This window comes from Neomonachus schauinslandi, chromosome 3 (assembly GCF_002201575.2).
Source record: "Neomonachus schauinslandi chromosome 3, ASM220157v2, whole genome shotgun sequence".
In the NCBI taxonomy this organism is placed as follows: Eukaryota; Metazoa; Chordata; class Mammalia; order Carnivora; family Phocidae; genus Neomonachus; species Neomonachus schauinslandi.
This window is the reverse complement of record NC_058405.1, coordinates 53,242,702-53,386,880: the sequence shown is the minus strand read 5'-3', so window position 1 is coordinate 53,386,880 and position 144,179 is coordinate 53,242,702. Positions and strand designations below refer to the sequence as shown.

Below are 144,179 nucleotides of genomic sequence, written 5' to 3'. Positions count from 1 at the left end.
TTTCAGCTAGAAATACTTCTTGGAATAATAAAAGTATGCTAATACTATTTGTCAATGATTCTCAAAAGTTGACACATAGGACATTTCCATTCTTAGGCTTCAGATTTTAAACCAGATAAAACATACTCTAGGTTATTTGCAAAGGCACATAGTTGTAAATGCCATCCTTTTCTCATCTTGCTATATTAATGTGCAGGAACATTGAAGTTAAGATCCACTGCTTTATACAATTATACTGAGATAACAGTGTGCAGAGAATAACCTAGTGCACAGACTTTGCTAGTGTTAACATGGTTCATCAGTCAATTCTGGAACAAGGATACACTAACTAAAAACTCTAAGTATATAAAATTATAATAACATAGTAATTGGAATTATTTAAAAATTTGTAAAAACTTTCACTTTCGCTTGAGAGGGGAAGACTTCATTTTTATATCTTTATTACAATTTAGTCAATGTAGTAGGGAGCAGTGGAATTGAGAGGCTGAAAGATGACTTCAGCAGATATTTGACCAGGGGCCGTCAATGAGACACCTGTACCTACTCTTACACATTTTCCCGGGGAGCTGGTCCCAACCCTATATCTGGACCACGGCATTTTCTCTCAAAATAAACTCTCCCTCCTCTGAAGCTTCTGGCTGTGAGGAAGGGAGCGGAGGTACCTGAGTCATATCCCCACAACCCTCACTGACTCTATTAGTCCCTGCCCTTCTGTTTCCACCACCCTTCATGAAAAGACATGATCAATCCCTATCCCCAACACAGAAGGGTGTTTGATACATGGCTTTTCAGCTACTAAACAGCAAAGAAGAAAAATGGAACTACTCTAGACAGGCAGCAAGATCAAGTAAACTCCCAAATATGAAAGAAATCAACGCCATTGGAATCTCTCCTATTCCAGTATCACCACCTCTCCACCTCCCAGTTTATTTCACTGCTGTGATCCCAGACTACAGCTTCAAAATTTGTCTCCCCTACTCAACTGTGAGCCTCTAGAGAGCAAGAAGTAGGCTTTATTCATCTTTGTAGTCCCAAAATATAGTATGGGCTAAATAAAAGTTAGTGGTTAATTGACAGGATAGATGCATATGGGGATAGATGGTTAGACAGACAGATGGCCAGCTGGCTAAGTACTCTGCTTCTGGGCAATAGATGCCTTCTGAGAAAAGTCCAGATAAAGCTGAAGGACAGAGTCAAGGTTAGGTCAAGGAGGAAAATGGGACGGTACTGGGACAAAATAAAGGTTAGAAGATGGGAAACCTGAATTCTGATTAAGGTTTTGCCCTTAATTCACTGTGACCTTAGGTCACCACAAGTGAATAGGAGGACAGGGATCATCTATAGCCTATGTTAAATATTTATAAAATGTTAAATATAGATTAGACTAGTTACCTGTGGAATATTTTAAACAGATTCAACCAGACAACTTATATAAAGTCAACTTCCATCTATTTAACAATATGGAATCATCTCAAGATCAAGCGACCAGACCAGAAACAGGCAAGACCTTCAAAGCAAATTTCTAATCAGAAAATTAACTCAGAATGATACTGAAAAACAACTATCGCATTTGGAAAATATTTGTTAGGAAGTAAGAACTAGTGGGGGCTCTGCATCTTTGCTTTGTGTTTTCCAATGCTAAACATGTCAAATCTATAAATGTAACTTCTGAGACTTGTTCTTTGGTCTGAAGCTTCAGATACACCTGCTCTCAAAAGCTGGCTCTTTTAGGGAAATCCCTTTTACGAAGATGGCGCTGAAGGCTAAGAAGGAAGCCCCTGCCCCTCCCAAAGCCGAAGCCAAAGCAAAGGCTTTGAAGGCCAAGAAAGCGGTGCTGAAAGGCGTCCACAGTCACAAAAAAAAAGAAGATCCGCACATCACCTACATTCCCACAACCCAAGACACTGCGTCTGCAGAGGCAGCCCAAATATCCTCTAAAGAGCGGCCCCAGGAGAAACAAGCTTGATCACTAGGCCATCATCAAGTTCCCCCTGACTACTGAGTCAGCCACGAAGAAAACAGAAGACAACAACACACTTGTGTTCATTGTGGATGTCAAGGCCAATAAGCACCAGATCAAACAGGCTGTGAAGAAGCTCTACGACACTGACGTGGCCAAGGTCAACACCTTGATCAGGCCTGATGGAGAGAAGAAGGCATATGTTTGACTGGCTCCTGACTATGACGCTTTGGATGTTGCCAATAAAATTGGAATCATCTAAACTGAGTCCAGCTGGCTAAATCTAAATATAAATTTTTTCACCAAAAAAAAAAAAAAAAAAAGCTGGCTCTTTTAGGCACTTCAAGGTTCATTTAGGTCTAAGAGTTAGTTTCTTTAACTTTCATCACTGCCCTAAATTTCTCTCTTTCAAGTTTAAGGAGTATCCTTAGTTCTGTTTCTAAAATTTGGAAGAAAGGGACTTTTTTACCCAATGGATATCCTTTACCATTTTATTATTATACTTTTATTAAATTATTTCTTTGTCCAGTGACTTCCTGAATTAAGAATTCTAAATTATCCCTGAATTAAGTTCTAAACTTTTAGCCTTTCTTCAAATGAGCTTTCCCCTCCCTGCACCTCCACACTTCATACCTACTTCTCCCTTCAATATATTTATTTGTTGTCTCTTTCTGGAAAATTTCTATTGACTGTTTTAAAAGATGCAAGCAGAAATACACACATTATTCTAGATACAGAGACACTATACTTTTACACAAAAAGATATATTTCTGTTTTATTTTCAACAGCTTCCTTAGGGTGTCCAATGTTTTGTTGGCATTTCTGACTGCAATACAGTAAGTCAAAGTCACAATCATAGAGGTGAAAGAAATGACAGAAAACAACTAGCATAGAAAAACCCACATTTTAAAGAGGAAGGCATTGAAGTCCTGAAAAGTGACATTCCTTGTCCAAGTTATAGCAGTGGTTATCAGTGTCTGCACTTGAACTAAAATACAGGTATTTTAATTCCAGACTGGACGCTATGTCTTCAAGCAACAATTTAAAATTATTCCCACTCTTCAAATTATAAAAAGCTGTCAATCTTTCCAGTGTGAGCTCATATTCAATGAAACATCCCTATCTGACTTTAATGCCCATTCACAAAAGCCTTATCATGTCTTACCCTATTTATTAGTTTTTTAATTACCTAGAAAACATAATATCATTTTATTATCTAATGCCAAACTAGATCCTAGCACCAGCCCTTGATGCCTTTGCTCCTTATAATTCCCTTTTTCACAAAATTTTATCTTCCCCCACCCATCCCCAAGAAGTTGTATTTTCAATATTCCTACATTTAATATAAAATCATTCAGTTTGTTAAGTATAGAAGTAGATTAAATTGACCATTTTAGTAAGTATGTAAGTGGAATTACTCATATTTCCTTCAACTTTTATTCTGGATAGGGACATGTGGCAATCTTGTCAGTCTTCAGGTATGAAGGCCATTACTAATGAGAGCATACATTTTAGCCAGCAACTCCAAGTCTTACAAGTTGTTGAGGGAGTGATTCAGTGAACAATCTCATGAACTGATGCTCAGAATTCAAACTGGGACAATCTGTCTTGAGGGTAATTTCATCATTGGAATCAGCAGCCTTAAATATATTCAAGTCATTAGGCTCAGTAAGTATAATTTAAAAAAATTATCCTAATAATCAGAGAGGTGCATAAAAACTTACATATGAGAATATTCATCACTGCACTATTCATAATATAAAAAACTGGAAACAATTTGAATACCCAGCAATAGGGGGATAATTAAATAAATTAGGGCATATCTGAAATATGCACTGACAAATAATATACTGAGGAATGGTTATAGATGATATAATAAATGATTATAAACCAGAATGTACAGCATATACACAGAAGAAAAAGGGAACAGAATGAGATAAACCAAAATTTAACTGTAGTTATATATTCTTAGTACCTAAATTTTATCATTTAAACAAAGTCCTAGAATCATAGATTTTAAAATCAAAGAAATATGGTTTGACTTTTGGATCTCTACTTGTCAGCTCTATGACCTCTGACAAACTACTTAACCTCCTCATCTGTAAAATAAGGATAATACTTATAGGTCGGTATGAATTTTTATAAATTAGAAAATTCACATACATCACTTAGTATTTTAGATGTGATAAACATTCAATAAATGGTAGCTATTACAATTACTATATCACATTATTACACAGTTGTTTCTTTCAAAGTCAGAGGAAAAAATAAAGGTTACTAAGAAAGAAAAATCTTGCAAAAATCCTACTTGGTCAGAGGGGCTTAAAAACTTAATTTCTTAAGCCAGAAACCCTCTGACCTATCACAAATTCCTCCTGGCACTCTTCAATAAAAACAAATGCACTGATCTCTGGCATCTCCCTTTTTATCGCTACACTTAATTTTGCACCCTGATCATAAAAATGATCTTGCTGCATCTCTAGCTAGCCTCTTCTCTATCATCTACTCCTACAAGCTTTTATTACACTGACTTTAGAGTCCCTGGCAAGTACTCCCTAAACTCTTTTGGCTTACATCTGATGTATACCTTACCTGCAACAACACTGTAGCTTTGCTTATTCTTCTTGCTTGGGAAATCATGCCATTTTCTGAAAACTACTTTTACTCCCTTACAATAACCTATTTCACTTTAGGCAACAATTCCTTAGAGTGGTAATGCTTACAGCTCAAATTTCATTACACAGTATTCTTTTCTTCCTTTCTGAGTTAAGGTGAAATAAAATTAACTCTGCTTCAAGGTTTAAGAATTTTTAAACATATCTTGAAGTATCTAAAGACTCTGAAAATTAGCACAAATACCAGGACTATAAATCATTTCTCGGAGTTGGATTTCATCAATTTCCGATATCTAAATGATGGAGCAGCAATATCATTCAGTAAAAAGTCAAGGACTTTTCAAGTCAAAATTAGTTTCATATCTTAGACCTGCCACTTACTAGCTATATGACCTTGACCACTTTGGTCCTCAGTTTTCTTTTTTTTTTAAGATTTATTTATTTTCGAGAGAGACAATGAGAGACAGAGAGCATGAGAGGGAGGAGGGTCAGAGGGAGAAGCAGACTCCCTGCTGAGCAGGGAGCCCGATGCGGGACTCGATCCCGGGACTCCAGGATCATGACCTGAGCCGAAGGTAGTCGCTTAACCAACTGAGCCACCCAGGTGCCCCAAGTCCTCAGTTTTCTTATATGTGAAATGGTGAAAAGTAATATCTAACTTTTCAGAGTTATTATGAGAAATGGGAAAATGTAATCACAGCATCTGGTAATTAGCAGACATTGACTAAGTGCTAGTTTACTTCCTCAATTATCTGCATGCACATCATGAACTCAGTACATTCATGCCTATCATTCTGTTTTATTTTTATATATTCAACAAATAAAAATAGAAAATATTACTAATATTATGGAAGCAGTAGACAGGTATGAAATTTTTCACTTTATAAAATAACATTTGAAAAGATTAAGAAGCAGTGTTTTGGGGCAAACAAACTTGGAAAAAACTTGTACTGGCCAAAGGTGAATTTATAGTACAAGGACCTAAAGCGATACTCTACAAAATCTCAGAGTCAAAAAGCCCTAGGATACCAACGCAGACAATAACATTAGTGTCAGAAACAGATCTGTTGATACTTAGAAATGAGAATGAATGAATCATGATAGTCCTACATGATATTCTAACTGTTCTAAACTACATGATATTCTGCTTTTAAATAATAGAATAGCACAAGTTTTCTAGAATGGAAGGAAAGGCTGAAATGGGTTACCCCAAATCACTTAAAGGAAATATACAAATTAGGTATCACTTCATGGCACTTTTTAAAACTTCTATTTAAAACTCTTCACAAAAGCCATATAATATACTTAGAAATGCTATTAAGTATTATATAGTTATGAAGTTCTTGGTGAGTAAAACTTTAACATCACTGCAGAAAGAAAATAAGGGAAAAAGTGCTGTTTATAGCACCATCTGTAACTGATCTCAAGGCTGTTTTAGTTCTTAACCCTTCAGTTCTACATATCTGCTATACAAAATTATTTTTTCAGTTGTGGTGGTAGTGATGGTTGTTGTTAAATTCCAGGTATGCCAAGTGGAAATTATTCCTTGGAAGATCATAATAAATCATTTAGAGGAATATGCAGTATTTTACGTTATACCTGGAGATAGGCACTCTGTGCACTGACTTAGTAAGATTCTGTAACAAACCTGAAATATAATGATAAATACAGAAAGACTGATGAATCTCTCTCTCCGTCTCTCTCTTTGATTTCACAGTCCCCTGGCATCCTCTATTAGCAGTCCCTAATGGCAGATATTGAAAAATAAAAATAAAGCCAAACCAACAAAACAAAAAAGAGCATGGCTGAAGCTGTAGGAGAAATGCTACATTTTCTGGTGGACTAAAAGCGCAGCCACTCACCCCAAGACAAGAAAATCTTTTACTACCATACTTCATCAGCTATACAAGGGGAAGATAAGGAAAATGGGGACAAGTTGGGTAAGAGGATAAAAATGAAACTATTAGGATCCAGAGTTGTGACCCAGAATGAAGTTTCCCCTAAGATAAAATGTTATACACACAAGGCTTCTTAGAGAAATGGTTGATTCTAGGACAGGGACAAAAAACATACAAAATGAGCCTAGAGCACCTTATAGTGCCAAAAGTAAGGAAATGTTCAAAAAAACCCTACAGCAATGGGGTACGTCAAAGGTGTATAGGAGCCAACTGAAAGAGATACCAAAGCCAAAGGTGGAACAATTTGAGCAACAAGATGAACAATACTGGGTTATAACCCAAAGTGTAAATATCCACAAATCCTGACTGATATAAATAAATGATTGAGAAAATAAATAAATGGGGGAGAAGAGACAGATCTCCTGTGCAGAAAAATTCCAAATAATTTCATAAAGAACTCCACCCTCAAGGAGGGGAAGCGTAACTCCCCACTCCTTAAATGTGGGCCACATAGTGACTTCCTTTCAAAAAGTACAGTATAGAAAGGGGAAAAATTAACTTTACAGTGGAGAAACCAGACAAATACTACTTCATCAGATTAGATCAAGGTCAACCTATATAGTGAGAGATCATGTTTATAGCATGTGCCTTTTATACGGACAAATTCCAGGGGAGGCGCACTCTGCAAAATATCTGACCAGCATTCCTCAAATCTGTCAGGGTCATCAAAAACAAGGTGAGTCTGAGAAACTGTCACAGCCAACAGGAGACAAAAGAGACACGAAAACTCAATGTAATGTGGTATCCTGGATGGGATCCTGGAACATTAAAAGGACAGTACGTAAAAACTGAACAATCTGAAGAATCTGAAAGAAGTACGGACTTTGGTTAATAATGTATCAAGCAGGGGCGCCTGGGTGGCTCAGACGGTTAAGCGTCTGCCTTCGGCTCAAGTCATGATCTCCAGGTCCTGGGATCGAGCCCCACATCAGGCTCCCTGCTCGGCAAGAAGTCTGCTTCTCCCTCTTCCTCTGCCTCTCCCCACTGTTCCTGCTCTCTCTCTCTCTGTATCTGTCTCAAATGAATAAATAAATAAATAAATAATTCCTTTAAAAAAAATAAATAAAATAATGTATCAAGCAATACTGGTTTGTTAATGATAACAAACATACCAAACTAACACAAGATGTTAGCCGGGCAAATTGAGTGAGGTGCATGGGGATTCTGTGTGCTATCTTTTCGCTTTTCTATAAATCTAAATCTATAGTTGAAAAATAGTCTATTTAATTATAAAACGAAAAAAATGTTACACGTGGTGATTAGATTTTCATGAGAGCTAATAATGCTTATTTAATCCCTAATAGTATTTAAGTAATATTCAGAGAGCATAAGACGGTGAAAATGGAGTTCCTGAAAGAATACTCTGCCTTACACTGTGAGTGAAACAGATTTCTGTAGGTAAAGGAATACACATCATTTATAAAATAGTGTTTTGTAACAGTGTTTTTAGGAGACTATGCTTTCAAATTTCTCAACATCTGTGGAATTCAAATCGCCTCACAGCTGAAAACAGCCAAAGTCAGTGTGTTGGTCCCAGACCTGTTCGTATTCACTGATCCATTCCCCAGCTTTTCCCTACTCCGCTCTGTTGGGAGGACGGCTAAGTCCTGCAGCCTCCTGTGTCACGTGGCTCCAGCTGAGTCCGACCAATGGGATGCAATAGTGGGAGACAGGAGGGTGGTAAAAGGGGAAAGGCCAGGGTACTTCTCCCCTTTCCACTCTGTGTCTCTGTGGCTGCAGCTCCCCACTGGACACACCCCCATGGTCCAGTTACCAAGCAGTGGTTATGAAAACACCACCTCTTCCATTTGACCCCACGGCCGTGAAGCGGGCAGTGGCTTTTTACTCTTCTCAACGTCTTCACTGCCTCACAATCCGGCCTGGCTTCACAACAACTCCTTCACCTATAAAACCAACTCTCTGTGCTACAATTCCTTTGTTTTACATAATTTAGATGTATCTGCTTTCCTGGTTAGACCTTCACTGACACAGTTAGGAAGGCTGAAGGGGAAAGAAGATAGAATATATTTTGAGTAAAAGCAGAGGCAAGAAAGCAGAATACCTTTGGGGTTCATCCACACATCAACTGTGTGACCTAGGGCAAATTATTTCATTGCTTTAAGCCTCAATTTAGTCATCTGTAAGTGGGGGATTATAATATGTATCTACACCTCCCAGGGTTATTACGTGGACTAAATTGAGTTCACGCATTTGAAGAATTAGCCTAATGCCTGGTATAAAACATTTGGCTATCACTGCTTTCACTGCTGCCATTATGGCCTCTAGACTCCAGAGGACTGCCCACTCTAATACAATCTTAACCGGTCCTGCCCTCTTCTGCTTCTCTATCCTCTACCCTTCTTAAACACTTCCCTAGGCTTAATATTCATGAAGCCCGCCATCGATCACATAGCTCCTACAAAACTTCAACTGCCTATAGACATGGTCCTCACTCCTTAACTTGCCATTCAGGTATATCCACAACCTTATCCCAACATATTTTTCCCCTTGATAATAAGTTACATTTGTTTTTCTCTCTTTCTAAGCTTCTCTTGAAAAATCAAATATTTTTCAAGCCCCTTGAGGACAAAACCCATGTTTGATTCATCTTTTAACTACAGCACTTGGCCTCAGTACCTTACCTAATAAAGTGGGACTCCAGATCTCACATTTAGGAAGTACTGTTTTTGTTTCCGTTGCCTGAGGAGACATATCTAAAAAATGTGGCTAAGGTCAGTATCAAAGAAATTAGTGCCCTTGTTTTTTTCTAGGAGTTTTAAAGTGAGACTCATTAAATAAGTGTTGAATGAATGAATGAACAAATAAATGACAGTGCTTAACAGAGCCGGTCTTGAATTAGGTATTTAAATTTGATCCAATTTACCTTCTAGAAAAGTGGCTGGCAAATGTACAGCCCCACACACCAAATTTGGCCCTCCAACTACTTTTGTAAATAAAGTTTTACTGGAACACAGCCACATTTACGCATTATCTATGGCTGCTTCTGCTTTACAGTGGCAGAGTGCAGTAGTGTAGCAGAGACCATATGGCCTGCAAAGCCTAAAATACTATTTAGCCCTCTACAAAATAAATCTGTTGACCTCTGTCCTTGAGGGTGGCAATCCTGGTTTATCTATATCTGACCCACAGACATCTAGTACATAGCCTCCATGTATTTGGTATTCAAAAAAATTTTCTTTTATTAAACTGAATGCATTGACAAACTTTAGAAAGAGATTTGGAGACCGTGTTATTGGATGTAATAAGCAATAAAATGACCAAAACCTGGAAAAGCACATCAAAAGTCAGATGTGTACTGTGACAGCATATAAAATTTATTAGATGCTTATATTTTACCCTTTACCATTAAAAAAGTCAAAAAAGAGAGACAGTCTCATTTGTCTTACTCTTTTTATTCCTCAGGGCTATCAGTTCATAATTCTATAAAACATTTCTCGAATCCTCTATTTTTTTCCTATCCAGTTGTTTCATTCAACTGCTAATTTAACCATTTAACAAAAATTTATGGGGCAGTAATCATGTGACTGGTACTATGTTGAGAGCTGAGAGAATGAGGATCCTTAAAACATGGTCCCTGCCTATAAAGAATATCTAATTTTAGTTTAAAAGACATATTTTAGGGGTGCCTGGGTGGCGGAAGGTTTAAGCATCCACCTCAGGTTGTGATCTCAGGGTTGTGAGACTGAGCCCCACATTGGGCACTGTGTTCAGCACAGAGTCTGCTTTGGATTCTCTCTCCCTCTCCCTTTGCCCCTCCTGCTCGTGCTCTCTCTTTCTCTCTACAATAAATAAATCTTTAAAGTTAAATAAAAGACGTATTTCAAAAAGGAGAAGCACTATTTATATAATACCAGCAAATCAACAAATGGACCAAGTCTGGTATCTGTTACTGCCACCTAGTTTCAAACATCCACCAGAAAAAAACAGGGCCCCTGGTGGCTCCGTCGGTTAAGCAGCTGCCTTTGGCTCAGGTCATGATCCCAGGGTCTTGGGATCGAGCCCTGCATCAGGCTCCCTGCTCAGTGGGGAGTCTGCTTCTCCCTCTCCCTCTGCTCCTCCCCACCCCTTGTACACTCTCTTATCTCTCTCCCTCTCTACAAATTAGAAAATAAAATCTTTTAAAAAAAAAAATATCCACCAGAAACAAACAAACCAGAAAAATTAAATGTTCCACTACTACAAATCAAGGAATTTCTGAAAACTGGGAAAACAGCCCACTCCATCACAGCTGCTACTGCTTGGTGGAGCGGGGGATCAAAGTTGTTTACAAATACCCTAAGGCATTTTATTCTTCCAAAACAGTAAATAAGTAGTAAATAACCTTCTCGATAAATATAAATTGGCTGAAAGCATTATAAAAATGCCAAAACTTCTATCTCAAGACTGTAATATTTAAGTTCAAGATAGACAATAGTTGTGCCAGTTGGAAATTAAGAAGGAAAAAAATTATTCTGCCTCAAAAAGATAGTTGTGATGTAGGAAAGATGAAGACTATTCACTCACACCACAAATAATTTATTTAGCATTTACCATATACATATACAAATATTTATTCAGCATGCACCAGGCCTTGTGCTAAGTTCTGGGGAAATAATAATGAGTAAGAAAGACACAGACTCTCGTTCTCCTTTAGAGGCTAACCTAAAGGAGAAATCCTATAGAAAAAAATACCTCATCAATATGTTAGAATCAAACAGTCATGTTTAAGTCACTCAATAGTAACAGAAGTTAATAGCTGTTCATTTAATGAACAATTAAGTGACTCCCATGTGTCAAATATAGTGCCAATCACAGAAGCATATAAAAGTTCTTGCCCAGGGGCACCTGGGTGGCTCAGTCAGTTGAGCATCCAACTCTATTCTGGCTGGTCATGATTCCAGGTCCATGAGATGGCCCCACCTTGGCTGTGAGGCCTGCTTAAGATTCTCTCCCCTGCCCCTCTTCCCCCTAGCTAGTGTCTGGTGGCTCTCAAAAAAAAAAAAAAAAAAAAAAAGGATATACAATCTGTAATCCATGTGATTTCTTCAAAGGAAGCTTCAAGGTAAACATTTTAAATGAAAAATAGTAGAAGTGCTTTCTTTTGTTTTGGTAATAAATAAGTACTTAATAATTTACATGTTTGATAGGTTTTAGTTTTCATGTTATCAAGTTGGCCTATAACTGAAATGTATATGTAACTAATTTTCTTATATGTCACACTATCCTACTAACACTAGGAGTTACACTTTTTGGGCAAGTACTGAAAACTAAAGGCTATCATTTCATACAAACTGGGTTTTTTTCAAAATGTTTTAAAATTTGATAATATTCTCTTCCTAACATTAAAGTTTCTTCTCTACTTTTCCATGAGAATCAGATTTGCTAAAGCAAAATATGACCATGACCTCTGACTATTACACAACTAATTGTAAGATACTATTTTATTCAAGGTACTATCCAAGCATTTTGACCTACATTTTTATCTTTTTAATCTCCTAAACTGGTTAATGCACATGAATTCTTAGTCCCTAAGGGGAAGTTTACCTGAGAAAGAGTTATTTAACATCTACAACTGCAGATGCTATATTTCAAAAACTTCAAAATAAACTGCATCTTTCAAAAAAATGAGAAAAATCTTTTCTTCAAGTCCTTGACATTTTATTTTCTACTATTTTCAGTAAGATTGCCAATATGTCCCACTCCTGGGTCATTTATTTTTTCCTAACACTTACCTTTGTCAGCTTTCCATCATTTTCAGTACTTCCAAGCTCCCCCAAAATTATTATTATCAGTTCTCTTATCTTCTAACTCAGCACTACCTGGGCCAATGATTCCAACAGAAGCAGAATAGGCCCTTAGGGACATTTTGAAAATTTGTGAGGACCTTTTGGTTGCAGTAATAATTTGGATAGGAGGGAAAGTATTTGGTGGATGGGGGACTATACATCCTAAAAGGTATGAAACAACCTTGTACAACAAAGTACTACCTGCATCCCCCAGAGTTTTAAAAGATTTCTACTGGACATTAAAGTACGTAAAAAGCCTATCTGTGATCATCTTAGTCTAGAACTTTATATAATACAGTATATATAAAATGTATCATTTTCACACTGTTTTAAAGACCGAATTTTTCGGGGCGCCTGGGTGGCTCAGTTGGTTAAGCGAATGCCTTCGGCTCAGGTCATGATCCTGGAGTCCTGGGATCGAGTCCCGCATCGGGCTCCCTGCTCGGCAGGGAGTCTGCTTTTCCCTCTGACCCTCCTCCCTCTCATGCTCTCTGTCTCTCATTCTCTCTGTCTCAAATAAATAAATAAAATCTTTAAAAAAAAATAATAAATACTGAATTTTTCAGAAGCGCAAATCTTATATAAATTGAGGGAAGATTCCATTTTGTTTTATTCAAAATTTTACCAAAAATTGTTAGCAATTTGGGAAAAATCAGTTTGTCAATGACAATGGCCCTTACAGTATCTGAAATGCCAGTACAATACATTTGAAATAGGTCTGCATTTATAGCTGTTACACTCATAGGGATTCTTTGCACTGGTGCAATATGCCAGCAACTGATTACTTCATTATGTCTTCCAATGTAATCATGTCCGAACATTTACATACTTAAATAGTAAACATGTTATTTTCTAGTAAAATACTTCACCTTTATGTTTCAATTAGACCATTACATTGATTTTTAAGTTATTTTTATGAATAGATTTCATTGCCTATGACTACGACTTTAGGATATTACAGGAGACTTTACAGAATATTTGTTATAAAAAGGAGGTACTAGGCTGGGCAGGAATCACTTTAGAATCACTGGCCTACACCTTAGCCTTCATGTGCCTGGACTACTAAAGATGTCTCCTAACTGATATCTTAAATTCTACACATATCTTCTTCCAAATGAAGTACCTACAGATGTAAAAGATTACCAATATTACTTCTATCTTCAAAATACCACAGAGCTCCCAACTGCCTTGCAAATCAGTCCAGTATGGAGATTTTTACAACTCTCCATAAAGAGATTCCTTCTACCTAACCTAATAATTTATCGAGTCTACATCACAGACTGAACACTCCACTCAGAAAGCCATTTTTCTAAGAAGTGAGCGAGTCACAGTGGAAAGGGTATATAGGATTTGGAATCCTAGGTCTGTCACTTTATTAGGAGAGTGATCCTGAGTAAGTTACTTACCACTTTGAGTCTCATTTCTTTTTTTAAGATTTTATTTATTTATTTGAGACAGAGATAGCAACAGAGAGCCCAAGTGGGGAGGAGAGGGAGAAGTAGGCCCTGGAATCATGACCTGAGCAGGACCCTGGGATCATGACCTGAGCCAAAGGCAGATGCTTAACCAACTGAGCCACCCAGGCATCCCTGAGTCTCCTCATTTCTTAAGTGAGAATTAAAAAGGACTTGCCTCACAGGGTTGTGGTAAGGAATGAATCAGACAAGCAGGGGCTCAGAGCTTGCTACTTCCGACTTTTATCTGTTTTGTTTACTTATCTATTCCAAGGTCTTAGGATAATAGCTGGCACCTAGCAGTATTCAAGAAATGTCTGTTGAATGAAAGCATACTGCTTTCTGAAACCTTCCCAGGCAAGCCCATCTGACTGTTGCAGAAATTTACCCGTTAATCAAGTAATGGTAATTGAGTGCTCATAAACTGGGTGCTTACTAGAAGTAAATCCTCAGTCCCCGCTCTTAGGAAACTTAGAAAAATGCTGGAAAATGACAGGTCAACATAACGGATGTCACAATACAGTGTATGAGTAGTCAACAATTGGTATGGACAATAAGTGCTATGCATCTAAAGACAAAGTATGTATCACTGTGGGCTGGCAAAGCATGGAATGCCGCGTGAAAAAGAATTAAAACAGGGTGCCTGGGTGGCTCAGTTGGTTAAGCGACTGCCTTCGGCTCAGGTCATGATCCTGGAGTCCCTGGATCGAGTCCCGCATCGGGCTCCCTGCCCGGCGGGGGGGGTCTGCTTCTCCCCCTGACCCTGCCCCCCTCATGCTCTCTCTCTCTCAAATAAATAAATAAAATCTTAAAAAAAAAAAAAAAGAAAGAAAAAGAATTAAAACAGCCACATTTCTAGACTTTCTCCAACTAATTCATTCCTCTTACACAAAGCCTGAGAGAGCTTGGTAACAGCCCAATCTGTCACTTCTCAGCTTAAAACTCATCAAAATGGTACCACTGCCCTCAGGATATCCCAACTCCTTCAGGTGCTTTACCAGATGCTTCATATGTTCTAGTCCCCATTAATCTTTGGGAACTGCAATGATTACTAATGTAGCCACTAGCTACATGTGGCTGAGCACCTGAAATGTGGCTAGTCCCAAGTGAGCTGAGCTGTTAGTGTAAAACACGCACTGGATTTCAAAGATTTGGTATAAAAAAGGGGGGAAAAAGGATGTAAAATATCTCAGTAATTTTATACTAATTACATGCCAAAATATTATTGTGGATGCATTGGGTTAAATAAAAATACACTTAAAATTAAATTCACCTGTTTTTCACATTTTAACTATCGCTACAGAAAACTTAAAGACATATGTGAGGTTGAGGTTCGCATTATGTTTCTATTGAACACTTAACTTCTCCCAACGCTGCATTTCAGCCCGAATAAACCACCTGCGATTTCCAACCGGGCCCTGTTCCTCCGGCCTACGACTTTGTAACTACTAGTACTGGTGCCTGAAACACTTTTTCCTCTTCCTTTCGCTGAGTTCACTGCCACTCATTCTCCAGAGTTCCGTTTCTAATCATCCCTTTCTCCAAGAAGCCTCCCCTGACCTCACTCCCTACCCTGCAAGAGTGGACCGGGGTCTCCTCCTCTGAGAATCCCCCCTGTAGTACTTATCACACAGTAGCTGCAACTGCCGGTCTCCCGGTCCGTCTCCCCGACAAGACTTTAGCTCCTGGAGGGAACAGAGACTCTGCACACGCCCACTCGTCAACGCCTGGCGCGGAGCACGACTCCGCGGGACGCCGGAGGAGATGGGACAAACATGTGACTACCAGGACTACCACGGTTCGAGGGGTGAGAGCGTCCGGCCTACGGGAATGCTGGGGTGCTAGCAGGCCGGCCCGCAGAGGGGCGGGTGCAGCCGGCGGGACTCACCAGTCCCTGGTCCAAGTCCGCGTCCGGCCGTTTGGTCGTCGGCGGCGAGTACTCGGCGTAGCGCAGACCCTCGCCGGCAGCGGCGACGCCACCACGGGCAGCCATGGCAATGCGACGCGGGAGACCGGTGCGCCGCGGCGTCGCCTACGAGACGGCCGCAGGGACAAACTAGTTAGGGCGGTTCACTCGCGGGTTTAGCTGGCGCCGCTCCTGCCTCGCGGGGGGAGGGCAGGTCTCCAGGAGATCTCGTTCTCGCCCAGGCTCGGGCCACTTTGTCCCCGAGAAGCCAGGGTCAGACTCAGACCTGAGGCCCCTGGCATGTGTAGGGTTTTTTGTTTGTTTGTTTTAGGTTCGCAGGCCCAAAGCCAACATTGGGTCTCCTGGGCATCGTGCGGTGGAGCCTGGCTTCTCCCCAGCCCTCTTCCGAACCAAGGGCCGGGATTTGAGCCCTATGGGCGGATTTTGGTCTCATCAAATGGCTATCAAGGGGAGACCCAGAGACTCCAACTGCAGTTCCTGAAGGTCCCTGACCCACACCAGACCATTCTTCCCACCCCAACTACTGATCATACATCTCTTTAATGCCGCAATCTCCCACCCATGAAAGCAACAGAAGTGGCAATTTGCTTATTCTACCCCTTCTCTCCACATGAATGGCTATACTTAAGATGAAATTACAAAGAAGAAACTTACAAGGAAGTAAATAAACCTCTTCCCACAAATGGTTTTCTGCTGACTTGGATGTAGAGGGACCCATTTTATTTTATTTTATTTTTTTAAAGATTTTATTTACTTATTTGACAGAGACACAGCAAGAGACAGAACACAAGAAGGGGGAATGAGAGAGGGAGAAGCGGGCTTCCCACCAAGCAGGGAGCCAATGCAGGGCTTGATCCCAGGACCCCCAGGATCATGACCTGAGCTGAAGGCACGCTTAAGGACTGAGCCTACCAGGCAACCTAAGACCCATTTTATTATTATTTTTTTTAATAAAGCCTTTTGGAGCAAAAATTAACCAACAAATGAAGCCAGTGAAGTGTTTTCCAACTGCTGAGCCAACTTGGCAGCTCTTTTGCCCTTTATATCTATTGTAAGAGACCTGAGTTATACTGTGTGTTCTATCATTTTCTAGGCTTGTGTCCCTGAAAAGTCCATTTACCTCTCCAAATCTCCTTATCTGTGGAAGGGGAAGACCATTTGTCTAACATTCTGACTCAGGCAAGTTGCAAGGATAAAATGAACAAAAGAGGAAGGGGGAGAAGGATATGGAAGCAGTTTGTACAATGCACTTACTATACACTGTACACAGTTACCACCACAGTGCTGTTGGCATTTATGGGAGAGACGGATCACTTTTAACCAGAGTCTTCAGAGAAGGGTGGTGGAGGCTTAGCCACTGAGATGGTCAGTAAAGGATGGGTAAGACATTTTTAGATGGAAGAGGAGGAGGGCTGAACATTTCAGCTGGAAACAAATGCAAAGAAATGATGAAGGTGGCATGTAAAACTGGGTTAAAAAACAAACAAAAACCCAACAAGCATGCCAAGACTCTTTAGAGACATGAACTTGAGTAAGGGACAGGCGGGGCTAGGTAAGGAGAGATAGATAAGGGGCTCTGGGATCAGACTCACGGAAATCCCAAAAATGTAGAGGTGTAAGGAAACCAGAGATAGGGGAACACCCCAGACCACCCTGCCCTAGGAAGTCTTATTTATGACAGTCTCCTGTGGTCAACAGAAAATAACCAGACCCTTGAAAGAAGTAAGCCATTAAAGATGTTATCACTAGTCCTTAATCCATGGTGCTGCCAATAGAGAAGTCAAAAAGATTTAAGTTCCTATGGTAAGCTTTTTATAAAAGACCAACCCTAAAAGCCCTCAGTGGCAACCCTGTCAGGACCCCTCTCACTCCTGAAAGCTTTTTTTCCTGTATCCTTGCTTAAAAAAAATCTATCACTTTATTCACTCTCCTTTGTCCCTGAAATTCATTCTTCAACTCCGTGAGATAAGAACCTAGCTCTCCCACTTCAATCTTATTACAAAAATTAATTTCATTACACTGATCCACAACTATCAAGGACACTGGTGAACTAAGCAAATGAATTAGATTGGGGTCCACAGGTTATTCATTCATTCATCCATTTATTTGTTCAGTAGGTATTTCTAAGCATCTCTTAGGTCTTACACACTAAACTAGGCATTGGGCCTACAGTGTCAAGTAAGCAAATAAGATTACTGATTCCTTGCATTCCACACTATAGGAGGGTTCTGGTGTCCCCTAGCAGCTGGGTCCTCACAGTCACAGGCTACTAGCCTAGAGCAAGACCCAAGTCAGCCCCAGCTCCCTTCAGGGAAGCTGCTGCCTCTGCCCCAGAGCTAGAGGGAAGTTTTTAGAGCAGAAGTCGAGAAAGGAGAGAAAGGAGAATGGGGTAAGGGAGAGAATGGTAGCTTATGGGGAGGTGAGCTCAGCAGGATTGTGCCTCAGCTCAAACCCCAACCTAGTGAAAGCAGATTGCTAACTGCTTGCAGACTTGTCCCAGTCCCACTGCTGACTGGAGCATCTGCTCCTACAGCAGTAGCCAGTTTTAAAGAAAAACCTTCAATAAAGACTATCAGTTCTCAGCTTTTGGTTCTTTGCTAAGGTCACCCTCCCCTCCTAAGAAAGGATGGAAACAAGAGCAATTAAGTCTTCTCTCTCCTCACACAGATCTCATCCTGATTTAGCTAAACTCACTTCTCTGGTCTCCCTGAGAGTGAAGAGGAATGCTTTTGTGAAACCAAAAGGGAAGCCACATTAAATTTTCATTAGCCTATTTTTATTAGTTATACCATTTTAGGGACAGGTTACATTAGGCTCAATAGACTTTATGAAAGAAAGGCAGATGTTGGTAATATCTTAGAAACATCTCAGTAAAAGATGTTTTAAACATTTGTTGTTTAAAAAGACTTTTGGTAAAAAAAAAAAAAAAAATTTGACCTTTGTGTACCTCAGTCTCCTAATCAGGAAAATGGGGGATAATAATGGAAGCTTAGTTGTGAGGATTAAATGAGATGATTTTTGTAAAGCTCTTAAAACAGTGCTGGATACCTTGTAAGTTCTCTGAAAGCATTTGTTATTATTTTCTATATATTACTTCTTTCACCTATTTGTTTCCTATATATTTTCTTATTGCTGCCCCCTGCCAACAGTTGTGTTGGATCCCCAAGTGGTTGTCTTGTTTTTGAAATAATAAAATGTGATTAGACATTATATAGTGATAAAGTGTAATTGTGGGGAGAGAACAAGTTATTTTTATGAAAACTAAATTAAGTGCTTTGGAAAGACTTGATAAAAGCAAGTTTTATACACACATACACATATAGTTTAAGAAGTTGTCAAATGGTAGGCATGGGAATAAAATAACAATTGAGTGTGATTCTACATTCAGTTTGTTTTTAAAATGTTTTGTTCCCCTTCATTTTAAACAAACCCAAATTAGGAATCATATAGGATAGATTATCAATGTGGAAGAAATCTGAGGCAGAGGACCCACATCCAAATACAAGGCCTTGACCCTATAGACATACATAGAGTACATGAATAGATATAGTGTGTGTCTGTTGTGGTATTAAAACTTCATAGGGAATGGGAGGAAGGGTGTTACTAGAAAATGTCTAAAAGAGCTCCATAGTAATGGGTGCTTGGCTGGCTCAATTGGTAGAGTATGTGACTCTTGATCTCAGGCTTGTGAGTTCAAGCCTTGCATTGGGTATACAGCTTGCTTTAAAAAAATAATAATAATAAATAAATAACAAAACAAAACAACACTCCTTACTAAGAAACAGTGATTTGTAAGTGATGCTTAAAAAAATAATGTTTAGGGGCACCTGGGTGGCTTAGTGGGTTAAGCGTCTGACTCGGTTTCAGCTCAGGTCATGATCTCAGTCATAGGATGAAGCCCTGCATTGGGCTCACATTCAGTGCAGAGTCTGCTTCAGATTCTTTCTCCCTTCCCCTTTGCCCATCCCCACTCTTTCTCTCTCTCAAATAAATAAATAAAATCTTAAAAATATAATGTTTAAAGTATATATCATTATTGTTATAATCCCCGATTTAAATAGTTTTTTCAGTTAACCCATCAACCACTATCCCGGTCTGATCAGAAAATAGGACTCTCCTGTGTGGCAAGTGCAGAGGGCATAAAGAAGGATGGGTCTGAAAAGAAAGGAAAGGAGTTAGAGAAGATAGCATTCAAGCTAACTGTGGAAGGATGAATACAGATTGGCTGGGTTGATAAGATTGAGGCAGGCTTGGGGGAACAAGGTATGAGAAAGCATTGCATATGAACAGTACTTCAAGTAATTCAGCTTTGCTAAAGCTTAAAGTATAGAGAAGAGAACATAGATAGATGAGAGTGGACAGATAACCAGAAAAGGGCTGGATATTAAACAGCTTTACTTAATAAGAAAAGGCATTTGGAATTGATCTTATAGGTAAAGCCAAGACATCAAAAAAATGTTGAATGTGGTAGTGACATGATCAGATCTACATGCTAAGAAGATCATTCTGCTAGTAATGTGGGACTGTTGGGCCAAAACTAAAGGAGGGAATCAGCAAGAAAGTTATTTCAATAGTCTAAGTAAGAAATGTTGGGTGCTAAACCAGGACAGTGACAGGGACATGGCAAGGAGGGGTGTAGTGACATTTATTGATTTCCTCCCCACATTCAATCCCTCTTGGCCCCACCCAACAAGGACCCAAAGATTGACTCTGCCCCTGCTCTCAGGATGGGCTCTGTTAAACTAAGCCAACCAAGGTATCCCATCATTCTAACCATGGTGATTCGTTTCATGGATGGGCACATAGCCCTTCTTGGACATTGGGTTACAGAAAATGCTTGCTGGGTGCTTCTGTGGAAGGAGTTTTTCTCTAGGCAGCTGGACAACAGAGAAACTTGAAGCCCTCATTGCGGTTGGCAATCATTTGACAATCATGGGCTTGGGTGACCATTTAACTTATCTCAAACTAGGTCACAGTTAAATGAACATCAGTGCTATATTGGGTGCCTGGGTGGCTCAGTTGGTTAAGCAACTGCTTTCAGCTCAGGTCATGGTCCCGGAATCCTGGGATCGAGTCCCACATCTGGCTCCTGGCTCAGCGGGGAGCCTGCTTCTCCCTCTGACCCTCTCCCCTCTCATGCTGTTTCTCTCTCTCTCTCAAATAAATAAATAAATAAAATCTTAAAAAAAAAAAGAAAGTCGGTACTATAAATAATTGTTAACTTTAGGATGAAGCAAATACCATTGAAAGCCACAAAGAGATTAAAAAGAAACTGAATCCTTAATAATATTAACTAGTATATCAAGCTTCACTTAAAGTCTACCTTATCTCTGAACTTCTTCATTATGAATTAAAAATTCCCTTTGTTTTAATTTCTCTTTAAGTATTTAAAAAGTATAAAGATGGTATAATGAACCCTCACATTCCAAAATCCAGATTTAACCATTGTCAAGATTCTGCCACAATTCTTCATCTATTTTCCTTTTTTGATGAAGTATTTTCAAGCAAATCAAGATATCATATCATTTCACTCTGATTATTTCAGCATGTGTTTCAGTATGGGGATTTTCTATCACACCATTGTGAACCTAACAAAAATTATTGATAAGCTTTTGTGTTGTCAGGGAGGAAGGCCATCCTCTGCCTTTCAAGGTCCTTCTAGCTGGACTTAGAATCAAATTGACATGAGACAGATTTTTTTTTTTTTTTTTTTTTTAAAGATTTTATTTATTTATTTGAGACAGAGAGAATGAGAGACAGAGAGCATGAGAGGGAGGAGGGTCAGAGGGAGAAGCAGACTCCCTGCTGAGCAGGGAGCCCGATGTGGGACTCGATCCCGGGACTCCAGGATCATGACCTGAGCCGAAGGCAGTCGCTTAACCAACTGAGCCACCCAGGCGCCCCGACATGAGACAGATTAACAGGAGAAAATCAAATTTAATAGACCTAGATATGGGAAGTCCACACAGACATAAAATTCCAAAGACAATGAGGCAACAGAAAGCTTATATGAGCTAATAAGAGGGATGGAGTCTGAGGATACAAAGCGGAAGAAGGCCATTAGCAGGAAGATGAAAGGAGATGTTTTGAAGCACAAAGTTTGCCCTATCATGCAGGTAAGTATCTTAGGCAAAGGGAAGTCTCTGTTAATAGCTCTCTTCCTGGTATAGGCTCTCCTTTCCAATATAAATTTAGGCAATTGAGGACCAGGAAGAGAGCTTTTCCTGCATTTGCTGGGTTTTGATTACTTTTAACTCAAAATAATGTTCATGCCAACGTGGTCCATCTTGGGGCACTCTGCCCTTGTCCCCTACAGTGTCATCTAATATCCAGTTCTTACCCAAATTTCTGTTACAAAAAAACCTTTTTTCTCTTTTTTTTAATTTAAATTGAGTTAATTAACATATAATGTATTATTAGTTTCAGAGGAAGAGTCCAGTGACTCGTCAGTCTCATATAATACCCAGTGCTCATTACATAGATGTGGTTTTGGAATATTGGTGAGGTTTGGTGGGGTGAGGTCCAGACCAAGAAAGAATTCTTGAGACATCTTTGGTGCAAAATGGTGGTTTATTAAAGTACGGGGACAGGACCCCGGGGCAGAAAGAGCTGCTGCCCCAGGGTCTTGAGGAGTGGCTGATTATATACTCCAGAGTTGGAGAAGTAAGGGAAAGGGAGGTTTCAAAAGAACTTTCATATGATAAAGAGGACCAACCTACAAGATACCTACAAGATAACCTACAAGATACCAGAGGCCTTGCCATTGTCAAGTTAAGGCTGTTTTCCCCTCTAGCAAGGTATTAACATTAAGACAGTTGGGAGATTCCTGGAAGAATGTCACACATGTCCCACCCAGGAGTGGGGGGTAAAGGGAGGTTACAGGGTGTCAGCTTATGCTTTGTCTTCTGCTCACTCATCAACATCATGAGCCCTCCTTAATGTCCATCACCCAGTGACTTGTTGGAGAGACTGTCACCCTATTTTTAAACCAGGTTTAGTGGGATTTTCTGTATTTGCAACCAAAGTAGTCTTACTAATCCAAGAGGAGAAATCTAAGGGGTGAAGAGATAGTGTCAAGAAGACATGGGGTTGAGCAGATAGAAGGGATAAGGAAAAGGGAAGAATCCAAGAAATCTTAGATTTCTGCCATTGGCAACTACAGAACTAGGAAAAAACATATAGAACAAACAAACAAAAAGATTAGACTCTGTGCACACTGAGACTCAAGAAGTGGATGGAAGAAAGCGGGAAGAAAAGGGAACTACAAATAAGAAGCCAGAGAAGTAAAAGAGGTAGAAGTCAGGAGAGAGTGGGGTCATGGAGAACAATGAAATTTCAAAAAGGATGAAATAGTGAAAAATGCCAGATACCTGCAGGTAAACCAAGTAAGATGAGGATAAAATGTGCCTACTGAATTTGACAAGTATGTATGACATATGCAGGCCAGATTTGAGGACCCAGAAGCAGTCCCACAGGGCCAGCCAAGAGGGTTCTTGGCTTCACACAGGATAGAAACAAACATGAGCCAGAAGGAAGTGAGAGCAGAGTTTACTGAAGATACAGGGAGTGCAGATTCAGATCGAGCATCTGGAAGACTCTGAGGGGAGGGTGAGTCTCTCCTTTGCTTGGGGTCTGGGTTTTATTGAGGATTGTGGTCTAGTGTACACGTCCTCTCAGGCATCCAGGAACTGGTTTAAACAAAGACAAGTGTCCAGGTTTCCTCCATAAGTCCTTTATGCCCTGGAGCTAGGGGTCTGTCTTGGTGTCAAGGTGTCTGGAGTCAGTGATCTGGAAAACATACATGATAATCTCACATGGTCACTCCTTAGAAGTTACCTACTGTGCTTGAAGATTCCAAAGAAATCATTAACTCCTTGATTCTTACAAAGAGGATATATTATAAGGCATGTATAGGGCAGGGGCACAGGTCCTAGCAAAAATAGAATCAGGAAAAGGAGCAAGAAAGCAATTCTTCATGGAGTCCCTTTAGTTTCCCTGTCTCAGGTACTCACTGGTGACCTGAGCAATGTAGTTTCATCCATACTGGGAGAAGTGATCACCACCCATCACACATTCTAGAATATTCTAAAAAATATTCTTTTTAAAAAAAGTATAAGGAGAGCAATGTGGAATCCTATTCCCTTGTGCATTGATACCAGAGTTTACATAGCACAAAGAGAAGGAAAACGCTAATTTGGATTCTATCATCCATCAGATGATTAGTTTTTTAAAATGACTGTCATTCTGATGAGGGAGCAGAAGGCTAGCTGAAGACAGGGCATAAACTGACACCCTGTAAACTCCCCCTACCCTCCACTTCTGGGTGGGACACGTGTGACATTCTTCCAGGAATCTCCCAACTGTCTTAATGTTAATACCTTGCTAGAGGGGAAAACAGCCTTAACTTGACAATGGCAAGGCCTCTGGTATCTTGTAGGTTATCTTGTAGGTTGGTCCTCTTTAGCATATGAGAGTTCTTTTGAAACCTCCCTTTTCCTTACTTCCCCCAGCTCCGGCGGGAGTATATAATCACCACTCCTCAAGACCATATAATCACCACTCCTCAAGACCCTGCAGCAGCTCTTTCTGCCCGGGGGTCCTGTCCCCGTACTTTAATAAACCACCATTTTGCACCAAAGACGTCTCAAGAATTCTTTCTTGGCCGGCGGCTCCGGACCTCACCCCACTGAACCTCACCTATATTCCAGAACCACATCAATTCCATGATTGGATAATTGCTAAAATGTTCATCCCTTGGAACTCAAGTAGGAAAACAGTGAAATGTTCTGCCTTCTTCCCCTTCCTAATATTCACTGAACTATCTACAGCAAAGAAATACAGCTGAGGAGTGGTGACAGCACTGTATTTCTAATCTTACAGGAGGTTTTAAAAACAAAGAAATAAGCCTAAAGGAAGTCACTAGGGGATAAGCCACACAAAAATGCATTTTCATTTTTTAACTTCAACATGCATTTTCAGTTGACTGGCTGCCAATGGCTGGAAAGCTGGTTTTGGCCTATGTCAAAGGCAGTAAAAAAGTGCCCTTCAGGGAGGTGTCCACTCGTGGAAAATGGGGATCTACATGGTGTGGGTTTGTCTCCTGGTCACCCAGAGTGGCGTCTGCTCTGCAGGTGCCTGCTCAAGATAATCCCATGAAACAAAACCTGGCACAAGCAGACGTATGTTATTTTCTGGAGCCAATTTACATTTCGTGCTTTTGTCTTTCTGAGCCAGAACAGCATAAACAATGCCAAACCCGGTTTTCTGATTATTTCCAGGCTGATTGAATCTGGCACATGACATGGTTTTATCTAATTAACCCACATGTGGTACAAAACAAAACAAATTTGAAATGGAAAGCTCTTTCTGCCTTTATGGAAAGACTGAGGTGAATATATAATTATTTTGACCTTGTCTCTCAGCCAGATTTCGAGTTGAGAGAGGAGGGCTTTTTCTACCGGATAGCAAACAAGTTCTTTGTATTACCTGCCTATTATAATTAAAATTTATGGTGTTGTACATTTTCCCAAATCTAGCCCATCCCTTTTCTCTCTCTGTTCCAAAAGAGAAAAAATGTGTGGAAGATGTCTTCCTAATTGTGGTATAATAAGAAATATAGTTGATCTTTGTCCCTGGTTACTGACACAAATCTCCTAAAAACCTCGGAATTTCTTGATTAATAAGAGTGTCTCTTATTATTCATATGGAGCTTTTTTGGAGCAGCCTGAGTTTATGCTAATGAGTGGCTTAGGGTGGGGTCCCTAGATAGCCTCAGGATGGGGCCCGTCACAAAAACCAAGTGATTAGAAAGTTGGAACTTTCAACCCCACCCACCAACTTCTGGAAAGGAGAAAGGGGCTGGGGGCTGCGCATTAAACTCCATAAAATAAACTCGGAAACTATGAGATTTGATGAGCTTCCAGGTTGGTGAACTCGGGAGGGTGGTGTACCCCAGTTCTAAGGGGATAGAAACTGCTGTGCTTGGCACTCTTCTGGACTCCATGCTATGTATCTTTTTATGTAGAGGTTCATCTGTATCCTCTATAATATCCTTTATAGTCAAGTGGTAAACAAAAGTAGATGTTTCTTGGGGTGCCTGGGTGGCTCAGTCGTTAAGCATCTGCCTTCAGCTCAGGTCATGATCCCAGGGTCCTGGGATCGAGCCCCGCGTCGGGCTCCCTGCTCAGCGGGAAGACTGCTTCTCCCTCTCCCACTCCCCCTGCTTGTGTTCCCTCTCTCATTGTGTCTCTCTCTGCCAAATAAATAAATTTTAAAAATCTTTTAAAAAATAAATAAAAAAGTAGTTGTTTCTTTGAGTTCTGTAAGTTGTTCTAGTAAATTAATCAAACCTAAGGAGGCAGTCTTGGAAACCCCCCATTTCTAGCCAGTCAGAAGGATGGGTAACAACCTGGACTTGCAATTGGCATCTGAGGTGAGACTGAGGTTGTAGTCCTGTGGGTCTGAGCCCTTAACCTCTGAGATCTAATGCTATCTCCAGGCCATGTCAAAATTGAATTATAGAACACCCAGCTGGTGGTGCAGAATTGCCTGGTGTAGGGAAAGAACACCCCCCCACCCCCTGCCACACACACACACATACATTTGGTGACCAGGAGTGTCTGAAGTGTTTAGTGTGAGTAGTAAAGGAGAAACACAGGTGTGTTTTTTCCTCTATACTAATAAACACATGGACTGTTTGTAAAAAAAAAAAAAATCTCAAAATTGGATGACAGAGTCTATCTTTTGGGAAAAAAATGTTAGGCAAAGTAAAAGTTCAGCTATCAATTCAGGGTTGTAATTCTTCCATACTTATATTATAAAATGGTAGTCTGAAAGCAGGCATCATATTCCTCGTTTAGAAGTGCTTCAGAACATCTAACACAGCAGTGAGTACTATGGTACTCAGTCAAGGCTGTTTATGTTGATGGCAGCAATAAAGTTGTTAGAATAGGAAGTGGTACATAACCACCATTTTTTTTAAAGATTTTTATCTATTTATTTGAGAGAGAGAGAGAGAGCGAGAACGCACAAGTGGGGGGAGGGGCAGAGGGAGAAGCAGGCTCCCAAGGAGCTGGGAGCCCGATGTGGGGCTCGATCCCAGGACCCTGAGATCATGACCTGAGCCAGAGTCAGACTCTTAATCCACTGAACCACCCAGGTGCACCATAACCACCATTTTTTAAAAGAGAAGAACTGTCTCTAAAATGATGCTTAAAAAAATAAAATAAACAGAAATCCTCTAGAGTGGAGGAGCAGAGCATAGGCCAAGTGTCGTAACTTGGCTGGCATGGCCCCCATGGATGGTAAGGTCTGGGTTTAGTGTGTATAATGGGGTCACGGGTGGTGAGAATTCAACCAGTACAACCCCTGTGCTGTGGGGTCAAGGCTGAGTAGATGACCCACAGGAGAAGTGGCTGGTCCACAGGTGAAGCAATTGGTTATATGTAAGGTTATTAAGCAAATAAGTAAATATCTTGAAGATAAGGGGAATTGGTTATTAATTTTTAAAGGTTCAGATATGAAAAAGGGAAAATTAGAAAAAAACTGTGCAGTATTCAGTTAGAATCAGTGTAAATTCAGTTTTATCTTTAGAACATTGCCTATCTGTATAAGTTTTCTATTGCTACTATAAAGTTTCCACAAATTTAGTGGCTTTAAACAATACTCATTTATTAGCTCAGAGTTCTGTAGGTCAGAAATCCAAGGGGGCTCAGTTGGATTCTATGCTCAAGGTCTCACAAAACCAAAATCAAGGTGGGGGTTAGGCTAGGCTTTTATCTGGAGGCTCTGGGAAAGAATCTGTTTCAGTCAGGTTGTTGATAGTTATGTTCCTTGCAGTTGTAAGACTGAGGTCCCTGTTTCCTTCTGACTGTCAGACAGGGCCATCCTCAGCTACTTGAGGCCACCTGCATTCTTCAACATATTGTCCCTTCATCTTCAAGCCAGCAACAGCAAGTCAAACCTTCTTGTGCTTCCCATCTCTGACTTCCCTTCTGCTTCCAGCTGGAGAAAACTCTCTGCTTTTAAAGGACTCACCTACCTGAACCATCTTATTTCTAGGTCCAGTGATTTGGAACTTAAATTATATCTGCAAAATCCCTTCACAGCAGTACCCATGTTAGTGTTTGATTGAATAAATGAGAGAAAAGAATCTTAGGGAAGCTATCTTTAGAATTCTTTTCCCCATATTATCAATGGATTAACAAATACCTGTATGGAAAGATATAGAAATATTTGCGTGTGTGTGTGTTTCCTATACATGTCTTTGGAAAGATCCTAGAAATAATGATACCCCAGTAAAAATGAGTACACCTTGCACTCAAATGGTTTCTAAATACCATTCCCCACTAAATGGAAATAGGGTTTCTTGGATAATCCTATGGTTGAAGCAGGGAAAGTTTGAAAGCCCTTCTTGTAACAGAAAGTAAGGAGTGCTCAAAAAATGATAGGCCGTATCAAAAGTATCAGGGGCCAGCATGAAGGGATTCTCATTGGCCAAATGTGACAATTTAAATAATTATAGTAAGGATTATAACCTCTCAAATCAAATAGTTATCCATGAGTCCTTATTTGTATAAATGGATACATAAGGGAAAAGAGGAAAGCTCTTCCTTAAAGCAGAATGTCATCTAATAAAGGTTGAAGAGATGATGGAGTTAGAAATTACTGTCTTGCAATCACAAATGATTCAGGCAAAAAATATCAGTGGGTGCTAAAGCCAGTGTGTAAAAGTCTGATGAGGAATGGGATATTTACATAGCCTCAAAATATCTTCCCACAAATTACATACCAATTGCTTACTAATTATGCATTAACTATACAGTGGAGAAATCGAGCATGTACTATCTTCACCAAGTGATAATAGCATGAGCAATAATGGGACAAACTGCCATTGTATGTTGCCCAATATGATGTACTGAGGAAAACGGACTATCCCTATGGTGTTATTTCTGCTGAAATGCGCAGCTTTATTTGAATCTTGAGGAAACATCAGACAAACCTTTGCAAAGAATATTGAAGAATTACTAGGCTGTACTCTTCAAAAAATGTCAAGGTCACTAGAGACGAGGAAAAATTGGGAACAGTTCCAGCTTGAAAGAGATCAGAGGTATGACAACTAAACGGGTCTAGATTGGATCCTGGATCAAGAAGAAAGGGGGGAAAGGGAAGAAGTTTGCTCTTTGTTTGTTTTTGTTATGAAGGATTTTTTGACACAAGTGGCAAAATGTGAATGGAATTTGTGGCCTAGATGGCAGCATGGATCGATGTTAATTTTTATGTGGATTCTATGGTTATGTAGAAGAGTGTCTCCATTTTTAGGAAATGCACACCTTAGTATTTAGGAGTAACGGGGCTATGTGTCTATAACTTACGCTCAAATATTTCAGCAAAAATAAGTTTTAAAAACTCTGTTGAAGGTTGAATTGTGCCCCCCCAAAAAGCTAATGTTGAAGATTTAACCTCATCCCTGTGAATGTGTCCTCATTTGGGAGTGGGATTTTTGCAGATGGAATCAAGGTTAAAATAAGGGTATACCGGATTAGGGTAGGCCCTAAATACAATGACTGATGACCTTATAAGGAGAGAGAGAGTGGGAGGCACAGGGATACTAGGAAAAAGGCCATGTGATGGTAGAGGCAGAGGTCGGAGTGATGCAGCTATAAACTAAGGATTTCAAACAAACACCAGAAGCTAGGAGACAAGTGTGGAACAGATTCTCCCTCAGAGCCTCCAGAAGGAACCAACTCTGGTCGACACCTTGATTTTGAGCTACCAGCCTCCAGAAGTGTAAGACATTAATTTTCTGTTGCTTCAAGCCACCCAGTTTGTGGTACTTTGTTATGACAGCCCTAGGAAACTAAGACAAACCAAATTGTTTGCTTGTTATTAACACCAGCATCTTATGCATATGATTTTCTGAATATTTTAAAAGAGCAACTGAAAGAGCAATATAGTAATGTATAGTAATGTATTTCTATGTACACATAAAAAATATTTGTTATTTTTCTATGTGCATAGCTTTCATCCACATACCTATGGGAGTCTTGCATATGATGTCACTGTGTCTGCTATGGTCAGAATATATGTGTTAGGGTCGAAACCATCACCCAAACGTGATGGTATTATTAGGTAGGGGCCTTTGGCAGGCAGTTAGGTCATGTAGGTGTAACCCTCATGAATGGGATTAGTGCTTTTATAAAAGAGGTAGATAGAATTTCCTTAGCTCCTTTTGCCACGTGAGGATACAAAACAAGAAGTCTGTCATCCCCAAGAGGGTCCTCACTTGACCATGCTGGCACCCTGATCTTGGACTTCCAGCCTCTAGAACTGTGAGCAGTACATTTCTGTTTATAAGCCACCCAGTCTGTGGTGTTTTGTTATAGCAGCCCAAATGGACTATGATACCATCTTTTAATTTTTATTTCCTTATTGGATAGTATCTCCTTTAAAATGGCCAATATGATAAAGCAGAGTGAGGCAGTGGAGAGAGTGGTAGAGAATTAGATGAATTAGATCTGAAGCCTGCTTTTGGAACTGACCTGACACAGGTAAAAATGCCTAACAATGTCTGACACACAGTAGCATACATCCAGTAAATGTATATGTAAATGTGTGTGTGTGTGCGTGAGAATTATTATGCAATAATTCTGAGTAGCTTGCTTTAAATTTAAGATCGAGAAACTAACATTCTTCATAGGTTATGTCAGGATAAATAATGAGATAATAAATGTAAAATTTCTTTTTAACCTCTAAACCCTCCTGCAGAGAACATTTACATTATCTATAAAAATGTTACTATCACACTAATACATGCTTACAATTACTATTGCAGATCCAGATGATCGGGTTTGCCATTGTTAACTTGTTAAATAACAACTAGGGGAAAAAAAAAAAAAAAAAACCTTTATAATTTCCAGTGTGGCATGATCACATTTGGCCCTGACATCATATAAAGCCAATGGGTAGGAGAGGGAAACAGGTTCAGATGAGTCGTGTAATTCATTCAAGGTTATGTAGCTTTTAAGAAGAGACAATATGGGTAACTTCCTTATTTAAAATTCCTAAAATACCGCTGTCAGTCATCTCTTTAGAACACAGCTTAGCCAGAAGTAAACATCTGGTTTGAAGCATAGATTGTTGATGGTACCTGAGAACTAATCCACCTATTACTATTTATAACAGAATACATTTGATTGCTCTTCATTTATTTTCCCAGTGGGTTGAAAATTCGTCTTGGCATTCCATAGTCCAGGAGCATGTTTTTTCTTGGATTTTAAATACACCCTACAAGGGAATAACAGCATGGTGATCCAAGGTCATCTGTGTCAGAAAAAGCATTGCTGACAAACACAGCAAGGAAATAGAAAACACTGGGTTTTTTTGTTGTTGTTGTTTGTTTGGGTCTCAACTTTGTTTTTGTGGCAGATTCAGCATGAATATGTGAGGTTTTGAGACGATGTCTATTGGATTGTTTTAACCTACACCAAGTAGCAAAGAACCTCTATCTAATACTGACAGAGTACAAACTGTACTATTTTGCTTGCATTTTACTTGTTCTTCCTACGTTATAGCTGTGAAAATTTATTGAAAGCAAAAGGGACTAAGAGTGATGTGGGCTTACTCTTCAAAATACTTTTATTTTTCACAACACTGTGCCACAAAACTCGTCTCATTGAGGTGATGTCCCCGTACTCCAGCCCCAAGAGCAGGGTGACCTCTTCAGGGTCAGCTGCATGGGGTCCAAGTAGAACCATACTCTTGACAAACAGACTTACCAGATGTGTGTTCAGAAGGAGTTTTGAAAGCACTGTGTATACATTTAGAAATTTCTTACATCAATAAACAATTTTTATATCCTTACTTTTTCCTCATTCTCCTAAAAAGTGTCAGGTATTGCATTCACTGCCACAGCCTCTGTTTCAGTACATTCTGTGTACATATTTCATTATCCTGTCCAGCTGATGATTCTGCTCTACACTTAACAACACCTACTCTATCACAAACTACCAAAAAAAAAAAAAAAAAGCCCAAATTGATGTTCTGCTCGCAGCCAACATTTATTTGGTCTAGACCTAATGTTCTGAGAAATGACCTACTAGAAGCAATGTAAAATTTAAGTTCAAGACTTCTCCCTAGTCTTTGTCTATTTTTCAGCCTTCTAAGCTGTCATTTTGTTACAGTTTAGTATCTTTGCTCTAATGTCTGTCTGCACAGAAAGGAAACTAAGAGCTGCTCCTAAAAGAGCTGATAATGCTGACTTATTAACTGTAGTGCTTCATCTATAGTGCTGATTCTCAACCTTGGCTGTACACTGGAATCTCCGGCAAGCATGTGAAATCCCTGTGTCCATGTTGTACCCCAGACCAATTAAATCAGATTTCTGGGCTGGGACCCAAGCCTCAGTGATTCTAAAGCTGCCCCAGTGGTTCCAAAGATAGCCAACATTGAGAACCACTGAGCTAGAATATAAAGAGCTGGTTCACCAGCTGCTAGTCAGTCAATAGCTATTCTACCTTGCTGGTGACTGTGTTCCTGATTTGAGTTTTGTTTGTTTGTTCTTATACTCTCAGTGTTGACCCCACACCACCAGAACATTGGCCTGGCTCACTAATGTCCATCCCTGGATACCTATGCATTCTAAATAACTGACCAGCTTGAACCTGGAGTGAGAAGGGAGAGAATTCTACTTCTTCTTCAATATGGTTCCTTCTCTTCTTCTGTAGTGATAAAATTGCTTCTATCATTTAAAGCTAGGGAAAAGGACACCCAAATTCTCTTTTCTGTTTAAACTCCCTTCTTGGGTAATCTCATCCAACCACTTGGTTTTAAATACACTCTATAAGTCAATGAGTTCCAAATGTATATCTTCAGTTTGGACATCATCTTTGAACCCACAGTTCTACTTTAACAACTTACTCTACTTGGATGTCTAGTAGGCTCTTAAAACTCAACATGTCCAAAAGTGAGCTCATGACAATACCCTTCCTCACCACCAATACCAGAAACAGCCCCCTCGCAGCCTTCCCCAACTTAGTTGATGGTAACTCCATCTTCCAGCAACTAAAGATGAAAACCTTCAAATCATCCCTGACTCTTTCTCTACAAGTCACATTCAATCTGTTTCTGTTCATCCTTCACTTAAAATCCTGTTCATCATACTTTTAAAATATATCGAGAATCTGGGCATTTCTCACCACCTCTACTGTGTGGGGGGGGGGGGGGGGAGGTTCAAGCTACTACCATTTCTTATCTGGATTATTCCAACTGCCTCTCAACTTGCCTCCTTGCTTCTATCCTTGCTTTTCTTCAGTCTATTCTCAAAATACCAGCCACAGTGATCTTGTTAAAACATGTTATATCACGTTACTCCCCTGCACCAAATCCTCCAAATGCTTTCCATTTCGTGCAGAGTAAAAGCCAAAAGCTTTACTATGACTTAAAGGACCCTATATGGTCTGGCCCCCATGTTATAATTCTGTCCTCGTTTCTTACTACTCTCTTCTTCTGCTCACATCAACCTTTTTGTTGTTTATCCAACAGACATTTTCTTACCTCAGGGCATTTGACTCTATTCCGATTGCTCAAGGCTGAAATTCAGCTGGGTTTCAAAATGAGGCCCTAGGGAATGTTTGTGACTTACATTAGTTTTTATTGGTTTGAGCATATGCTGTGACTGGTCAGGGCCTGTGTCATACTGGTTGTTAAATATTTTGAGTATCAACATGCTTCTACTTGAAATGCTCTTCCTGTGCCCTCTCATCCCTGAGATCCCTAATCAGAGGTCACAAGAAGACATTCTCTGGCTGCCCTAATCTAAAATATCATACAAATTTTACTTCCCATTCTCTTTCCACTTTAATTTTTCTCCTCATACTTGTATTAGTTATCCATTGCTGCATCACATATTACCCCAACTTACAGTGGCTTAAAACAATATTAAATATTTATTTTCTCCAGCAGTTTCCGTGAGGCAGGAATTCAGGAGCAGCTTAGCTTCGTGGTTCTTGCTCAGGTTGCACCAAGATGTCAGCTAGAGTTATAGTCCTCTTGACAGGGGTTGGAGGTTACATCACACAGTCCTATTCAGAGTCGGAGGAAACTACTTAAGGGCAAGAATAGCAGAACACAAGAATCACTGGAGGCCGCCCTGGAGGGCAGCTACCACAGTATGCCCGCTTGTCCCCACAGGCTCACATGCAAACTATACTCAGCTCCTCCCAAACCTCATCCCATTGCAGCATCAGCTCAAATCTAGAATCTTGTTATCTGAATCAAGTCTGGTGCAGGTGAGACTCCACACATGTAGTTACTTAGATATAGCTCCTCCAGTATGGTTACTTACGAAGTAAAGGGTCAAGTTATTGGCCACCAATATAGCCCACATAAAATGGTGGGATGTGCATAGGAAAATCAATATAGGCTTGTTCAAACGGGGAAATGGGAAGAACATGGGTGTCACTGGGCTATAGTGATTCTGAAATTCAACAAGGTACAGGTTGGCACTTCCTTGATTAGGACTCAAGGCATGGGAATAATTGTTTGTGGCATTTGATTACATACTGTGGGCTTTCAGTTCTGCCCTTTGAGTTATCTTCCCTTTTCCATGAAAGGTAGCCCATGTGTGCAGTTGGTAGTTTTCCCAGCCTGATCCCTGTCAGTACGAGCCTTCATTTCATCATGTGTCTGTCCCTTTCAGTCCAAACTGGTGGCATTTATGAAAATAAAATTCTCTTCAAAAGTCTGAAGCAGGAGGGTGCCTGGCTGGCTCAGTCAGTAGAGCATGCGACTCTTGATCTCGGGGTTGTAAGTTCAAGCCCCACATTGGGTGCAGAGATTATTTCTAAATAAATAAATAAATAAATAAATAAATAAATAAATAAATAAATAAGTCTGAGTGTTTTTTACAAATTTCATTTTGGTTTATCCCGTTGGACAAAAATCACACCTTTGGTTTATCCCGTTGGACAAAAATCACACACATCTACTTTGGGCTTCTGCTAGACTGTTTAAGGACAATATTCTTAAGCTTCTAAAAGTTTTATTATTTGATTGAATGGTTCCTAGAGATATTTATTTCTTAGATCATTCTGATGTCTTAACAAAGGAATTAATAGCCACTCTCTCATGTTCCACTTTAGATCAGGCTTTCATGATGGTGCTCTGATTTGAACTCTTCCTGGAGCCATTTCTTAGGAAGCCAAACTAAGCCAAATGTTAGCATAGTTTGTTATTTAGAGAGGTTGGGAACTTCCAAAACCAGCAATTCCTAGCTCCTTTTAGGTTAATAACCCTCTGTTTAGGTTCTCTCTCTCTCTTCCCACACTTTACTATAAGCAGCAAGAATGAAAGAGGCAGGATCTTCCACATTCTGCCTGGATATCTCCTCAGCTGGTTCACTCACTTCATTAGGTACATTTTCTAGTTCCTGCATTATCACAGGTCACAGTGTTGCTATCTACCTCCACACAATAAAGATCCCTTACAGTGCTCCTCAACTTGGGCTGACATTCTCCCCAGAGTCCTTCCTGCTTCTGCCTTCTGACCAGTTTTGAAGCCAAGCCCATATTTTCAGTTTTTGTTAGACTGCGCCACACTTCCAGGTATTATCATCTATATTAGTTGTTAACTTCTGCATTACAGTTCATCCCAAACTTGGGGTAGGAAGCAAGAATCACTGGAGGCCATCTTGAAATCTGACTACCTCCGTATTTAACAATATCTAACACACTACATATCTTACTTATTTGCTTTGTTAGTTGTCCATCTAGAATGAAAGCATGTGGCAGAGGGATTTTTGATGGGTTTATTCACTACTATATCCCCAGTGCCTGGTTTACAGTAGGTACTCAATATATATATGTGTTAAATGACTGAAGTAAGACCACATTTCTTGGCTTCTCTTGTAACTAGGTGTGGCTATGCAACTAAATTTGACCAGCAAAATGTGAGCAGAAGTAATGAGTTCAATCTCTAGGTTGTGCACTTAAAGGTAAACTTGCCCTGCAGTTTCTTTTACTCCCTCCTCACTGGCTGGATTATTTATGCATTCGATGCGGATAAGAGAAACATCCTAGAGAAGGCAGGGCGACACAGTAGAAGCCTGGACCCTTGACACTGTAATAGAGTAACACCATCACTGTACTAGCCCTGGCCTGCATATACGGGGATTAGTACCTAAGAGCAAATTTCTAAGCTGTTTAAACCGCAGTTATTTTGAGTCTCTACTATTGCAGCTGAGCCTGTAGTTTAACTAATATGTTACATGAGTGAGAGGGGCTAGAGAGAAATACAGTCATGCCTGAAAACAGCCTGAGGAAGTAAAATAAATGGCCATCTAGCACTTAGAGAATGACAAATACAAAACTCCTCATATGTAGGATTACAGCGTAGGAATATTCCACCATCTATTATTTCTTTTTTTTTTTTTAAAGACTTTATTTATTTGACACAGAGAGACACAGCGAGAGAGGAAACACAAGCAGGGGAAGTGGGAGTGGGAGAAGCAGGCTTCCCACCGGGCAGGGAGAGAGCCTGATGCAGGGCTCGATCCCAGGACCCTGGGATCATGACCTGAGCTGAAGGCAGGTGCTTAACGACTGAGCCACCCAGGCGCCCCTTTCTATTATTATTTCTTTTCCTTATTTTATTTTTTCCCTAGTTTTAAGATATAATTGATATACACCACTATATAAGTTTAAAGTATACAGCATGATGGTTTGATTTACAATCCACCCATTATTGATAGGTATATAAGTCATTTCTAGTTTTATACTCTTATGAATCATGCTCATTTGAAATTCTTGCACAGGACTTGGTGAACACACGTACAGTGGAATGGCTAGATAAGAAAATATTCAGCCTTGGTGGCGCCTGGGTGGCTCAGTCGTTAAGCGTCTGCCTTCGGCTCAGGTCATGATCCCAGGGTCCTGGGATCAAGCCCCGCATCGGGCTCCCTGCTCCTCGGGAAGCCTGCTTCTCCCTCTCCCACTCCCCCTGCTTGTGTTCCCTCTCTTGCTGTATCTCTCTCTGTCAAATAAATAAACAAAATTTAAAAAAAGAAGAAGAAAAAGAAAATATTCAGCCTTAGAAGATTCTGCCAATTTTCCAAAAAGGTACTAATTTACAAGCCCACTAGTGGGGCATGAGAATTTTGGTTTCACATCCTTACTCATGGTACTTTTTTCCTTTCATTTTAGTAATCCTGTTGAGCGTATGGAGGTATCTTACTATAATTTTAATTTGCATTTCCCCCCTGACAGATGAAGTGGAGCTCCTTTCCATATATTTACTAGCCATTTGGATATCTTTTTTATGTAAAGTGCTTGTTCAAGTATTTTGCCCAGCTCACTTTATTTTTTGAGAATTTGGATAGTATTGATCACTATATTTATTGAGTATACTCTGTTGGATACATGGTACTAAGCACTTTATGCTTACCTTATGTATACAACAACAATGTTCAGTAGGTCTATAACTCATTTCCGTTTTATGGTTGAAGAAACTGAAGCCCTGAGATGTTCAGTAGTTCACCCAATGTCTTTCAGTTGTAAGTGGTAGAGTCAAGATCTAAATACAGGTCGATCTAACAAAGCCTGAAGCTTGCATGACAAACCCATGGTGGATAACATGGGAAACCCTCCCTTTCTTCAGACTGCATGTAATGTCATTATTGTAATCATTTTCATCACCCTCCCTTTGTCAGAGATTGTTTTACTGGAACCCCAGGGAGAAGAGCCACATAGTTGACTGGCTCCTGAGGACTATTCAGGAGAGTCTTGAACTCTAACCTCTATGGTATGCCTGTGGGGAATCCCACCCCCAAATCACCCTCCTGGAAGGATACAAGGCCAAGGGAATTTTTAACATGACTCCGTTTTACAAGTCAAGTCAAAGAGGAGAACCTTAGGTTTTATCCACAGAAACAGAGCTCTTGTTGGCTTCCAGAAGGCATTAGGGATGGAACAGTGTCATGAAACGTCTAGGGAGGACTCAAAGCCTTCCAGTTATGCCAACCAAGTTCCACTTCACTGGGGACTGTACTCTTATGCCAGGCATTTATATATTGGTAGGTAAAACTACATACTGCTTCATTTCTATTCCGAAAGGGATTTCAAGATAAAACACACTGAGGATACAGCTCTGTAACGTTTAGCAATGGAGAGCCAAGAGCTGCTGCAACTGAAGTTAAGAACTCTTTGAGGACAAATTTAAGTATTATTAGAAAACATATATAAAGCGCTTGTGCTGACAGCTCAAAAAAAACCCACAACACAACCTTCCATTTATATGGCATCAAGGTGCAATTTAGGAACCACTTTCACATATGTTATCTCATTTGGCCATCACAAACCCCTGAAGGTAGATTGGACAGCTGGTCTTATTTTTTTTTTTTAAAGATTTTATTTATTTATTTGAGAGAGAGAGAGAGAGAGAGAAAGAGCACAAGAGGGGAGAGTGGGAGAGGGAGAAGCAGACTCCCTGCCGAGCAGGGAACCCAATGCGGGACTCGATCCTGGGACTCCAGGACCATGACCTGAGCCGAAGGCAGTCGCCCAACCGACTGAGCCACCCAGGCACCCCGACAGCTGGTCTTATTATGATTAATATTTCCATTTTACAAACGAAGCAACCAAAACTCAGAGAGTTTCAGTATTTGCCTGAGGTCACAAAATTCTTAAATGGCTCTGCCAAGTCTCAAGTTTGGGTCTTCTGCCCCTGCGCTACATTTTCTCTTACATATACCTGGCCATATTGACAAAGGATGTGAATACTCAAGGGAGTTGGCTTAGAGTTCAAACATCAGGACAATTAGGAGTTCCCTAAGAGAGGGCATTTTTGGAAAAGACATAGAGGTGGGGTTTAAAATGAGCAGTGCTGTGCAAAGTTTCTGTTTGATTCATTTATCACAGCTAAAGAAACCCTTCAGGGGAATTTCTCTCCCATGCCACAGACAGAGTCTTCAGAACTTTCCCCAGGGAAGGGAAATTCCTTTCATCCTTGCAGCCCCAGAGGTCTTGTGACAGCTACTATGCAGTGTTAGAACCCAGAGACAGAAGCCACTACCCTTTCCTCAGATAGGAGTTTACAAACAAAGAAATGCAGCCACCTTCTAGAAGATAGCAAATATTATTGAAAGCTTATTTCTCCTCATTTCCCCAAGTGACAGTTCTCATCGTCATCAGAAAAATAGAGCGAACGAATTTGCCTCTTTCCGTTGCTAAGTAGAATTCTCTATGCTACACTATAAAGCTCACTATTTTAATGCTGTTAAAGAAAAAGGAATTCTAACCCAAATTTAGCATGTTTGCTATTCATGAAAATTTGACAAGTTGTGTAAAGCACTGTCACTATAAAGACTATTTGACCATGTAATTATAGGGATGAATGTTGGAGCGCAATGGTTTTTATTAATGTTGATTCTAATAGGTTTAGAGACTTTGACATAACTGTTTTTGGAAAAAAATACACAGCTGCTCATGGGGAAAATTAAAACAAATGAAAAGCATTCCAAATTCTGAATTTTGTCAAAAGATATATATTGTCACAATCATCTTCCAAAATGTGGAAAGCTAGACATGAACGCAGAAGACCTAAATTTAAGTTCTGGTTCTGCTGCTAAGTTGTGACACAATACTAGCAAATCACTTGACTTCTCTGAGTTTCTGTTTCCTCCCATCTAAAATGAGGTGGCTAGATGATCTTAAATGTGGAGTTAGCATAACAAGGTTCAGTCTGTTCCCCACTGTAGCTCCTGGGTTTGACAAAGTGAGAAGTTTATGCTTATCATTCAATAAACATCTATTACATGAACTTAAGGTGACTTATAATTGTAGCATTCCATGATTTTATGGCATAAATTTAAAGAATTTCTAAAGAATATGAAATTGCCACAACACAAATCAGCTTATACACACACACACACACACACACACACACACACACACTCATGCTTAAAATGAGGAGATGCCTAGTAGTAGGTGAGGTTTACATAGTTCCTTTGTTGAAGAGAGAAATCAAAGCTTTAAAATAACTGCTGTCCTCAATCTATTGGATTAATCTAACTTTTTACTGCAGAATCATATTTAAGGAAGTATGACTTTTTAGAATTTTCAGAAACTAAGATTTTCATTGAGACACTTTCTGACAGGAACCAGCTGAGAATCTGTGTCTCTCTATGTATTTATTCACAATAATGAAAGAGTAATGGAAGGCAACTAATTTAAAATCAGATATATGTTTTCATTTATTTCTTTGGAAGACAAAGGACATACTTGGACATGTTAGCATTAGCCCAAATTGGTGAAGTTCCTTTTTGATTTCATCTTTTTTTTTAATTTGACAGAGGGAGACACAGCGAGAGAGGGAACACAAGCAGGGGGAGTGGGAGAGGGAGAAGCAGGCTTCCTGCCAGGCAGGGAGTCCGACTCAGGGCTTGATCCCAGGACTCTGGGATCATGACCTGAGCCGAAGGCAGACGCTTAACGACTGAGCCACCCAGGCGCCCCTTATCTTTAATCTTATCCTAGTGCATTGGACTAAAACTGCTCCTTGCAGTCCTGAATTGCCATTTCCTATTAATGTCTCATTTTACAACATTTTCCTATGTACATCCTTTTGAATCCTCCTTTTCTTTCCACTCAGGTTCCCTCTTCCCCAACCAAAATGTCTTTTGCTTAGATTAAACTCCTTTACCTAAAGGAATGAATAAATGATTATTTCCTGGAGGCTGTTACATTTTAAAAGAAAACCATTTCCTAAAGGAATCTCTAATTGGCCAAATTTCAGGCAATTTAACAATCTCACTGGATTTCAGGGATTCCCCCATAGCCCTTAAAACATACAGGTAATTGTCTAGTACAATGGTTTGTCGAACTTTTAAAGCCATGGAACCCTTGTACAAACAAAATCAGGCAGCAATCTGGTACATGGGAGAAATAAGGGCTCAAATACTCTGGCTGAGGCAGTGGTAGGGATCCTGAACCTTCTCCACTCACCATGCTTCTCTCCACCAGCCATTGCTCAGAGGCACACAACTCTGAGCAACCCTAGTAAAAGGCCAGCCTACATTCTCACACAAATACACATAATGTAAGAGCATATGTGATATACAAGTAGATGACCCACTCTCAAGTATCCTGAAGAAGCCTGTAGATGTCTGTTGCAGTAATAAATCATAGTCACATTTTTTAATACTTTGAGAATGTAGCAAAATGAGAAATGAACAGATTAAGCAATTTAGATTTGGCCTATTATCCTCTATTTCTATCTCTTGTTTTTTTGTTTTTTTTTTTAAGATTTTATTTATTTGTCAGAGAGAGAGAGAGAGAGCACAAGCAGGGGGAGCGACAGGCAGAGGGAGAAGCAGGTTCCCTGCTGAGCAAGGAGCCTGATACGGGGCTCAATCCCAGGACCCTGGGATCATGATCTGAGATGAAGGCAGACACTTAACTGACAGAGCCACCCAAGCGTCCCATCTATCTCATGTTTGAAACTTTGGTGTGCTACATGGTTGGGTTATAAAATAAACAACGGTCAACTAAGTGTATTCTTGAAGTCAGCATTACTATTACTTAGCTGCTTTAGAAGAACTGGTTTTCCCTTATTCAATCTTTCATTTGAATCCAATCACCAAAACAATTGCTTTCTTCTCTGAAACAAAAGTTCCAGTGGTATTTTTACTAGCAGATGACATTCTGAAGAAGATGGCCTCCAGAAAGACCACCCAGATCCACTTTTTGGTGGGCTCCTGAACTGCCTTTCTCACCCTGCAGGCACCTGCAACCCAACAGTTTCCAAATCAAAGTCTTTCACCTTTGCCAAAAACCTGTCCCTCCTCCTGGTTAATGATCAATGATTCTGCCTTCTACCCACACACAAAACTAAAACCTTATAGTAACCATCAATCAGCAACCATTAAATTACTGGGACTCTAAGCTAGGCAAATTACGTAGATCAGGATTTTTCAACCTCAGTGCTATTGACTTTTTGGGCAGGATGATTCTCTGTTCTGGGAGGCTGTCCTGTTCATTACAGGATATTTAACAGCATCCCTGGCCTCCACCCTCTAGATGTCAGGAGATACACCTCAGTCCCCTTCTAGGCTTCACAATAAAAAGTGTCTCCAGGCATTGCCAAATGTCTACTGGAGGCAAAATCAACTCCAACTCTATTTGAGAAGCACTGATGTGGATCATCTCTTTATTCCTTGCAGTACCCCACAAGGTAAGTATTGTAACTTCATTCCACATAGTGTAGATTAGGAAACTGGGCCTCTGGGGAAATCAGTGACTTGTCCTTGGTCATGGGGCTGGTATGTGGCAGAGCTGAGTTTCAGAGTACTGTAAAAACTGTCTCCCCATCTGTCTTTGCTACCTCTGGAGCTCAGTTCCCTTTTGCATCTAGTTGTGTTTAAGTGTTTTTTTTTTTTTTTAAAGATTTTATTTATTTATTTGACAGAGAGAGAGAGAGCGAGAGCAGGAACACAAGCAGGGGGAGTGGGAGAGGGAGAAGCAGGCTTCCCGCCGAGCAGGGAGCCCGATGTGGGACTCGATCCCAGGACCCTGGGATCATGACCTGAGCCGAAGGCAGACGCTTAACGACTGAGCCACCCAGGCACCCTAAGTGTTTTTTTTTTTAATTTTATTTTTTTTAAAGTAATCTCTACACCCAATGTGAGGCTCAAACTCACAACCCCAAGATCAAGAGTCACATGCTCTTTCCACTGAGCCAGCCAGGCACCCTGCATCTAGTTTTTTATCTAACCATGTTAACCTTTCATTCAGAATGCCTTGATTTTGCTCCCTGCTTCCTGTTTCACTTGCTATTGCCTTAGTTCAGATCTGTATTTCCTGCCTAGATTATAACAACCAGGCTCTTAATTTATCTCTCAGATTTCAGTCTCTTCATTTTTCAGTCTCCTTTTCACATTGCTGGTAGAACATTCTCAAACATGTTATTACATAACTGCCCTATTGAAAACCCTTCTGTGCCTTCCACATTGCCCACAGCGGCCCTCTCAAAGTCTCAAAGGGTGGTTCAAAGACCAGCAGCATTGGTATCTCCAGGAAACTTGTTAGAAATGCAAATCCTGGGGCATTTGGGTGGCTCAGTCGGTTAAGCATCTGCCTTTGGCACAGGTCATGATCCCAGGGTTCTGGGATCGAGTCCCGCATCAGGCTCCCTGCTCAGCGGGAAGCCTGCTTCTCTCTCTCCCAAACCCTGCTTGTGCTCCCTCTCTCGCTGTCTTTCTCTCACTGTCAAATTAATAAATAAAAATCTTAAAAAAAAAAAAAAGAAATGCCAATCCTTGGGCAAGCTGAGCAGTAGGCAGAAATGATTCTCCAGGCAGCCTTGCTAAGTAATTGATCAGACATTCAAGAAATATTGATTACATAGCTGGTCTGTGCAAGACATTCAACTATGGTATAGGGACTTTCTCATATATGGATTTGCAAGACTGTATCTGTAGGTCTGGGAGTAAGTCTCAGCATCCATATTTTTAAAAAGCTCCCGTATGATTCTGATGTGCATTGGGTTGATCATGACTGTCATAATGCCGGCTATACAAAAATGAGAGACGTCTCTCACCTCCCCAGACCTGCATTGCAGGAGACATGTAAGCAAATGCTAATGCCGCCATGGTAACAGGCGAAATAACAGGGGCTTGCTTCTCCTCTTGTGGGTTTCCTTTGGCTTTTGATTTCACTTTAGTTTCCTTAACTTGAAAGTATTTGCACAACAACCAAACAGCAATCATTACTGATAAAGGCAAAATTTTGTTTGGATGATTTTATTTATTCACCTGATCTCTGGCGTCCGAAGGTTAATATATGGTTCACGGGCTCAGATATCCAGCAGCAACCACAAATTAGGGTTACCTGTTCAACAGTCCCTAAAGTATCTTTCAGGATTCTAGGTCCCTTGCGGCTGCTGCTCGCTCACAAGGTGTCGGCGGCTGATGACAGTTCTCTTTACTATGCTCTAAGGTGGTTGTGGGACCTTAAACCGACTCGCTGAGAGCGGCCGAGCCAGCTCCACTCCGCACCCGGGGCCGGGGCGGCGCAGCGGGAGCTGTTACCGGGGATAAGGTCAGAGGGCACCTGAAGAGAGCGTCGATGGGGAAGTCCTTTGGGGCGGGCGCAGCTGCAGCTGGTAGCGGGAAATCGAAACTCAAGCTGTTAAAACCGCTGCCCCTGCCCTTCGGAATCGCATCTCGAGACTAAGCGTCCCAGCCCGCATCCCTCCCGCAGCGGGCGCCGGGACCCGTGGACTCAGAGCTATGTTCACCCGCACTCGGGTGATGGGCTCCGGGCTCGGCGCCTCTCCCGCCCCCGGCCGGGCCCGGGACCCCCCTGGGCGGCGCCCGGAGCCAGGCAGGCTGCAAGGTCCCAGACGCGGGGTGGAGGCGGCGCCCCAGAGCCCCGCGCAGGAGAGCCCGGGGCTCGCGGGCCAGCGGCTGTAAGTACTTCACAACCTGTTTTGGGGGCGGGAGCCCAGGCCTCAAACATACTCACAAGCACTCTCTTGATCCCTGGAGTTTGAAACCACCGGGGCCCAGTAAGAGGGTTTTTGAGAGACTGCAGCCTTATTTGCCTACACAAAAAGCCTTCAGAAATTATTACCTTAGGGCGCCTGGGTGGCTCAGTTGGTTAAGCGACTGCCTTCGGCTCAGGTCATGATCCTGGAGTCCCTGGATCGAGTCCCGCATCGGGCTCCCTGCTCGGCGGGGAGTCTGCTTCGCCCTCTGACCCTCCCCCCTCTCATGTGCTCTCTCTCATTCTCTCTCTCAAATAAATAAATAAAATCTTAAAAAAAAAAAAAGAAATTATTACCTTATAAATTGAGCGTGCCAGTCTGCGGGTCTTTACTAAATGTCTGAGCTCCAGTTCCTTGCAAGAACACTGCTTTCTTGATTCTTGTGACTGGCTACAGGATTGAAAAGATGTATGTAGAAATCGCTAAGCTTCTTAATAACTTTCCAGGTATCTCCAGAACTCACACTCTTTAACTAGTATGAAATTTTTTTTTCCTTCCTGTTTTAAAAAATCCGGGCCCTAAATGATGCCGGGGTAGGGGTGGAGAGGAATGTGTTAGGGGGTAGAGGATCCAAATGCTGCCTCTGGGAGCACGCTTGCATCTCAACAAAGTTCCCAGATAAACCACCTCTTAGGACCAGAGCCGTGAGGCTGGGTGAGGTCGAGAGTGGCTACAGGGTTTCCTGTCCTGGCATGGGTAGGTGCTCTATACAAGAACCGTTACAGGTAACTTTTATCTTGGTCTTCGGTTCAGGGTCTCCAGTTGGTACCCCGAAACATTTTGCTATGCCTTGTCAGTGATCCTCTTTCTTCCCAGTGGAAGGAAATTCTTTAACACAATAATGTGGGGTACACAGTGCTTCGGAAGCCCTGCCTCTGTCAACTGGAATTGTCCTGGTGGTTTCATTTTCATTCCCCCCTTTCCATCAACTCTTAGTCACACGAAAGACATGCTGGTTGCTAAGGAACCGCATATGACCTTAGGACCGGTAAACAGTAGATTTTCTTTCATCCTTAACTTTTGAAAGAATTCATAAGTACTGGGCTTTTAATATTATCCAGCTTAGGGTTACCTTAGATGGGGTGGGTGACCTGGGTGATTTCAGTTGGAGATTGCTTCATTTCTCTCCTTTGCAGAATGAGAGGTGTCCTGCTACAATAGACATTCATTAGTTTCAAGTAATCTACATCTCAGTAAGCTGTAGCATTTAATGTAGTAGAGATCATGGGCATACAGTCTCATGTTGATGATGAACACTCTTTATATGTCTTTTTCTTCTATTAAAGAGCATCTACTAAGATATAACCATTTAGTTGCAAGCTCTTACCAACTCATAAATATTAGTGGTTGCATCTATCTGTTTTTATTTGATTGTAAGTTACCCCAGAATCTTGCTGGATGAAATTGCTCAGAAAGGGGCAGTTTTCTAATTAATTGTCCAGGCCTCAATACCTGAAGACCTCACTGCATACCATTTTGTGATTTTTAAGATTTGCTAATAGACCATTAGAGAGCACATGGAAGGAGTTCAGTTAGTTTTCCTGGAACTGACTTATTTATTTATAAAAGATTTATTTGAGAGAGAGAGAGAGAGAGCGAGAAGGGCAGGGAGAGGGAGAGAAAGTCTCAAGCAGATTCCACACTGAGTGTGGAGCCAGATGGGGACTTGATCCCAGAACCCTGAGATCATGAACTGAGCTGAAACTAAAAGTCAAACGCTTAACCAACTAAGCCACCCAGGTGCCCCTATTTATTTATTTTAAAAATTGAACCAGTTGCAATAAGTAGAGCATTATAAGAGACATTCCCCTTTAGGTGTTTATTTTTATTTTTTAAAGATTTTATTTACTTATTTGACAGAGAGCGAGACAGCGAGAGAGAGAACACAAAGAGGGGGAGTGGGAGAGGGAGAAGCAGGCTTCCCGCTGAGCAGGGAGCCCGATGCGGGGCTTGATCCCAGGACCCTGGGATCATGACCTGAGCTGAAGGCAGACGCTTGACTGAGCCACCCAGGCGCCCCATCCCTTTTAGGTGTTTAATATCTAAGATCCTGTTTGGACCACTCTGAATTCTTACATCTCCATCAATCACTTCTATTTACTGTTTATTCCCACTTGTCTCCTTTAATGGAACTGGAAAACCAAGGAAAATGGTTGCCTGGTAAATAACATCTTAGTAAAATTCACACATACACTAAAGCCATTAAGAAGGGGGTTTAATTTGGGGCACCTGGGTGGCTCAGTTGGTTAAGCATCTGCTTTTGGCTCAGGTCATGATCCCAAGGTCCTGGAAGAGTCCCACGTTGGGCTCCCTGCCCAGGAGGGAGCCTGCTTCTCCCTCTCCTCCCTGCTCATGCTCTCTCTCACTATCTCTGTCTTTCTCTCTCTCAAATAAATAAATAACATCTTTAAAAAAAGGGGGGGAGTTTAATTTATTCATTTTTTTAATTTTTGGAGCGGAATTACAGCCTTTTCTGATGGGAAATAAAGAAAAAGGACGTATTAAGTGCTTAATAAGCTTCATTTGTTCACTTTCAATATGAGCTTATTTATATGATAAAGGATTGAGATTTAACCTTGTATTGTGTGCATCCTTCCATTAATTCATTAGGGAAGCGCCAGTGTAGGCATGGGAGCATGGGCTTTGAGGACAGATGCACTTGGGTCCACATTCTAATTCTGCCATTAATTGCTCTCTGAACGTCAACACGGTGCTTAACTACTTTATGCCTTAGTTTCCTCATTGCTTAAAATGAGATAATACCAACCTTTGAGGGTTTCTTTGTTTTTGCATGTGTGTATGCATAAAATGTAACGTCATGCCTAGCGGAAAGGAAATGTCCAGTTAAGTGTTGGGTGCTGAAAGCCTTGAATTCATTTAACAAATGTTTATTGATCAAGTGCCATGCTGTCACCCTGAAGTGGAGTGTTTGTACCTTGTAAAAATACACTGATTTAAAACACCTGCTTACATATAAATTAGAGATTTCAAGGCAATCTTTTACAATTTTTTTTTTAAAGATTTTTTATTTATTTATCTGAGAGAGAGAATGGGAGACAGAGAGCATGAGAGGGGGAGGATCAGAGCTCGGAGAAGCAGACTCCCCGCCGAGCAGGGAGCCCGATGCGGGACTCGATCCCGGGACTCCAGGATCACGACCTGAGCCGAAGGCAGTCGCCCAACCAACTGAGCCACCCAGGCGCCCCAATCTTTTACAATTTTAAATGACTTCTGAGACTCTCTAATGGACTCTGAGGCAAGGCTGTGTTCTGACTATATTTGGATTTAAGTAATTATAAGTGCTAATTCATATCGGCTTTCCCAATTATTTTTAGTTGGTGATTTTTCTCTTCTCCCTAAATATCATAAGCCATCTATACAGATTTAAAGAGAAAAAAGCTCATATATACTTCAAATCCAAAGTAACACTTTCCCTTTCAATATTTTGATTTTTTTTTGGGTAAATATCTCATACTCACTTCTATAATATCTAGATAAGTATAAGAATAAAGTGTGGGATGGGGCGCCTGGGTGGCTCAGTTGGTTAAGCGACTGCCTTCAGCTCAGGTCATGATTCTGGAGTCCCGGGATGAGTCCCACATCAGGCTCCCTGCTCAGCGGGGAGCCTGCTTCTCCCTCTGACCTTCCTCCTTCTCATGCTCTCTGTCTCTCATTGTCTCTCTCACAAATAAATAAAATCTTAAAAAAAAAAAATTTAAAGAATAAAGCCTGGGTTTTTCTGGAAGGGGTTTTCACCTGACTTTACCCACTTCTGGGCAATAGGCTCTTATCTGTGATAGCAACACAGGGTTCACTTCATTCAGAGGCCAGCCTATAATCATACCTGGAAGTGGTCCTTTAGCGTGATGCTGTTTAAAGGAAATAAAAAGATATTCTAAAAATGAACCTGTAATGTGCAATTTTGCTATACAGTTTACATCAGATGAACTGAATTTGTATATAAATTAACATATTTGCAGCCTACAGTACACTAAGAACTGAAGAGACTTAAGGATGGGCAATAATAATAGCAAACACATGAAATGCTTAGTATGTGAAAGTGCATTGTGTGTATTCTCTCTTTCAGGCCTCACAAGAACCATATAAGAGGATCTCTAGCTTTGGATATTTAATTAAAAATTTAGGAACAAATAACTACTCAACAGAAGATAAGCCCTTAGGTAGCTTATAGTCTAATTGAAGGGGCAGACAGTGATTAGATAATTACAGGAATGACTCTTCATATGCACTATAAAGGAAAACCAGAGTCTGAGCTAGTCTTGGGAGCCTGAGAAGTGTTCCCAAGAAGTAATGTTCGAGCTGCAATCTACAGGATAATTGGGAGTTGTGTGTTTTTTTGCTGACATCATACATTATTCCAACACCAACCAACTTCAATTCAGTTCGGACACTACCCCGAGTTAGCACAGACCCCAAGGATTAGGGCCCAGTCTCACAAGACTGCCCCTGTTTCAGACACCAGCCACAAATGGGGTCCCCAAACTACCCACACTTCTGCCTGGCTGACTACAAATGTGGGTGTTTCCATGACCTCTCCTCCCCCAGTTTGATAATTCATTAGAACAAATCACAGAAATCACGGAAACTCCTATACTTACGATTACTGTTTTATTATAAAGGGTACAACTTAGGAATAGCCAAATAGAAGAGATGCATAGGGCAAGATATGGGGGTGGGGTGTTGCCCAGAACTGCCATACCCTGTCTGGATGGGCCACCCTCTCAGCACTTTGATGTGCTCACCAATCTAGAAGGTCCTCAGTCCTTATTCAAGAATATTTATTCCAGCTTCATTACACAGGCGTAACTGATTAAAGCATTGGCCACTGAGTTCATCACTGAACTCAATCTCTAGCTCCTTTCCCCTCCCCAGAGCTGTCAGAGGGGCAGACCTGAACGTTGTAACCCTCTAAGCATACGGTTGGTTTTCCTGGCAAATAGCTTCCATCCTAAAGCATTCTGGGGTCATCTCATCAGCATACAATCAACACTCTTATCACTTGGAATCCCAAGGATTTTTGGAGTTCTGTGCCAGGAACCAGGGACAAAGACTAAGTTTTTACATTTTGTGGTGCCACAGGAGTTTATATAGCCTCTGTGGCAGCCAGGGAAACTTGCTATCCAGGTCTCCTTCAAAAGAACTTACTGTGGGAAGCATAGTCCACTGACAGCCCCAGCTGCAACCCCTTTGTCTATTATACCCTTTGTACTGGGAGCACACTGATTCTGCATTCTTCCAGCCAGTGTCTGAACATTCCAGGGTGCTAGTGTCAGCCTAGTCCTGGCCCAGATGGGACTCCTCTATTGGGCAACTTTTGCCAGAAGATTCCCATAGATACACCACACCCCTGATTACAATAGCTTAGACACTACGTCTTTTGAAGTGCTATGTAATTGTACTGGGGAAACCCACTCCTTTTTCTTATTTCCTCCCTTTGGGGCTCCAGTTTCCTTATTTCCCTACTCAAACTTCAAAACTTTTCCCAGTTTGCTGTGCTCCAGGGAAGGGAATAACCCTGGTAACTGATACTTTTCTTTCCCTTCATCCTCGAAGTCTCAAGGGACAGTGAAGGGAGAATAAAGATGGCTTGGTAAGACCACTTATTAATGGCCAATTCCCAATTTCTCTCTTTTCCTCTTCAAGAACACTGTGTTACATTAGTATTAAGTATTTTATACATAGAAGGTGGGATATAAAGTGGAATATATGATAACATCATTAAGTTATAGTGTTCAATTTCCGTGAACATCACCATCTAATAATCGTTGAGTATATTCTGAGTCCTGAAGTATAATATCTTATGTCCAAGACAGATCATCAAAAACTTCTTAGGTCATTCTTGATTCACCTCATTTCAATCCGAACTAGCCACATAAAATAGTCTTAAATTAAGTGCAAGTTTTTACAAACTTATGAGAGCCTATGAGAACTGCTTTCACTATTTCTTTTTCACTGCAATGCCCCAGAGTTTTCTTCTGAATCCTCATATGAGTGTGAGAAAATAAGCTTTTGCCTATAGATGTTAAATGGCATGAAAGCATCAGGCTATCACTCCTCCCTGGGGCTAGTGAGCTGAATAATGTCGAATTTCCTTTAAGTGCTATAAAATAATAGTACATAGGAAGAGAAAAATCTATGATTGATTCTGATGAGTAATCTTCTTGACAGCTTAATATAGATGGCTATTCATTAGAGGACTATAACTCAATCTTCAGACAAGGCTCATAAGCATTCAGAAAGTCTGTAAAACAACAGATAGTGTTTAACTCTTAATGATAATTATATGGCTCGATGAGCTTGTTAGGTGTCTCAGTGATTACTATATTCTACTAGCAACCTAATCAGTAGAACTCTGCCTATTTGACTTATTTTTGAAATGAAAAATGTGGCAAAGCATACCAATACTGTAGTAGCTTAAAGTCAATTACTTGTGACCTAGAATAGTCAAACTGGGTACCCCGAGAGAATAAAACCAAAATAACAATCAATAGCTGGAACTCTTACATCTTGGACTCTTAACCATGTGCTAGACCTTGTACTACACATGTCATATAATTCCTTTTTCTCATCACGATAAACACTTGGCCACTTTACAGTTGAAGAAACTGAGTCTTGAGAGATTAAATGATTTCCCAAGGTCTCATGGCTTTTTTTAAATGATAGAACCAGCATTCCAACCTAAGTCTATCTACCAAAGTCTAGATCCTGAAATGAGATGGAGCTGGAGGGAGGAAGTGGCAGTATAGCTGGCTAAGTTCCCATCAGTCGTCATTATTTTCACATCAAGAAAATAGAAATTCTATAGGCTAAAGGGAGTGATGCTATAGAAACAGTGATGTGACATTTACAGCTTTAAAATTCTTTGGATAGAGAAGTAGTTTACAAGAGTCAAGTTTCTGTGGGGATTCTCTTGTCTCTGCTGCTTTTCTTAAATGACAGTTTGGCGGGCTTGAACAATTCTCTCACCATCCCCTCACCATCCCTGTTTATGAGCAACCTAAACAACACCCCGCCTCCCGGTGATCTTTCAGACTTCTGACCATAGGCCAGAGTAAGCAATTCATTTGACATTCATGATATTGGACATGTGTGGGTATATATGAGTTTATATATAGCAGAAAAAAAATTCACAACTCTCACCCTTACTGTGCGTGATGCACTCTGACATTTTCTACTCTCATTCATTAAAAATAAACCCATTAAATTGGTTTTATGACCCATTAGTGGGTTACATGTGTGGTGTGAAAAAACATAGCTCTGTGCATGGCAGAAGAGATTGCTGGAGTGGATGGAAAGAAAAGACATTTTGGTTTGCTTAGGTCCAATTTATCTTCCTGTTTATACAGGAGGGTAGAAATTATGGTTCTGTTTAGAACGAATTTCCAACTTTTCTGTACTAGATTTCACTCCTCTGTATGGAATGCATTTGCAGTCTGCCAAGTCTTAGGGAGCAATCATTTTTGCTCAAATACAATATCAAAAATGAGTGGGCATTTCTCAAAAAGTCTTTGACAGCTGAAACAGTGAAACAATAAATCAACAGGATGATGAAAGCATGAAAAAACATAATACCTATAATAATCAGTAGAAGCATAGCAGAAATGAGAAAAAAGAAACTTAGTTCAATTACCCAGTAAGGTTATTTAATTCAAAGTCAGTAGAGTGCTGTAAGGTTTTACATATTGTTAAGGTTAATTGCATCTATTCCGAATCTATTTGAATCTGAAACAAAAGCTTAACAGGAAAAAAATCATCAAAGGGAGAAGACTGCATTTCAAGGGTCTGTTCTATATCAGAGAATCAGCTAATGATGATCTTCCTTTGTTCTGTAATGTTTGTAATTCCCCCCCTCAAATATGAACACTTAAAAGGCAATCCATTAAAGTCCTATAGAAAAACTAAAGACATTGATCATCATTAAAACTCAAGGGCTAGTATGGCCCAGTGTTTGTTTTACTGTGGCACCAGAGAGAGTGGAACTCCTGTGCTACCTAATCTTGTAAGAAAATCTGAGCCCCTGCTTGAAGTCTTTATTTTAAATATTTCCTCATTAAAAATCTTCAGAATATTTTCCCCGATTGTAAAAGTAAAGTTATATCTGCTTGTTATAAAAACCCAAACATTACAAAAATAATATAGAAAGTAAAAGTCCCCTGCAATTCTAATCCTTAGAAATAAACACTTCAAATGGTTTGATATGAAGACATCTTTATTTTTAAAGTGTAAATGTGCTCATTGATTCTTTATGCCAAGTAGAAAGTCTTAGAGCCATTACACTTTTTGATTTCTATTGCCAATAGAAGGTGACAGGCAGGAGAAGATATGTTCTTTTTCTAATCTTTATTTTAAAGTGTGATTGCTCACTATCCTATAGGCAGATACTGTTTTCACATTGGTTTATTATTTAACTGTGCAAGGAAACAACTCTTGTTCTAACAGTGGACTCTTAGATAATATCTTTTATGTAGTACTCTTCCCCAGAATATTTGACCTGAACATGTAATCATGAATAAATCATTTTCTCAAATCCAGATTGTGAGGTGTTCTATAAATTCTATAAGACAATTTACCTGGTGGGGCGCCTGGGTGGCTCAGTCGTTGGGCGTCTGCCTTCGGCTCAGGTCATGGTCCCAGGGTCCTGGGATCGAGCCCCACGTTGGGCTTCCTGCTCCGTGGGAAGCCTGCTTCTCCCTCTCCACTCCCCTGCTTGTGTTCCCTCTCTCGCTGTCTCTCTCTGTCAAATAAATAAATTCTTTAAAAAAAAAAAAAAAGACAATTTACCTGGTGTATTGGTCAGGGTTCTCCAGAGAAACAGAACTAAGAGATTATATATTTGTATACAGATACAAATATATACAATATATATTTGTATATATATAATCTAATATATAATATATATGCATATATAAAAGTACATATTATAAAGAGATTATTATAATAAATATTATATATAATATTTTAAAATATATATTATAAATCATTTTAGAATTATATAAATATATAATATATAACATATTTTTATATATAAAGAGATTATTATTTCATATATATATATAAAGAAATTTATTATAAGGCTATAAGGTATTGGCTCACATAATTATGAAGGCTGGGAAGTCCCATGATCTGTCATCTGCAAGCTAGAGACCTAGGAAAGCCAGTGTGTAGTTCCAAAACCTAAAAGCAGGAGAGCCCATGGTGTACATTCCCTTCCAAGTGTGGAGGCCCGAGAACCAGGAGCACCAACGGCAGAAGATTGATGTCTCAGGTCAGCCAATCAGGTCAACATTGGTTTCAACCTTCCTCTGCCTCCTTTGTTCTGCTGAGGCCGTCATTGGTTTGGATGATGCCCACCCACAATGGGAAGGGCCACCTGCTTTACTCAGACCATGGATTCTAATGCTTACATTTTTCAGAAACATCCTCACAAATGCACCCAGAAATCACGTTTAGCCAGGGTACCCTGTTGCCTGGTCAAGCTGACACAGAAATTAACCATCACACCTGGACTCTCCAGAAATGTTAGTCATGAAAGGTAGGAAACAGTCAAGGAAATGGTCCTGGATCACTGAAGTCTATAGAGACGTGTCAAACAACAGGCATGTGTAATCTGTGATTGGATCCAGGATGCGGTCAGGGTAGGGAAGAATATTCTAAACATTGGAACCATTTAGAAATTTGAATATAGAATAAATATATATTAATATTAATTCCCTTGGGTGTGATAGTTTTTTTTTTTTAAACCTGTAAGTAGGGGAATGTCTTTGTTCTTTTTTTTTTTTTAAAGATTTTATTTATTTACTTGACAGAGAGAGACACAGCGAGAGAGGGAACAAAAGCAGGGGGAGTGGGAGAGGGAGAAGCAGGCTTCCTGCTGAGCAGGGAGCCCAATACAGGGCTCGATCCCAGAACCCTGGGACCATGACCTGAGCCGAAGGCAGACGCTTAATGACTGAGCCACCCAGGCGTCCCGGGAATGTCTTTGTTCTTAAGAGATACATGCTGATGTGTTCAGGGTTATGTTACTGACTCTGCAGCTTACTTTCATATGATTCAGAAAAAACAAAGATGAGGAAAGTGAAAGAAGTGTGGCCAACCATTTACCAATTGGTAAATATAGGTAAATAGTATATGGGTTTTCATTTTACTAATATTTTAATTTTGCTTGTAGGCTTAAATTTTAAGATAAAAAATTGGGGAAAAATAATTTCAGATCATATTCTAAAGTTCATTGTACCTCTCTTTTCCTTTATTCTTTTGGAATCTGGAGAATTTAAAAGGAAGTTTGTCATGGAGCTGTATGCTTAAGATTTGTACAGTTTGTCCTATTATAGCTCAATAAATAATTTAGGGAAAAAACCTGGGCTCAGAACCATGTTATCTTTTACAGAAGACTATTTGCTAATCTTTAATGAACTATTTATCAACACCACTTTGTTTCATGCAGTGGTTCTTATTACTCCTAAGACACAGATTGAAGAAAAGAATCAGGAACTAGGATATAGATGTTAGAGAACAATGCCAGAACCAGGGTTGTAAAAAGACAATTAGAAAAACTAAATCGCATACATTGTGGAAGAAGATGGAGCAAAGAAATTCAGTCACAGCATGAAAAAGGAGATGTACTGTGATTTTGGGCTAGGTGTTATTACATATGGTGAAAGAGGTGGCATATATATGTTATACATAATTCTCATATTACAATTACATATAATAGATATCTGCAAATAGGTATCTTAAGCATAGATGGCTTTATTTGTTTCTCACCTATGAAATAAGTCTGAAGGTAGTTAGTCTAGGGGTGATGTAGTACAAATAGCAGGCAACCATAACAGAACATTTATTTTCTAGCATTGTTCTTTTTTTTTTTAAAAGATTTATTTATTTATTTGAGAGAGCGAGAATGAGAGAGAGAGAGTACATGAGGGGGGGGAGGGTTAGAGGGAGAAGCAGGCTCCTCGCTGAGCAGGGAGCCCAATGCGGGACTTGATCCAGGGACTCCAAGATCATGACCTGAGCTGAAGGCAGTTGCTTAACCAACTGAGCCACCCAGGTGCCCCTATTTTCTAGCATTGTTCTAAGGACTTTGTATCTGTACTCTAAGATGTAGATAGCTGTTATCCCCATTTCACAGGTGAAAAAATAGAAAAACTTAGTAAGTTGCTCAAAATTGTAGTTAGAAAATAACAGAATTAAGGTTTAAAACCAGGCAACTTGGCAATAGATTACCACTAATGTGGTGGTTTTATAGTCACAGGGCACCAGATGGCTTTTGTCCTTCTGCCATTTCTGACACATGTCTTCTGTATTCAAGTTGCCTCATTGACCAAGATAGCTGCTTGAGCACCAGCTACCACTTCAGTCTTCCACAAAGACTGGAAAGCAACAGAAAAGCCTTTCCTCTCTGTCTCCATCTAAAGGAGCTTTCCTAGAAATCCTTCTATATAGCTTCCACCTACATTTCAATTTCCCAAACTTAATAACACGGTCATACCTAGCTATGAAAAAGGTTGTGGACTGTAGTCTTTTAATTGGGTACATTGTCAACCTGATAATATAAAGGTGCCATTAGAAGGAGAAGGTGAAAATGAATTGTTGGGTAGAGTCAGCATCTTTCCTAGTTTGAGAATTGAGGAGAGTCAAACATAAGAGCAGACCTTAATCATTCAAACTGTTTCTGGGATTTCAGAAATGCAAATGGGATATCTAAGGAAGAAAAATTTAAATGTAGTCCACATTCCTGTTCAGAGTATTGATTTTAGAGGACAATTAGAGTTATCTTCTGGATAATATTCTGCGCAAAGCTTTATTTTTTTGCTTTGTACATCCTGCAGGTTTGTTTATAATAGTGAACAATTGAAACAACTGAAATAGTTAAGTGAGAGGTTATATTATGCTGCATCCATGTTCTGAAGTATTATGTAGCCATTTAATATTAAGCTTGTTACATGAATAGTTGGGAAAACCACTTATAACTGAAGACATAAAATTGGACTTAAGATATGATTGCAGCCGTGTAATAATAGGTACAGAATATAGATTGGACTGAAATTCACTCAAATAAAAGTAATCGTGGGGGTGCCTGGGTGGCTCAGTCGGTGAAGCATATGCCTTTGGTGCAGGGTCTTGGGATTGAGCCCCGCATCAGGGTCCCTGCTCCGCGGGGAGCCTTCTTCTCCCTCTCCCTCTGCCTGCTGCTTCCCCTGCTTCTGCTCTCTATCAAATAAATAAATAAAATCCTAAAAAAAAAAAAGTAATTGTGATCTCTGAGGGGTGGGATTATGAGCGACTTTTCAATATTTAAAAAATATATTTTTGTGCATTTTCATCTATAAGCATGTTTCCTTGAAAATCAAAATCAGAAATAAAAGATGAATTTTGTTTTTAAATGTTCTATGCAGAGATTTAGATATAAATCCCTCATGCCTTATATTTCTGGTTTTGTCCTTTAAGTTATAGATAATCTTGAGGAGCAATGGTTAAGACACGTGGACATAATCAGATCTTAGTCTATTAATAATAATAATAGAAAATGGGGACACCTGGATGGCTCAGTCAGTTAAGCATCTGCCTTCGGCTCAGGTCATGATCTCAGGGTCCTGGGATCGAGCCCCACATAGGGCTCCTTGCTCAGTGGGGAGCCTGCTTCTCTCTCTCCCTCTTCCCCTCCCTGCCACTTATGTATGCTCTCTCTCTCTTTCACAAATAAATAAATAAATAAATAAATAATATATATATATATATATATATATATATATACACACATATATATATAAAGAAAATGTACAACCATTGGTAAATATGTGGGTTTTATGCAAATGCAAATTTCCTTGTCACTAAGCTATTCTTAAAAGAATGTTTATCCCGAATATTCTCTTGTTGGAAAAGACAGTCCTGCTTGGGCCTCTTCCAACTTGTATGTCTTGCTGGGTGTGCCAAGACAGCACACCAGACCATTTTTTCATCTGGACTATTCCTCAAGGTTGGAAACCTTGAGAGATGAGGTAAGCTTTCCCCAGAATGAAGACCAGGCTTGCTTACTACCTGCTGTAAAAATAGTGGATTCCTCAGCTGTGTTCCTCACCTGCCATGCAAACATGCTGTGTGTGCAGCATCTATCATGTTACCTCCAAAAGACATGGGGCCAGAGAGAACAGACATAAATATACTGATGCTCATGCTATGTGCTGTGCCATGAGTAATAAAGTCTTAGTTTCTGACCCAGGAATCTCATGGCTTTTGCCAGTATCTATGAAACAGTAACAGGCCCACTATTAGGCTAAGGGTAGCTTGTTAGGTTAAGGTTAGTTTGCAAGTGATAATTTAGAGCTGAAATACATGCCAAACCGTGTGGCCTAGTGTAGGTTTACCTCCACCCGAAAGAAGGGGCACATTTTTCTAATTTGCATAAACTTACCACATCTCACTAAGTCATGAGCCTATATAGGGGTGCTGGGGTGGATGGATGTGTTTGTATATACCTCTTTAGACTTTCCATGAAGTTATCCTATGAACAAAGGTACTGATGACTTGTGATCCCTTGTTTATCTTTTCCCCCTGGGTGTCTGTTCAGCCCTCTGGGGTTCTATTCAACTGTCCAACAGAAGCTGTGAATTAAAGAACTGACCTGCTTCACATCAGCCTCTTGGATGTGTAGACAATGTTTTGGACTCTGCAGGTTCTGCGACCGAAGAGAATCCATGAGCCCTTCCACACTGGAGTTGTGGAATGCTGGGTCAGAGTTGGTGCAATAGGTTTAGTGGTTAAGGATGATTTGCTCAGCCTGATCTTGTCATTTTTTGTTTTTCTTGGGAATATGGTCTGTTTATAAAAGAACTTTTGGCAACCTGAATGCGTCAAAAGTTTTCACTCATTTTGGCTAAAAGCAGTAGGCTTCAGATGTCCATATTCAGGTCATAAAGCAAAAACCAATATGGACAGCCATAGCTAGAAAATAAATTTCTATCCAGTGCTTTTGATTAACCCCCAAATCCTTGTTTTTCAAATTCATGCAAGGTTAAGATTTTCTTGAACTATGAAAATCTCAAACTAATTTTTTTTTTTTGTAGGATGGTAGACTACATGTCTGCTATTCTGCTTGGAAAGATCTATTTGTTACTTAATCTTCTACCTCTTTCTGAATTTTTGCTCTTGACTACGTTTCTTTTTCAGTCAAACCACTGTTGTTCCTAATTAGAAATTTAAATTACATCTGCTGCAGTTTGTACACACCAGGGGATATATTTATGTAATACTTTTAGCCAGCCAAGATATTTTTCATAACTTTAGCATAACATTTTTTCATAAAGTGCTTATTGATGAGACGTTGTAAAAATTGTGCAAGAATGGACACAAGAGAAGCAGTTGTGTAGCTCAGGAGAGATCTCACAGGAAAAACATTCCTTAAATATATTTTTCTTTTATATATTTATTTATTTTTTATGGTGCAGGAACACATTTTCTTGCGCTATTCTTTATATATTCTCCCTTAGTATGTCTCATGGATGTGTGCTGTTGGAAAATGAAAATAATCTTACAAATTGTGATATTTCATTAAATTTCAATGAGGCAATTAAGGAAACTCATTTTCAAAGATATACATTTATTTCAGTGACTTGAATGTTGCTTAATCAGGAAATGCCCAGAATACTAAATATAGGTAGGTTGGGCTTGTCTAGATCAGCGTCTTTGAGAGTCAGATTGTTGAAAGGGAAGATAATGCAGGTTAAAACAGCAGAGGCCCTTGCTGTGGGTGGAAACTAATTGGCTGAAAACATGAATAAATTATACTTGTTATTCATGTCAAGAGCAAGAGAGGAGAGGAGGGACGAATATTTGTATCTACCAAGGCCTTATTTCTGCCACATGTTAAAAAAAAAAAAGATCCTTAGATGTAGGCTCCTCTTCCTATGTAGCAAGTCAGAGGAATAGAAGCTCAATTTCTTGCCATGCTTTCTTCTGAATATTATGTTTCAGATTTGGCATGTTCAGCCAAGAAAATGTTACTAAGAAGGTTGCTAAGGAATTCTGTAACATGAAACATTTATTCCTCGGACCTCTGTCCTTGAGCCTGGGGTTATGTTAAAATGCTTTCAATTAAAAGGCTTTGAATTTAGGGTTGGATAGTTCTTTCCCTCTTTTCATGGTCCTTCACTGTGTCTGGGTACTTGTAGGCTACACGTATTACAAGAGATTGACTGCAGTTCTAGTCCTAAAACTAAAGATTGTGGTATGATGTTATCAGACTTAAACGTCTCCAGATTAGATATTGTAGAGTAAGATCTTTTACAAACGGATTGATGTTTCTTTCCAAATATTTCACAAAATTTGCATACGGGAGGCCTATGGAACTTGGAAAATTTTCTTTGAAACAGCTGTTAGTAAAGTCCTACCAAAGAAACACTTCTTGTGCCATTTGGGATCCTGTCTTTTAAACTTCAGCTTGCTATACCTCTCTAAAGATTTCTACACCCCTGGGGCCTCTGTGACGCTTCCCCACCTTGGATCTCTACTTAACATCATCCTACTTTGACACTTGTTTGGGTATTCTTTTTTTTTTTTTTTTAAGATTTTATTTATTTATTTGACAGAGAGAGAGAGCGAGAGAGGGAACACAAGCAGAGGGAGAGGGAGAAGCAGGCTTCCCGCCGAGCAGGGAGCCCAATGCGGGGCTCGATCCCAGGACCCTGGGATCACGACCTGAGCTGAAGGCAGACGTTTAACGACTGAGCCACCCAGGCGCCCCTTGTTTGGGTATTCTTGTGGGGTGCTCCTGTGGCTTCATAAATTGTTCCAAACTAAAGTCTAAGCTCCGTTAAAGTGGTTAGTGTCTGTTTTTCCGTATTTCCCCTCACTCTTCAAAAGCCCCTTAACACAAGTCCATAAATAGGTGCTCTAGTTAAGTAGATTACTCTGGAAGTCTATCAAGAGGGTGCGATAAATGACAATCATACTGTATGCTTTCTGTATTGAGCCGAAGAGTTAGCCGCAGATGCGCAATAGGTCTAAGACAAAAGTCCTGGGTTTGAGTCTAGCACCATCACTTAATTAACCTCGTGACCTTTGGCAGATGATTTAATGTCTATGTCTTTATCAGTGATTTAATCCCTAAATTCCCTTAAGTCCAAGGGTTTGAGGATAACTTGATTGATCGAGAGCAACGGTTCTCACAGTGTGAGAACAGGGACATTCCCCGGGAACAGTTAAAAATGCAAGTTCTCCAACCCCACCTCAGACCTCCTGAATCAGGAACTCTGCGCTTCAACAGACCCTCCAGGTGATTGAGGCATGCTGAAGTTTGAGAACTACTGATCTTTGTAGAGTCAAATCCCTGGTATGGCGAGAAGCTCTGTATCATAATGTTAGTGGACATTGAGGATTATGCAGTCATGTCACGGCTGGCATTTAAATCTAGTGCCTGTGTTTCATCTTTAAGGCTCTGTACAACGGCTCACCACTGCATCATAGTCAAGTGTGCAGCTATTACCCACAGAATTGCAGCTCCCAAGCTCCTATGAACTGCTGGCAATTGAGGAGTGAAAAATCTTTCTAAGGTGAACAAAGAATATGCAATGGACAAGGGATTAATTTCCAGTAGCAGCCTCCTAATTTTGTATTCATAACGTCGTATGCATGGTGAGGCTACAAATGCAACATCTGTATATCAATACATTAGGTAATTGGGCATCTTGCAGCCCAATTTGCATGCAAAGGTGGTTGTACACTTCCCATTTACAAGTCTAAAATTAAAGCCCAGTTTGAAGCAGGCTGAAGTCTTGCTGCTAGGAAAATAATGAGATAAGGAAGAAATGACTTCTGTTAATCAGCACTTTGGCCTCTACTGTTCAGTCTTTGCTAATTTGTCCTTTGAAATTGTACATTCTGCGTTGAAGAGACAGAATTCTAAGAGTATCTGGGTTTTTTTTTTTTTAAACCCTACATTTATAAGCTGATAGTGTTTATCCATAGCATTTCCCCTAAAACTGGACCCACACATATGTTGCAATCTGTTGCTGCCCTAGATTTCTGCTCTGTGAAGTATTTGTACTCTTGTGGGACTACATGCATCATCTCAAAGAAGAGCAACTGTAAAAGTATCTGCACTCAGCCCAATTTCCTGGGAATTAGATAGGGAAGTTTCTGGGTCCTCAAAAGCTCACAATATTTTCACAGCTTCCTGGTATCTCAGTGTTGCGTATTTTGCTTAAACGAAGTCTTCCCAGATCCCCACCCCATGAATTAAAATGTTTCAAGCATCCTTCTCTGATTATGTTCTACCTGTGTCCCCAGGAGACAAGGGGACCTAGTGGACCCATGCCTGGAAGAGTCAAAGCCCCAAAGCATAAGATTATGGCCAGAGGGCCACTCATGAAGAGAAGGTGGCTGCTTTGCAAATGGCCTATATTTCCAGGTGGCAGGAACAAAGAATGCAGGAGTGTTTTCTGTACCCCCAGTGTGGATCACAATGGCAGAGAATGCCCATCTAAAGCCCTTTCAAAGGGGCTTGCCCACGAATGCCACCTGGAGGAACAATGGATCCCTACAAAGACAGTTTACCAAGAGCCAACTGTGCGGCAGTCATTGTCCGTCTTCACCAGCTGCTTTATATTTCCATATTTGGCCATGTGCGTTTGTTTTACTTTGTCAACTAGATTGTAAGCTCCCAGAGAACAGAGCTGCGTCTTAAGAAGATTATCTTCCATGGTACCTATTTGGTGGTGACGATCATAAATATATAAGCAGGGAGACTGCCTGGAGGTTTATATACATTAGTAGTTTCTCGTGGTAATCAATGTTTTTCTCTTCATTCCAGCCCAGGCGCATATACTGTCATAGCACCAAATGAAAACCGAAGAAATCAGATACAAAGGAGTACGTATATTTATTCAATCAACATTCAGAACTCTTCTCATCTTCTTATAGAGCAGGATTGGTTTACTTAGGTTTGTAGTATTTTTATTTTCTCATTTGTATAGACTTACCAGATCTTATCAAGTTTTTTTTTTCTTTTTTAATTTTAGCTGCTTTAATTATACCTTTTAAAATTATTCTATTGTTGGTGCTTCTAAATTTGTTTCTCTATGTTAATAGCAGAACTCATAGTGCAATTGTAAATCTCAAATTTCCATTGGCCTAAACTTTTTCACATCTATTGTCAATAAATCTATCTAATTCCCAGGAAATTGGGCTGAGTGCAGATACTTTTACAGGACTACGAACACTTGTGGAGCAGATGAATTATATATGAAATAGATCATGACCTAATTTGTCCCTTTCTTGATCTGTCCTGCCCCATCCCTTCTTAATAGAATTTTTCTTTAACTTCTGTGCTCCTGTAATTTTGTAAGTATCAGAGTCTACCCTAAGCTGTTTTTATTTGTGTACCTCAGTTTCCTTGTAAGATTACAAGCTGTTTGAGGGCAGGGACTACACCTTACTCATTTTTGTGTTCCTTGTACCTAGTGGGTGTATAACATATTTGGCTGAAATTATATGGTAAAATAAATGGGGGCATTTAAAGTTACAGCATTATACCTTAGAGGTGGATGGAGAACTGAAGTTCCACTAGTTCACGAAGAAGTTATGAGGCTTGTTCAAGTCAAACTGTGGGGCTAGCCCTGACGTTCTGTGCTCTCCTTTATTAGATCTTGGTAGGAAATTTAATATTGTGGCTGAGAATGGACCTACAGCCACAACAGGAAAGCAGGTCTCTAAATTAGAGACTTGGGTCTCCAGCAGACAGGTAGCCCCCTGGGTGGTACACCTCCATCAGTGCTGAATACAATAATCACAACTATGCAGAGTGATTGTGGGTACTGCCGCAGGTGACCAGCGGAATCCTTAAAAGATTTTAAGGATTTTAAGCATTTTACAAGCTTTTGATTTAAATACTTTCCAGGAATTTAAGCCTTGGTGTGGTCTGGAATTTTGGGATGTTTCAGAAGTTTTGTTTTTTTTTTCTAATAGTTAAAAACTGCCATATATGGACATTTGAAACAATCAGGTCTAAGGGGTAGATTCAGACGTGCCCTGGAAGAACGGTATTAGTATTTTTTGGCGCCCCCTGCTGTCACACAGAGGGTATATTTGGGGAAATAGCACCGCTCCACCAAGAGGAGGCTTTCTGCCTGGTGGTATCCAGCTCAAGGAACCCACGAACCCTCATGCCTCCTAGTTGCAGTAAGCTTGGGGGACATTTAAAATACAGTTAATATGGGCATCAGAATTCTCTGGGGATATGTTTACTGTGTGTGAAGAGTTCTTACCGACATAAGAATATTCTCGTTTTGCACTCATTCTCTAGAGGAAATTTAAAAAATTAATTTGATGTAGGGTTTTAAAAATGCCAGAATGAGAGGAAAAACTAAACTCCTTTATTTTAGTAGGAGTTCAGGTTTGTTTGTTTTTTTTTTCCCCTCAAATCTGAACCTTCAGTTCATACTCTTGGAGAGAAAGTGCCTCGGAGCGGGGGGCGGCGCGTTGGGCCCAGGGTGACTCCAAGGGGCGGCTTCCTTTCCTGGATATTTTGTCCACTTGTGCTTGCATGTAGTTAATTGCCCTCTGATGTTTGTTCCTTAGGCTTTCAAGGGACCTGTTTCCTTTTCACATTCTAATAATTGATGATTTGACATTTCTCACCTGGCTTAGTTGCTGAGCAAGAGCTACAGAGTCTTGAGAAGTGGAAGGAGCAACATGGAGCGAAGCCCGTTAACCTGGCGCCAAGGCGGTTAGGTAACCCAGCGAGTGCCTGAATTGGGGAGCACGGGGCCACCCAGGGAACCTGTTAGTGCCTTGCCTGTACTTGTCTTTGGACGCAAGTAATAGGTTTTTGGGTCACTGTGCTGCTTGGAATGGAATGCATTTAAAACTGAAACTCTTAGGTAGGCAGGTATGTTATTGTTTCTGATCTTCTGCAAGAAGGAAACGTATGATGCCACAGTTATGTGGGAATAAAGTGATGTCTTAATTGCTGAATAATTTAGAGCCTCTTAGATGATCAGCTCTCAAGAAAGCTTACCTGGGGCGCGGCATATGCCTTGTCAGAGCACTAGGCAAGAGGACAGTAAACGCTAGTACAAGCATATTAATCCTGGCAGTATTAAATGCTAATGGGGGAAAAAAAATGAATGGCGATTCAATTCTAAAACTAAGATGAGAATGAGCTGGGGACCCGGTGGTGGGTATAAAGAGAACACCACCTGTGTTTTCATTCTACGGACAGAGAGACCTTTGGGCCTCTGGAGTGCATGCTACTGTGATGAATTGTGTGGGCTGCCTTTGCCTGGTGTTTGAATCATTCAACAGGGATGCCACCTAATGGGAATCATTCACGTCCTTTCTTCTCTTTTCTCTTCCAGCAGCATCTGAGAACTGAAAGGTCTGGATACACTGTTCCCACAGATTCAGTTAATACAAATGCCTTAGAGTCAGGGGCTACTTATTGTCGCAATAGTTTTAGAAAAGTAGTTTTTCCAGGATATAGGTTAAAATAAGCTAATTTGGAAATCATTTAATGGGTGAAAGTAATGGTATTATCACCATCATTCCACTGTATTTCATGAAAGGGGTTAATCTCAAGTGTCACCTTTATGCTGAATAAGCCACATTTGAGGGGTATGACCAAGAAATAGCTTTGTCCTTCCTAATGGGCCCCCTCAAACCGGCTACATGGGACTAGTTTTTCCCATGCTCTTTGGATGAAATTAGATCTTTTTGGTCTTTCTCAAATGAAAGCTGTCCAGCTAATTCTAGGCATTAAACAGTGTCATTTAGTAATTATGTTCAGTCCCAGGTACTAATCAAAACTCTGTTACTAATGGAGATTAAAGTTTCTTCCCTGCTCCAGCCCAGGCCTATTCTGGGTAGAAAACTAGCAAAGGAATTGGGACATGGCTGAATTTTTCTCTATTGACTCCTCTGTTCCCAGATTCTGACCCCTGCTGGGTCAAAGGAGGAGAGAGAGAGAAGAGAGGTAGGATCTGTACTGCACAGATCCTGGTTTCTGAAAGTCTTGTTGAATCCTTACTGTGCATTCTCACCCCTGGGGTTCTTGGAGTTTTTCAGAGTCCCCTTGCCTACCATTCATCCCTCACTGGATTTCCCTGACATACTTTCCCGCTGGTGTGCTTGGCTTCACCATTGGCTCTTAACTAGGTAGACATCTTTTTTTTTTTTTTAAAGATTTTTATTTATTTATTTGAGACAGAGAGAATGAGAAAGAGCACATGAGAGGGGGGAGGGTCAGAGGGAGAAGCAGACTCCCCGCCGAGCAGGGAGCCCGATGCGGGACTCGATCCTGGCACTCCAGGATCATGACCTGAGCCGAAGGCAGTCGCCCAACCAACTGAGCCACCCAGGCGCCCCTAGGTAGACATCTTTGTAGGGCTCCATTATTCCTCCAGGTGGCCCACATGGGCAAGTCCTTTAAGATGGCTTTAGATTGGTTTTCTTTTTCATGACATCCCAGATTGGGAGCATAGGAGACAGTTATGCATCCTTTCTTCCCCCAAACTCTGGGAGTACAGACTCTTTGCCATGCAGCCACCTCTTCTTGATGACCTGAGTAGCCACCTAATAGCAGCCAGGTGCGTGTAGGCTTTGACTTTTCTAGGTACAGGTCCACTAGGTACTTCAGTCTCTTGGGGACGAAGATTGCGTTCTCCAAGTGATTTTCATTAAACCTCTTTTGCTCATCTTGACGTCACTATTCCTTCTTCCCCAAATACGCAGAGAAAATGGAATCCACAAAGACCTCTTTCCTCTGATTTCTACCTTCCTTTGACCTATCCAACCTCTTTTATAGGCTGAAGGCGGTTGCTAGTTAAGGTTCCCCAAACTGTTTTTCAGTTACCCCCTTGCAGATCCTGCTGAGGGAGCCAGGCCCCTCACTTTAGAATTTGCAGCAGTTGGTGCCTATTATCTTGGGACCTTAGCCAATATGAGCACGAGTCTCATTGTAGCTTTCTGTTAATGATATATCTAGGAATGGTCAAGGTTCTATGCATGGGAAGAGGCTGGGGGTAAAAAAGAAAAGTCTAGAATGCATTAAACTTTGAGAAGAGTTTTGAACAAAACCTTCAAATTCGTAGGCATCTGACTTTCTTTATTTCTATTAATTCCCAAGTCCTCCCCTATTCCTCTACCCTTTAGAATATTGGAATAGTTCCCGGAGATGCCGACAGTGGCTGTAACGCTAGATAAAAGCTTCAGTAGCCCTCACTGTTTCTTTCCCATTCCCCAATTCCCCACAACAGAGACTGAAGGGCCCGAACCAAATAGGTCTTACATATCTTTTGGGACTCAGAAGAAATGTCCCTATGGTATTTTTATCAGTTCAATTACAAAAACTACAGTGAATGCAAATTGTTTTAATGCTTCTTCTGTGAGAATGAATCTTGCAGAGAACTGACACTTTTAGTGACCAAAGCACCAGAGAATTATTTCAAAGGAATTTTTATAATACACATACCAAGCTTACATAAACACTGAGAAATCCCTAAGTAGCAATTCTTAGATGATGGTCAAGCTGCAGGGATTTCTGTCCCCAAATTATTAGAGGTTTAGGAGAGAACATGCAGATAATCTAACATCCGTATTTTTCTCTTGAATACCTAAAGAAAGGATAATAAATAGTATGGATTGACAATCAGTTACTAACTAAAATAGTCCCATTGTAATTTTAAAAAACTGGGTTATAAAGACTATGTATTTATCTAGTGGCAAGACTCCTGAGGATTTCCTGCACTTTGCTACTAGAATATGAGGCAGTAGAGTCAAAAGAAGAAAAACAAAGCATCACTGATCATCATCCTTAGTAGGTTAAGGAATGGTTGTACTCAAGCAGGAGGAATGTTCTAGAATTTCTAAGACAGGCAGTATTATTATTTAGCATGGACCTTCAGGTGTAATTTCAGTCTAAGACAAGACTTGAATACCTACATAACTGAAAACCTTAGTGGGATTGTCCTCTTCTTTCAGGAATATGGCACCATATTCTGTCCAGCTCTGTTTCTCTTTTAAGAAATTACCATTCTCTAATGTCTTAGCAAGAAAACTGGTTATATCCTTATTTCCAGGGATATGAAAATGTTAAAGAAATTCACAGTGTAGACTTACCATGTATTAATTAGTCTTTGAAGGCTGACATTTCAGCTTAATATTCATGTTTCACATTTGTGACTTTTTTTTTCCATAGGTGGAAGCCAATCAGAGGCTGAAGTCAGGCAGAAACAACAACTCCAACTGATGCAATCTAAATACCAGCAAAAGGTCAGATTCCATGTTTTTTAGTTTAATTTTGGCAAGGAATTTGAGTACCAGCACTTTCAATAACCATGGAATAATACAGTAACTTTACCAAAAACATAAAACCTTTAAATCGATTGCAAAAGGAGACTCTCACAATCAAAGAAATTAGGAAGTGAGAAGTGAAGAGACAGATATCTAGAATTCTTATCCAAGGCGTATGTATCAATCAGGGGGACCCTTGATAAAGGGATTTACTGTTTATAGCTCAACTCTACCATGTTTTGAATGTTTTATTCCAAGAACAGGGATTTGTTCACCTAATGCCTGTCATGAAAGTAGTAGAGAAAGATTTAAGATGCCAGTGACTTTTTTTTAAAATAATGAACTCTATGAATTTTATAATAAGGAAATATTATCTGTTCTTTCTCTCCCCGCAACTTGGGCGGGGGGTGGGAAGACCGAGACCAAGGAAAAAACACGAGAGATTAATTTCACGGGCAGGGGATGCAGCCTGACCATCCTCTGTGATCTAAGTAGCTGGAAGTGCCAACCTATAATCATGGTGAGGTGTAGCACAAACAATACTGTAATTTGCCTTTCATCATAATTTTGTGTTCCAGAAGTTCAGACTGAAAAATAGTAACTGTGTTTTGTCCTCTGTAATTTCAATACAATTCAGCTAAAAAGAGAAGAATCTGTAAGAATCAGGAAGGAAGCGGAAGAAGCCAAAATGCAAAAAATGAAGGCAGTTCAGAGAGAGAAGGTAAGACGGTAGAAAGGATGATGAGCTACCGTTTACAGAGGGCTTACTGCGTGCCAGGTTCTCTTCTCCACACTGCCCATACACAAATTCATTTAATTCTCACAATAACCTTATGAGTATATGTTATTCTTATTACCTAAGTTTACAAACGAGGAAACTGGCAGAGAGGATAGATAACTTGCCCAAGGGCTCATGGCCAGTAAACAGAAGAAGTAGGATTCAAATCCAGGCAGACTGGCCTCCAAGCTAGAGTTCTTAGTGACCACACTGTCTCACTTCCCAGGCAAGCGATCCAAGTAGGGGCTATGTATTTAACCAGAAGGCAAAGTAGTTAGTAAGGATAACATTCGGGGCACTGCCATGTTTATATCCAAATATTGAATTTTCTGGGATGAGTGTACAATAGGTGAACATACCTCTCTTCCTGATAAAAGAAACAGTGTGCATTTGCATTTCAGTATTACTGATAGGATCTATGCAAAATCTCAAAGCGAAAGTGATGTTTTTCATTTTGATAACTCTTTCTGGGGCTCGGCCAAAAAAATCTCTTAAAAATGCTTTTCGGGGTGCCTGGGTGGCTCAGTCGGTTAAGCGGCTGCCTTCGGCTCAGGTCATGATCCTGGGGTCCTGGGATCGAGCCCCACGTCAGGCTCCCTGCTCAGTGGAGAGCCTGCTTCTCCCTCTCCCTCTGCCTGCCACTCTGCCTACTTGTGCTCTCTATCTCTCTGTCAAATAAATAAATAAAATCTTTAAAAAAAAATGCTTTTCTGCTACAGAAGAAGGAAGAATGTAGTGTTGTTCTACCCCCACCTCTCCTTCCTCCTCCCATTCTCCACAAAGTCCTAAGCTGTAGTAGGTTTTAAGTACTGGAGGTATGGGGGGGGGCACCTGGGCGGCTCAGATGGTTAAGCATCTGCCTTCGGCTCAGGTCATGATCCCAGGGTCCTGGGATCGAGTGCCGCATCGGGCTCTCTGCTCAGCGGGAAGCCTGCTTCTCTTTCTCCCTCTGCTGCTCCCCCCTTGCTTGTGTGCTTGCTCTCTCTCTCTGTCAGATAAATAAATAAAATCTTTAAAAAAAAAAAAAAGAAAGAAATGCAGAATCTTGAGACCCCACCTGAGACCTTTTGAACCAGGACCTGCATTTTAATAAGCTCCCCAGTTGATTCTTAGTGCACAGAAAAGTTGAGGAGCATTAATGTAAGCTACTGAACAAGATAAGGAGCAGCCTGCCCTGGTCCTTCCATAGACTTGATTTCTCTGGTTAATTGCCCTGTGCTGCCACCAGGACCTAGCTCTTCCTGTTGGATACACATCTGTGGCTTTTCCTACTAAATGTGAGCCTATTTAGTAGCTTGTGTCAGATAAAAATGGACATTAGCCATCTAGAAATGGCATACTTCACATTGCCAGTGTGGAAATGGCCAAGGGAAGCAACAATGGTGATGCTTATGGAGCATTTATTCTTTAAAATGCACAGCAAACACCCATATGGACAGCAGCCTGCAAAATACCATCCTCCTCTCCAGGCAAATGGCTACTGTCCAGGAACTCTGGGTCAAGTAGAAACCAAGCAGCCTATTGCCACCTGAGAGTCCCTAGCTTGGCCTCTGGTCTTAACCCCCCTTGCCCTTCAGTTCTCCCTTTCCCAGGCGGGGTCACCATGGAACACGGGGTCTCTAATTGGTCACCACCTGTGTGTGAGTGAGGGGAGAGTAAACTATATTCCCTGCTAGCACATGTGAGTGGTCTTTGATTTTTAATAAGCACAAGGGTGTGAAAGGCAGCCAGCTCTTTAGCATCTGGTCATGTCAATGGGTTCAGGGAGAGTTAGTCCTATAGGTGAAGGGGAAATTTGTAAAGGGCACTTGGATACTCCAATCAAACTTTTATTTCCTGTACTAGGGTATGTTGATGTTATGTGTTCTTCCCCTGGTGTGTACTAGAGCTCCTGGACTTCATCTTGGTAACCTGAAACTGACCATTGTGGGAATATTTTCACCACAGAAATCAGTAAATGCTACAAGTCAACCTTCCCCTCCTCCTCTTTGCTAGAGCTGGTTGCTAAGTTTATCAGCACACCACTGCTTTAGCCCTAAGTGAAAGAGGGCCTCCCTCACCTTCCCCTACCACACACATTCCAAAGCCAAGCCTCTGAGGGCTAAGAAGGGCAAAGATTTCGTGAAGTAGTGGCATATTATATGTCTGATGCTTATTGATATAAAACTAGATTATAACCCATGTAGTAGGCAGAATAATGCCTCATTCCCTGCCCCTCCACATTCTAATCCCTGGAACCTAGGAATATATTATGTTACCTGGCAAAGGGTTGGGGCGGGGGGGGGGGGGGATTACATTTGCAGGTGGAATTAAGGTTGCTAATCAGCTTACCTTCAAATAGAGAACCTGCATTATCCAGGTGGCTCCAATGTAATCAAACTGAAAGAGGGAGGCGGGAGATTGAGAGCTGAAGAGGTGGCAGCAGGAGAAAGATCCACCTGCCACTGTTGGCTTTAAGATGGAGGAAGGGGCCATGAGCCTAGGAATGGAGGTGGCCTCTAGAAGCTGGAAAAGGCAAGGAAAGATTCTCCCCTGGAGCCTCCAGAAGAAAAGTAGTCCTTCTGACACCTTGATTTTAATCCAATGACCCCATCTTGGACTTCCGACCTCCAGAGCTGTAAGATTATTAGAGTAAACTTGCATTGTTTGAAGCCACTAAGTTTTGGCGATTTGTTACAGCAACAATAGGAAGTTAATACAACTCATGTGGTTTTATGATAATGTATTCGCTTCTCTTTCTGGAAATCTATAAGACAGAGAAAATATCCCTAAACTATTAGAACATCAGAGTGAAAGAAAATCGTTAAACAAAGGCAGCGTACCAGGTGTAAGTACTTTCTTTGCCAACTGGAACTTGCAGGATAAGTACACAGGTTTTCATAAATCCTCACAAGGCCTTTGCCTGAATTTTGTGCTGTGGGAGTAAACCTCCACCATGATTTTCCCTCATAATTACATTGATGGATTAGGTAATAGTTCGATTTTTTTCTCCCCCAGGCTGTCATAATACCCACACACTTGAAACATGAAAATCTTCCAATTCCATGTTAAAAACCCTCCCTACCTTCTGGATTCCTCTTCTTCTGCCTTTGATCTACTTAGGTTTGAAATGATATTACACAGTGGTAGTTTATAAATAATTTCATTTAATACTCAGAACCTTTTGTGGTCTTATAACCTCAGAAAGGGCAGGAAACCAGCCAGAGATCTGGGTGGTATCTGATGACTCTCCTTTCTAGTAAACTATAAAGTCATAAAGCTGAGAGTTATTTGGAGCACTGGAGGTCACCATTTTTTATGCAGATGCTGAGAAGCATTGTTAGTTTTAAAGTTTTTTTTAAGTTTAAGTTTTTCTACCCCCACCCCATCTCAGAAGGAATAAGAAAGTGCTTTTCTTTGTTGCTACGATGGATTCTTCTACTTGTGTTTATTATCTCCTCTTCCCTCCCATCTCCTCAGGAACCTTGCTGCTCCATCAGTTAAGCCCCCTTTTTTCTTGTTACTTTCCTGTCCCCCAACCCCCAACCCCTCTGTCTCTTGGGACATAATCCTACTCAGTTCTCTTAAAAACAAAGGGTCTCTCTCTGTTCTGGTTTGCTTTCAACTCCTCCCTGCCAAGTATCATGGCCCAACTGCTTGAAAGCCTTTCCACCACATTTGGTCCCCAAATGCCAGTCTGTGGACCGACTTCTAGCAATCACCTAAACCAAAGAATCTCTTGCTTTTAAAAATGTCCCTTAGGTGATGCTGAGTGCAGCTGGCTTAGGGACCTGCCTTCTTTGAGTTCTCATCTCTATTTGTTCCTTGGTGGGCTGAGTTTGATTTCTGTCTCTAGTACCCCACTGGTACTGATCTAGCTAAGAGCACCAAAGGTGCTCTTAATTTAAAAAACCTAATGGAGACTCTAATTTCTAATTTATTTAAACTCTTTGTAATATTGTAACTATTAAGTACTCTGTCCTTCAAATTCCACCTCTCTGGATTTCCAGATCCTCCCCTCACCCCACATGTTTTTCTACTATTGATGTTCTATCTAGGTCCTATCTGTTGGTCTTCTCTCATCCCTGTACCTATCCAACCACAGTCTTGGGTGAAAGTCCTCACATTTCCACATTTAAGGGTTAGTTAATCCTTGTGCTGGTGATTTCTGAAATCTGTATCTCTAGCCCATATTCCTGAATCCCAGAACCACGCATTCTACTGTATGCTTGATATTTCTCTCTAGATGTGCCACAAGTAGATCTCAAATCCAGTAGGTTCAAAACCAAACTTCTGCTCATTCTGATGCTCTTAATGGCCATCCTCTTGTCCTATTCCCCCTTGCCTCACTCATCCTTCATTGATATAGTCTACCTCCTATTATTTCTTTTTTCCCCTCTATTATTTCTGTTCCCTGCATTTTTCTAGAGTTTGCCCATCCTTCTCTGTCCCCGTTGCCTTAATTTGGGACTCATAATTTATGGCCTGGATTATTGTGAGAATCACTCCATTGGTTTTTATATTTGTGGTCCTTCCTGCAGTTTATTCTCCACATTGCTTTCAGAGTGAGCTGCTTACTGTCCTGCTTAAAATAACATAATGGCTCATCATTGCCTTTAATGAAGTCCAAACTCCTTTACTTGGCATATAAATTCCTCTCTAACCACCCTTTCCCATTTCTTCAACCTTATCTTCACTACAAACACATTTCAATTTATCCATGAGCTTCTCAGAGTTCCCTAAACAGGCTTATTCTCTCATGTCTTTGTTTACTGAAAATATTGTAAGTTATGGGAATATCCCTTTCCTATAGGTCCCAACTATAGCCCATCATTGCCTTTGTGCAAATTAGAAGCAGATTCTTCATGCAGGCAGTCAGTTCTGTGGGTGCTCAGGTTGGTGGCTGGTAGTACTTTTGTGGGACATAGAAAAAGATACCTGTGCTGTGCTGAGACACCCCGTGCTGGGATATTGGGCTTGGTGAGCTGAATGCCAGCCCTCTTTTAGCCTCCCCAACCCCTTTCCTGGCCCCCCTGAGTAGTGAGCAACCTGTGTAATGGAGTGAAGTAGCCCTGCTCCCATCAGCTCCTCCTCCTGGAAAACTTGCTAAGATTGATCTCTGTCTCGAATTTAGACCATGGTTCTTATCCTTTAATTTGGTCATCAGCCCCTTGGTGCATCTGAAGAAAGCTATGGATGAACCCACTCTCCATAAAAATGAGCATCCTCTTAACATAGAGTTTACTCATGAACCCAAGGTTAGAAACCACATTCTGAATGTTAATCAACTTGGCTCCTGTGCCCAGGATGGGGTCTGCCACTTAGTGGACACTAGATTAATGTTTGTGGGAACTGTTGAAAGCATGACTTTATGCTTTTTCTCTGGTCATATTGTTTACAAACCTCTATCCCCCCACATATTTTATACATTGCCATCATTTCTTTCTTGTCTGTGTTCCCAGCTAGCCTCTGAAATTTTCCAGAGGAGGCACTGCTCTGTTCATGTCTGTATTCTCAGCATCTAACATAGTACCAAGCTTATAATAGGCATTTGATAAATGTTTGAACAAATGAGATTCAGTAATATTAAATGATTTGCTTAAGGTTACTCAGTGGTGGTGGATCTGGAGCTGGTTACATAATTTTTTCTTTTAGAACCCATGCTCTTAGATATTTTAATTAATTAATTAGAGTGTGTGTGCATGTGCAAGCAGGGTGGGAACGGGCAGAGGGGGAGGGAGAATCTTAAGCAAATTCGACACCCAGCATGGTGCCCCACGCTCAGTCTCATGACCTAAGCTGAAACCAAGAGTTGAACACCAACAAACTGAGCCACCCAGGTGCTCCTGGACATTTTACATTTATATATATATATACATTTTATATATATATATAAAGTATGGTTGGATGACTCCTTAATTCTCTGTTATATGGAAAGAAATAAATAGTATGACTAAATGTAAGTATTCAGATTAGCATAATAAACAGCTCCTACATTGATAGGTATTGAATATAATTTCTTAAATACTCTGGTATTTTGCAAAATACTTCTCCATCAACTTCTGAGGGATAAACAGATCTTTTTGTACAGAATTTAGCTACTGAGTAACTTTTCATGAGTTGAATTCAATGATAATCTATTAGTGAAGAGATCAAAACTGGGTTTCCAATTTTTGACCTTGCTAAAGGAACCTAGCCCTGGTCTCCAGATGCTTGTGTGGTTTTCTCGCTATTTTCAAAGTAGCATTCCTTACAGTGGTTTAATGAATCCCTACTGCTTGCTTGCTGTCTTTTACTGCCCCCCACTTTTTTCCAGAGATGTAGGGCCTCATCACAATTGATCATGTTGGCCTCATGAATCAGGATTTTTTTTTCTAGGTTGAGAGCCTGTTGATTTGGTTTCACAATTCTCTATTAGTTTACTTCCTAGAACTTGTTTCATGAATAATCCAATTGCTTTGTATTATAATTGATTCCTTTTGTAATAAACCTCCTTTGTTTTTTTCTGAAACTGAAACCTCCATTTTACTTTACTTTTTTTTTTTTTTAAGATTTTATTTACTTATTTGACAGAGAGAGAGAGAGAGCGTGCACTCGTGCACGCACAAGCAGGGGGAAGCGGCATGCAGAGGGAGAAGCAGGCTCCCCGCTGAGCAGAGAGCCTGATGCAGGACTCGATCCCAACTCTGGGATCATGACCTGAGCCGAAGGCAGATGCCCAACTGACTGAGCCACCCAGGCGTCCCTCCATTTTACTTTTCAAAATGGGACTAGTAAGTGGTTCTGTGTGAATGAAGACTTCCATGGAAATGAACAACATGAACAGTTTTTCCCCTTCTTCAAAAGATGGAGCCAAACTTATGTCAGGGTTTAGAAGTAATGATTTCCATTATTCCCTTTTCACAGGTCTTCCTGCTAGGCAAATCCAGTTCTTTCATTAAAGCAAACCCAGCTGCTTGCTGTCTCCCTTGGATTCATTTAAAACTTCAAGTCTCCCCTGTTGTTGTAGCACTTGTTTTAACTCCACATTAAACTTGTTTTCTAGGAACTTCACTTGTTTTTTAAGTTAAAAAAAAAATGACAGTTATGTCATAGTGAACAAAAAGCTCCAGGGTTATTTAAGTTGGATTAAAATATGCCAGAGCCTTGGTGACAGTAATATCAAATATGAAGTCCTTTGTTTCTAGGTTCTCCAAACAACTAATTAAAAAAACTTTTTCCGTTCCATTTTTTATGACATTTGCTGTTCAGTCTCTCAACAGCTTTAAGTATCTGATTCTAAGTCAGGAGGGAGTTGAGTCAGCTTATTGAAAATCTTTTTCTGAATGCTTTAATGGAATGTGGGTGTATATACAAACACACACACATATATATAATTTTTTATGAACTACTTAACCATTTCTTATAATTTTCATTCAACATACTTGGTGTGGAAATTTCATATTTCCCTTAAACCACCTTGAAAACACTTCTTAAAATATAAATGTTGCCATCATTTGAACTACAGAATAAAAATGTGAATACTGATTCTGTGATTATACCAATCAAGTTGGGAGAGGGGAGCCGCGACAGGAATCTGGGGCTCCTGGCTTTCAGTAAACAGTACCCATGGGTTGAGAGGGCACATCTTGGAAGCCCTGCTAGGTACCATCTTGGACTACTGGGGCCACTTGAATTTAAGGATTTTGGACCTTGGTTAACTTTAACACCATGATTCTGCTTAAAGCTTCCCTAATAGGTGGCATTTTGATATTTGCAATTTCAGAGCAATAAACTAGAGGAGAAAAAAAAACTTCAAGAAAACCTCAGAAGAGAAGCATTTAGAGAGCACCGGCAATAGTAAGTTTGTATCTTCAGAACTTTGTACCTTTATAGGCATATTGTTCATCTGCTTTTAAGTTCTAGGTGCTGGTAACTGTTTAAGACCTCTGGTATTGGATTATTGGCTGTTACATTAATTATGTAATTAAACTCTGTCATTATGTAAGTGAGGTTCTGAGGTTCACAGAGTATTCTTTAGTAGTTAATCGATTTGAAATAATACTGCTAAATTTGAGAAATTCCCCATTCTAAATAACTAGGAGGACTGATTCTTTGGTGATCCAAGGTACTTCTGATAATGTCTACTTCCAAACACTGATATAAAGAAGATGATATTTGAAAAGAAGTACCCAAGCAGAATCTGAACTAACTGGGGGTTTATCTAATGCACTGGGGACTAGTCACACTTGTATTTTTGTAGACAAAAGTTGAGAAATAATTTAGCAATTACTGGCAAAATTCCCAGTTGGTGGTCATCCACCAAGGTACTTTTTCTAGTAGGACTTGTGAATATCAGCAGCTAATATGTATAGGGCAACTACTATGTGCTATATTGTAGGTAATCTACTCTGTTATACAGGCTTTAAAGATAAGCTCCTGTTCTAAGTAGCTAGATTACCTGCAAGCTGCTTAAAAGAATAGAAAAAGCCCAAAACCATATTTTTATTATAACTTAGGAATATATATATATAAAATACATAACCTAGAAATTAACCTAGGTTAATTCCAAATGTGGTAGAATTAAAACCAAGCATATCTGGATTCAAAGTCTTAGCTCCATTCCCCAACTGTGACCTTGGACAGAGTATGAAACCTCATTTTTTTTTTTTAAATAGGGATGACAGTATCTCTCCCATAGGCCATTTGTAAGGATTAAATAAAATATTTCACATAAATGGCATATAAGTGCCTGAATTTTATGGAAATGGAACTATGCACAGGTGTCTTTGTTGAGTGGATCAGACAACTTCTGTTTTGTAATGACTATTATGTAGAGATTATTCTGGTCCCACCCAGAACTGGCAATTGGCCTCCACTTTCGGGTGGATTGTTATCTGACTCCCTCCTCTTCTCTCTTCCCGTTGTTATACCTCATTTTCAGAATTTAAGATCATTCTCTTATTGGGGTGAGCATATGTGACACCCTAAAGTATCTTGCGTCCTCTGTTTTTCTCATTCCATGGCAATTATCCTGCCTCTATCCTAAGCAGCTCTTTCTTGCTTTAAGTCTCCGAGGGAGGAGTGGGAAGGAGTTTCTCAATGCTTTACTTTGCCTCTTAGCAAGTGAGGTACTTGGTTGTCTTCTGCTACCCAGGCCAGAAAAATGGGAGATGGAATGTGTTGGGTAGAAGTGCCAATGAGTGACATTATCTTTCTTAAGTTAAAATAAACGTTGCCCTCATTTGAGTCATAGAATCCATAGCCTGTTTTTCCTTGCTGTTCTTCTAAGACTGGTATGGGGCTGAGGGAGCGGGTGGGAATCTAAGGAGAAGCAGTGTTAGAGAGAGAGATGGCAGGAGAGAGGCAGTAGATCAAGGGTGTTAATATATTATTGCCTTTCCATTCATTGGTATAGGATGGATGAAAGTATTTCTAGGCCAGCCAGAGGAGTTGAAGGAGACAAGGGGATGCCATGGGGGCAGTAGTAGGCTAGAGAGACAATAAAGACAAATGTATTTATCCTGTGTCATTCTAGCTTCACTGGAAAAGGAAAGAGCTGCTTACCAATGAAGGGTCTTAGGTATAGGACTAGGAGTTTGAACAAGCCCATTTACTGGAGCCTTTTAAGCATGGTAAGGTGAAGGATGAGAGATTCTCAGAATCTAAAGGACATGGGAGGTTATGTCACCCACGCGCCTTTCTTTCATAGTCTCCAGCTTCTTGAGTTGTGTTTTACTAAATACTAGAGATCAATCACCCTTTTTCTCTGAAAGAAAAAAAAAAAGAGTTTTACCCTCAACCACCTCCTATACCATCAGTGGAGATGAATTCAATTACACGCACATTTCACTCTTGCTCTTTCTTCTACTTATCATGAAAGTCCCAGTTAACCAGGAAAAAGGAGTTGACTAAAAATGAGAAGTATCTCAAATTGATTTTTAAAGCGTATTGAGGAACATAAAATATATGTGAGTTTTTTTAAAGATTATTTTGTTTTGAACTACTTTTGAAATTAAAAGACTAATAGCTCATGAAATGAATGATCATTATATAGCTAGAAATATGAAAGGGACTTCTTGGAAAACATGGATCCTCGGCATAACAAGCCTCTATCATACCTTCTTATAAGTGGTTTATGGTTCAAAAATTGTCTAGGGGAGCTGTTAGAATTCTAATTGCACAAAGATTTCACCAGACCAACCAGCCTATTCCACATTTCCCAATGCTCCCTTCCTCCACCAAAAGAATTAGATTCTCCTGAAACTGTTAAACCAAGCAACACAAAATAGAAACACAAGTAAGAAATTCTTTCAAACTAGTCAATACCTCATGTCCTTGCTAGTTTCAGCATGCTGTGAAATGTGGTTCAAATAGCAGACCAGGAATGGTGTTTTGTTTTTGTTTTTTTTTTTGTACAGAAGTGCATCCATGGACTTGAGCAGACTGTAAATCCAAGCTGCTGGAGAAAAATCTCATGATAGCATCCTGGGGCACCACCATGAGAATCTTAATGTGCTCTTTTTTTTTTTTTTAAGATTTATTTATTTATTTGAGAGAGAGAATGAGATAGAGTGAGCATGAGAGGGGGGAGGGTCAGAGGGAGAAGCAGGTTCCCTGCTGAGCAGGGAGCCCGATGCGGGACTCGATCCAGGGACTCCAGGATCATGACCTGAGCCGAAGGCAGTCGCTCAACCAACTGAGCCACCCAGGCGCCCAGTGTGCTCTTTATTAACACCTTATTCCTGACTTTGTTCATTTGCTTCTGATTATTTTTAGTGTTGTCAATTATTTAGCTAACAGGCAGAAAACTAGGCTTTTATTGACATCCCAAAGGGACTCTCCTGAGTGTAATAATGAAGGCAGTTTATTGAATGCCTGTGAGGTTGCTTTCTAATTGTACGCATTAATCTGCCCATGCAAGCTGGCTGGAAATACACAAGCAGATTGTGTGTGCAGATGGAGCACACAGGATGGCTTTTATGAAAAGACCTCTGGAATGTACTTCTGCAGTACTGTCTTTTCCTTAAAAATCAAATGACTGTGACTATTTCAATTGGCAGCTGAGAGCAGACCAGATTAATGGTGCATTAAGTCTGCTACTCTGACTGGGGACAGATTCATTTCACAGTTTAGAATTAGTTCTAGGATTCTTGAGCATGAAAGCAGAGGGTAGAAATAGGCCTCTAACCCTGGTGTAGTTTTCACCATTATTTTTACTCTCTCTACTTAATTACTTATAAAAAGTCAAATATGGCACTTTTCAGGATGGCCTTTTCTATTAATATTACTGGTGGATTTGAGCATTTGAAATAATAATTAATAAACCTTTGGCTGTGCTTTTCAAAAAAAAAACCAAAGGGAGGATGTTGGGATTTAGGTGATTTAAAACACTTGAGTAAAATCTCAGCATTTAGAATTTTGAATGGTAGCTTATTTTGAGGGTTGTAGTCATCTTTCTAATAATGTCTTTTGGATAGATGGAGAGAGAGGTTTGAATTCTGAGCCTATTTAATCGGTGGTGGGGGCTCACGTAGGATGGGAGGAAACGGATGCGTTTCTTCCTACCAAGATCTAAATTTTGCCTAGAGTAGGTGAAAGAAAAATTGAGGAAGTATGGGTGCTTCCTCTGATTTTCAACATATATGAATGCCATCCTCTTCCAGGTCTGACACTGAGTTAGTACCACAGTTAAACTTACTATAGGGTCCGTGGGCTTTTGTGATCTCTCTGGGCTGTACTCTATTCCTAGATACTGTTTCTAATATTTCTAGGGGAGAAGGGGCTCAATTCTTGAAACCCCAGTTCAAAAAGCTCTTGGAACCATGTTCATTCCAAAACAGCACCACCTTGAGCTCAGCCTTTCGGTTGCAAGGTTGGGAAGTTTACTTCGTTGCAAGGGAAGTTTACTTCGTTTCTACCATCAGAGCCATGCATCTCTTTTATTTCCATTTAAATAATAGTATGATTAGTTCCTCGGAGGCACATCTTCATCTATTTTAGTTTCCTAGAGTGGAGGACCCAGGCAGGTCTGCTGAATATGCACACTTAGGCCCCAAGTTTGCCTTCTAATATGCTCACAAAACTTCTAATGCCCTTCATGGGAGCTTCCAAAAGACACTTAAGGGCTAAATCGATCCCTTATCCATATGGTAGGATTAAATCCAACTTCACATTTTATAATCCAAGTAAGGTGAATCCAAAGTCATCCTGTTCATAACTTTCTATCTTATGCTAATGAAGTGAACTTATAGATAGAAAAATCCCCTATTTTGTTCAGAATAAGACTGAATATTTTATGGGAAATCTGATCTGGGAGAATCCCTGCCTAGTGAATGTTAAATCGTGCTGATGGTTAAGACCGTATCAAAATCTCTACCCACTATTGATTCTTCCTGCAGATGTCTTGGTGCACGTTAACTCATTTTCATTCCCGCTGCTACCACCTTCATGTAGGTATTTATCACATGCCACCTGCGTTATGGCTTCTGTCTCCTTGTCGTCCCCTGTACTCCTGGAATGGCTTCATTACCATCTTTGCCCACTGTCTTTTTCTTCTGGTTGCCTTACATGTTTTGTCGATTTCATTTTCTAAAGCACAACTTTAATCATGTCTCTACCCTATTCTAAAACCCTCAATTATTTCCCATTTTTTATTAGATGAATTCCAAACTCCTTAACCATACCGTGGGGGAACTGTGGCCACCTTGGTAAGAAGATATCAGACCATGCTAGGATTTGGGTCTGTGTCAGGTGATTGTAGGAGGCTTTGAGGAAGCAGGGCTTTGTTCTGGGTTGAATGGAGGCAGGAGTGATTGTGATTAGGTATCTTAATCTTTTTTTTTTTTAAGATTTTTATTCATTTATTTGACAGAGAGAGAGAGCACAAGCAGGGGGAGCAGGAGAAGCAGAGGGAGAAGCAGTCTCCCCGCTGAGCAAGGAGCTCAATGTAGGACTCGATCCCAGGACCCTGGGAATCATGACCTGAGCCGAAGGCAGATGCGTAACCATCTGAGCCACCCAGGCGCCCCTAGGTATCTTAATCTTATCTGAAAGGAGGGAAGACCTGAGTGATTAATTGTAATGGTAATGTAATTAATAAAGAAGTGGCAGTCACACAAATTAGCTAGGAATTGGGGGTATTTGGTCACTTTGGTTTAGACGAGGTTCTTGTATCTTTGTTCAGACATGTTAACGAGTGGTCTTCTTTTTGTCAGGATCCATCACAGTCACAGGGTGACCTCTTTTGACGTTGATACTGTGTGAAATTGCTTCCAACAGGAGAACACCAAGGCCTAGCTCTGAGTGCCAGGCCAGCTCCTGGATGTCAGGGCCAGCGTCTAGCCTTCTCAATACGTAATTAATAATTGGTAAAAGATGAAAGTTGACTAGTGTCTTATTTATAAACTAGTTTACTTAATTATCTTATTGTTGGAAGCTGGTCCTGTCAAGTGTTCTCTTCTTGTGAGGGGAGATCTGGGATCAGACTACTTGGACTCAAACTATAATCCGTCTGCTCACTAGCTGAGCATTATTTAACTCCTTGAGCCTCTGTTTCCTCGTGGAGAGCATGGGGTGGGACTAGTAAAAGTTGCTAACTCAAAAGAAGATTAATATAATCCATGTAAGACATCTAGTATTGTGTTTGGAGGGAGAAACTAAACAAAGTCTAAAGTAACTGCAAATTACAGCACAAGAAGAAGTATGAGAGGGACCAGCTGATTCTGGCCTTTGTTCCCAAGAATAGACCCTAAGAATGTCTTTTTTTTTTTTTTTTAAAGATTTTATTTATTTATTTGACAGAGAGAGGCACAGCGAGAGAGGGAACACAAGCAGGGGGAGTGGGAGAGGGAGAAGCGGGCTCCCCGCTCAGCAGGGAGCCCGATGCGGGGCTCGATCCCAGGACCCTGGGATCATGACCTGAGCCGAAGGCAGACGCTTAACGACTGAGCCACCCAGGCGCCCCCCTAAGAATGTCTTTTTGACACATAAGATTTACTAAGGCTGTGGGGCCCAGAAAGCGGTTCTGGTAAATATACGGTACCTGGGGGCACATGTGGCCCACCCCCATCTTGGAGACAAGCTACCTGCTGAGCCAACTTTGTGAATTCGTGTGAGTTCTAAGATCCTTACTGAAAAAAATTACCACAAAATGAACTCTGGTCAAACAAATAATCCAAGAAAAAGGAAGAGAGACGGTATCAGAATAATTGTGAACAAAGAAGATAGTGACATTTATAGTCAAGTATATGATGGATTTTATCTTCTTTTCTTAATTAAGAATCAGCATGATCAAATTAATGTCAAGAGGATTTTAGTGCTAGGAAAGGCACAAGGAAGAGAGGGAGATAGGAAGTAACAGAAGCATTTTTTTTCTTTGCACGAGGAAAGGCTTGTGAATTCTTCATATTGATAGAAGACTAAGTGATACGTGTTTTTTTTTTTTTAAGATTTTATTTATTTATTTGAGACAGAGAGACTGAGAGAGAGAGAGTACATGAGAGGGGGGAGGTCAGAGGGAGAAGCAGGCTCCCTGCCAAGCAGGGAGCCCGATGCGGGACTCGATCCCGGGACTCCAGGATCATGACCTGAGCCGAAGGCAGTCACTTAACCGACTGAGCCACCCAGGCGCCCTAAGTGATACGTGTTTTATGTGTTTAATTATATGGACAAATAGGATAGGATATATAACAGGATTATAAGATACATAACAGGATGTATAGGCTATATAACATAAAAACTTTAGGAGAAAAAAATACAACACTGAAATACAATGAAGACAATGAAAATTTGATCATTACAACAGAAGGCAGAAAGGAGGGTGGAAGTTTTATAAACAAGTCAGCAGTGGGGCGCCTGGGTGGCTCAGTCGTTAAGCGTCTGCCTTCGGCTCAGGTCATGATCTCAGGGTCCTGGGATCGAGCCCCGCATCCGGCTCCCTGCTCTGCGGAAAGCCTGCTTCTCCCTCTCCCACTCCCCCTGCTTGTGTTCCCTCTCTCGCTGTCTCTCTCTCTGTTAAATAAATAAAATCTTAAAAAAAAAAAATTGCAGGGAGCAGCACCAGATATCTGCTGACAACAGCATCAGCTAGCGGTTCTGAGAGGTAGAGGCACTTTCTTCACCTTTTGGTGCACCTGGGTGGCTCAGTTGGTTAAGCGTCTGCCTTCGGCTCCGGTCATGATCTCAGGGTCGTGGGATCAAGCCCCCTGTCGGGCTCTCCTCAACGGGGAGCCTGCTTCTCCCTCTGCCTGCTTCTGCTCTCTCTCTCTCTGTCAAATAAATTAAATCTTAAGTCAGCAATCACAGAAAAGGTATATAGGCCAAATCTCCTTATTAAAAGAAATGCTCTTGGATCACATAAAAAGATGAAACTCTAGCTGTACGCTACTACAAGAGATGCTGCAAAACAAAGGAGTTGAAAGTAAAGGCATGGAAAATATAGCCATAAATGCTAACAAAAGAAGGCAGATTAATTAATATCACTGTTAGTAGGAGACAGAATTGAATTCAAGGTGAAAACCATTCAACAAGATAAAGGTCTTTTCTAGAGATAAAATATGTAACCCAAAAGATAATGTGAATTATAAATATCAATTTGAAACCTATAAATCAAACTGCTTAAGTCTGTAATATAGATAATGGGTTTGTCAAATTTTCCTTTTAATTTAGCTAATTTTCCGTTGAAATGAACACATCAAGTGAACAAAAAAATAAATATAAGGAATAGAAGATTTGAATAACAATGGCTTAGTATGATTATACAGACAGTTATAAAGTGTTGTACCTAGTTTATGAAAATACATATTCTTGGGGTGCCTGGATGGCTCAGTTGATTAAGTGTCCAACTCTTGATTTCAGCTCAGGTCTTGATCTCAGAGTCATGAGTTCAAGCCCCATGTTAGGCTCCACACTGGGCACGGAGTCTATTTAAAAAAAAAAAAAATATATATATATATATATATGTATGTATATATATATATATATATTCTTTACAAATATTGATGTAACTACAATTGGCCCTGACTAAGGTTTCAAAGTTTCTCAGAAAATCCCCCAAATACTCCCAAATCCTAGAAAGCCACCATTCTTAAGAAAAATCTAATAATGTTAGAAATTAAGCAATAAGAAGCTTTAACATCTATTCACTTAATTTTTTTTAAATTTTTTTGAAGATTTTATTTATTTATTTATTTATTTGAGAGAGAGAGACAGCGAGAGAGGGAACACAAGCAGGGGAAGTGGGAGAGGGAGAAGCAGGCTTCCCGTGGAGCAGGGAGCCCGATGCGGGGCTTGATCCCAGGACCCTGAGATCATGACCTGAGCTGAAGGCAGATGCTTAATGACTGAGCCACCCAGGCGCCCTTAATTTTTTTTTTTCTAATCACTTCTCTAAATGACTGTTATGGTACAAATTGAAACCAAAACTCAAATTATAAATTATTTAGGGATAAAAGAAAACAAATTTTAAAGTATTTCATGTTAAAATCTACAGAATATGGCTACAAAATTGTTTAGAAAATGTAGAGTTTTAAAAGCATTTAGTAAAAATGGAAATAAAAAACCAAAGCATTTTATTAATATAGTATTATAACCATAAAATAAATACAAAGATATGGAAGAGATGGGAGGATAATACAGAGACTTTTTTTTTTTTTTAGTAAGGTAGAAAAGGAATTTATCATCTGTAAATTAACCCCAAAACTGGAGTCTTTAAAATTCTGATAAAATTTCAGACAAATTTTGAACTTGTCTGATTTTATTTTATTTAATTTAAAGATTTTATTTATTTATTTGACACAGAGAGAGAGAGAGCACAAGCAGGGGGAGCGGCATGCAGAGGGAGAGGGAGAAGCAGGCTCCCCGCTGAGCAAGGAGCCCAACGTGGGGCTAAATCCCAGGACCCTGGGATCATGACCTGAGCCAAAGGCAGCCACTTAACTGACTGAGCCACCCAGGTGCCCCAGAATTTGTCTGATTTTAAAAGAAAAAAAAACAAACAACAACAAAAAAACCTGCAAGGACAAGAAAGGAAGTATAACCAAAATTCTGGAAGAGCAAAATACTATGTCCTACTTCTAATTGTTAAATGAGGAAATCTGGGTGAAAAAAAGTATTTCCATGGAAAATATATACAGTTAGACTTAATGGCTGAATAGAATAAAAACTATAAATGGAAGAGAAAATGTAGTTTGACTTTTACCTACAGAAGTCCCTAGGCCCAGCTGGGTCTTTTCCAGTGAGTTCTACTAAACCTTCAAGGAAGGTATTAGATTTTGTTTGAAATTCTAGGAAGAAAGCCAGCTTCCCCAGTGAAGTCTGGAACAGGATGATGAGAGTGCTTATTATTACCTGCAACTAGAGACCGTTTCTATTTCTAACAAAGAAATTAAGAGCCTAAATATTGGCTCTTTAGAAAGGGGTAAGTGCCTCTGATTGTCTGTCTAAAACATCCCAAAGGGATCAACTAAAAAATTATTAGAACTGGTACAAAGAGTTCAACTAACATGAATCGATCTAAAGCCAATATGCAAACATTTGTCTTTCTTAAAAATCATCAAAAGCCCATTATAAAATATAATTGAAAGAAAAATCCCATATAAAATAATCATCCACAATGTAAATCAGGTGGTTATAAGTCTAATAAATAGACCCTACATAAATGAAATACCTAAAAGAAGATGAACATAAATATACACCATTTACTATAAGAGGAAAAAATCAATATTATAAAGATATTTCTCCTGAACAGGGCTTTTGTGGAATTTGATAAACAAAGTTTAAAGAGAAAATACTAAAAAAGTAGATAAACTTAAAAATGAAAAACTGAAGGGACTTGGGAGAGGCTTAATGTACCAGGTATCATATATGTAATATAAAAGTATGGTAGTAATAAAGTGTTATTGGCATTGTAATAAATAAATCTATTCAATAAAAGAGAGAATTTACAAGTAGGCCCATGAATATATGGGCATTTAGTATTTAGGACCTCAGCTATTGATAAAAGTATCCTTTCAAATCAGTATCAAAAAGATAATTTGACAAACTATTGAACCCACAAAATTAGAATGTAATGAAGAATGTTTTTAGAAATTATAAGTCATGCGCACAAGTCAGAAGCTATAAGGAAAAGTACAGACTACAGAAAAAATTTATGATAGGAGACACAGTGAACAACACTACAAGTCTAGGAGAAAATATTTGCCTCAAGAGTAATGGACAAAGGATTAATTTCACAAAGAACTCTACAAAGTAATAAGAAAAAGACAACTCTAGAAAAACTGGCAAAGCACTCTACCAGGTTACTAGGTTCTAGGTATGTATTATGAATAAAACAAATATAGCCCCATAACCAAATGTGGAAATTCAGATAAACCAAGCTAACCAAGAAATATATAGGATAACAGACTATAATTCCTGTGGGAGAACATAGTGGTGAAGATAGCGATCTCTACCAGTGATCAAGAATACTGGGACTGGGAGGGAGAATCTCCTTAGCATGATCAGGAAGACCTGAATCTCTGAGAAAATGATATTTGAACTGCAGATGAAAGCATGAGAAAGAATGACCTCTGCTGAGAACCAGGGGAGAAGGTCCTAGGCTGAGGGATCAGCACACAGTGTATTCAATAACCTGAAAGGAAGCTGGTATATTGGGGTTGCAGTGGGGAATGAGAGATCTTGAATTTGCCAAGATAGGCAGGAGCCAGACTGATCATGCAGGCCATGGCACAGAATCTGGATTTTATTTTAACTAGAGGGGCAAGCCTTCAGAAGCTTTTTTATTCTTTTTAAGAAGTGATTACCATTTGCTGTGTCAAGAATAGATTCGAGGAGGCAAGAATGGAAATGGAGAAGCTAGAGACAACATTACTGCCGGGGTCCAGGTAGGAGTTGGTGTTGGCTCAGTTTAGAGTGACGTCAGTGTTCGTGAATTTCAAGTGAAGCCAATTGACCCCACCACTCCTCCATCCTCCTCCATGTCTACCATCCCCAAACACCTGATATATTATTTTCCCCAAGTTTAATTCACTTGCTCTGGTACACCTGCAGATGGTTGACTTTATCTGAGAAAGAGGAGGGAGAGAATTAAAGGCATTTGTAAAGGAAAGATTGTAAAAATGGACTGTGGACTCTAAGCTGCCCAATAAGTAAAGATGGGTGGGAACTGATGGTGAGAAAGGAGGAAACAAGGGTTTGGAAATCTCAAAGAGGCTAGAAAATTATTGTAGTGAGGATGTTTGTGCAAAGAACATGGAATGACAGAAAGTTCTGTCCAAGAGTGAGCTCTGTCATTTCATATGTTGGAGGGAGGATATTTGTTAATGATGATAAAATCTAGGGTAGGACTTGAGAAGTGTTACTGAGGCAGAATGAAGAGCTACTGGAGATGAGGAAATAAAACAAACAAACAACAACAACAACAAAAAACCCCCCAAAACCAGAGCCTAGGGGCTGGAAGGCAGGGAGGAGATCAAGGACTTCCATGTCACTGACACTAGTTGAGATAGGGAGGAAGGCTAGTCGTAATGAATGAGAGCTGGTTGACCAGATGGTTTGGAGTGTAGCAGTAGCAAAGAGGGGAAGAACTTAGGGTATACTGATATCAGGAGCACTACAGGAACAGATATTCTTTTTTGTAAGTGATGGGGGGGAGAAGTAATGGTCTGCAGTAGCACGGGGAGCAGAGAAGATGCCTGTGTCACCACTAGGCACTGAGGACAATGTAGTATGAGAAATAAAATACCTCCATTTAGGGACCTCGGAGGAAGGCACTGTCTTTAAGATATAGTCTTGGTTTCAGGTAAGGAAGAGATCCGAGGGAGATTTTTTTTTTTTCTTTTGAAATAATTTTCAGTTTGGAGAAAGTCACAAAAATAGTACAGTGTTTTGCAGTAAGATCTTCTCCTACCTTCCCCTAATGTTAATATCTTATATAAACATAGTACAATTATCAAACTAGAAAATTAACATTGATACAACACTACAAACTACAGGCTTTATCAGAATTTCACCAGTTTCTCTCCAATGTTCTTTTTCTATTTTAGGATCTGATTCAGGATCACATAATATAATTAGTGGTCATGACTATTTCGTTTCCTCCAATCTGTGACAGTGCCTCATTTTTGCCTTATGTTTCATGACCTTGACACTGTCAGTCAGTACTGGTTAGTTACTTTGTAGAATGTCCCTCAAATGTGGGTTTATCTGATGTTTTCTTATGATCAGATTGAGGTTTTAATTTTCAGAATACTAAGAAGTGATGCTGTGTCCTCAGAGCATCATATCAGAGGATACATGATGTTGATGTCCTCCTTATTGCTGATGTTAACTCTCATTACTTGGTTGTGGTAATCTCCAATGTAAAGTTATTTTTTTCCCTTTGTAATTGGGGGAGATACTTTAGGGCTATTCTAATATCAGGTTACCCTCAAATTTTTCCCTACTGATTTAGCTCTGAGTGCTGACAAATGTATGAATGGATTTTGTTCACATCCACTTACATGAAACTAACTCAGGCAAAACGGTATCTGTTTAGTTTATCTGATAACCCATATTGCTAAGCACAAAGCAGAGACTAAAGAAATATCTGTTGCCTGCACAAATGCATGTGTAAATGTAAGAATGATTACTTGCTCACCTAACCTTCACGGTGGGGAAGTTCAGGTTTGTGAAGCTATTGTGAAACACAGGAAGAATGTACTGTTAGATAATACTCATATAGAAGGGCTCCTAAGACACACTGAGGTTTTGTTTTCAAATGAGTGTTATAACATGATTTAATCTTAAGTCAGGATCACATGGACCTAAGAGAATTATGCATATTAAATATCCATCTGTACAACTATAATAGTTCTCAAAATCAACAGGGGTGCTTTTGAGAAACATAGATTCTCAGATCCTACTCCAGGTATGCTGAATTAGAAAGTCCAAGTCTTGAGTACAGTAATTTCCAAGAAGCACCATAGATGATTCTCATGGTTCCAGCCTCACACAGGTCTTCCTATTGGCATTTTGGAAATTATTGTTCAAAGGAACCTAGAATGGCATGTGTAAAGCTTTTCCCCAGTATGCACCACAATGGTGTGTATGCTTTTTGTCTTTTTGAGAAACATTTCAAAATCACAGAAAATATGTATCAACCACTAAAGTCATACCTAAGATTTTGCTTACATGTGGTTCATTTTTAAAAAGAAATTTAAATGGCATGGAGATGAATGAGCCCTTTCACTATTTCCCCCATCCCTCTGTCATTCTCCTAGCAGTAACAGCTGTTCTGGTATGTAACATTTGTCAGTGCCCTTCAGCCAAAGACCACCAGGGATACACCTGTAGTTGAACATGCTGGGTTTATTACTTGTTGCAGATAAAGAAAATGCACCATAAGAAATGGAGGGATAGCTCAGTAAGGCTGCTAGGAATAACTGATTAGGATTTAGGTTTTGGTTGGGTAATTTTGGGAAGGGTCTAAAGAAGCAGGGGATTGCTCTGGATTATGTGTTGTCAGCATGTGGGGACAATTCTATGTTTGGGTGTCTCAATAAATCTTACCCAAAGGAAGGACAGCCTAGATGAGTATAAAGCTGTAATTGGTAAGGAAGTCGCCATTCATTTAGCAAGATGGGGGATATTTGGTCATCTGTGAGATGTACTTATGTGAAGTGGATGCTCTGTGGGATCATTTATGTCCATTAGTAGAACGACATGGCTTAGTCAGATTAGTTTGTAATAACATTGAGGTGTAGATGTGTCAGAACAGTTCCCAGATGCTTTGGGCTGCTTTTCTTTTTCTCATCATGTACATTTTTCCAATTTTATTACATATATATGAAACCACACAACCCCCTCTACTCATATATTCAGACTGTTGTTTGTGTCCTTCAGATATTTTGATCACTGTATCGTACTTTCACAACTCCCCTCCTCCCCCTACTGGATACTGTTTTTTGGAATTGAACCATATTGATTCTTGATGTAGATCTAGTTCATTTCCTTCTTCCTTTCCATTCTCATCTCCCCCACCCCTGTCCCACCCCCAGCTCCCTCTATCTTCCTTCTCTCTATCTCTGAGACTTTTACAAATGGTGCTGGATTAAATGACCCTGTTCAGGTGTCTTTAAATACCTATGCAAGAGTTTCTCTAGAGTAGGCACCTAGACATGATACATATATTCAACTCTACTAAGTATTGTCAAATACTCTCTGAAGCGGTAACATCAATTTTCCCTTCCATTAGCAATTTATAAAGCGACCAGTTTTGCAAGACACCCTCCCTAGCATCTGGAAGGTTATCATACTTTTTTATACTCTGGGCCTAGGTAGCTTCTAGAACTGACAGGAAGACAAAGCTCAAGGATGAACAGATTCTTCCCCTTTCCCACCTTCCCCTTCCCTGACGAAGGTTCTGAAATACCTAAGCTGCCTAGCTGAATCCTTGAGAATCCTTTTTTTCTCTTCTTCCTCAACTCTTCTTGGCTACCTCTTATAGTTTTGGAATTGATCACCTGAATGGAGAAATGATTCTCTTGTATATATTTCTTTGTGTTGTGTTATGAGGGTACACTAGTGCTGTAATAGACTTTAAAATATATATATAGATTGAGTAATATGGGTTTTTTTTCTTGCTCATTTAAAGCATGGGTGAACAAGTTCGAGTGGAGGCCCCCTCTACTCATATAGGCAGGCCCCAAACCAATATAGGCTTCCCTAACTTCAGTATACAACTTTCAAGTTTGTGCTGGGGGTTATCTTTATTCCAGCCAGCCAGAAGGAGAAAAACGTGTGGAGGAGCATGTGTGGGAAGTTTATAATTAGTTAGTCCCGGAAGGGGTATGCATCACTCCCTTTCATGTTCGGGGTCAAGACTCGACCCTGTGGCCAACCTCAACTGCAAGGGAGGCCAGGAAATATAGTCAAGTTGTGTGACTAGAAGAGGAGAACATGAATTTGGACATTCAGCAATTCTCTGCTGCAACTGGGTTATATTGAAGTGAGGTTATCCTGAAGACACCTTTTAGGATAAGCTATAGGAATCACCCTAAAAACAAGCAGGAAGGACCCTTGAAGGTCTTAAGTTGGACATGAGTGAACTAAATCTAAACCAAGTCTGAGTTATTGGTAATCCTTTCATCAGTTCTGTGGAGAATAAAGGAAGGAGTCCTCTATTGACGCTTGGGTTAGAGTGATAAAGCAAAACAGGATCATCCCCTCAATAGGTGGCAAAGTCCCAGGATGACAAAGGGCAAGAAACTCCAAGGGAAAAGTGACTCAGTGCTGCAGTCCGGGGTTCTTAGTCTTGTTGGACTTCCCACCAGGAAATTCTACTTTTGCCCTCAAGGAGGTTGTGTATTTTATTTTTATTAGATATGACCACGGTTGCCTACAAGGATCCCAATTCAGTTTAGCCAATATATGGAAATTAGAGTATATACCTAGGCACTGTACTAATAGTAGAGAAATACCAGTTAGTTTAGTAGCGTGGAACTTGGCTTGTTTGTGTACTTAATCTTGGGGAATAATCCACATTCTGCACAGACCCATACTTGTATTCCTGTGACCATCGTTATGATTTAGTCCTGTGGCGTAAGTGGGGCAGTGATCATTGGCAGAAGGGCCGTGGCTAGTGGTTGGCTCCACAGTTAAGAAGCAACTGTCAGCACACAGTGCAGGGCTGCCAGTCAACTTGGCCTGAAGTTCCTTCCTTGTTTTATCATGGTGTTTCTTTTTCACTGCATTTCCTATGTCTGAACTCAGCTAAGGATATTCAGGAATCTCATCCCAACTTCTGGCAACTCTCTTCTTTTAACACTTTTGACTGATGACTTCATAAAGCCCCAGACAGTGGGGCAGCTTCCAACTCTGCGACTTCATTAGTCTCCTTGTCTACTCTGGGCAAGATAAGCAATCCTAGACAAATGGAGAGGCTGTTTGTCTCAACTGCTGAAGCCTTATGTTTCTCAGGGTTATGTACATCGCTTAACTTTTTGCTCTTCCTTTCCTAACTCAAGCTTCTGACCTTGTTCAAACGCCATGTTCTATCTAAGTAATTATTTGAAGTGATGTGGGCATCTCTGTTTAATTTTGAATTCCTTGTTTTGATTTTACCTCCACTGGATACCATTTATTTTTACCAGACCAGTTGTGTTTCCTTTGATGCCCACATCCTAAGTGCTTGATGAATTGGATCCTAGCAGTAGGACTAAAATATTAGGGGGGAGAAGAGGGATAACTGAGGGAAGGAGGCAGGCAGAGAGCAGGCTGCAAGGAGCTGATGCGATATAAATTAGGCCTCCATGAGGTATTTGGTTGTGAACGTGAAATAAAGTGGTAAAAATCCCACAAATTACAAGAGGAAAGGACAAAGGAATAGAGATCAATGGTAGGCAGCATGGGAAAGTCATTGAAGTAAGGGCTAGGAAACAATTCTAGTGTGCTCTGCTTGACATAGAGGAGAGGAGAAATTGGGGTGATTGTTTGGGTTTTTTTTCTTTTTAAAAAATATTTTTTGAGAGAGGGAGAGAGAGGGCATGGGGAGGGAGAAAGGGGGAGGGAGAGAGAGAATCTCAAGCAGACTCCCCGCTGAGTGTAGAGCCCGACTCAGGGATCGATCTCATGACCCTAAGATCATGACCTGAGCCAAAACCGAGTCAGACGCTTAACTGACTGAGCCACCCAGGCGCCCCCAGTGGTTTGAGTTTTTAAGGGAAAATCAAAGAACTTCTTATTAGAACTGAGGATATTTCTAGGCCAATCTTTCTGAGCTAAAAAGAGATGTCAGAAATGCAGGCCAGACCAGCAGCACTTCTTAACTTCCATGGGAGGTACAAATCAAATGCGAAGGTGTGTGGGTCTGTCTGTCTGTGTGGAGAGAGAGGGCCCATTGCTGCTTTTAGAATCCCAAAGGGGAGGTGGTCCATGATCCATATGCGGTAAAGAATTACTGCATTGGAGGGGCTATATATCCTGAGAGCAGTCAAAGCCATGAGGGAAATGAGAGGAGAAAGTAGGTGAAGGGCCATGTGAAACCAGTGTGGAATGACAGTCACAGGGGACCCAGTGTAACACAGTTCTGTCGTGAAGTCTGAGTGTCAAGCTTTAAATGCTCAAAAGGGAAGTTAGGACCCCACACTGTGGAATCTGAGAGAGCATTTATCTCCATGTCAAACTACACAAAGTAGAAAATATGAAATCATAGATTCACATTCCACAAACAATTTTATATTTTTCAGACTAATGTTCTTCAAGAATGTGGTCTTGCAATAGCATTTTGTTTTGGTCTTCTACGCTACCTTGTTCTCAACTCACCTTTTGTTCTACTCAGGAGATTTTCAGTCATCACCCAATAAAAGTCTAGGCTTGTATCCAAAGGCACAATAAATAATATTTCTATTTTCATGAAGGCACTAACACGTATTTGTGTTCCTGCTAGCAAAACTGCTGAGTTCCTGAGCAGACTGGACGCAGAGTTGCCAGACAGAAGTACCCGTCAAATTGCTCTTCGTGACCCACAGTCTTCAGCTTGGGTAAGTGGAATGCCATGCAGGGTTGCCATCTGGTACTTTATAAAGAGGCATTTAGTGAATGAAGACTAAGGGCATAGAGTGTCCTTATATTGTAGATTGTTGGGACTAAAGGCAGATGACCTGATCTGAAACTTTGACTTCAACTGTTGCTTCCTTCAGCTATAAAATAATGCTGTACTTGTTATCTACATTATGGGCACCTTTCAGCCTCTGAAAAGCCTTTGATCTCACCTAGTCATCCATCTATTTTTCTATCCTTCAAATTTTTATGTTTACATAAGGTCTATCAAGTGCATACAGTTTCTGCCTGGAAGGACTTTAGTTAAGTGAAGGAGAAAGCCATAGCTATAAAGTGAACAGGTGAGCGTAGAGCATATAACAATTAGAAAGTTAAAGCTTAAAGGATGAGTCAGTAACATGAAGAGTCATTCTGGGTGTCAGGAATTAGAACATAGAAGCAAGAATTAAGGTATAATGGCAAGAAAATGCACAGCTTGTGTTAGGGAACAAAAGTTGTGTAGCTCACTCTTCTAGAGAAGGATGCAAGAACCATGAGGGGCAATTTGGGTGGGGTAGTTCAGGTGGCAATTTGGGTGGGGTATTTCATCGTGTAGGCTGTCTTGGGTTCTGCAGGATGCGTAGCAACCCTGACCCCTGGGCACAAAATGCTAGTAGCATCCCCCAGACATCAAGACTTCCAGAAATGCGTCACACGTGGAGCTTGTGGTGCTCCCGGCAGAACACTGCAGAAATTTGTATGATGATTGGAGAACTTGGACCTCATTCTGTGAGTGCTGAAGGTACTAAACATTTTTAGGGAAGGTTCAAGGTCAGATTTGTATTTTAGCAGAATCACACTGGTAACCATGTGAAGGATGGCTCTAAAGGAATAGAGAGGCAGAGAGGCCTTTAAGAGGCTCTGTGTTAATCCAGGTGAGGAATGATGAAAGCATGAAGTAGGGCAGTGGGTAGGAGGGTGGAAATGAGAGCACAGGTCAGAGAACCACTTAGAAGGTGAAATTGGCAGGGCCTTGGTTATTGACTAGCTAACTGGGGACAAGAAAGTAAGTGTAATTAAGGATGCCTCTGGGAAAGGGTTGTAGTTGAAAGAAAAGATGGGTTTAAGTTTTCAAGAGTGTTCACTTTTCCAGAGTTTGGGTAGGTAAATAAGATGTTAGAGAAACCGGGGCGCCTGGGTGGCTCAGTTGGTTAAGCGACTGCCTTCGGCTCAGGTCATGATCCTGGAGTCCCGGGATCGAGTCCCGCATCGGGCTCCCTGCTCGGCAGGGAGTCTGCTTCTCCCTCTGACCCTCCCCCGTCTCATGCTCTCTCTCTCAAATAAATAAATAAAATCTTTAAAAAAAAAAAAAAGATGTTAGAGAAACCTGATCTTCATTTCCTTCATCCCCCTTTCTCTTTAGTGATCATGTTTTAAAATGTCAAGAACACATTATGACACTCCTTGGGAAAAGGTCCTTATGCTCTTACAAAATTTTAAAAGTGCCTTATTTTTTTGGTCCACTTCTAATGTGTTCCAAAGTCTAGATTTGCCACAGGTCCTGCCATATCTGTTATCTCTTCCCTCACTGTAGGGCACTAGAGGAATGAGAAGCTGTAGGTAGTAGAGCTAAATCCTGTGTAGGGACAGTCCTTGACGTCTATCCAGATACCCTGTGGCTGTGAGGGAGGGGAGGAAAGACGGGAATTGGATAGTGTTATCAACTGGGTGCTTGGCTGCCAGGATGGGCTTGATTTTGCTTGAGGGCTTCCTGAATCCTGTGGTCTGAAACACCTGGCAGAACTGTGTGTGCCTGCTCAATTGATTTTTGGCTCGTTTCTTCAATTTAACAAGATCATCCTGAATTTCAATATTGTTGTCCAAAACATGAGTCATTTCTCCCAGAGCTGTGTTTTCTGTGGATTGATTATTGCATTAGTCACACGACCCTCAGAGCTATTAATAGAAAATAAGGGGCAGCATTGCACCCAGGATGGTTCTTGATGAGCTGCATTCAATAGCTGCTCCCCTTTCAACACCAAACTTATTAATAATTTGTTGGTGTTCAATATACTTAAGTGACTTTTTTTTTACCCATATTGTACTCTTCTCATTCTGTCTAATCCATATGCATAGAATGGCTCTGAGAATGCTCTGCAGAACCATTTCTGACGCTTTAGGAACGTCCCACATATACAGGGCACTTTTTGTGATGTGGAAAGAAGACACTAGCAGTTTGCCTCAATTATTATCAACGTATGGAATGTGAACACTGTGTGGTACCCATTTATATGGGTTGTGATGAGCTGCAAGGCTTCAAGTTAAAAAAAAAAACAATTTTAACACAATGCAACTTTTCTGAGAAAATTGTTCTTATCACCCCACTTATTTAAATATGGATTTTCCATGGGCAGATGGGAATTTAATAAATACTATGCAATTCCATCAAGACTACAAGAAAATTCCTTTAAGTGATACATAAGAGAACTTCAGACAAAAGATGCAGTGTTTACTTACACATGGATTGATACAGTTCTCTGTAGTGTGTGTGTAGTGTGTGTGTGTGTGTGTGTGTGTGTGTGTGTGTGTGTAGTCAGAAGTCCCAGCATCATCATGCCTTCCCTAATCATTAACACTGAATATTTCTGGTTATACACTAAATGGTTTCCAGTCCACTTTGTTGCCTCTTGCCTCCTCTTCTACAGGGAAGAATAATGTAAAAAATCTCATTCTGTGGTTCCACTGCCCAGTGGCTCCCTGTATCTTCAAAGATAAAGTCAAAATGCTTTAGCTTAAGCACAAAGCCCTTTCTGCCCTCTGCCCTCCTCCCTCCCTGCATGATACCTTTCTCTACATAGACTCTAGGTCTCTGCCACTCCAAGTATGGGGTCTGTGGACCAGTAATACGGGCATCACCTGGGAGCCTATAGAGGTATAGACGAATCTCAGGCTCCACGCCAGACCTGAATAGGAAGCTGCATTTTAACACAGTCTGTGGTCACGTGTGTACACATTAATGTTTGGGGGGCACTGCTCCATGGCTCATGCCTTTCCAGCCATTTCCTCTCACTTCTGCTCCTTAGAAGCCCTAGTGCAGTTTGGTTTAACTTTTATCCATGTGCCACATGTTTTTAAAAAGTCAACAGGGTGATGGGTATTAAGGAGGGCACGTGTTGTGATGTGCACTGGGTGTTATAGGAATCATTGAACACTATATCAAAAACTATTGATGGACTAGGCAGTGGCTAACTGAACATAATTAAAAAAAAGTCAGCACTTAAAGAAATACCTGTGTCCCTTGCACCCTTTCCACCTCTTTCCCACTCCCAATATTTTAAACTCCTTGCATTAATTTCCCATTACTTCTAAAATAAGTCCTGGGGATGTAAGGCCCAGCATGTGACTCTAGTTAACAACACTGGACTGTGTATTTGAAAGTTGCTAAGAGAGATCTTAAAAGTTCTAGTCACAAGGAAAACATTTTGTAACTATGTATGGTGACAGATATTAACTAGGCTTATTGAGGTGATCATTTTGCAATATACACAAACATTGAATCGTTATGTTGTACACGTGAAACTAATATAATGTTATGTCAGTTATGCCTCTATAAGAAAACTTCCCGCTGCTGCTGTGACAAATTACTGCAAACTTAGTGGCTTAAGATGCACAGATTTGTTCCGTTACAGATGTGGAGGTCAGAAGTCAGCATTGAGTATGAAGGGGCTAAAATCAGGGTGTCAGCAGGGCTGGCTTCTCCTGGAGGCACAAGGTGGGGGGTGGGGGGATCCGTTCCTTGCCTCTTCTAGCTTCCCTTTGGCTGCCGACACTCTGGCCCCTCAGCATGTGGCTGCATCTACCCTCTGCTTTCATCCTCACATCACTTCCCTTTGACTTTCTTGCCTTCCATCTGTAAGGACCCTTGTGATGACACTGGGCTCACCTGGATCATCCAGGATCCTCTTCTATCTCAGAATCCTCAATTTCAGCAAAGTCCCTTTTGCTAGGTAAGGTGACATTCACAGCTCCAGGCATTGAGACGTGGACATCTTTGGGGGGCCATTATGCTTCCCACCACACTCTCCTAGCTGTTTGTTATTTGGATTCATCTACCCAGTGTATATATTGCTATTGCTTGACCAATCAAGTTTAGATTTTGTTAATTTATTCCTTCCTCTCCATTCTCCTAATATAAAACTATTCAGTATTTCATGCTTTCTCTTACTATGACTACATAAATTTTTTCTCCCTGCCAAGCCAGTTGGTATACTTTACATTTTCTTTCTTTTACAACTTTTCAAAAATTTTGCTAACATTGGCTTCGTTTCCTCTGAACATTTATTTGAATGCCTTCCTTCAGATTTTGTGACTGTTCCACCAAGTGTTTCTGATGCAAATTTCCACAAAATTTTCCATTTTGTGCCTGTGAGAAAGCTTGTCAGTTTCGGGTTCCTTTCCCTCCTGGAAACAGCCCTCGTGCTGCAGTCTTCTGCCTTCCCCGGGGCTGGTTGTTCATTTGGCCTCCTACACAGCTGTTATTTTGGGAGTTTCCTTTCACTGAATTGGTTCTCAACCTCATCTACACATGGGAATCACCTGGGGGGTTTTAAAATTCACTGATGCCTGGGTCTTCCCCTCAGAGATCCTGTTGTATTGTGGCCTGGGCTTTAGGGCTTTTAAAACTCCCCAGGTAATTCTAATGTGCAGCCTAGGATGAGCCTCGCTGTTTTAAGGTCATCTGGGGAATTGCTCTTATTTGTTTTCCTATGTTGGGTCCTCTGATTTCTGGGTCTCCTATCTTCTATGTTCTTGTTTTATTTCTTTGTTTTGATGGAGCATATTATTTAGTGGCTTCCCAAGAGAAGATGCATGCTCAGGTCATTGCATGTCTGAAACTATCTTTATTGAGCCCTCACACTTAGCTTGTAATTTTCTAATAAGTATTCCAAATTAGAAATAATTTTCCTTCAGAATTCTGAAGGCATTGCTATTCTACCTTTGAGTGTTGGTTCCTGAGAAATCCAAAGCAATCTGAATTTCATTACTTATACATAAGGGTTTTATCCCGCTTCCCCTGAAAATGTTTTAATATCTCCTTTTTTTCCCCCTGGTATTCTGTAATTTTGTAATGATGTACCCTAGTATGAGGGTCATTTATATTCATTTTCAGTCTGGAAACTCATTTCTGGTTCTAGGTGATTTTCTTGTGTTATTTCTTTGATTTATTTCCCTTCATTTTCTCTAAGGAATTCTTATTATTGAAATCCTAGGCCTCTTGGATTTATTTTCTTCTTTGTGGAAAAAAAAATATTTTTCTCCTTTAATTTATCTTGGACCTTTTTTTCTCCTTCTTGGCGTATTGGGTTAGACAAATCTCCTGTCCTTTCCCTCCTGAGTGTCTCCTTTCCTGTCTTGTGACTGCACACACACACTTCTGACAACAGATGTGTGGGAACTTTCCTTACACCAACCAATTCTGTGACATCAGCTGGGGGTCCCAGAGTTTAACACAGTTCAGACACTACCTACCTGGAGGTTCCCACAGGGGTTAAGGGCTCAGTTCCATAACACTGCCCTCCCTTCAGATGGCAAATTGCAAGTAGGTCCCCAGGTTACCCATAACTTCTGTCAAACATGGCTACAAATCGGGGGTTCCCATGGCTCCTTTCCTGGGTTCCCTTACTTTGGTAGAGTGGCTCACAGAACTCAGGGAAACATTTATGTTTACCAGTTTATTAAAGGATATGATAAAGGATACAGATGAACAGCCAGATGAAGAAATACATAGAGTGAGGTCTGGGAGTGTCCTGAGTGCAGGTGCTTCTGTCCCTGTGGGTTGGGATAGGGTCAAACTCCCAGTGTGGATGAGTTCATCTCCCTGGAAATTCCCAGAACCCTCATACTTCTGGGATTTTATGTAGGGATCATGTAGGCATGATCAATAATTAACTCCATATCCAGCCCCTCTCCCCTCTCTGGAGGGTTGGAGGGGACTGGTCGGGAAATTCCAAGCTTCTAATCATGGCGTGGTCTTTCTGGTGACCAGTTCCCATCCTGGAGCCCATCCAGCAAGCCTCATTAGAACAAAGATGCTGTAATGTTCTTAACACTTAGGAATTTATATGGGTTTAGGAGCCCTGTGTGAGGGATGGGGTCAAAGACAAATATGAAACCAAGAGATGCTCCTAATGCTCTTATCACTTAGGAAATACTTAAGAAACTACAAAGGTTTTAGGATGTCTGTGCCAGGAACGGGGGCAGAGATGCACACGTGTGTGTGTGTGTGTGTGTGTGTGTGTACACATATTTTTTCTCTTATCTCACATGTTTTCTTGACTATCTTCTAAATATTTTATGGGCCGCCTTTTTGTGGGGGGAGGGAAGATATTTTTATTTTCCAAGACCTTCTTTCTTCTTTGTTGCTTCTTAAAAATAGCAGCCTGTGGGGCGCCTGGGTGGCTCAGTCGTTAAGCGTCTGCCTTCGGCTCAGGTCACGATCCCGGGGTCTTGGGATCGAGCCCTGCATCGGGCTCCCTGCTCGGCGGGTATCCTGCTTCTCCCTCTTCCTCTCCCCCCTGCTTGTGTTCCCTCTCTTGCTGTGTCTCTCTCTGTCAAATAAACAAATAAAATCTTTAAAAAAAATAAAAATAGCAGCCTGTTCTTGTTTCATGGATAAAATATCACCTTCTAGCCCTCAGAGGACCCGGTGCAGGGAGCAGAGGAAAACTTCAAAGAAGGGGGCCCAGAGGCTCACTACTCAGTATGCAGGATTTTATACAGTCCTTTCACTCTCCAACTGGGATTTGACCACCGTGACCTTCTGTGCTAGGTGTGCCTGGTTTAGTTTATCCAGAGAATACATTTCTGGTTTACTGTCAGTGTTGGGAGAATTAGTGGCTGAATTTTCAGGGTGGGAGCAGGAATAGCCACTTTCCCATCTTCCATCTGTCGTCCTCGACAGCTGTCGCATCCTTCTTGGGCCCTCACGTTGCTCTGTGGAGAAAACCAGCTTCTTGTGGGTATCTTGGTTTCTGAATGTAGAGTTTGATTCATTTTCTCCTCTGTGCAGGGTAATTTCTGAGAGAAGGATGGCACAGAAACATTTTTACTCCACCATCTTTAAATGGGAACTTAATTGCTTGTCACAGGTTGAATTGTGGTCTCCATGCCCACCTCAGAATTCATTTGTTGAAGTCCCCACCCTCTGTACCTCAGGGTGTGACTGTATTCAAGATTGGGTCTTTATAGAGATAATAATAAAACGAGGTCATTAGGGTGGGCTGTAATCTAACAGGACAGGTGTCGTTATAAAAAGGGGAAATCTGACACAGAGACAGACATGTCTACAAGGAAGATGATATGAAGAGACAGGGAGAAAATGGCCATCTACAAGCCAAGGAGATCCTAGATCCTTCCCTCACAGACCTCGGAAGGAATCAACATTACAGATACCTTATTTTTGAACTTTTAGTCTCTAGAACTGTGAGACAATAAATTTCTGTGTGTTTAAGGTCCCCAGACTGTGGTACTTTGTTATGGCAGCCCTAACAAACTAATGCCATGCTATTTTTCATTTGTTCACACAGTGCCCTTCCCCCTGCTTAGTCTGATTCATGCTTACTCTTTAAAACGCAACTTAGGTCAACCCATTTTGAGAAGGTGTTCCTTTTTTTTTAAGATTTTATTTCTTGATTTATTTGACAGACAGAGAGAGAGAAAGGGAACACAAGCAGGAGGAGTGGGAGAGGGAGAAGCAGACTCCCTGCTGAGCAGGGAGCCCGATGTGGGTTTCGATCCCAGGACCCCAGGATCATGACCTGAGCTGAAGGCAGATGCTTAAGCGACTGAGCCACTCAGACACCCCAAGAAGGTGTTCTTTTTTTTTTTATTCTTATGTTAATCCCCATACATTACATCATTAGTTTTAGATGAAGTGTTCCATGATTCATTGTTTGTGCATAACACCCAGTGCTCCATGCAGAACGTGCCCTCCTCAGTACCCACCACCAGGCTAACCCATCCTCCCACCCCCCTCCCCTCTAGAACCCTGTTTGTTTTTCAGAGTCCATCGTCTCTCATGGTTCGTCTACCCCTCCGATTTCCCCCCCTTCATTCTTCCCCTCCCCCTACCTTCTTCTTCTTCTTTTTTTTTTTTTTCTTCGCATATATTGCATTATTTGTTTCAGAGGTAGAAATCTGAGATTCAGCAGTCTTGCACAATTCACAGCGTTTACTAGAGCACATACCCTCCCCAGTGTCTATCACCCAGTCACCCCATCCCTCCCACCCCACCCCCCACTCCAGCAACCCTCAGTTTGTTTCCTGCAGTTAAGAATTCCTCATATCAGTGAGATCATATGATACATGTCTTTCTCTGTTTGACTTATTTCACTCAACATAATACCCTCCAGTTCCATCCACGTCGTTGCAAATGGCAAGATCTCATTCCTTTTGATGGCTGCATAATATTCCATTGTATATATATACCACATCCCAAGAAGGTGTTCTGATCCAGTTTAATTAAATGTGCTTTTTAGCTTCTTCTGTCCATAATACCCATCATGCTGTACTGTAATCATCAGTCATCTTGTCTGACTTCCACACTAGGCTATGAGGCACTTGAGGTCTGAGATCATGTCTTACAAAGTGCTTGCACATAGAGGCTTAAGTATTATTTATTGAATGTATGTATTATAAGCATAACGTTTGGGGCAGGGTGAGTAAAAATGTATATTTTGGTTGAATAACAAAAATTTAGTATTAATATTATATTAATATTTAGTGATAGAAAAATCATGTGAATACAATGACAGAAATTGCTGGGATTTAGAACTAAGAAAAATCGTGATCAAAAGTACCCCCCCCCCCATTATTTTTTTAACAGAAACTTCCTGTCCTGCCTGGGAATCACAGCTGGGTAAGCAAGAATTAGGATTGCAAGTAACTTTGAACTCTTCATAGTTGAGGAGCCATGTGACTTCCCAGTTTCTGTGGCCTTTTTAAAATGACACTTTGTGTCTAATCACTGTGTTTTTTTCTGAGTAAAAAACTAGGACCCGTATTCTGATAAAAGACCAATAAAGTGGTTAGGTTTAAAAGGAAGTTATACAAATAGAATTTAGGTTTCTCACTCAATCATCATATCTGCTTTAACTAAATATTTTATTACTCCTTTTAATCTCTTGAGTAGAAGATGTGTGCCCCTGCTCCATTTCCTTCTTTCAGGTCTTATGTGGAATACTTGTGATAAAGACTAGCCTTCTCTAATGTAAAAAGAAGGGGTCATTAGAGAACAACTCTTCACCTTCAGTGTCTTATCACAGTTCTCTTATGTTTAGGATTTAGATAAGAGAAAATCCTAGGATATTTTTGCCCGTTTAATGAAGCAGGATTTGAATATGTGAGCGCTTTCTGAACACATCTGGAGTTCCACTATTCCAATTAGTAGTGCTGTAGATGATACCATTCCAAAGGCCTCTCTCCCTTCCTGGCAAGTGCTTATTATTTGATGGAATGTGGGTTTTTATAGTGACAGAAATGGGGGAATGAATTAAGAAGTGCTTGAGAAAAATTATAGTAAGGAAAGGCGGGTGGGGGGGACCAGCCTTCATAAGCTTTATGGGTTATTAGTCCAAAGAACTAGGCCTGAAATATGTAGTGTCCTGCCATGATGCTGCTGGTAGTTTTATGGGAACAATGGCATTTCCTACATATTAGCTTATCAGGCTGCCCTCTCTGCCTCACAGAGGGTAGGCTACAAATCACTGTGAACAGAGAAAGTGTATGACGAATGAACAGACAAAATACTTGAAATCTCATAAATTCCAGAAGGCATGGTCACTATGCCAGTGTGTGAAACCCTGTCATGCTGGGTCAGTGGGACTGGAGGGCATCCTACTGTGTGTGCTCGTTCTCCTAACGCTGCCCCTTGAGGCTCTAATTCAGCCAGAAGTAATGACTCTTGTGTTGCTGAACAGCCTTGGTTTTCCTTCTCAGAAATAAAAATGAGCTTCAGGTACCAATGAAGGATGCAAAGACTTAGAAAGAAATGCATCTCTGGAATTCTGTGGTATCAGTCACCAGTTGACAGGCTATTTAATAGGATACCATTAATGAGCAGTAGGTATATCAGTGCTTCTAAAGTCACCGTCTCTATTGCTTGTCTCTGAGATTAACTGATCAGCTACTTAGAGTCTATATAATTTACAGAAGAATATAGCTTTATTTGAGAGCAATATCTTTCCTAGGCAGGGACCACTTTCCAGAATTTACATGTGTAAGCCATTAGTTGAGTTCCGTATATGTTGAATTCCATATATGTTGAATATGACAGCATTTTAGCTGAGCAGCAAAGGAGTAGGAAGTGTTGAAGGAGGGATATTCCAGGCAAGGAGGAGAATGGTAGATTCAGGGCTTCGGAGTCTGATCACCTGGAATTGGAGATCCATTCTGGCCTTGTGGTCCAATCAAGTTATTTCACATACCCAAGTCCATTTCCTTATTCACAAAATGAGGATAATATCTACTTCATAGAATATAAGGGTTAAATAAAGTAATAGCAATAAATGCCTGGCAATTTAATGCATTGATGCTATTGTAAATGAGGTAAAAACTATAGATTTTCCTCCTCCTTGATGGGCTTATTCTTTTTTTTTTTTTTTTTTTTAAAGATTTTATTTATTTATTTGAGAGAGAGAATGAGAGAGAGAGAGAGAGAGAGAGCATGAGAAGGGGGAGGGTCAGAGGGAGAAGCAGACTCCCTGCCGAGCAGGGAGCCCGATGCGGGACTCGATCCCGGGACTCCAGGATCATGACCTAAGCCGAAGGCAGTCGCTTAACCAACTGAGCCACCCAGGCGCCCGATGGGCTTATTCTTAGTCCAGTTTCATCTCCATTCTCTCTCCTTACCAGAGTCTAGTTAGAACTGCTATTAGTTGGAATATACTTGGAATAGAGGAAAGTTAAATACGTTTTTCAAACCCTTATCACTAGAAGAATAAACTATGTTGATTATCTCTGAGGGGATATTTTTAAGCTTAATTAAACAAACATTTAGATCATCCTTTAAAATGTGCTGGATGATTATGCTTATACTAGCCTTGTTTTTATATATCCCCAGGGACATCTTCAGACATATGCATAAATCACTCAATAAGCAAGTGTGTATGGAGAGCTTACTGTATGCTTGATACAGAGGTTGAGTTATTAGAACCAGTCCCGTGGCAGGCAGACTAGTATATTGTGGTGATGCTTTTTCCTATGATTTTTTTTTTTCCTATACATTTATAGGCCAGAAGCCGGGCTTATAAGGATTCTCTAAAGGAAGAAGAAAATAAAAAATTGCAAAAGAAGAAGGAGGAACAACATCAGAAGGTATTCACAAGATCCTATTAGTCACTGCTAATTATTTGCTTGTAGTACTAGATAATTTTGAAGGTTTTTTGAACAAAAATATTTACATACATGAAAATTATGAAAAAACAAGCATTAAAAATAAAAAGTGAGATCCGGGTGTATTTTCAGAGTATGATGGGGTGTGGTCAAAACTTCTGTTCAAAACTCTCATGGTACTTAGCTTCATAGAGCGGGTATAGTGTATCTGCTGTAGGTGGGCCAGTAATTCAGAAGATAACAGAACACTCGTGAACTTCTGATCTACAATATATATCAATGTCACTGTCATTTTTCAAACCAAAGATATATGAAATTATAAATAGTGTTCAGAGAATACTATAATGCATAACAAATAGCCATAAAAAGTTATGAAACTAGCTTAACTATTCACCTAAAAATGCACATATAAAACGAGGATACTCTACACATGTACACAAATATGTGAGGTATTCCAAATGTTTTGAGAATAGAAATCAGTGAAATGAATGCAGAGCCTCCTAAGAACAGTGCTTAAAGGGTAATTCTCGTTAGAATATAAAATTTCTGGCATGATAACCAAAAACATTCAATGTTGTGACTTGATGGTCATACTTGCCTTTTCTACATATGCTCAGATGGGGCCAGAAGCTCCTCAGCATGGGATGAGAATGAAGACCAGTGGTTTGCTCCAAGGTGTCTCTTCATTCCAGATCTTTTAAAGAACAAAATAAATTATTTAGCTGGTTGGACACCGTTATCTTCCCCATCATTCTCCTTTTCCAGCTTCTCCTCTTGCCATATTGGTGGTTGATAAATCCTGTCATTTCTTCCAGAATATCTCTCAAATCTATTCCTTTATTATACAATTAACTTGAATTCTAACTCTCATTTGATTTCCTTGAGTTAACTGGTTTAAATTTTTTCTTTATGTCTTTGCTGCACAACATAATTTATTATGTCAATTGTGTGTAAAATCACTTTATGAAATAGACTGTATGTACTGATTGTCACTGCTATAATTTGACGCTTTTGAGTGCTATCCTCCTTCCAACAATGGTCAACCCCTTACTCGTCATTTCCATCAGCATACAGCATAGATGACTGTGTCATTCAACTGCTTTGTGCATCGTTGGTAATAATTAAATCATTGGAAGAAATAATTTAAGTTGTACATTTAGTTATTGAGCCACTATGTAAATAATGAAGAATCCAAAAAACATTTTTATTCCTTTGTGCTTTTTTAAAAACATCTTTTTCTTTTGACAAAGGCCTCATATTGAAATCCTCAATTAAATAATTAATATTATAGTAAGATTCTGTAGTAATTAGCATGTAGCAGCTAAGTCTGATGTACACTCGTGTTGTATTTTCAATAATGTCTGTCAAGTGACATGTAAATGTTGGTCTATTTCTATGACCTTTTAACTTAATATCAAGTCCTGAGGTACTTAGATACTGAGGAGAATGTTATGAAGTCAGTGTTAAGATATGATTTATATAAAAATAACTTCTAGTGAATTTTAAATAGTACTTTATAAAGTTTGGTGGAATACTTGCAACATGAAAACCATTAAAAGTAGAACATTTCACAAAGAGAATGCTCAACAGATTAGAAAATCAGATCTGGGATTTAATTTTCAGGTTGAGCAGTTATTTTAAACAGTGAAAATTAAGCTTTTTATTTCTTAATCTTATTTTTCTTCTAGAGTTAGACAAATATTGATACATATTTTCTGGTTATTGATTGAGCATATTTTTCTTTTGCATAAATTATTTCCCTTTACTTACTGTAGCTTTTAGTAAAATGACTAACTTTGGCATATACATAATCCCATCATTAGAGTTTTCAATAACAGTAGGAGAGAGAAGGATATTTACCTTATTATTATTATTTTTTTAAAGATTTTATTTATTTTTTAGAGAGCGAGCGAGAGAGAAACAACATGAGAGGGGAGAGGGTCAGAGGGAGAAGCAGGCTCCCCGCTGAGCCAGGAGCCCGATGTGGGACTCGATCCCAGGACCCTGGGATCATGACCTGAGCCGAAGGCAGACGCTTAACCATCTGAGCCACCCAGGCACGCTTAACCATCTGAGCCACCCAGGCGCCCGGATATTTACCTTATTTTTATTTCTTTTCCTTTTTGTTCAATCTGTTGTTTACATGTCCATGAAGGCATTTCCTGATTGGTAGAATCTCTCATTCTGTATCACTTCTAGGATTTAGCTTAAGAAAACAAGGATCATGTTTATGGTAAGAAGATACAGAAAAGAACCCCAGACGTATAATATCACATCTATTCATGTGTTTATTCATTTCATTCATTCAACAAATATTTAGTGAACACCCACGATGAAGTGATTCATGAGCAGATAATCTAAGTTAAGTTGAGGTGATAGTACATTTATTTTCTCTGTGTGTCTTTTTCACATTCTTTCATTACTCTGATCTCTGGACACAGTAGGTTCTTCCTTAAAGTTAACCTTTCAATATTTTACATTTAATTCAGTTCCCTCTTCTTACATAAATTTATTTAATTCCCCTTTTCCCCTATATACTCAATATATTCTTCTCATTTGACTGCTTTTTTGGGGGAACAAGTACACTCACTCTTGAATTTCTAAAGTAACCCCTTCCCTTGATTCTGCTATCCTTAGAGACACTATCTCTTCTGCTTCTACTGGGGGAAAAAAAAAAAGACAAAGGTAATTTTACTATCATCACATCTTTATTATCCATTTTGCCCTTCGTTCCTTATGTTCTGACTTATATTTAGAAATGCTTGTACCAAAACCTCTCCAAAGGTAAATTCCTTCAATTCAGTGGTCATTTTGCAATCCCTGTCTCCCTGTAACTCTGTAACAGTATTTAATACCACTTTGAAGCTTTCCTTTTCTAGCTTTTTTTTTTTTTTCCTGGTGGATCTATCTCAGAGTAATCTATTCCAGTATCTGTCCATCCATCCATCCATCCAATCAACAAACATGTATTGAACTCCTATTATATTTGGAGGCTTCTGCAAGATGCTAGAGCTTCAATGAAGAACAGGATAGACAAGATCCCTGACTTCCCAAAGTTTGCTTCTATTTTTTTTTAAAAGATTTTATTTATTTATTTAACAGAGAGACAGCAAGAGAGGGGGAACACAAGCATGGGGAGTGGGAGAGGGAGAAGCATGCTTCCCCCTGAGCAGGGAGCCCGATCTGGGGCTTGATCCCAGGACCCCGGGATCATGACCTGAGCCGAAGGCAGACGCTTAAGGACTGAGCCACCCAGGTGCCCCCCCCAAAGTTTGCTTCTCAATGGAGGAGATAGACAATTAAAAGGAGACAAAGAAATAAAACACTGCATGTTTTAATTTATGGTGATCAGTCACTTTGTAGTATATGGTGATGTAGTCACTTTGTAGTCCTTCTTTCTTGCAAAAGAAGGAAATTGTGCATTGTGATAACTTCAGGGTGGTGTATTGAATACTGTTGATTGCCTACCTTTGTCCTAAAACCCTGATTTTTTTTTCCTCAGGTATACATCCTATTTGGCATAGCCCATCTTTCAGAGAAGGCAGGCACAGCCAAATCCCAGGGATCTAATCCCAAAGGGTCTAACTGCTCCTGGGAATTCCAGTCTCATGAACTGTGATTGATTTAGCTATGGACATGGGAAATTGTTCCAACCAATGAAACTTAAGGGAAGCCTGTCTTTCAATACAGATTTTTATCAATATGAAATATACTAGTCTTCCCATTTAATGATTTTCAGCTTGATTCCTTCTTTTGCCCTTTTTAAAAAATCTGATTCTAATATTTTCTCTTCACTTTTTTGTTAGAATTTATATGGCAATTTCTTTTTCCATCGTTTAATTTTTAACCTCTCTGTGTCATTTGGTTTAAATTATATTTCTAGTGACAAAAAGTAGCTGTTTTTCCTTTTACCCAGTATCATGATCTCTTTTTTTTTTTTTCCAGATTTTATTTATTTATTTGACAGAGAGAGCAAGAGAGCACAAGCAGGGGGAACAGTAGAGGGAGAAGGAGAAACAGGCTCCCTGCCAAGCAGGGACCCCGATGCAGGGCTTGATCCCAGCACGCCGGGATCATGACCTGAGCCGAAAGCAGACGCTTAACCATCTGAGCCACCCAGGCACCCCAGTCATGATTTCTTTTAATATATTCTCATTTATTGTGATTACTTGTGCATTTGTACATATTCTTGCTATGTGATTTGCTTTATAGCTATATTTTCTTTCTTGTTTTCCATTCTCTATTTTTTTGACTCTCTGAATTTTTTCTGTTCCATTTATTTTCCTTTCCTCCTTTCTCTCCTCTCTTCTCTACCTCTCCCGTCCCCTCCCTAGTGGTAATAAATTTCAGTGTTTTTGTTTTTGATCTTGTATGACCTTTGGTCTATTTAATCTCAAAATATATGTTTCACTTTAGGGAAATTTCTAATTCTTTTATGTTTCTTCTCCTATTTTGTCTCTGTTATTTATTTCTGGGATATGTATCAAATGGATTTTGGAAATCTGAGACCTATTCTTTATATCTCTTAATTGTTTTCCTTATACTTTCTGTTTGGCCTTTTTCGTTGCATTCTGGGAGAAATCTTTAATTAGATCATCCTGCTTACTAATTTATTTCATAAGTTTCCATTTTGCTTACTTGGCACATGTATTGAATTTATTTACCAAGATTGCTGACTTTTCCATAGCAATATTATGCTTTATAAGCACCATACTCTTTCTGATCTCTTCACTGATGGTAATTACACAAACATTAAGGTTTTCTATTTACTACTTTAACTGTATTTTTTCCTTTCCATTTAAGTTTTTTTTTTTTTTAATCTCCTGTGGTTTTCTTTCTCAATTGTAGGATTCTTGGTCATCTTGTTTCTTTGGGCATGTTGCCAAGTGAGGTAGTTAGGAGCTTGTCTTCTGGAAGTAGTAGCCTTTTTCTCCTATAGTCTGTAGGTACCTGGGACGTTGTCCTGTTTCTCTGAGCCCAGACACCCCTCCTCCATTCACTGGTTACCCACTGGCCCACGTCAGTGCTGTCTGCTGTGTAGTGCAAGTGTGGGAGGGAAAAGGGCCCGCTGCCAAGCTGCTCTCCATGAACTTCTCCATCTCATCCTCTTAGTGACTACCTCAGTATTCCGTCTTGGAGTTCTTTCAGAGGTACAGCTAACTCAGCTCAGCTTATCCTGCACGTTTGGTTCCCTGTGTAATTTATCCCGTCTCCTTTCTACCATTTGGGAACTTAAACAGATATCCAATAGGCCAGTTGCACTTACTGATTTTGCATGTTAATTGATTTTATATAGTCATTTGGAAAGTAAAAACAAGCCAAAAAAATAAGAAAATACTGAAATAATTGGGTGACAGAGAAAATTCTGTTAGAATATATAAAAAATTATGAGAGCATTTTATGGGGAATGCCATGCAAAGTTATATTCTCAGATGTTGTACTCAGAAAAGAAAAATCATAACTTTTAAATCCAATCAGTACTAAAAAAGAAATGAATTAAACATCCAATCTAAGAATTTAGAACACGAACAATAAAGGATACTGAAGGCAGTAATTAAGATAAGAACAGAAATTAATAATGACTTTAAGAAACAGCTGTTATAAAAATCCAACAGCTTGTTTTCTGATAAGGTCAACAAAATGAACAAATCTATGGCAAGACTAATCAAGAAGAGATTAGTAAAAATGCAAATACACAACATTAGAAAGGAGGAGCCAGAACCATAGATTTGGAAAAGATTAAGCTTATATTACTGTAGATAAGACTATGCTAATAAATCAAATATGTGGATTAAATGAATGATTTTACAGGGAAATATAAAACTCTAAAATGATTCAGAGTTAAAACACATAAAGACAAATGAAAATGCAAGTGATTTCTAAAGTTTTCTGAGAATTACTCTCCCCTAACAAGCTAAACTTGGAAAATTTTACCAGCAGGGTCATTGGAATTTTCAAGGAACACATTTTTTTCTCATGCTTTAGGAACAACTTCTTTAAAGTTGTTTCAGAGCAAGGAAAAAGATGAAGTAATTTAGAATTAATATTGAACTGTAATCCCCATGATGTCACAGCCTGATAAAGAGAAGCACACACACATAGAAACTTGTAGAGGTTAACTTTGAAAGAAAATTCTAGTTATTTTTTCTCTTACTTAATTTACCAAGGCAAAGTAAGGTTTATTCTAGGAATGTGAAGGTGACTGACTATATATTATAACTTTTTATATCTTTTCACTACAGGATAGGTCATGAAAAAAATCCATTGGACCACCTCTTTAGCTATAGAAAAAAAAAAGAGGCATTGATAAATTTTAATCTCTTTTACTAATTTAAAAACAACAAAAACAAATATGGTGAACTAGAAATTTAAAAGGTTGTCTTAACATACATATAGTCTTCCAAACCAATAACCAACATTAACTCAATGGTGAAATATTAGAGCAGTGAACAATATCAGGACATCTTCAACCCCTACTACCACCAATCAGTATCCGCACCTGAAATTCTAACCTAGTGCTTTGTAAAGTTATTTGATGGAAAACATTTTTTCTTTAAACTGAAAACTCTTAATATAGCATGGAACAAGGTTTGGGAATTATTTTAAGCAACTTGATAAGACAAAAATAAAAAAGGAGCCTTTCTAATTATTGAAAATAAGTACAATTATTTTTGGATGAGAGCAATTTGCCTGTACAACCTAAGAGAATCAACTGAAAAATGATTAGAACAAATGGAATTAAAGAGTTATAAAATACATACAGGAATCAAAAACTTTCTCAAATATTAGCAAACATCAATTAGAAAATAAAATGGAATAAAAAGACCTTATCAAAAAACAACTATGTAAACACATTGCTCAATTAAAAAAAAAAAAAGGCCAAAAAACTCCCAAACTCTCCTATGACCCGTAAGTGTCAGTTTGAATAATGTAGAGATGGATGATGATCCTGAATGGTAAAATTCAATATTGTAATCACTGTAGTTCTATCCAAATTAGTGAGGTGTGTGCAATTCCAATAAAACTCTCAGTGTGGAATGAGGTGATTTGAAAAACTATTTCTACATTTCAACCGTGAGAATAATCACAAGATTAAATAAGAAGCTTTACAAAAATATGGATAACAATTTGTGTGTTTGCTGGGGCAAGGAGAGTGTACAGAATTAGCTATTAAAAAATACCTCAAACTCCCTTGTACTGCTGCTCGTAAGAGGTGAACCGAAGGGCTCTTTGACAACATCAAATTAGAGTTTCCAAAATGTGAAATTATTAGATATAAAAGGTATAAGTTTGTTTTGCAGAAATAATCAGAGATCAGAGATGTATATAAGATGTACGTACAACATTTTTTTTTTTTAATATTACTGGGAGGTTTGAAATAATTTGTTCAGTGATAGAGGATTTGAGGTTTTTGAAGTTTGGAATACCATGCAGCAAGTGTTACTGTGTTTTAATGATATGGGGAATATGATCACCTATATAAAAATGAAAAAAAAATTTATAAAACAGACTCTGGGCTTTTGAAACCTGCCTCTTCTTATTGTGCTTTGTGCAAATTACCTCATCCCTCTAAGCTTTATTATGTATGATAGTTATTTACCTTGTGATACTGTTTCTAGGATCAAATGAGAGAAGCTTGTGGAAAGTTTATCTTAATGCCTGGCATGTGGTAAGCCTACAAATGTGACCTGAGCTGCTGCTAAGAAGTTATAATCTGTGTGTATAAATCAAGATATGAAGGAAACTGACATGTTATCCCTGGGTAGAGAGATTTTATGGGTGATTATTATTTCTTCCTTTATTTTTTATTTTTAAAAAAGATTTTATTTATTCGAGAGAGAGAAAGTGAGAGCATGAGCAGGGGGGAGGGGCAGTGAGAGAGACAGGGAGAAGCAGACTCCCCACTGAGCAGGGAGCCTGAAGACACAGGGCTCCATCCCAGGATCCTGGGATCAGGACCTGAGCCGAAAGGTAGATGTTTGACTGACTGAGCCACCCAGGCACCTCTATGTCTTCCTTTATAGTTTCTGCACTTTCTACACTTTCCACAATGAATAAGTAACTTTTATGAGAAATATTTTTTAAAAGAAGAACGTTGATAGGATATATTTCTGGGTTGGGAGATAAGAGAGCTGGTGATTCAATGCTTATTATAGCAGGAAGTCCATTTCTCTTTATATTGAAGTGGTAGAACTAACAATAATTAGTGAAAGGAGAATACACAGTATTAATGCATTTTTGACTCCCCTACTTTCCCCATTAATATTTACTTCTTTTGATTTGGTTGTCTCCTCTTAATTTTTTGAAGTGGTTTCCACTTTTTTTCCTTAGTGAAGGCCATCTTTGTCCTTCTGGGCAAAGGTATTGCTGTGAGGAGCCCCCAAACCAGGACCTCTCTAAACTGTCCCCTCCCCATACAGCTCCTCTCTTGTATTAAAAAACATTCAAAAGAAGGGGTTCTTTAACATCCGTGGCATCAACTCTCCTGCTTCCACTATCCTTTTCCTCTTGAGTTGAGAGAACACCCTCTCCTGGGAGAAGTTTGTCCTGGCCAGGCGATGGCACTTTAATGTTTACGTGAAGCGGTCAAGCTGAACCATGTCGGAACATGCCTCACTGGGATTCTGACATGATTTCAAAATGACCCTATTTTACTCTTCAGTGACTGCACGATAGCCTTGCTCTGGGGCATCCCTTTCACTCTGGCCACATCAGGTTTCTCCAGTGTCCCGCTTGCACACACCGGGCTGTCGTGTGGTTGACCCTTTGATACATTGGACCACAGAGGAGCGACTTCTACATCCTCTAGCAGGAAATGGTGAACCCTCTACTTTCTGTTGTTAGCTTGGGCCCCAGGCTGATCTTTGGCACTTTCTGTAGCTCCCCGGCCAAGCAGTCTGTCCCCCAACGAGAGCAACCCCACCAGAGGGGTGAGCAAAGGCAGAGGCACGGTTTGCTGTGTTGTCTGCATTTACCTACCCCACTCTGGCCAATGTTTACAGCAGGTTCTGCTCGTAGCATCTCCAAGATGTTATTTTATTTATCCTATTACTTCAGTGCCCTCTTTGTATGCAGCTCTGTCTGAATGTAGCGAGATGTGGAAAGCAATGAGAAGATATGCTCTCTTTCCTCTGGGAGCCTTCATGACCCATGTATATTGTTGAACAACACCCAGCAGTATTTGCTCCTTGTTTCTCTGCACCCGTTGCTTTGTAGCCCCATGTCCTGTTGCTTGAACTGGTGTTCCGCAACACATCTCTTTGTGTTTCGTCTCACAGTTGTTTCTGGCCTGTCTCCCTCGTTACACTGTGGTTTCCTTCAAAGTGGAGCTGTGTCTATTTGCATCTGTACCTGCAGCATGAATCCAGGTGTCTGGAAAACAATTGGTGCTTAACAAATGTGTATTGAGTGGGACAGGCTTGATGGTTTCTCAGACGCTGTGTGTCATATTCCTCCTGCTTAAAAGTGTTTTGATGTCCTTAATGTCCAAAGCTCAGTCCTTGGAACAAGAACAACTTATTTGTGTCTGTCCAACTAGATATTGCACTTCTGGATGAGAAACCAGTAAATGAACCAAGGATATGCTCATAAGGCATGCGGATGCATCTGCAATGGCTGTCAATTCAGCAGAACAAATTAATTAGTTGAAATTATCCTTCGTGGTACCAAAGGAAAACCAGCCTCTCTCTAGTAAATACGCTTTGCTAGATATAGAATAATAATCCTGAGTGCAGCTTTGCCAGAGCCTCCCCTCTGCCATCTGGAGCGATGTTCCTGCATGGTGATGCCTCAACAGCTCTGTCCCCGTTTCCCTCCCACTCTGTGTTTTCTCCTCTCCCTGTCCTTGCTCTGTCATAGGAGGATGCGTGTTACTTCTCTTCCTGCCCTCTTTTCTTCCTCCCTGGCAGTTCTTGGCTTCAGAATGTAGTGTTTTGCTTTTTAACATCTTTACATATAAAAAACTATGTATTCATTAGGATTTTTAAATAGAAGAAAATATAAAGGACCAGAAATGGCCTCCCATGCAGATAAATCTCTGTTGATAGTATGAGGAAGTAATGTATGCACATGGATCAAAAGTTAGAAAGCAAAAATTATATGTGATGTTAAAGCTCCTTACCCTGCCTATCTACCTTCCATGCTTCTCTCCCCAGTGATAATTACAGTTAACATTTTGGTGTATTTTTTTTATAAAATTATTTTAAATATGATACACATCTGTATATAAAAGTTGAAATGGATGTACATGTATCTTTTCTATTTATATGGAATAATCCCAAGAAAACTGCTCTGAACCTATTTTTCCCCCTCTATTTATTTTATTTATTTGTCTCATGAGAAAAAGTTTTTTGAGTATTTGACACAGAATGTTACACTAGTTTCAGGTGTACAACTTAGTGAATTAACAAGTTTATCCATTATGCTATGTTCACTACAAGCTTAGCTACCATCTGTCCCAATACATCACTTTTACAATATCATTGACTGTATTCCTTTTTCTATGTCTTTTATTCCTGTGACTTATTCATTCCATTACTGGAAGCTTTCACCCATTTTGCCCAACCCTCACCTCCCTCCCCTCTGGCAACCATCAGTTTGTTCTCTGAACCTATCTCTTATTACTTAGTATATCTTAGAGATCCCTCTATAAGTGCCTCCCCTTCTCTCTCATCTACCTTATTCTTTGTATCTCCTGCATGGTATTTCATTGTGTAAATTGTTTACTTACTGGTCCAGTTCCTTATTAATGGGCACTAAGACTTTCTCTTGAACTTTTACTTTTCAATACTACAACTGTGACTATCCCTGTATGTGTATCTTTGAACAATTCTGCAAAGGAGGTGTGCATTTTACCTGTTGATGGTTGTTGCCAAATTGTCCAAAAACTAAATCAGTTTTCACTAATTTAGATATGTCACCAAAGTGCTTGACTATACTTGTTTTTCTGTTGATCTTTTCTAGTTTTTTTCAGTATGATAGAAAAATTTTATCTCATTGTTCTGATTTATATTTCTTTGTGCGTGAAGATGATGACCATTTTGAATTTACAAGCAATCTGTACTTTGCGAATTTTCCCTTCCTATCCTTTGGCCCTTTCTCTGTTTGGTTGTTGTTTTTTCTCATTAGTTTATATGAGGCCACCTCCTCAGGCTTCCCCTGAGCCTTGATCTAAAATAGTAACTGAGCTTCACATCAGTGTGTTTAATCCTCCACATAGGATTACAACTGGATATATTTCTCACTTGTTTATGGGTTTCCTTTTTTCTAGAGTAGAAACTCTTAAGGAGCAAAGTTCTCCTCTAACTTGTTCATTATTGTATCCCTGTCACATAGATCCAAGCCTGGCTCATAAGAAGCACTCAGATGTTGTTGAATGAATGAAAGAATAATTGAGTTAGTTTATACGTGTTATAAAATTTTTTTTAAGTTTGTTTTCTAATTTTGTTTATGCTACTTTTTCCGATGGAAGCTTTGAATTTTTATGCAGCCAAATTTACCAATCATTTTCCTTTATGATTTCTGAACCTTCCTTGCTCTACACCTATAAATAAATTTACCCAAGCCTTCTGTGAAAACTCCTGTGGTTCCATCTTTTAAGTTCAAATCTTAGACCTCAATAAAATTTTTCTATTTAAAAAATGTAGTTTTAATTTTTCTCGGAATAGTTAACTAGTTCTTCATCATTCGTTGAATTGTCTCTCCTGCATGCATTTGGCATACAACTTTGTGGTAAACTACATTTCCGTGGATTCCTGAACTCAATCAAATTGTTTAAAGTGCTGTAATTTCATGATAGGTTTTAATATTTGGAGAATCTGATTCTCCCTCATTTCTTCTTTTTTTTTTCATGGCTATGATTGCATATTTTTTCCAGATGAACTACAGGATCATTTTTGCCAAGGCTGAAAAAAATAGTTTGAAGAAATACGTAATAATATTCATGTATAGCCAGTATATATACCTTTTATAGTTTTTGTCTTTGTCTCATGTCTAGAACTGATGAGAATTTAATTTGTTCAGAGTTCATGTTATTTGACTTAGAATGGGCTGGATATCAGAAGTTGCTCCTTGGAGAAATGGGTTAGTGCATGTGAGAAGAATTAGCATCCTTTGACAAGAGAGTTTTTTTATTTAAGCTAGATATGTTCTGCTAGAACTTTGAGTTTAAATGGGGGCTATATTCTGGCATTTATACTTGAGTATGATGAACTACTGACAAGTTATTCTTAATCTTAACTGCCTATTTTGGATGCATCTTTCAGGAGATTAGATAAAAAAAGTCTGAGCTTTAGTCTTTATTTTGCGACTAATGAGCCATTTAGCTCTTGATAAGTTACTTAAGCTGAGTTTCTGATCTTGTTCCTCATCTGTAAAATAAGCATAATCTTCACTCATCAATTAATACTTTATTTATCTGCCTATCTTTGGGAATTATTGTAAGGATCAAATAACAGAATTCTGGTAAAATTTTTGTTGGAAAATGTTAAGTTCTGGTTAAACATTGTACCTTTAAAATATTTCATTTGCTTATCTCTAGTCTCTCTCTCCCTAAAGCCCATTGAAAAGATGATAAAGGGAAAATTTTTTTTTTAAAGATTTTATTTATTTATTTGAGACAGAGAGAATGAGAGAGAGCATGAGAGGGGGGAGGGTCAGAGGGAGCAGACTTCCTGCTGAGCAGGGAGCCCGATGCGGGACGCGATCCCGAGACTCCAGGATCATGACCTGAGCCGAAGGCAGTCGCTTAACCAACTGAGCCACCCAGGCGCCCGGGAAATTTTTTTTTTTAAGATTTATTTATTTTGGGGCACCTGGGTGGCTCAGTCGTTAAGCGTCTGCCTTCGGCTCAGGTCATGATCTCAGGGTCCTGGGATCGAGCCCCGCATCGGGCTCCTGATCGGCGGGAGGCCTGCCTCTCCCTCTCCCACTCCCCCTGCTTGTGCTCCCTCTCTCGCTGTGTCTCTCCCTGTCAAATAAATAAATAAAATCTTTAAAAAAAAAAAGATTTATTTATTTTAGGGAGAGAGAGAACATCTTTGCACTGCCCGCCCCCCCCCCAAATTTTTTTTCAAAGCCATAAGCCAGTAAGAGCAAAAGAACAGGTTGGAGACTGCAGTAAAGAAAAGGAACCAGCAGAATTTTGGAAGCTAAAACATAGAGCAGGAAAAGCCAGAACTCATTTGCAAGAAGTCATAAGGTGTATGTTTTTTCAAAGTTAAGAAATAGAAGAATATGCATACTATTAAGAAGGAGGTAATTGGAAGATAAACCACACACAGGAATTGAAAGTGATTTGGAGGTTAATGGGGGAGGACAGGAGCTTCTTTTATTGTAGTATAAGGCTTGGTAGTACTAATAATAAGTAGCTCTCTTACTTGGTAGACTTTTAACTATGTTCATACATTATAGTGACAAAAAATAAAATGAAATAAATGACTTTATGCCATTTGGACTTTATGTCATTGCAGGAAAGTGAGTCTCTAGCACAAGGCTTGGCATCTAGTGCATAAATGCCTGTAGAATGGTTGAATGAATATTGTTCAATTATTTAGAAAACTCTTTGATTTTTTTCTCTTGGTGGTGGTGCTGGATAGCAATTAGAATTAAATATGTGCTTTAAGGATTGATGAGTAATATATTTGGGATATCACAGTATATGAAACCAGTCTCTTTGTTTTGGGGATGGTGGAATGTTAGAAGGCCTTTGAATAAAGTTAAAAAAGTAAAATGTCAACTTGAACTTTGAATTTATTTTATATTTTGCATCCAGGACATTTTGTGGTTAAAAATATCCCCTTGCCTTTTCCTGTCTTTGAAAAGTGGTTAAAAATCAGTTAGCCTCAAGGAAGACACTTGAATACTAGAGAAATCCTGGCACCTAGTTCTTTGGCTTAATACCATAAGCAGAGTAACTAAGTTTGGAAGTTACCTCTTCTAGGAAAATAATCAGAATAAGCAGAGATTTAGTTGTAGTAAAATGATCTCCTACCCGAAGCAAAGTATCCCCTCTAGGGAGTCCAAAGTTCTGCTGGTATTAGAAATAACTAGTCAATAATAGGTAAGTTGATTATTCTCCAGGATGGAGAACGTTTTCCTAATGGAATTGCACTACAGAATTGAGTCCAACATTTATTTGTAAGCTGCTATAAATTTATTGGGAAAGAAATGTTAGAGAAATACCAGGAAGTAGTATTGTGTGACATTTCTTGAACAACTGATGTGATTTTTCTTTGGAAGACACAGGTGAGTTTGACTCATGTTGTATTTTCCTCTGTGTATGTTGTACCTATTAGTCTAATATCTTGAGCATGCACATTGGCGTTTTAATCTTACAATTTTATACTCCCAGAGCTATTGTTTGACTCAGGCACAATTATTTTTGCTACCTAATTATATTTTCACATGGAAATGGTACTTAAGTAGAAGTTTCAAAAATGAAATATTATACCAGCTCAGGCTAAATATGTAATTGATTTGGGTATCTTCTGTACAACCATGTTAATTGAAAGCCATATTTTAAAACTTTTATTGTTCTTAGAGTGAATTACTGGAATTTAACCGACAGCAACAGGAGGAAGAAAGAACCAAAGCCCGCCAAGCTGAACACAGAAGGTATAAATGGCTAATAAGATAAGCATCCTTGATTAAAATAACTACCTATAAAGTTTTTGCAATGTTTTAAGAAAACACTATAGTCATATTGAATATGGTTTTGGAATCTATATTACCTTTTTAATCTTTATATTATTGGGGTATGGTATGTATCTGAGGATGCCAACTGCTACATACATACACACATACACATACAATATCTGATTTTTCATACATACACATACAATATCCAATTTTTTCTGGATAGGTGGCATAAATTCACACTAGAAAACGGAATCATGCGGTCAAGCTATTTGTTTATTTAGGAGATACTTAATTTGCCTCCCATGGGACAAAGAATCTTATTACTTTGAGATGATCTTTTACTATTTGTAGACAACTTTAGAATAATTGAACTCGTATAGATGGTGAGATACTCATACTTGAATATGAAAGGTCAGACAAGAACTATTTTATATTGACTAACATATTAGGAAAAATATCTTAAAATAGAACCATTAAACAATTTTTAACATTGTAAGTACTCTCTTATCCTTAATATCAGACACTGAGAATACCCAGTAAAATATCATATTGATGTTGGGCCAGTGCTAATTACCTCCATATCTATCATTATTCTAGGATTTTCCTGGGGGTGCTTGGGTTATCTGAGTTTATTGCAGTGTGCTTGAGGATCTCAGAAGAATTTAATGTAAAGGCTTTCCTGATCTAAAAGAGCAAATTCTTTTGAAGCTGAGTGGTTTCATTTATACGTTTAACCTTCCCACTATTGCTATTGTGTATTTTTTAGTTGTGGTGGTTTCATTTTGTAATTGAGACTTTACAAAGTGTTAATGGAAGCTCCCAATTCTGCTGGAGCTGTGAACTATGGATGGGTACTCATATTTTTTTTCTTTTTTTGCTGGATTATTCTGCTTCCATAGTCCAGTCAAAATAGTTTTAAAATGTCAAGTTTATGTGGTTTTCTCTGACTAAAAGACATCAAAATTCTGATACACTGGTTAGGCTATTTTTTGGGGTAAGTGGTAACAGTTACTGCTACCTATTTTTTTTTTTTAAATAAAGTAGGATATAAAATAGTTTAGTCTCTTATTGGTTTTTCTCATTTTCTCTTTAAAATTATTTCTACTAAAAAACCTGATAGTGCATTTCTTTAACACTGGTTGTTAGTAAGTAGCCAGTTATTTCTCTGGATTTCTGAGGATTGATTAGATTGTAAAGCTTTAAGCATCTTAAAGATAGTGAGATATGTTACATTAATAGGCCCTCTTGCTAAGAAATTCATGTTCAGTGGTCATCCAATAAAAATGAAAGTTATTTGATTAGAGGGGGAAAGGATTAATTTCTTGTTGTAGGAAACTTGACCCTCATTCTTTATTTCCATAATACTGGATACCTAAATATTGGTGGGGCTATTTATTTTCTACACCTTATTTTCTCTTTTTATTGATTCTGGTTAAATATAGATGCAAATTTAATCTAAGAGGAAATCTCTCCTCTTAGATTAAATTAAATCTCCTCTGCTAATAACCTCAGTAACCAGTTTTGAGGTAACTGATCAAGTTTTTGAACACATATTTTATGTTCTCACTCAGTTTTTGAGGAGAGCATATGTTTGTATTGTCCTTTAGAGTTTACAGTGAGCTTTCGCATGTTAAATGAAAATACTCATTCAGTAGTCTCTTAATGAATAAAATCACTGTGACTGTTCCTGCTGAAGGCAATAGCATTAGCTGTGTGTGTGGGGGGGTTTGTGGATGTGTTATGTGTAGAGGCCATAAGTTAGGTTTTCTCCAGGGACATAATTTTATTAGAGTCAAAAAGACAACATGCTTTCTACTATTTAGAAGTTGACATAGCAGACAACTCGACTCTGTGTTTTATAATAGAAAGCTTGTGGAATTCCTCACAAGCTTTTCCAATGCATCCTATATTGATTGAGCCCTTCTGCACCTGAACCTGACCCATGGTAACTTTCCAAGTAAGAAAAGACAGTTGAAACCTCAAAGAGAAAAGACAAAGCATGGGGGTCAAGGACTTGAAAAGATCTGCTCTATGAGCTGAAAACTGGAGTGAACTGAATTGATTTATTGAAACTTGAACCCTTCTTAAATAGTAGTTTTTATCCATATTAACCCTTAGAAGAAAATCCAGAGCAGTGGTTTGACAGCAATAAAATGTATGCACTTTCTAACACTAGTAAACAAATCTATAAACTGGTACTCTTTCTTCTCTTTGAATTCTCTATAGGAATTGAGAAAAAACAATCTCTTTACCACCTATGATCTCTTGTTGACCCACTGTGCTGTCCTCTTAGTAACTGATGCTCAAAAGCGAATCATACCACCCACGTACATGACAAGCCATCAGTCTTCACAGTGTGTGAACAAACTGAGAGCTGTGGACATTGGGCTGTTTTGCAGCCTATACTCACCACCATTGGTGGTTTCATTATGCAGTCACAGAAGTAGGCAGATGTGGGGACCATACACCTGGATGATTCATTTATTCACTTTTTACCTATCAGGACACACTCCATGAAGGATTTGTTCTAGGCACCGGGAATAGGCATGAAATAGCAGAGAACATCCCTGACTGCATGGAAATTACAATCTGGAGAAAAGAAATAGAAGTCAACAAGTTAACAGCAGGAGTATTTCAGACAATGATATGTATGTGAGGAGAGAGACTGGAGGTGACAGTTCCTCCATGAAGAGGTAACATCAAAGGACAAGAGCCAGTCAGATAGAGATTGGGGTGCAAAACATACACTTAGATGTCCCCTATTATTAGGTATATAGGAAAAAAATGCAAAGGCCCTCAAGTGGGAATGAGTTTGGACTTTTTGAGTCTCAAGCAGTTGGATTATAGATGGTGAGGAAGAGAATAAGATGAAATGAGGTTGGCAGGAGCCAGAAAATACAAGATTTTGTAAGCCAGTGATTTTATTCTAAGACTAATGGGAAATCATAAGAGACTCTTAACTCTAGGAAACAAACTGAAGGTTGCTGGAGGGAAGGGGGTGGGGGGATGGGGTAACTGGATGATGGGCATTAAGGAGGGCACATGATGGAATGAGCACTGGTGGTTATATGCAACTGATGAATCATGAAATTCTACCTCTGAAACTAATACGCTATATGTTAATTAATTAAGTTGAATTTAAATAAATTAAAAAGACTAATGGAAAATCATAGGAGGGTTTTAAACAAAAGGAAGGCATGATCCCTTTTATAATTTAGTAAGGTGGTTGTGTGGAGAACGAATTACAGAGGGTGGGAGTGGAAGCAAAAGCAACATGAGAGAGGATAGTGATTTAGACTAGAATGGTGGCCATGGGAAGTTTTTTTTTATATATATATAATCTATAACACACAGGAAAATCCATGAAACAAGTATTTAGAATGATTAATTACAGAGTGAACATCCAAGTAGCCAGCTCCAGAAATAGAATATAACCACCACCCTACAGTTAACCCTTATTCTGACCTCTATGATAATAATTTTCTTGCCTTTCCTTAAGTTTTACCTTCTATGTGTTAACCTTAATTTCTGAAATTGATTGCTGCAAGTATGACCAAACATGGGGAAAAGATATACCCATTCTTTCTTTTGAAAGTTTGAGTTTCCCTTTTCTGATATTTCCCATTTCTTATACTCTCTTCCTATTTTCCTTCTACTTTGCACTTATGGGATTTACTTTAGCAAGACTGGCAGAGGGGTACAGGGCATATGGGAGGGACATTTCCATTGCAACAATAGTGCCACAGAGCTATTTTGGGTTCCCTTCATATTTCAGGTCTTGCTGAAGCTTCCACCCCTCCTCAGCCTCTAGAGTTCACACCTGGCATGGCCTGGAGGGGTATGGTTGCTGGGCAATAAGGCTCTTGCTGAACTGGTAGAAGATGAAGGACTGAAGCTCTGAAGTTCAGAATTGTGCCCCCTCTGGCTGGAGCCATAACTGGCCCCAATTCCAGCAAAGGGCTGTTAACAGCATGTCAGGTGGCTAATGTGAAGTTTTCTATAGATAACTTCTAAGCTGAGGGGGAAAGCAATCCTCACAGTCAGTTCATACAGCATGTTAGGTTCTCAAAAATTTCTCAGCCCTGTAGCAAGCTTTCCACTTACACACATTTTTCATTGTTTAAAGGGTAAATAATGTTTTTCTGGACCGGCTCCAAGGCAAAAGTCAACCAGGTGGCTTCAAGCACTTTGGAGGCCATTGAAATATGAATAGTGGTGACAGCTGGGTGAGTTTTTTCTTTTCTCTTAAAAAAAAAAAAAAACTTTCAAAGTTGAAGAGTAAAAACAATGAGAATTTTAAAAATATGTTGTGGCTTTCTCCCAAGATACTATTTTTTTGGTGTGCTGTTCAGCTGTGTGATGGGCAGTCAGCCAGGGTGATTACTGTAAGTTCCACAATAGTTTCTAGAGAGAAGGAGAAAGTCCTGGTTTCATTGCTGGCCAATCAAAATAAAAATGACACCTGCCCTTTGTTCTCAGTGTGATTGCCTGGACTGTAAAGATTTTTTATCACCCCTTGCCCAGACCTACAACAAAAACAAATGAATTTTTTTTTTCAAGAGGATTTTAAGTGCAATATGGTTATAAAAATAGTGAGCATTCTCTAGTAATATATTCTTTCAGTGAAACTAGCACATCAAAGAAGCCAGTATTTAATTTTTCACTACAAAATGATTTAAAAAAAAACCCTACAGCAAAAGGCACTTTTTGGAAATGAAATGTCCTTATGGATTTGTGAAGAAAACCTTGCAACTGTGTTGTAATATGTGTTTAATGTGTTTTGTGTGCACAATATATCATTGAACCAGCATCGAATCTTTGGAATGTGTATGGCTGCGGGCTTTGCAATGTGTATAGAATCAAAACTACACTGGGTTTTATAATTTAATTGAAGCCCAAGTGCATATGTACCTACTAAAAAAATGGAGCAGATAGAAATCTTTAAACTGGTAAAATACAACAAAATAATCAAGTGCTTGCTGGAAACCTTACAGATCACGCTTTAATAAATACTTGATGGACAAAAGATAATTTTTGAGAAGACAATCTGCTGGAAATCTTATGCATGTTTTCTTGAAAGGCATTTAGTAGTTAAAAGTGATGAATAGATTTCACAAATATATATATTCAACTATCTTCTATATATATACATATAGAAGATAATTGAATGTAGGCAAATTTGCAAGGAATGATACTGGATGTGTATCCATAATGTATGTTCATGTGTATAACTGTGGCATTCAGAATAGGGACAACATGGAAGAGAGAGAAAAGAAAACACAATATTTTTGTATCAGGAGTTACAATTTATGAATTATTGACTTATTCATAAGAATATATGAGTAGGAGTCCTGTGGAAAATGGGGCATTGTGACTGAAGACCTTATCCAAGCTCATGGAATTTATAAGTTGTGAGACATGATTGAAACTTGGATTTTGGACAAGACTTGGAAACTTCACATTTTCTCCTCTACTTACCAACTCTCGAAATTTAGAAAGTACTTAGAAAAATACCTGGAATTGAGGGGAAGATGATGGGAGAGAGTAAATGAATACCACGTGGGCTGCTGTTAAGGGAATGAGAATTTGGAAATCTGGTTCACCACTGACTAATGGTAGCCTTTATGGAAGTGAGCTATAAATCTCTGCTTAGATTCTTCATGGATAAAAAGAAAAGAACATCATTTTATTTTGATATGTGTGAAGGTTATTAAAGTTTCCTTAGTAGGACAGTCTTGGTCAAGTCCAAGATGGTTATCAGCTCTTCCCTTACTTGAAAGAAGCAGTGACAGAAAGGCGAGAGTTTCCTCAGGGCCCCACCTCCACCTCCCTACAGACATCCTTACCTCTATGTCTGTTTCTCCTTGGGGACCAGATTCTTTCTCATCCACCTACCAGGGGACTTTATTCTAATGATACTCCCCTCTCTCCTGAAAATTCAAATGTTCCTCTGAACTAGAAAATTCCCATCAGCATAAAATAGAAATATAAATTATATTGATACCCTTCTCCCTCTTGCTACTGTCCTGTTTCTTTGTTCCCCTTTCAAGCAAAACTTCAAGAGGTATCTATCCTTTAGCTGTCTGTAATTTCTTTCTTCCCATTTCTCTTAAACTCATTTAAATCATGATTTAGACTTTATCAGTCCAACCATAATGCTCTTGTCATGGTCACTAATGACGTCCACATTACAAAGTCCAGTGGTTATTTTTCAGTCTTCCTCTTTTGACCTACTGGCATCATTTGTCATGGTGAAACATTCCTTCCTCTCTGAAGCCCTTTACTTGGCTTCTGGGGCATTATACTCTCCTGGGTTCCCACCAATCCTAGTGGCTACTCCTTTTCATTCTCCTTTGCTGAATCCCCTGCATCTTGCTGTCCTCTCAACATTGGAGCACCTCAGAATGCCACCTTGGATCACCTTCTGAACTTTATGTTCACTTAACACCTTGGTGGCCTCATTCATTCTCATGAATTTAAATACCATTTATATGTTTATTACTCCCACATTTCTAATTCCAGCCTTGACCTCTTGACTCCAGACTTGCATATCCATTTATCCACTCAACATCTCTACTTGCATCTCTAATGGACATTTCAACCTTAACATGTCTAAAAGTTAACCTTTGATTCCTTCTACCTGAGTGCTCCATCTGCACTTTTTCCTTTTATATATTGGTACAACCCATCTCACATTACTCACAATTGATCCATCAGCAAATCCTCTGGACTTCTCCTCCAAATATGTACAAACCAGCAGCTTCTCACTACCTCCATCACTATCATCCTACTTCTAACCTCCGTTAGTGCTCAGCTAGAATCTGGAAATAGTCTCCTAGATGGTTTCCTTGCTTCCACACTTAGCCACATACAACCTATTCTCAATATGAGTTATCCCTTTGAAACAGAAGCCAGATCCCGTCACTTCCCTCCTTAAAATCTTTCAGTGGCTCCCATGACTCTCCAAATCACATGGAGTAAAAGCCAAAGTCCGTACAGTAGCCTACCAGGTGCTTCCTGATCTAGACCCCACTTTATCCCTCTGGTGCTGTCCTACCACTGCCCTTCCCTTCTTCCTCATTCCTCCCAGCCACACTAGCTTTCTTGTTGCTCTTTGAAAATTTAAGGAGCTGGCGGCTTTCACCTTATGGCCTTTGCACTGGCTGTTCCCTCTCTACTCTTCTCCATGTGATTTGTTCTCCAAGCCTTTTCTTGAATCCCACCTCTGTGAGGTTTCCTTGGCCATCTATTTAATGCTGCCACTTGTGCCCTTATGCCTGGCTCTAGCCATCCTTTTTCTGGGCTTCACTTTTTCTTTTTTTTATGGCACTCTGCAACTTCTAGCATTCCTTTCTAACATTATTTACTTATATGTATTATCAGCTGTTTACTTAGTCTCTCCCTGAGGTAATGTATGTTCCATATTGCATCAATCAGGGCCCTTTGATTGTTTTGTTCACTGATCTATCCCAAGCATAAGACAGTGATTGGAACTTAGCACAGGCACAAGGAAACAGGTGGCTGTGATTGAGGGTTGGCAAAACAACAAAGATTTAGAACCAAATGATTTGATATACTGAAATGCTGAGATACTAAATTTAAAATAGCTATGTATAAAACATTTGATGGAACAAATATTAGATTTGAAACAATGAGCAAAAACAAGAGACAAAGACAACCAAGAAGATTTGAAAAAGAACAAAATAGAACTTCTAGGAATAAAGAAACATAATCTTTGGAATTAAAGCACTCAATGAATTCATCACAATAAAAGGAACACAAATTAAGAACTAAATCAAAATACCATTTCTCATCTACTATTTTGGCAAAAGAACAAAAGATTGGCAATATACTCTTTTGGCAAGACTGTGGGGAGAAGGGTTCATTCACACATTGTTGGTGGGAATTCAAAATGATACAAACACTATCTAATTTGTCACTGTCTTTGCATAAAATAAAAACCAGGCCTAGACATATTGCAGAAAAGCTCTACTCAATACTCAAAAAAATAGATTATTCCAAAAGTCTAGAAAGTTTTCCAGATAAATAAGAGAAAATAATCTCCAAAGAATTAAGCAAGTGAATATAACTTGAATCAAGATCACACACAGACTATACAGAAAAAAAAAAAAATGAATATAGGCTCACTCATAAACACAGATTTAAAAAAATCACAAACAAAATTTTGACAGATTCAATAATAAATTTATTTAAAAAGCATAATATATCCTTATCAAATTGGATTTATCCCAGATGCAAGCTTGATTTATCACAAATGAATAAACAAAACAAAACAGAAAAACTGAGATGATTTACCTCATAAATTATAGGAGAAACACCATATGATCATCTTAGTAGATACAGAGAAAACATTTGATATATTTCAATACTCGTTTGTGGTAAAAGCTGCTAGGAAATTTCTTTAGCTAATAAAGGGAGCAAAAATCTATAATAGAAATACATCAAAAGCATTTCCTTTAAATCATATGCAAGGGTTGAAAGGAAAAGAAACATTTATAAATCACAGATGATATAATTATCTACTCAGAAAATCCAAAAGAATTGATATTTAAGTTATTAAAATAAATAAGAGCACAACAATGTTGGTCGGTGTAGGATCAATCTATAAAAACTTCATTTCTGTAAATTGCAAATAAACAAAAATTTAATAAAAAGACGAAACCAAAAATGGACATAACCTTTAAAAAAAATTTTTATAGAAAGATCTTAAGGAATAAATGAAGGAAGTTATACCTTGTTAATAGACAGGAATAGGAAGGAGCTCTCAAATCTATAGATTTAATTAAATTATAATCAGAGCAAAGAACCAAGAATAACCAATTCACTACTAAAAATAAAAAGTATGTATGGAGACTTGATTAAACATTTAATACAGTCTGGAATTGGCACAGGCAGACCCAACCGTTTTTGGAATTCTGACATATGACAGAAGGCAAAGTACATCATTGGGGGAAAGTGTACTCTTCAACAAATACTATTAGGACAGTTGAATACCCACATGGATTGGTGGATTAAGGTGGATTAAGGCTTATAAGTAGAAAAGAAGACTTTTCAAATTTTAGAAGAAAATAGACTATTTATAAAATTGACCTAGGGCAGATTTTGTAAGATCCAAAGTATAAACCAAAAAGAAATGATAAATATACATTAAAATGAAACATCTGTTCATCAAAGGACACCATACAAAAGAAAGAGGAGAACCCATATATGAAGATTTTTATCCTGGACATGTTTTGTAAATAACAAGTGGACAAAAGTTTAGTATACAGAATGTATTTAGACTGTGTCATTTTTTTAGAAGTTGATAGATAACACCTGAGCTTCCCCAGGAATGAGAGAGAAGAGTTCACAGATGGGGCTTGGAAGAACTACTGGAATCAATAAAAAGCTGAGGAAGAAGAAAAGGAGGAGGGCAGAAAATACAACAAAACAATGATGAAAGCCAAAGAGAGAAAAACTTGTTTCTTGGAACATCATATGAACACTTAAGTAGTAGGTCTTTGATAAGTGTATTTTGGGTAAACAAATTAGATTGATCTTTATCTTTCATTCTTTTTAAATTTAAATCACATTAGTGTCATATTCCTTTATATCTATTTATACATAGATATATCTTTGAAAATGTAAAATTACTTTTACATTAAAAATTTTTTGGTTTTCTAGACTCCTCTACTACTTTTCGTGATGTAACTAGGGTAGGACTTTGAAAGAATCACTTCAAGTTCTGTTTTCTCTGATACCAGTAGGTGTAACTCTTTGAAATGCTGTAGAAACTCTAAATCCTGTGTCTTCAAGGGCAGTTGCACGTTTGCTATGACCTATGAGGAAACCTGAGATTTTAGTTTCCCAGAATGTTAGAACAGCAATAGTCTGAATCCCAAGTGTAACGTTGCCCAGCATTCTGGGAGGCTTGATGGAGACTTCTTGACCCTTTGCACAGGGTGGGGGCGTGGAGGGGACTCATTTAGTCTAGCTCCCTTCCTGGAGGTCCCCTTAGAAGTCAACTTTCTGCTGCATAATACGATGCCATTCTACTCCATACATTTCCATTTAAATTGCTCCGCTTCACACTGTGTTAGTCCTGTCCTTGCCATAACTATGGAGGTGGGTGACAGTATTTGTGAACACTGTTATTTGTGACCTATGTTAACCTATCTCTAAGAACACAGCTGATGAGCTGTCACTCAAGAAGCCATTACATTGTTGGCAGAGACTATTTTGTGAATCAAATGCAATGGGACTTGAAAATTAAAACATGTCACTGGGACAAATCATTAAATAAAAAATAGGCATTTAAGCCCAATATAGTAAAGAGTGTTCTTTGAGGGAACTTCATTTTGTACTTACAGAGGCTCTGAATTTTGTTTTGCTGCTTATATTCATTTTTGTTTTCTTTTTCTTCCAGGATGTATGAGAAATACTTACTTACATCTGTCCTTTGTCAACTGACCTGAAGAACCTCACTTGATGATTTTCCTTAATGCTCCTTTGTTTATCCTCACGGGTTTTATCTTGACTTCAATTGCCCATCCACTTCTCTGAACAACTGGGGATGACCAGTTTTTCCCTGTCATTATTTACACATGTTTATAGGAGCTGATTGCTGAGCTCATATTTAATTTCTATTGCCATTGGACTGTTACACTATTTCTCTCATTGGTTTCACATCTTATTGGAAGCCTAATTACAGCAATGTTAGTAAGATGAAAAAGGAGGGAGTCATTTGATACTTTCAGGTTTGCAAGAGCTATGGGTGCTGCATGCTTGTCTCTCAAAGCAGCTAATTCTTATGTAATTCTCAGATCACATTTGGGGAAGCTTTGGCATTTTTTAGATTTTAAGCTCTACTTAATCTGGGGTACAAACTTGAGCAAAAGAAAAAATCTGTTATACTCTTTTAAACACATTTATGAATAAATTTTGAAATACTTCTGTATAAATGGTATTTATTTATTTATATATTTTTATTTTTATTTTTATTTTTATTTTTATTTTTTTTAAAGATTTTTATTTATTTATTTGACAGAGAGAGAGACAGCAAGAGCAGGAACACAAGCAGGGGGAGTGGGAGAGGGAGAAGCAGGCTTCCTGCCGAGCAAGGAGCCCGATGCGGGACTCGATCCCAGGACCCTGGGATCATGACCTGAGCTGAAGGCAGACGCTTAACGACTGAGCCACCCAGGCGCCCTATTTATTTATATATTTTTAAAGATGTTATTTATTTATTTGACAGAGAGAGTGAGAGAGCACAAGCAGGGGGAGCAGGAGAAGGAAAGGGAGAAGCAGGCTCCCTGCTGAGCAGGGAGCCCGATGCGGGGCTCGATCCCAGGACTCTGGGATCATGACCTGAGCCAAAGGCAGATGCTTAACCATCTGAGCCACCCAGGTGCCCCAAGTTTGTTTTTATTTTTAATGAAAAGCTCTTAAGTTTTTCTCTTTTGATGGGTCTCATTTTTATATTCATTATAGTCCGTGTAGATCAAATGTAGGACTGCAATCACTATTGGATCTGCCTTTGGTATTGATTTACTTACTAATACTGTTCCTCTGGTTTTTCACAGTGGGCCAGTTAATTGCCTGAAAGGCCATTGTTTATATAAAAATCAACTAGATACAAATATGGATACAATGTGTGGTTTTTAGGTGTTTTGGAAACTTGTCTTTTCTCTATACAATAGAGAAAAATGTTCTATATAGCTAATTCAGTAGGCTTTCCTATTCTACTTTTATGCCTTTAACCAGGTTATAGACCTTAGAGTGCAAGAATATTGGTTTTCCATGCTTTATGCTCTAGTCCCAACTCTATGTTATATAGGAGAACATTGCATTTAGTCTTAGAATGAAGGTTGGAAGAGCAAATAGTTTTTGCAGCTGGGAAACTAATACTATTTTTTAAATGACATGTAATTGACATGCAATGTTATATTAGTTTCAGGTGTATAATACAGTGATTTGACATTTGTATACATTGCAAACTGATCACCACTGTTAAGTCTAGTTACCATCTATCACCTTGCAAAGTTAATATAATATTATTTGGTATATTCCCCATGCTGTACATTATATCCCCATAACTTGCTCATTTTATAACTGGAAGTTTGTGTTTCTTCATCCCCTTCACCCAGTCCCCTACTTCTCCAAAACCTCTCTGGCAACTACTAATTTGTTTTCTGTATTTGTGTGCTTGGGTTTTGTTTGTTTTGTTTTAGATTCCACATATAAGTGAAACCATGCAGTATTTGTCTTTCTCTGTCTGACTTATTTCTCTTAGAACATTACCCTCAAGTTCCATCCAGGTTATCACAAATGACGAGATTTCATTCTTTTTTGTGGCTGAGTAGTATTCCATATAAGAATTATTTGTTTTCTGTGAAAAATTCCATTGGGATTTCTATAGGGATTGCACTGAATCTGTAGATTGCTTTGGGTAGTATGACATTTTAATAATATTAATTCTTCTAAGCCCTGAGCACAGAATATCTTTCTAATTATTTGTATTACCTTCAATTTCTTTCATCAATATCTTATAGTTTTCAGTGTACAGGTCTTTCACTTCCTTGGTTAAATTTATACCTAGGTATTTTATTCTTTTTGATGTGATTGTAAACAGAATTGCTTTTTTCTTTTTTTTTCAGAATTGCTTTTTTTGATTTCTCTTTCTTATAGTTCATTATTAATATACAGAAATGCAACAGATTTTTATATATTAATTTTATATCCTGCAACTTTACTGAATTAATTTATACTAATAGTTTTTTTTGGTAACATCTTTAGGGTTTTCCATTTATAGTATCAAATCATCTGCAAATAGTAACAGTTTTACTTTTTCCTTTGCAATTTGGATGCCTTTTGTTTCTTTTTCTTGCCTACTTGCTCTGGCTAGGACTTCAATATTATGTTGAATAAAAGTGGGGAGAGTGAGCATCCTTTTCCTGTTCTAGGTCTTAGAGGAAAAGCTTTAAGCTTTTCACCATTGAGTATGATATTAACTGTGGATTTTGTATGTTCCCTCTATCCCCACTTTAATGAGTTTTTATCATGAATGGATGTTGAATTGCATCAAATGCTTTGTCTGCATCTACTGAGATGATCATATTTTAATCTTACATTTTATTAATGTGGTATATTGCAATTGATTTGTGGATGTTGAGCCATCCTTGTATGCTGCAATAAGTCCCAGTTAATCATGTATGATCCTTTTAATGTATTGTTGGATTTGGTGTGCTAATATTTTGTTGATAATTTTTACATATGTGTTCATCAGGGATGTTGGCCTGTAATTTTGCTTTTTTGTGGTGTCCTTGTCTGGTTTGGGTATCAGGGTAATGCTGGCTCATAAAATGAGTTTGGGGGGGCGCCTGGGTGGCTCAGTCGTTAAGCGTCTGCCTTCGGCTCAGGTCATGATCCCAGGGTCCTGGGATCGAGCCCCGCATCGGGCTCCCTGCTCGGCGGGAAGCCTGCTTCTCCCTCTTCCACTCCCCCTGCTTGTGTTCCTTCTCTCGCTGTATCTCTCTCTGTCAAATAAATAAATAAAATGTTTAAAAAAAAATAAAATAAAATGAGTTTGGAAGTATTCTCTCCAATTTTTTTTGGAAGCCTGTCCCTTAGGCTGAAGCCCCAGGTTAAGTAAATAAACCTTGTCACAGGAAGACTGCGGTTGTGTTTTCGTCTTCTGTCTATACAGTGCCCTGGGGTTGGTGGCCTTCCAAGAACTGTCTTTCTGATTGTTACATTCCTGCGGAGCTCACAAATGCTAGCCCCCTTGGCTACCAGGGCCAGGTGATTAAGGGGCATTCCTGTGTGTCCCCACTGGCTTTAGCTAGGCAGAAAGTGTAGGGGTTGGGGCACACTCTCTGGCTTCAGAAAGGCAGCAGGAAAATATCTTGACCGAATGTGCCCAGGGACTTCAAAAATGCAGCAGCAGAATGTACTAGCTTTATGTTGGGAGTGGAAGAATGCCATGACCGCTACATTTGCTAGCCATAGCCAGGGAATGGGGGAGTGCTGCAGCCTTCCACACCTCATGGACTTTAGCTAGGGAGCAGGAGAATGCTGCCACTGTTGAAGTTTGCCTGCCCCAGCCAAGAAGTAGGGGAATGCTACAGCCACCTGTGTGCTGGCTTCAGCGGGAGCAAGACGGTGCTGCTACCATTGGCCCCTGCCTGTCTTAGCAAAGTGGTGGGAGGGCTCTGTGTCCAGGCGCACCCACGTGTGCTAGCAGGTTAGATGGAGTGTCCAAAAATGGCATGGCTAGTACCTCCATCTCTGGGATGGGCGGGGGGGAGTTTCAGCTGTCCCCTACCCCTCTAGCTGATGCTTTTAGATTAGTAAATGAATCTCTTTCACATACAGTTTAGGTGCTTATCAAACTGCTGCTTTTCTGCTGGGTCTTGGGACAAATGAGACTGTATCAAGTCCTTTGAAAGGGGAGTCTCAGTTTCCTACAGCACTTTGGGTCCCTTGGGTGTCAGCCCTGTTGACTTTCTAAGTTGGATGTCTGGGAGGCTCATCACTCTGGTGCAGGTCCCAGGGGTTGGGGTGACTGACGTGGGCACCAACCCCTCTCTCCAGCAGAAGTGCCAGACTGGTGAGATCCCTGTTGTGTGTCCCAGGCTGGGGGTGGGGTTTTTGGTGAGATTGTGCCTCTACTTCTACCCATCTCAATATTGGTCTTTTAATCCCTTGTTGTGGAGAAGCAGTTCATCTAGTTCTCACATCTTTTTCAGAGAAAAACGATCCATATGTAGGTGTGTCCTTGGGAGGAAGGGAGTTCAGGATTTTCCTATGCTACCATCTTGTGGAAATCTCCCACAAACTAATAATACTTTGCAGCATTAAGAGATCTTCTGTGTTACCAGTCAGTCTGTTGAAATGAACTTTCCAAGTGTGTATTCAGGGAAGCCTTGGGACTTTAGGTTCTGGGGCCGAGACTGAGAGGGCTCACAGAAGCAGGACAAAGCTGTAGTATAGATAGGGCTGCATTGGGTGGGGGTGGGTGGCTGAGAACAGATGGCACTCAGCCAGCTTCTCTGGAGTAAATAATGCTGATACGCTTGGTTTTCCTCTCTTCTGCCAGCTGAAGTTACGTTAGTGCTGTTGACACTAACATAAAATGTTTGGTCCATTGGAAATCTTTGTCGTTGCCTAATATGGGGAAAACGAAATCCCTCCGCCCGGATTGGAAACATCACCAAAATGACTGTAAATGTGTGAATGTTGCAGGCACTTTACTGCTGTGGCATGCAGCCATTTCAGCCTTACACCTGCCAGCCTAGCTACCTAGGAAGTCCACAGTCGTGTTCTGGTTGTTGTGTCTAGGCTCAGCATTCCTCACTTGCTGCTATTTCCCAGTGTGTAATCAGGAGCTGATATAGGGGAAAGGGATGCCTTTTTACATTAGTGGATCTCAGGACAGTTGGCATTAATTTCCTTCCAACTGCCTGCCGTATCCTGCCTCCCCAAAACAAAGATTTTGTTCAGGTACCTGGGCTCATTAAAAAAGGAAAAAAATCATTTGCAGGTATGGAAAATTGTGACTTCATGGCCAAAATTATTTAGAATATGTATGGTGTTGTAAACATCGTTCTTGAACAATTCTCTATGTAGGTGGAAGTAAGCAGAAAAGAAGCAAGAGTTGCTGTGTAAGGGAGCCTACTGTTTGCTTTTCACATTTAATCTGCCCTGTTGAATCAATTGGAATACAATTTTGACTTGTGGATAACTTTGGATAGGAATCTCAAAGTTTCCATCACAACTTCTATGCTTTTGAAGTGCTTTTTTTCTTCTGAAAAAGAGAATAAAAATGAGACAAATTGTTACAAAATAGGTCTTTATTACAGAAACTTTAGACATACAGATGAGTAATAAAAAGGAAAAAAACAGTGATTTTTCAGGTGTTATTTATAGACAGCCACAGTTATTATTTTGGTATGCACCCTTCCAGATATTTTTCTATCTGTATGTATATCAAAATCCCTGCAATAGAAATCCTTATAGTTACTTGTCTAATGATTGGATAAGGAGAAACACCTTGAATTAGAATTTATAGAGGTTTTAATATATATATAGTCAAATTACTTTCCCAAAAGGTGGCACAAATATTTATTACCACCAGAAGCATGCCCTATCCTTAATACTGTCTGTGGTTTGTAAATCACTGTTTATATGCTGAGCAAAAAGTGTCATTTGAGAGCTTAACCCTTCTTTTTTCCATAGATTTACTGGTCATTATTTATCTTCGTGTGTGTGTGTGTGTATGTGTGTGTGTGTGTGTGTGTGTACAGCTGATTTGTAAAAGGTCTATGTAAAGATATTATGTTGTAATATAATTTTTATATATCTTTTAATACAGTGTTATTTAACTTAGTATTGAGTTTTAAATATTTATGTATTTGGATCTCAATCTTTGTCCTTTGTGGTTTCCTCTTGGTATTATGTTGATAGATTTTTTACTTTTAAAAATGTAACTTAATTTTTTATTTGAGTGTAGTTGACACACAATGTTACATTAGTTTCAGGTGTACAACTTAGTGATCTGACAAGTTTATATATTATGCTATGTTCACAAGTGTAGCTACCATCTGTCTCATTATAATGCTCTTACAGTATCATTGACTGTGTTCCTCATGCTCTGCTTTTTATACCCGGTGACTTACTCTTTTATAACTAGAGGCCTATATCTCTTTCTCTCCTTCACCCATTTGCCCAACTCCATACCCCTACCCTTTGGCAACCATCAGTTTGTTCTCTATATTTATAGTTTTGATTCTACTTTTTGTTTATTCACTTTTTAAACAAGATTTATTTATTTATTGAGAGAGAGAGAGAGTGAGGAGGGGGAGGGGCAGAGGGAGAGGGAGAGGGAGAGGGAGAGGAGCAGACTCCCCCACTGAGCATGAAGTCAGACATGGGGTTTGAACCCACGACCCCGAGACCATGACCTGAGGTGAAATCAAGAGTCGGACACCCAACTGACTGAGCCACATAGGCACCCCATTCACTTTTTTTTTTTTTAGATTCCATTTATGAGTAGAATCATATGGTATTTGTCTTTCTCAGTCTGAGTTATTTCACTTAGCATAATACCCTCTAGGTATAACCTTGCTGTCTCAGATGGCATGATCTCATTCTTTTTTATAGCTGTGTAATATCCCATAGTGTGTGTGTGTGTGTGTGTATGTAGTATGCGTATATATATGTACATTTATAATGTAAGTATCCCATAGTATGTGTGTATATATATATTTAGACACACACACACACACATACACAAACACACACACACACGATTCACATTTTCCTCATCCATTTGTCTATTGATGAACACAGTTTGCTTCCATGTCTTGGCTATTGTAAGTAATGCTGCAATAAACATAGAGATACATATATCTTTCTAAGTTAGTGTTTCCGTTTTCCCTGGGTAAATACCCAATAATGGAATTATTGGATCATATGGTATTTCTATTTTTAATTTTTTGAGGAAACTTGATACTGTTTTCCACAGTGGCTGCCCCAATTTACATTCTCACCAACAGTGCTTGAGGGTTTCTTTCTCTCTATGTCCTTACCAACACTTGTTTTTTCTTGTGTTTTTGATTTTAGCCATTCTAATAAGTGTGAGGTGATATCTGACTGTGGTTTTGACTTGCATTTCCCTGATAATGAGTGACGTTTAGCATCTTTTCATGTATCTGTTGGCCGTCTGTATATCTACTATGGAAAAATGTCTACTCAGGTCCTCTGCCCATTTTTACATTGGATTGCTTGGTTTAGTTTAGTTTTTGTTTTTTGTTGTTGTTTTTTTTTGTTTGTTTGTTTTGGTGTTGAGTTGTGTAAGTTCTTTATATATTTTGGATACTAACCCCTTAGTAGATATGTCATCTATAAATATCTTCTCTCATTCTGTAGGCTGTCTTTTTGTTTTGTTGATGGTTTCCCTTACTATGCAAAAGCTTTTTATTTTGATGTAGTCCCAATAGTTTATTTTTGCTTTTGTCTCCCTTGTCTCAGAAGATATATCTAGAAAAATGTTGCTGTGGCTGGTGTCAGAGAAATTACTGCCTGCATTCTCTTCTAGAATTCTTATGGTTTCTGGTCTCATATTTAGATCTTTAATCCATTTTGAGTTTATTATTGTGTATGGTATTAGAAGGTAGTCCAGTTTCATTCTTCTACATGTAGCTGTCCAGTTTTCACAGCACCATTTATTGAAAAGACTGTCTTTTCCCCATTATGTATTCTCCTTTGTCAGACACTAATTGACCATATAAATATGGGTTTATTTCTGGGCTCTCTATTCTGTTCTATTAATCTATGTGTCTATTTTTGTGCCAGTAACATGCTGTTTTGATTACTATAGCTATGTAGTATATCTTGAAATCTGGAATTATGATATCTCTAGCTTTGTTCTTGTTTCTCAGTATTGCTTTGGCTATTCAGGGTCTTCTGTGGTTCCATACAAATTTTAGTATTATTTGTTCTAGTTTTGTGGAGAAATGTTGTTGGTATTTGATAGGGATTGTACTGAGTCTGTAGATTGATTTGAGTGATATGGACATTTTGATAATATTAATTCTTCTAATCTGTGAGCATGGGATATCTTTCCACTTCTGTCAACTTCAATTTCTTTCTTCAATGTTTTATAGTTTTCAGAGAAAAGCTCTTCCACCTCTTTGGTTAAGTTTATTCCTAGGTATTTTATTCTTTTTGGTGCAATTGTAAAATTTTTTTTTTTTAATTTCTCTTTCTGCAACTTTGTTGTTAATGTCTAGACATCCTATGAATTTGGGGTATTAATTTTGTATCCTGCCATTCTACTGAATTTGCTTATTACTCTAGTAGTGTTTTTGTGGAATCTTTAGGATTCTATGTATAGTATCATGTTGTCTGCAAATAGTGAGAGTTTAACTTCTTTAGCAATATGGGTGCCTCTTCTTTTTCTTGTCTGATTGCTGTGGCTAGGACTTCTAGTACTATGTTGAATAAAAGTGGTCAGAGTATACATCCTTGCCTTGTTCCTGACCTTAGAGGGAAAGCTCTCAGTTTTTCATCATTGAAGATAATATTTGTTGTGGTTTTTATATATGGCCTTCATTATGTTGAGGTATGTTACCTCTAACCCCATTTTGTTGACAGTTTTTATCATGAATGGATATTGAATTTTGTCAAATGCTTTTTCTGCATCTATTGAGATGATCATATAATTTTTATCATTTGTTTTGTTGATGTGATGTATCACGTTGATATGTGAACATGGAACCATCCTTGCACCCTAGGGATAAATCCCACCTGATCATGGTGAATGATCTTTTGAATGTATTGTTGAATGAGGTTTACTAATATTTTGTTGAGGATTTTTGCATCTATGTTTATCAGGGATACTGGCCTGTAGTTTGTGTGTGTGTGTGTGTGTGGGTGTGTGGGTGGCCTCTTTGATTTTGGCATTGGGGTAAAGCTGGCCTCATAGAATGTATTTGAAAACTTTCCCTCTTCTTCTACTTTCTAGAATAGTTCGGGAAGAATAGGTATTAATTTTTCTTTAAATGCCTGGTAGAATTCACTTGTGAATCCATCTAGTCCTAGATTTTTATTTTTTGGTAGTTCTTTTTTTTTAAAAAGTTTTTTTTTTTAATTTTATTTATTTATTTGAGAGAGAGAGAGCATGAGAGGGGGGAGGGTCGGGAGGGTCAGAGGGAGAAGCAGACTCCCTGCCGAGCAGGGAGCCCGATGTGGGACTCGATCCCGGGACTCCAGAATCACGACCTGAGCCAAAGTCAGTCGCTTAACCGACTGAGCCACCCAGGCGCCCTTTTGGTAATTCTTTTAATTACCAGTTCAATTTTGTTACTTGTAATCAGTCTGTTCAGATTTTATATTTCTTCCTGGTTCAGTTTTGGAAGAAGATGGTATGTTTCTAGGAATTTATCCATTTCTTCTAGGTTGTCCAGTTTGTTGGCATGTAATTTTTCAAAGTATTCTACATAATCCTTTGTATTTCTGTGGTATCAGTTGTTACTTCTGCTCTCCCATTTCAGATTTTATTTATTTGGATCTTTTCTCCTTTCCTTGATTGGTCTGGCTAACGGTTTGTCAGTTTTATCTTTTCAAAGAACCAGCTCTTGGTTTCATTGATTTTTTTTTCTATTGTTTTTAGTCTCTACATCATTTATTTCTGCTCTGATTTTTATTATTTCTTCTTCTCACCTTGGGATTTGTTCTTATTTTTCTAGTTCCTTTAGGGGTAGGTTAGATTGTTTAAGTTTTTCTTGTTTCTTGAAGGAGGCCTGTAGTACTATGTACTTCCCTCTTAGGATAGCTTTTGCTCTGTTCCAGAGATTTTGAACCACTGTATTTTCATTCTCATTTGTCTCCATGTATTTTTTTTCTTCTTCTTTGATTGTTTCATTGACCCACTGGTTGTTTAGTATCATGTTGTTTAGTCTCCACGTGTTTGTGTTTTTTCTAGTTTTTTTCCTTGTGATTTATTTCTAGTTTCATACTGTTGTTGTTGGAAAAGATTCATGGCATGATCTCAATCTTCTTAAATTTATTGAAGTATGTTTTATGGCATAATATGTGATCTGTTCTGGAAAATGTTCCATTTTGAAAAGAATCTATATTTGGTCATTTTGGGATGGAAAGTTCTGTATATATCTATTATGTCCCTCTGGACCATTGTGTCAATCAAAGACATTGTTTCCTTATTGATTTTCTGTCTGGATGATCTATCTATTGATATAAGAGGAGTGTTAAAGTCCCCTACTATTATTGTATTATCATCAATTTCTCTTTTTATGTCTGTTAATAATTGCTTTATGTGCTTTGTATTTAGGTGCTCCAGTGTTGAGTGCATAGATTTTACAACTGTTATAATTTCTTGTTGGCTTGATCCCTTTATCATTATGTAATGCCTTTCTTTGACTCTTATTACAGTCTTTGTTTTAAAGTCTATTTTGTCTAATATAAGTATTGCTACCTTGCCTTTTTCTTTTTTCTCATATCTGCTTGCATGGTAAATGTTTTTCTATCCCTTCACTTTCAGGCTATATGCATCTTTAGGTCTGAGGTAAGTCTCTTGTAGGTACTATTTAGATGGGTTTTTTTTTTTTTTTTTAATCCATTCTGCCACTCTATGTCTTTTGATTGGAGCATTTAGGCCATTTACATTTAAAGTAATTATTGATAGGTATGTACTTATTGCCCTTTAAAAAATTCGTTTTCTGACTGTTTTTATAATTCTTCTTTGTTCCTTTCTTATTCTCTTTCTGTCTTTCTTTGTGATAGATGAGTATCTATAGTGTTTTGTTTGGCTTTCTTTGTGTTTTTTTGTGTCTCTATCACAGGTTTTGGGTTTGTGGTTACCATGGGATTTATATATAACATCCTAAGTAAACAGTAGTCCATATTAATTTGATGGTTATTTAAATTCAAACACATTCAAAAAAGAAAAAAATAAAAATAAAGTAAAAAATCTTTTTCCTTTTCCCCTTCTCTTCCCTTTTTACTCCCTTCTTCACATTTTATGTATATGTTGTCATATTTTACATTCTTTTCCTGAATTCTCTTATGTATAATTATGGCCATTTCTTTTCCACTTAAAGAAGTTCCTTTAGGGGCGCCTGGCTGACTCGTTGTTAAGCGTCTGCCTTCAGCTCAGGTCATCATCCCAGGGTTCTGGGATCGAGCCCCGCAATGGGCACCCTGCTCTGCAGGAAGCCTGCTTCTCCCTCTCCCACTCCCCCTGCTTGTGTTCCCTCTCTCGCTGTAGCTCTCTCTGTCAAATAAAATCTTAAAAAAAAAAAAGAAGTCCCTTTAACATTTCTTGTAAGACTGGTTTAGTGGTGATAAACTCCTATATCTTTTGTTTGTCTGGGAAACTTTTCTCTCCTTCAAATCTGAATGATAACCTTGCCAGGGTATTCTTGGTTGTAGGTTTTTTTCCTTTCAGCACTTTGAATATATCACACCACTTGTTCTGGTTTGCAAAGTTTCTGCTGAAAAAACAGCTGATAGTCTTACAGGTTTTTCCTAGTAGGTAACTTTTTCTTTCTCTCTTGCTGCTTTTAAGATTTTCTTTTTGGGCGCCTGGGTGGCTCAGTTGGTTAAGCGACTGCCTTCGGCTCAGGTCATGATCCTGGAGTCCCAGGATCGAGTCCCACATCGGGCTCCCTGCTCGGCAGGGAGTCTGCTTCTCCCTCTGACCCTCCCCCCTCTCATGTGCTCTCTCTCAAATAAATAAATAAAATCTTAAAAAAAAAAAAAAGATTTTCTTTTTATCTTTAATCTTTGACATTTTAATTATTATGTGCCATGGTGTGGACCTCCTTGGGTTCATCTTGTTTGGAACTCTGTGATTTTTGGACTTGGATGTCTACTTCCTTCCCTAGGTTGGGAGTTTTCAGCTATTATTTCTTCAAATAAGTTTTCTACACCATTCTCTCTCTTCTTTTTCTGGGACCCCTATAATGTGAATGTTCACTTGATGTTGTCCAAGAGATCTTTTATTTTATTTATTTATTTAAAATATTTATTTGAGAGAGAGAGAGAGCACAAGCAGGGGGAGTGGGAGAGGGAGAGGGAGAAGCGATGTGGGGCTCGATCCCAGGACTCTGGGATCATGACCTGAGCCAAAGGCAAGACGATTAACCAACTGAGCCACCCAGGTGCCCGTCCAAGAGATCTTTTAATCTGTCCTCAATTTTTAGTTGTTCCTCTTTTTCCTCTTTCCTCTTTTTTCTGTTCAGCTTTGTGCTTTCCAATTCCCTGTCTTCCAGATCACTGACACATTCTTCTGCATCCTCTAATCTACTGCTGGTTCTTTCTAGTGTTTTTTTTTTTTTTTAATTTCTGTTATTGTATTCAATTCTGATTGGTTCTTTTAAATGTTTTCTACCTCTTTACTGAAGGTCTCACTGAGTTCTTCCCCTCTTTTCTCCAGTCCAGTATCTTTATGATTATGTTTCATTTAGTTCCTTTTCTGAGGTTTTTTCCTTATTCTTTCTTTTGGAGTATATTACCCTGCCTCTTATTTTGCTCCACTCTCTGTATTTGGTTCTATGAACTAGGCAAAATGGCTACTTCTAATGGTGAAGGAGTGGTGTTGTGTATGATGTCCCCTGCGCAGACTGTGTGTGCTTTGTGATTTTTGCTGGCTGGCTGGCTGGCAGGAGATGTGGCTGTATATACTATTTACTCCTTTAAACTGTGGCTTTTTACAGAAATAATAATGAAAAAATAATAACAGAAAAAAAAGAAAGAAAAACAACGAAAAAGAGAACAAGAACAAAACCAAAAAAAAAAAAAAAAAACAAAACCCAAAAAACCCCACCCAAACAGTAAGACAAACTTTAAAAAGTAAAATAACGTAAGGTAAAACTTTAAAAACCCCACAAAATCGCTGCTTGTTTTTTTGTGCCCTGGCATCACAGGGAGGCTGGTGTGGGCTTGTGGACCCCGGGCACGCTGAGGTCCCAAGCTCATAATGAGCTGGACCCTGCTCTGGCCTGGGCCTCTGAGGCTGGAGAGAATATTCCCACAGTTCTTCAGTCCTTTTAAACTCCGGCTTTTTTTCTAAGTCCAGTACAACTGGAGCTTGGTATGGGCTTGAAGACCCCGTGCTTGCTGAGGTCGCCAAGCTCCCCGTGACTACTAGGCCCCCTAATGATGGCATCTGAACCCGCCCTTTATGGTGGTCACACCCGGCTCCAGTCTGGGCTTTTAAGGTGGGGGAGGGGAGCACTGCTGCACTTCCTTGGCCCTTTTACACACTGGCCTTTTTTCCTGTGCCACAGCACAATCGGGCTTGTGCGGGCCCGCACACTTTGGACTTACTGAAGGCTGCAAGCTTTTTGTGAGCTCTGACCTGCCAGTTATGGCGTCAGGACCCACTAATCATGGCGTCAGAGCCCGCCCCGTACAGTGTCCAGACGCTGCTTGGGTCTGGGCTTTTAAGGTGGAGGGGGAGAGAGCGTTCCAGCAGCTCCTGAGCCCTTTTAAACCCCGCCTTCTTTTTCTGTGCCCCGGCGTGACTGCGCTGGGGTGGGCTTCTGACCCCGGGCGCAGCGAAGTCACAAGCTCACCGAAAGGCCCGGCCTTCCGTTGTGGTGTCCCCGACCCTGCTCCCGTCTGGCCTTGTAAGGTAGGACGGGAATGTAAACGGTGTCCTTCTCCAGACCCTCTGACCTGGAGAGCTTTCCTGGGGCTCCTCCACTGCTTGGCAGAGATCTAGCTTTGTCTCTTTTCTCTGCTAGTTCTTTTAAACCCCAGCTTTTTCTTTTCCTGATCCCACCCGTACTTTCCCTCCCCACTGCGCTCCCCACTGCCGAGCGGGGATGG

At 39.5% G+C, this 144,179-nt stretch overlaps 2 protein-coding genes across 2 annotated transcripts in view; one reads left to right on the top strand and one right to left on the bottom strand.

The window, feature by feature from the left end:
• The window catches only part of DNAJC15 (DnaJ heat shock protein family (Hsp40) member C15), a 76,742-nt gene extending 60,951 nt beyond the window's left edge, over positions 1 to 15,791 (bottom strand). The window contains exon 1 of the mRNA XM_021697912.1: positions 15,662 to 15,791. Within this exon, the coding sequence (XP_021553587.1) occupies positions 15,662 to 15,766 (105 nt within the window). The 5' untranslated portion in view covers positions 15,767 to 15,791. The remainder of the gene's footprint in view (positions 1 to 15,661) is intronic.
• A 28,053-nt stretch (positions 15,792 to 43,844) lies between these two features.
• On the top strand, positions 43,845 to 130,427 carry EPSTI1 (epithelial stromal interaction 1). Its single transcript, XM_021697927.1, has 12 exons — positions 43,845 to 44,158; positions 62,067 to 62,125; positions 63,902 to 63,985; positions 67,449 to 67,522; positions 68,181 to 68,264; positions 76,066 to 76,139; positions 93,706 to 93,799; positions 102,682 to 102,714; positions 105,087 to 105,170; positions 119,728 to 119,801; positions 123,952 to 124,051; positions 130,252 to 130,427. Exons 1-11 carry the CDS (start codon positions 43,980 to 43,982, stop codon positions 124,025 to 124,027), a joined length of 915 nt encoding a protein of 304 aa, XP_021553602.1. The 5' UTR covers positions 43,845 to 43,979; the 3' UTR covers positions 124,028 to 124,051; positions 130,252 to 130,427.
• Positions 130,428 to 144,179: the final 13,752 nt, after the last annotated feature.

Bases quoted from the DNA above. Each gene is read 5' to 3' on its own strand.
- EPSTI1 (XM_021697927.1), top strand. From the start codon at position 43,980: ATGTTCACCCGCACTCGGGTGATGGGCTCCGGGCTCGGCGCCTCTCCC. The intron at 62,126-63,901 runs GTACGTATATTT...CACCTGGCTTAG, and splicing joins AAGAAATCAGATACAAAGGA to TTGCTGAGCAAGAGCTACAG. The intron at 105,171-119,727 runs GTATTCACAAGA...TATTGTTCTTAG, and splicing joins AGGAGGAACAACATCAGAAG to AGTGAATTACTGGAATTTAA.